At 38.1% G+C, this 143063-nt stretch overlaps 12 protein-coding genes across 24 annotated transcripts; 5 read left to right on the top strand and 7 right to left on the bottom strand.

Moving 5' to 3' along the window:
- Positions 1-214: 214 nt before the first annotated feature.
- On the bottom strand, positions 215-13700 carry LOC131768281 (proline-rich transmembrane protein 4-like). 2 transcript variants are annotated; one of them, XM_066164563.1, is made up of 5 exons: positions 13558-13700; positions 12867-12989; positions 3413-3454; positions 2560-2732; positions 215-2467 (listed from the first exon to the last, which is right to left on the bottom strand). In XM_066164563.1, exon 5 carries the CDS (start codon positions 1891-1893, stop codon positions 886-888), a length of 1008 nt encoding a protein of 335 aa, XP_066020660.1. In that variant the 5' UTR covers positions 1894-2467; positions 2560-2732; positions 3413-3454; positions 12867-12989; positions 13558-13700; the 3' UTR covers positions 215-885. The 2 variants fall into 2 exon arrangements, with proteins under 2 accessions (XP_066020660.1, XP_066020659.1); XM_066164562.1 differs by lacking the exon at positions 3413-3454.
- On the bottom strand, positions 6263-16794 carry LOC131768293 (uncharacterized). Its single transcript, XM_059084026.2, has 2 exons — positions 16524-16794; positions 6263-7884 (listed from the first exon to the last, which is right to left on the bottom strand). Exons 1-2 carry the CDS (start codon positions 16792-16794, stop codon positions 7604-7606), a joined length of 552 nt encoding a protein of 183 aa, XP_058940009.2. The 3' UTR covers positions 6263-7603.
- Positions 16795-19988: 3194 nt separating this feature from the next.
- Positions 19989-23627, bottom strand: LOC136279675 (uncharacterized). The gene is made up of 3 exons (XM_066163613.1): positions 22695-23627; positions 21363-22365; positions 19989-20908 (listed from the first exon to the last, which is right to left on the bottom strand). Exons 1-3 carry the CDS (start codon positions 23625-23627, stop codon positions 19989-19991), a joined length of 2856 nt encoding a protein of 951 aa, XP_066019710.1.
- Positions 23628-26504: 2877 nt separating this feature from the next.
- LOC131800314 (proline-rich transmembrane protein 4-like) lies at positions 26505-29195 on the bottom strand. Its single transcript, XM_059118004.2, has one exon. The coding sequence runs from the start codon at positions 28786-28788 to the stop codon at positions 27829-27831; it is 960 nt and encodes a 319-aa protein (XP_058973987.2). The 5' UTR covers positions 28789-29195; the 3' UTR covers positions 26505-27828.
- Positions 29196-29625: 430 nt separating this feature from the next.
- Positions 29626-54100, bottom strand: LOC131800294 (FACT complex subunit SPT16). Of its 2 annotated transcripts, XM_059117979.2 has the most exons (39): positions 53962-54100; positions 53739-53849; positions 52406-52570; positions 51364-51423; positions 51048-51140; positions 50675-50743; positions 49464-49541; positions 48752-48838; positions 48233-48300; positions 47887-47992; positions 47555-47621; positions 47363-47453; positions 46895-46968; positions 46506-46618; positions 45888-45953; positions 45547-45588; positions 45154-45216; positions 44670-44699; positions 43386-43460; positions 42549-42592; positions 42277-42359; positions 41571-41641; positions 40933-40997; positions 40446-40508; positions 39668-39803; positions 39037-39138; positions 38548-38572; positions 38393-38466; positions 37696-37740; positions 37293-37346; positions 36292-36363; positions 35978-36090; positions 35638-35713; positions 35389-35445; positions 34948-35060; positions 33798-33927; positions 33224-33350; positions 32004-32078; positions 29626-30941 (listed from the first exon to the last, which is right to left on the bottom strand). In XM_059117979.2, the coding sequence occupies exons 1-39, from the start codon at positions 54034-54036 to the stop codon at positions 30844-30846; spliced, it is 3156 nt and encodes a 1051-aa protein (XP_058973962.1). In that variant the 5' UTR covers positions 54037-54100; the 3' UTR covers positions 29626-30843. The 2 variants fall into 2 exon arrangements, with proteins under 2 accessions (XP_058973962.1, XP_066019893.1); XM_066163796.1 differs by lacking the exon at positions 44670-44699.
- A 955-nt stretch (positions 54101-55055) lies between these two features.
- LOC131800287 (uncharacterized) lies at positions 55056-56220 on the top strand. Its single transcript, XM_059117970.2, has 3 exons — positions 55056-55102; positions 55530-55688; positions 55944-56220. The coding sequence occupies exons 1-3, from the start codon at positions 55056-55058 to the stop codon at positions 56218-56220; spliced, it is 483 nt and encodes a 160-aa protein (XP_058973953.2).
- Positions 56221-63993: 7773 nt separating this feature from the next.
- Positions 63994-97270, bottom strand: LOC131800313 (probable G-protein coupled receptor No18). Of its 11 annotated transcripts, XM_059117995.2 has the most exons (5): positions 82536-82648; positions 80590-80646; positions 70193-70262; positions 68685-69942; positions 63994-66590 (listed from the first exon to the last, which is right to left on the bottom strand). In XM_059117995.2, exon 4 carries the CDS (start codon positions 69887-69889, stop codon positions 68708-68710), a length of 1182 nt encoding a protein of 393 aa, XP_058973978.2. In that variant the 5' UTR covers positions 69890-69942; positions 70193-70262; positions 80590-80646; positions 82536-82648; the 3' UTR covers positions 63994-66590; positions 68685-68707. The 11 variants fall into 11 exon arrangements, with proteins under 11 accessions (XP_058973978.2, XP_066020078.1, XP_058973983.2 ...); XM_066163981.1 differs by lacking the exons at positions 63994-66590; positions 82536-82648 and adding an exon at positions 97253-97270 and having other exon boundaries at positions 66873-69942; XM_059118000.2 differs by lacking the exons at positions 63994-66590; positions 82536-82648 and adding an exon at positions 91072-91122 and having other exon boundaries at positions 66873-69942.
- An 11938-nt stretch (positions 97271-109208) lies between these two features.
- On the top strand, positions 109209-112104 carry LOC131768280 (D(1C) dopamine receptor-like). The gene has a single exon (XM_059084014.2). The coding sequence runs from the start codon at positions 109783-109785 to the stop codon at positions 110905-110907; it is 1125 nt and encodes a 374-aa protein (XP_058939997.2). The 5' UTR covers positions 109209-109782; the 3' UTR covers positions 110908-112104.
- An 8078-nt stretch (positions 112105-120182) lies between these two features.
- LOC131768297 (uncharacterized) lies at positions 120183-125906 on the top strand. The gene has a single exon (XM_066164105.1). The coding sequence runs from the start codon at positions 120209-120211 to the stop codon at positions 125315-125317; it is 5109 nt and encodes a 1702-aa protein (XP_066020202.1). The 5' UTR covers positions 120183-120208; the 3' UTR covers positions 125318-125906.
- A 2024-nt stretch (positions 125907-127930) lies between these two features.
- Positions 127931-129295, top strand: LOC131800301 (lipopolysaccharide-induced tumor necrosis factor-alpha factor homolog). The gene has a single exon (XM_059117984.2). The coding sequence runs from the start codon at positions 128125-128127 to the stop codon at positions 128602-128604; it is 480 nt and encodes a 159-aa protein (XP_058973967.1). The 5' UTR covers positions 127931-128124; the 3' UTR covers positions 128605-129295.
- A 1924-nt stretch (positions 129296-131219) lies between these two features.
- LOC131800297 (TBC1 domain family member 20-like) lies at positions 131220-139616 on the top strand. The gene is made up of 9 exons (XM_059117981.2): positions 131220-131531; positions 133731-133928; positions 134335-134424; positions 135033-135127; positions 135318-135409; positions 135771-135872; positions 136479-136620; positions 137146-137336; positions 137845-139616. Exons 1-9 carry the CDS (start codon positions 131420-131422, stop codon positions 138083-138085), a joined length of 1263 nt encoding a protein of 420 aa, XP_058973964.1. The 5' UTR covers positions 131220-131419; the 3' UTR covers positions 138086-139616.
- Positions 139617-139665: 49 nt separating this feature from the next.
- LOC131800296 (uncharacterized) lies at positions 139666-141536 on the bottom strand. The gene has a single exon (XM_059117980.2). It carries the CDS (start codon positions 141450-141452, stop codon positions 139878-139880), a length of 1575 nt encoding a protein of 524 aa, XP_058973963.2. The 5' UTR covers positions 141453-141536; the 3' UTR covers positions 139666-139877.
- Positions 141537-143063: the final 1527 nt, after the last annotated feature.

The raw sequence follows: 143063 nt of genomic DNA on the forward strand, positions 1-143063 counted from the left end.
GCTAAACTCAGGTTTCCATTTCCAACCGGAAAACTTGAGGAAAGTAAACATGCGTGAAAGTGTAAATGAAACTCAATACAAGATATGAAAGGGCCGTCTAATGGATTTTTCTGAAAATCAATTATTTGACATGCCTTCTTAATGAACATTGATTCATTATCTTAACATTAAAAATAAAAATTTAACCCATCTACTTCACGCCGTTTGAGTTTAGCTCAAAAGATAAGAGAGATTGTACACTAAATTTGTGTCGCTCGTATTTCAAATTTAATGTCTTTTTACTTACATTTAATTCACGCAGCATAATGAGATATCTATTATTTTAATGTCCCTTAAGAGTTCCATTTTAAATTAACTATTTTGCAAATCCAAGAGTTTTCTCGATATCTGGAGGTCTCTCGCTATTGTGAGTTTGCGCTCTACTACCTCCACCCGTTCTTGACGGGTTCGCCCTCACATTTACCCGTTCGCCTCAAAGTCTTTTCTGACAATGTCATAATTTATTTGGAGGAAGTGCAAATTGATTACCAAACCCTAACCAATTTCGACCAATGTAGATATTCCTGGCTGTGTTATTATTCAGTTAGCTCAGATGTGATAGCTCGAATGATGCAAAGCTACCATGTCAAACCGGTCCTTATGTAACTGATTTGACAGCAAATTTGAAAGACTTGTTAATTTTCTCATTTGAAAAGCGCTGATCGACACACTTATCTGAAAACCATAGCCACTGCTGGGTTTTCCACAAGGATAACATATCGTCCGAAACGCTGTCACAGAAAGTTCAGTACAGACTGCGTGTGCAGATGGTGACTTCTTCCCAAGTTTCTTGTTCTCTTTGCGGCCTACTCGCCTGACGGGTAATAAGTTGCAGCGCGAGCAAACTTAACAGTTCCCAGGCTTGATTATATCTTTGCTGATGTCGTTGCTGTGATTGTTGGTTTTGCTTATTTCTCTTACTGAGGAGCGTTGCATAACACTGTAGGCTATGGTGCAAGCCATGAAGAATTCCACAAGTCTAAAACACGTTTGATATGTCCACCACGGCCAGGGAGCTGGGTTTACAACTTTGCTATATAAGCTGTACACGCCAAAGAGGGAATATAGCTGCAGTCCACAGCATGCAAATCCTAAAATACTTGTTGCCAGGGTGATCTTTGCAACTTTAATAGTTCCTGTTGCTTGTCTTGGTCGACCCACCCCATCAGCCGTTCCGATCTGGACCATTTGGAGTTCTCTCTGAACGGTAAGATCGTGTTGAATTACTTTTAATCCGCTGTAAATAAAGCTTGTCGAGAGGAGGAAGCCCCAAAGAATGAATAACGACTGGCATACAATAATCAATGGTGTAAGCTCGGCTTTCATAGCGGTTACTGTTTCTGCCGTTACGACGATCGCAAAGTGAATTGTGATAACCATGCTTAAGAAGGACACACTTTGAAGCTTTTTGGATCCTATTTGGACCTTAGAGACTTCAATAAATGCCAAGTGTATAAGGCAGAAGGAGGAAGTCAAACAGGGAAATGTGATACCGTACAATAAATTCGTCAGCCAAGGTGGGACCTTTAAACCATTTGTCCTTGACTCGTAAGGATCCAAAAACAAAAACAAGGCTCGTGTCACTCCTTGTGTCAGAACCAATACATTGACAGCGACGACCAAAGGCTTTCTACCAAATCCTTCCCTCTTTCTGACTTGCGCTAGGGCGATGAAGGAGCGCAGAGCTAACATGCTGAAAATGATACCGAATCCAGCCCAGTGCACCTGCCAAGCTACTCCCCAAATCTGTGTTGCTACTTCCCAGTCAGGGCCTGGCTCAGGATGAGGGTCAGCATGTGGTTCGGCAGTGGCCTGTGAGGATGTTGTGCTCTTGGTCGACGGAGGATTAGGCATAATTAAAGAAACTGTACTGAACTAGCACAGCTTACGATTGAGAGACTTAGAGATAAATGAAATAAGCTCAGTCTTAAAATCCACTTTACTCTCCTAAAAATGCTTATTACCCAAAGCTGTGTAAATGTTATACGAATTCGCAAAGACAGTATTTTACTACTTTGTTTGTTGCCTTGGAGATAAGCAAATATTAGTAACAAACGCTTGACACATCATGGACTTAACTCGATGTTGCAGATACCTTCTTGAACCACTTTAGTCTAATAAATTAGCGACTTATGTCTTAATGTGCCAGACTTCTTGAAGTCGATCGAGGAACCTTTGAGAGCTGTGGCCGTCAATATAAACCAGCTTTCTTAAGACGCAGAAACAAAATCGTCACAAAGGCACTAAACACGGATTGAATTTGGACACGCCAGTCTTCACGGAGGAAAACCGTATCCAGCCCTTTGTGCTGACCTCTTGTGCAGTCCTGAGCAGGCGCAGTCGCCCAGAATCTTTCAAAAAGCCACTTTGCATTCGCTCATCCTTTAGTTCAGAATACCGCAAAAGTGTTTTCCGGGGCCATGGCAGCCTTGAAGGCGATAAATAAATAAAATTAATACTTTGAATACAGCTTAAAATCAAATGCAAGGTGCAGTTTTAACCGAATCACCCACTTCTTACCGATATTGGCACTGAAAGATGCAGATTAAGGAGACTTGGAGTGGTCTGTTCGAAGATAATTCCAATTAATCTGGTTAGTCACCGCCAAGCCATACAATTAACGACAAAACTGCTTTGCTTTGAGTTGAAAATATGCTTTTTCCATGATGGACTTGCCCACGCAAAACCAAATGCTAAAAAGAAATGAGGAACAAAAACTGTCAAAAGCTAGTTTGCACAGTTTTGTTTCTAAGTAAATATCGCATATAATTTCCAACCGGTTTCAAAACCTTTTGTAAATAGGCAAACCTTGAGTAACGACTAACTGCAAGCTGCGAAATGACTTTGTCGTAATTGATATTTCCCACCTGCTTCTTAAATTAATACCCCTAATGGAAATAAGGTCATTATACAAAAAATTTAGGACGCGGTTTGAACAATTTCCAATGGCTTGAAGCCATTGAAAATTGTCGTCAAAGCACGATCGGCTAAGAATTATCCGTCGACTAATGAATTACAATGACACAGGTTAATTATAAGAAAGCTAAGACTCTTGAGGAGAAAATGAGAGTTAAAGCTATGATTGACCTTAAGCCAAAAAAAAATTGTGCCTGCCTGCGACACTTTAAACTTCCGTTTCAAATTGATGAATTAAAAAAAACTAATTTAAATAGATAAGTTGAAATTATTACTTATCTAAAATGAAAAATATCCTTAAAATTAGGAAATTGATGAAGGGTCGATCACAAATATTACTTTTGCTCGTAAATTGTTTCTGAAAATGTTTTAGAAGATTCAGGATAGCTTTTAGTCGTCAAATCTCGAGTTACATCTATGTCTAATAACATAAGCCTCATCCAAGAAATTTCATTACCAGTAATAATTGGTGAGTGAAAAGATAAGGAAAACTGAAGAACTGAAAAAGAAAAACAGGAATGATAAATAACAGTAATAAAAGGCCGAACACAACTAGAAATTATAAATTGGACTCCTTTGTGCCCTTTTAAATCAAGGAAGCTTCTTGCTGAGGCTAAATCAATTTATTCTTGACAGACTTAAGTGATAATGACTGACCAGGATATGACTCAATCAAATCAGAGAAAATGACATTATCTATGCTAATTGTGTATTGTTCAAAACCATACCAGGTTACTGATCCTGAATACACAAAAAAAGCCATTTTTAGAATAGTCTTTGGTGAAAAAAAGTGTGAAATAGAAAGGGTCACTCTAATTGAAATAATCATTTTTACTTTGATAGCTGTCACAGCCTTGCAAAAGAGACAGCTGAAAACACTGACTCACAATGCTGACGCCACCCATGAGTTTAGAATTGAAAAGCAACACAAGTTAATGATATCCTTGTAAATTGGTGCAGTGTCAATGGATTCTAATTTATCTACCCACACGTTATCGTTAAAAGTTAGGCATGCGAATCAGTAATCATTGAAAAGACTTTCCTCTATGCGTTCTGTGCAATGAGAAAGTTGCATGAACCCACTCACCCACATAAGTGGGGAAGGAGAAATGGGCTGGGGGGAGGGGAGGGAGAAGAATTGACGGTCTTAGAAAATTTAGCTCTGATTTGTTCAAATTCATCGTCTCTAAGCACTTGCAAGTTCTGATAGGACAATTGACGATTGTACATTTGTTTATTGGCTCTTCCTGGGCACTTCGGGTGAAATCTGGGCCATATCCCTCAGTTGCATTCAGCGTTGGAACGACGCATACCGATCGTGTCAATTCTTTCTGGATGCTGTTTGATCTCAAAGTTTGGGCGCCATCCTGGAATGGCTGACCACTCGCCTCGATTTCATGCGAAACCTTTGAATCTCGCTGGCAAAGTGTGATCCCGCGGGTTGGCCCGCGTCGGTCTGGACGTCATGGAAAGACACGTAGAAAAATTGCAATTTAACTTTTGATTTTGTTTACGCTCATTCAAATCTATTAATATCTAAGCTTGACCAAACGTACTCTACTAATCCATGATTATCAAAAGTCTATAACTTTCTCAATCCTCGAAAGTGTACGGAACGATTTTTTTTGGCGGAGATCTCGAATAATCCTAGCATTTTTAGGCTAATTCTGTTCTTTTTCGCCATGGCCAAACATTCTGTCAGACTGTCCCTCTCAAGAAAAGGTAAAAACAGGTGAAACATTCAGCCAAAATTTATTTAAGTTCGCCGACTGAAATCCATGTTAAGACTCTCGTACCTTGCCAAGGTAAATACCAAAGATGGCATCCTTATTATTTTTGGTTTCTTCTTTGATATTTACCTCATTGATCTAGCGATTTATTTTCAGCTTTTAAGAGCCATTTTCCGAGAAAATCGTAAATCGCAAGACACTCGTAAAAAAATTGAATTTTTTTTCTTTTGCCAAAACATCCCTTCTAGTGACCTAATTCAAGAGAAAATAGTTTTGTGTTCAAGCGATTCATTGTACGGGAGAAATAACAAATAGTTTGAAAAATCGTTTTATTGCTGTCTTTTCGCGCTTAAAAATAACAGAATCCGACCGCAACTTCGAGGAAACGGTGAACGCATAAGAAACAATCCCTAACATCGAAACTTCAGCCGAGTATTATTTCGTTCTTAATCTTTAAAATCCTAAAAGAAAATTTAAAGAAAGAAGTTTTTAACATTTACAATCGACAAGTTTAAAAAGGTCGTATTTGTGTCTCTTGAAATGTTAGAAAATGAAAGCGAACTTTAACCGTTGAAAAAGCCCTCTGGTATATGCCTCTTCCTAGTAAAACCCATATAGAATAAAGCCTTGGCTATTGAAGTAAATTACAGGAACGTTTTAGCTCTGGAAATTAAATACAGCCCTGACACTGGAGTAAGCAATTTGAGAATTTAAGTTAATAAACTTTATGCAAATTAGATGGCCCGCTGAATGAATTCATACTAAATGCAAAGTTTAGTGTAAAAGGACTACTTACTGTTGCTTGTAATATGTTTTTACGGTGAAAATGTTATTTCTAGCTTTCAGCTGTGTTGGTAAGAGCTGTAAATAACTTTTTATATGACGACTGAAAAACGTTTGTTTAGCTACTTTGCTACCAGCGAAATCATTGAGATCGCAACTTCGAACTGAAGCTGTCATCGCTTGACGAAACTCCGTTACCACAATTTTAAAATAGTTTTCTTCAGGGAGAAAAGCAGAATTAAAATGCATTCGAGACCGTTGACTTCGATTTTGAGTTCGTTTAGTTAAGATTTCAAGCCACCACAAGGTCTTATGACCTCTACTGACCCGGAAATCGGGCTAATAATAATCTTTGAGTTAACTATGAACAATTCACGCCGCGAGCGCGAGAAAAAGAGAACCACTCCGCAGGGCTGAATACGCGATGTGGAGTGTTATAAAATTCCACATTCTCGCGCGTAACGCTTTCTCTAGAGGCCTCTAGAAGTGTTGTTTAGCGAAGATAAACAAAGTTATCTTTGGTTAACTCAAAGAACTTGCAGAAATACCTCCAGCCTGCATAAAAGGCGCTTTATGAGCCAAGCGAGGCGAAAGTGGCATTTTGCACGAAGCGCGAGAAGCGACGAGGGGAGGAGAAAAATAAAGCTTTATTTTTCTCCATCCCTCATCTCGCTTTTCGCACTCGTTTCGTGCTTCGAGCAAATGCTGCGTTCGCCTCGCTTGGCTCATAAAGCGGCTGTTATGCAGGCTAAAATACCTCTTCACATTTATAAGATAAGGTGTCATTGATTTGTCAGAGCGGGAAGAGACATTTATAACGTGCAAATAGTCACGAGCTGAAAGGTAACTGACTGATTTGTAACAAGGACTAACCCTGACAAACAAGAAATGATCTCACTTTCCGAAAAGGAACGCTCTTTTAAACATAAACAAACTTCAAAAATAAGTAAAGGAAGAAAAACAATGAACAAAATAGATTTTTTCTTGACTTAGTTATTAGGGACCTTACGATCCGACAACGGCGACGGCGACGGCAACGTGAGAAGTCTGGGTCGAGCGGGGCCACGTCGTGTTGGCGTTCCCGCCAAAATTGAGATTACGAATTTTACGAGCGAGAACGTTGACGACGGTCATTGATGTTTATCGTGTTTAAGTCAACGAAAGTTTTTTAGAAAGCCATGCCAAAGTTCCGTGACACTATTCTCCTGGCTCATGCTTCCCGTTTGATTAACGCTGAAGAATTCGTGCTTCTCTACGATTTCAGGGTCGTAACGAGGTATATTTTTTCGTCGCTGATCCCGTATTTTTACGCAAAATTTTTAATCCCTGATCCCAAAAGTGATGAAAATTTTGATCCCTGATCCCACAAAATTTTGTTGATCCCAGTGTATTTTCTATCCATAACTTTGTCTGGTAATCATTTTTTACCAATTCGCCAATGCGACATTAGGATAAAAAGAAAAATGAGCTACTTCACATTTCTTTCACTATATTATGATGGTCCAAAGTATTAGAGTCCTACCTGAATTATCTCGGTTCCCACTTCTTTTGTTCGTTTTTATCGTTGTAGAATATTACCTTTGGCAATCATCGTTGAAGGATCCGTCACTTCGTTGACACGTGTTAACAATCTTGATTTTTCTCAAATTTAACTATCAGGTGAATTTCACTTAATTCAAAACACACTAACTAGTGCAATACTATACAAATTCTAAACGTTTTATACGGGAAACACGAGGAAACAAATTTTTCCTAAAAATCTGATAACTTTCGAATCTATCCGCTTGAAAAAGCAGACTGCTTGAAATTGTCGTTGATATTAGCCTCATAAACTTTAATAAACTTTCTGTAACCAAAATTAGAATAAAACGTATTTATCGCAGCGACCTTCCTCGACATTCGTTTGAAAAAGAAAAACCGTTTGGTGATGCTATAAACTTTAAAATTTCATGAGCATGCGACCTAGTCAGTTTATGATACAAGTTTTTGTTATCATCTATTTGCAGTATCTGTGCTATTTGTTAATCCGTTTTCTAGACATCTGAAAAAAATCTATTGAAAAATATCTATCGAGAAAATGTACAACGTGTGTGAAAATTTGATTCCGGAAAGGCCCTGGAATTGTTCTGAGCTTGTTAAAGCACAAATAGTGTCACCCTCCTGCCAGATCTACTGCGTCCAGCTTCGAAACGAGTCGGTTGGTCATCATCGTCTTCACTTTTGTCGCCATCACTGTCGTCCTCACTACTGCTATCATAATCAGCCTCGTCAGAGCCCTTAGCCAAGTTTTTTAGGCGTTGCTCCTCGTTTCGGCATAGAATGAATTTCTCACCATCCTGAACCACCGTTACAATATCTAAAATACACTGAGGTGGGTTGTTGTTGTCTTCATTGCCTACAGTGTATAATAGTGCATCTCCGTATCAAGAAATGGCCCATTGTTCCGGGTCAACTTTTCCAAACAAAAGTCCTGAGTAATTGGTAGTCCTGAGGGACTTTGGCCGAAGGGAGGCGGAAAAGCTTGTAACTGATCGAGAAAATTATCGGAGTGGCAATTTTGCTGCACTGGGGGAGTGGGTAGTGTAAATATGAACTAGTAAAATCAATCTCCATCGGTGTACCCAGGGGTAGACTTGACCCTCGTTTAGCGCATTGAGCCAAAGGTTCGCAAATTCAGAAATAATTAAATTTATCCGTATTGCAGTGACTCATTTAAACCACCTCTCTCTATATGTAAGTCAAGTCGCCTGGTTTTTACCAGTCAGTTTTTTCAACGTACAAATATATTTTTTGGTCTTACTACTGATGTTAAATGCAATCGAAAGTGACGGTTTTCTGTGGAGAGCCTCGTGGCGATTGAAGACCTTGTTTCTGGCGCACAGCTGTTTTCAAACGAGGCATTCATCGTTTTTAGAACCAGCATGTTTACCTAACACGAGGATCCTTCTTTGCAAAGGCGCCGAATTCGTGTAACTATGTTGATGATACAAGATATACTGATCAAAGCAATGATTTCTAGTTTTTGCGAGAGCATGTATTTGAGTTATTTTCGTTTTCAATCAAACGCGTGGCAAGATGAGGGTGTGATATTTTTTTCTCTCACAAGTCTCACAATGAAGAAGGTGCGAGTTTTTTTATTTATCATTTACAAAAAAAGCAGGTCCTGCTTAAAAGTAAGTCTCTCTCATTACATTACTACCAGTTTTACAGCGGATTTTAACAATATTTGTTAAAAGTAAGGAGCTGTCAACAGCTTCTCCAAATTTTTCGCAGAGAGCAGGCGCTGGCGCACAGCTGTTTTCTAATGAGGTGCTGACTTTCTGGAACCAACAAGTCTACCTAAGAAGAGGATTCCTTCATTTAGGTACTTTGAGACTGCTTGAAGTTGGAGTGACCGTTCTACTTTTAAAAAAGGAAAAGCAGATCTTGCTCGTACAAGAATTTTCTAAAAACTGTCAAAACTGAATTCTAGAAATGTTTTTAGAATGAAATACTGCTAAAAGCAAGTTTTTCGAGGTTTTGGCAGAGCGCGTTTGTTATCACTTTTTATTTGTTCCTTTTGTCTTTTACCTTGGGCGTGGCATCCAACGAAGGTGTGATTTTTTTCATCGCTTTAAGATGTGGCGAAGAAGAGCTAACACTCGAAACGTCAGCTTTTTTACTCTTTACGGTGGCCAATTTCCATTTTCAACTCAGTTGTTAATACTTAATTACCACCTGTTTTTAATTTTGTCTAGTATTTTCAAAGCGCCTCAACGTTAAATTATCACGATAGGATTTCAATTGAGTTTTTTCCTTTTTGCTTTAGGAAATGTTGCACTTGTTTGTGGTTTTGAAAGTTAGTTCTCTAATTTAAAAAGGACTTTCATCAACCTGTCACGTAATTTTAGTTTGAAAACTTGCTCTGGCCTCGACGAAGTCTTTGAGCAAATACTGACGATTCGTGTCGGAATTTACTATGAATATTTGTACAGCTCCACCTTGGTCGAAAGCCACGATGACCATAATTCACGGACGTCAAGAAAACGCAATACAAACGATCTGCTCAAACCTCAAGGGCTTCAGAGCTACAATACAAATTTAAGTTGACAATGAGGACAAACAGATTAAACAAAATGCGATGTAAATTTACGCTGATATGCCAAATACTAAAAATTTGTTGATAAATATTTTTAACATGACAGTTTTTAATGAGTCGTCGACATTGTAGTTCAAATAAATGTATGTAAATTTATGACTATTTTTTTTTTCGCCGTACACACTATCTTGAAATTTGCTTACGTCCTTTTCATATTACTCATAGTTTATTGAATTGTCGTCTGTCTTGTCTCACGCAACGTTAAATCAACACGTAATAATGGCTCGAAATTATTTGAAAAGTTGCTATTCTTGTAAAATCGTTCATTTTTCTTCCTACGGCTTTGTCACCACAAGATAGACAAAAAGCACAACGTTTTCCGTCCTCATGATAAAATCATCCCGACAATTTGTGCACGATGAAACATTTAGCCGGCTTCACGCACTCCGTAGGAGTTTTAAAACATATTTTAGGCGCACTTTTACCAGAATGAACAGTACAATTTCCCCCATTATTTAACATAGTAAATGTTTTGTTCAAGATGACAGACAAGACAGATACCAGAAGCTGTTTATGTCTTTCTATAAGACACCAAATGACTTCATCAATAAATCATCTCCTATATTTTTCCAGTTTGTCTAATTCTTCGGCGCAAGTTGCTCGAATTTTGAATTCAAGTTTCACTTGAAATTGTTTAAGTTCTCATTAGGTGTGATATGCCACTGAAAAACAGCTTAGTATAACGTCGGAAAAATTGTGTGATTCACATTTCTAGTCATTAAGTCTCTATTGCTTACATATGCAATTGTATTAGTCTTAATGCACGGATGGTTTAATTTGAAAACTGTCAAACAATCTTTAGAACTTATGCATGGACGAACTTTTTTCAACAGTCGCTACCTATTTGTTTTGTATCTGAGGCGAAGAACTGAACATAAATTCAAGAAAAAGTTCCAGTAAAGAAGAGTGAAATTGTTTCAAAAAAAGCTTCAAGAGATGGGGTTTTGCCTAAGTTAAAGAGGCTTGCATTTTTCAGGGAACTTATTCAGCGTCGCTCTTAAGGCCCTGTTTACCATTCGAGTTGTTATCAGATAGTTGTCTTTTAACTGTCGACTGGTCTCATTCGCGTTTTCAACGATGTAGAGAGTACTTTATTTAGGCAGGCGATAAATTAAATCGTGCTATTTTTTGCAATTACGTAGAGACCAAACTGTTCGAGTAAAGCTCCTGTGGACTTATTTTCTATCGATTACGACTCATCTTTCGTTAAATGTGTTTTATTGGCGCCTTGAAACGAAGTAAGTACGTGCATATGTATAATATGGAATTAACAATCAAGGAAATACAAGACTAGAAATACAGAATATTGTGGTGAAACTTGTCTTCATCCTGAACTTTTCATCTTACACTTAACGAAGGGTAAATTAGGATTTGCATGGTTTTTACTAAAGCATTCATGAAATAATCAGTTCGGGAAGTTAAACGCTGACAACCATAGCAATACTGCTTCCGATGAAGGAAAACAACTCAAGGCCTCTCAGAAAGTGGCATTACATCGTCGTTTTATAATCGATAACAGAATCCTTGGAATTTTTTAGCCATCACGGAAACATTACAGCATTTAGGTTTTTAAAATCATGTAGGAACATTAAGCAGCAGGCTCGTAGTACATCAAGGTGGTAAGACATCCAATAAATTTTATTCGTGCCTTGAGTTATGCATTGCCTCTGTTTCATTTTTTACGGTCTTTTTAAGGACAGGAGTCTATGAGGAAACGGTTGCTAGATCCTTTTTTCCTTATAACCTATACTTTTGGTGTGCTGTCTTGTAAAAAAAAAAAAAAGAAAAAAAAAAGAAAAATTATAATTTCCGCGTAACTTAACCAGCCCAGGGAAAATGGAGGAAAATTAATACTGCCTTCATTTGCAGATTTTTGCCTATCTGATAACAGGAATTTAGGATAATTTTATGTCTCAATTCCGCGCTCAGATATTTCCTCATGATTTCAGCTGAGATAAAGGAGGTTAACACATAAAATGCTTGGGACAAGACAAATTTGAGTAAAGTTTTTAATTGTTTTTATTGATGTTACCGCTGTTATATTTTAAATTCCTAACTTTTTGTATAAAAAGGTCCTACATAAATAGCTCCAGCCCTCTCCCTCCCAAAAACGGTAAAAAAAAAAAAAAAAGTTGAAACAAGAACAAAAATTGGTAGCATCGAGCATCATTTGTCTTTTGTAGAGAGCATTTTCGATATTATTTTAGGGAAGAGAACAAAAGCCATTAATAAAAGCTATACGCAAATTTTTCTCAAGTTCCTTTTCTATTTCATGATCGATAAGTCATAAAAAAAAACTTTATTCTTCTTTATAAACCTTTTTCTCTTTCTTCATTATACAAGTCCTTGGAAATTCAGATTTTCCTACTTGAGTTTACACGATCGCCTTTGGTTATTTAGACCGATTATCATAGAAAGAGGAAATTTATGCTAATTTCAATTGAGACAAGCCATCTTTTTTCTGGCATCACGCAACAGATTCATACATGGGGTGATGTATGAATAAATTCAGTATACATTGGACAATTCGACTTTTTCCCGGAAATAGTAAACTTAGATTAAAAAATGTCAAACTCTATATTTCCCAAACCAGAAATATCGAAATAATCGGCAATTTAACGGTCGACAGATGCCACCTGCTATCGAGGTGAGTACCTTTAAACTAATCATTGAACATGTTTGTGCTAATAACTTTCTCTTAGACTTGCACAATACGCGATTTTAACTTTTGATAGATAAGCTTTGTTTATGGACGAATATACAACAAAAAATTGCAACTATTCTTTGCCATATTTCAGTACTGTTCTCTTGTAAAAATAATTTTTCAGATATGATTGAGAGCGGTTAAAATGTGCTTCCGTACGATGCAGAAAGATCAAATTTTCGCCTAGTAAAACGCGGGAAAATTGAACATAACATAGTGTCATGCTTAAATGTTATTGAGAGAGGAGAGATGGGAATGTAACTATTTTAAATGAAGTAATTCGTATCTGCTGAAGTTTTCAGTCATTTTGCATCTAAAATCCAAATTTCTTATTAAGAAACGCTAAAAAAACTTTCGTTAAATACCCTTTAATTTTTCAAAAATGAGTTCCAATCATGGGTAGATGTTGAATGTCGGATTTTGACTTAGTCGTTGCTAGTTGTTGTAACTTTAATTCTTTTTGTATCAGTAAAATAGAATAGGAGAGATATATAAATGAAGTTGTACTCATAAGTGAATCGAAGGATAAAAAAATGATTCGCCGTCTGCGACTCACCTTTTCCAAAAGTGAAGTTAGTCAACAATGCAGTCCAGGTTTTCTGTTTATACCACGCGCGTATGACACAAGTTTTAAGTTGATCGCTAGCTCCAAGCAATGGATTAAGCTTCCCAAATCGACCTGTCGTTATGAACAAAACCTTTTTATGAAAATAAATTTTAAAAAAATGCTTGCAGCTGTCAGTTCCATGTGGAAATTAATGCAAATGGCGCAAATGGATGTTATCCGCTTCGCTCGATGGAGAGATGTGGGTCTCTTAGGAATATCTTCACATGTTAACATACGTATTAGACACCGAAATTAGTCCTTTGACCAACATTGTAAAAATTTCGATTAATTATTTTATGTCCAATTGACGGCGAAAAACCCTTGGAAAAGCAGATACTTAAACGTTAAGTTGTACGTTTTTAAACCAAAACCTTTTGGATTAAAAACTCCCTATTATTTAATAAAGTAAATGTTTTGTTCACGAAAATAAAATTTCAGGATAATGATCTTGTTTCTTTCAAGCAGCTGGAGATATTTTCTCGCCAAGTGTTTGTGATACCCACATTTGGAAACTCGGTAAATTTCATTTTCGTTTTATTTCAACTACACAGAAATAGGAGTTAAGGCTGAATATCAAATCTTATCATGGGGTGAAAGTCAAACTCAAGTTTATCATGCATTAAGTACAGTCATCTCCTACCTTTCAAGATCCAACGTTCTTTGGTGCCCAACACTAGACTTATTTAGCCAAACGCGTTTTCTTTTATTAGTCTGGTAGCTATGGTTACGATAGAAACTGTTGGTTTCAAGCCAAGATGAAAATTAATATTAGAAATGAACTTCCCACTTCCTGTTTTGGGCTCTTTAATTATAAATTATAGATCGTCTTTGGTAATTCATGTCAAACAAACGCAATGCAGGTGAATTTGAGAGAAGAAACGAGAGACTTTAATAAAATTAAAGGCAAGTCCAGCGAAGATGGTTTTGAGACTCACACAAACATAGATAAAGAGGAAAATTTTGCACTTCGTACTCCTTAGCTCGATGAATTTTATTAAATTGATTACAGTGTGTATATAGTTAATCTATGTTAATGAGACTGGAAAGAAATATGTTTTCTTTCTGTCATCCATAATTTTCTGAAACGTGTTGATTTTCCTTGTATGATTCTTTATCTTATTTTCTACAATCAGTTTATAAAATAATATAAAGATAAAATAATAAAGATTTGAACGGCTGCCCATGCACTAGAAGTGATTATCAACATTGTCTGTGTGCGTACAGCGTTTTAAGTCTGGTTAAACAGGTGTTCTTAGGCAATATTGCCTGATGCGTTATAGTTAAACAAACCCCTTAGAGACTGGGGCTCCACGCTGTGGTAGACCAAGCACACACCAGTGCAGGTGAGATCCAGATATAGAAACTTCTTTCCTTAGTGTAGAGGCAGTAAAATCATTGTGTTTTCGCTAAAAAATTTGGGCTGAAATGGCCGTGACCATAAGCTGCACTTGCTAGGCTTGAAATTTTGAGGACTATGTCACTCCAACCAATCTATTAATAAAGTTTTCATTGTGAGACATACGTTCTAGGGTTGTTTAGTGCGATTGTAAAGGGACTGTTTGCGTCCGTCTGCGATGACGGACGTTGGGTTATTTTTTCTTTCATCAAAATGCTCCATGCAAATCTCCTTTCTTCTTTTCTTCAAAAACCTTTTTTTCATTAAAAACCTTATTTCTGGCGCACAGTTGTTTTCAAACGAGGCGCTCATCATTTTTAGAACCAGCATGTTTACCTGACACGAGGATCCTTCTTTGCAAAGGCGCCGAATTCATGTAACTATGTTGATGATACAAGATATACTGATCAAAGCGATGATTTCTAGTTTTTGCGAGAGCATGTATTTGAGTTATTTTCGTTTTCAATCAAACGCGTGGCAAGATGAGGGTGTGATATTTTTTCTCTCACAAGTCTCACAATGAAGAAGGTGCGAGTTTTTTTTATTTATCTTTTGCAAAAAAAGCAGGTCCTGTTTAAAAGTAAGTCTCTCTCATAAAAACTATAAGATTTTTACAGCGGATTTTAACAATCTTTGTTAAAGGTAAGAAGCTGTCAACAGCTTCTCCAAATTTTCGTAGAGGGCAGGCGCTGACGCACAGCTGTTTTCTAGCGAAGCACTTACTTTCTGGAACCAACAAGTCGACCTAAGAAGAGGATTCCTGTTTTACAAAAGCACAGAATTCTTGCAACGATGTTGATGACACAAGTTATTCTCGTTTTCAGTCAAACGCGCGGCAAGACGAGAGTGTGATATTTTAATCACAAGTCTCACAATGGAGAAGTTACGAATTTTTTGTTTTTCGTTTGTTCTATATTCTCTTTCGGAGAAAAAAAAAAGCAGGTCTTGCTTGAGCTTACATAGTTTTACGACGGATTCAGAAAGTCTTTATGAAAATTATAAAGCTATCAACAGTTTTCCCAAATATTCCCTTTGTAGAAAGCGGACCTTAGGACTTTATGTTTGTTCTCAATCGACCGAGGTGGCATTTAACGAATCAAGGGGTGTGATTTTTTCGCGTGTTAAGTTTTTTCTGGGCTTATGCATTTACTCTACGGTAAGCAAATTATGGGAGGCGATTGCGCAGCGCTTTATGCAAACTAAGAAAATAGGATAACTTTCGTAGCGCGAAATTGGATTGCCCTAAAATTTGGTAGATTAATCTGACAGCATCAGTGATGTGATTGAATAGACGTAACCTGTTGAGCAAAAAAAAAAAAAAGGAAGAAACTAGCAGAACATGACTATGCGAAAAAAATCTCACCTCCTGCTATCACACAAAAGGATGAATAGGTATCAATTTGATGTCGGTTTGTGTAAACACAAAAAAATTGTGGAAGGAGATTATTCAGTTTTTCTTGCTTACGAAGCGCGAAATTTAAATATACTCGGATTGAACAGTCGAGTCGAATGGGAGAAATTGACGAGCGTGTGCGACTATCTCCACTCGCCATTTTTTTTTAACTCCTTTCGTTGAATTGAAATACGGAAAGAGAAAGATACCCGTAAAACTACATGAATTAACGACGCGCGAGGTTTCGGACGTTATTACCAGGTTTTAAATCATACGCTAGAGGAAGGAGAATATGAACCTTTTTGTGCACGTCAGGAACAAAATCTCATTCACGCAGCGCGAAATTTAAATACCCGCACATTAAACAATCGAGCAAATGACGAAAGTCTTCTACATAATTCAACGGCGTGGTAGGCTTCGGACGTTAATACCGGTTACACATGCTCTCAGCACTTTTGTATCGCACAGTGAGCCTCTAATTGAATATATCTTTCCCCAGTTTTAAGCAATGTAAAGGAAAAAACGGTGACATTTCTTTACTTCAGATACGAAAGCTACAGTCGCCCCACCATCCACCCCACCGTGACTATTTACATCCTAAAAAATCTACCATAATAACCCCCACGGGGAGGATTTGTCGTATCATCAGTTTTGCCGATGGTTTAAATCTGCCGCTCGTATGATAATCGGAAATTTGAAAAATCCCGCGTGTATTTTAAAGCTGTTTCCGCCATTGTTCCAAAGTAGCCATATACGGTCATTGTTAATCGTTAAACAAAGCCTGCTCAACTTTCAGCTGATTCGCTTTTCTTGATACGTTCCTCTGACGGCTCAAGCCAGTTAATACGCATGGTACGCTCAAGGATGCCACCATTACTGCAATGAAGGTCCTCCTGAAGAATAGCAAGGAAAAAGGGCTCTAAATACCGTTTCCAGTTGTGTTTTAGGGCGACTACATCTCCCTGTGAAAAACGAACTGGACGAGTTTCAATCTGTGCTGTTTCAGGTTGTCCTGCGTCTAAGGCTTGAAGCTCTTCAAGCATGTCAACAGCATTTTGAGTTTGGTTTGTTTGAACTCTTCGGATCATGCTTAGAGATAGAGGGAGAGTTCCAGCCTTTTCTTTCGTTTTGTCTCTTACTCTTTGCTGCCGTACGCCTTGCCCAAATTCTTTAGCAAACAGCCTAAGTTCCCTTGATTCTTCACGCAAAACATCCTTCTCCTTAACACTATCTTCTTGCCAAAAATGTTCTTCGCTAAGCTTTGCACGATCATAAAGCCACTCAGGCTCCCTCTTGTTTATTGTTCGTTCGGTGTAGTGGCTTTGGGGTCCCGTATACACTGAAAAGGAAGAGTGATACACCTTCTGTACGGATTCAACAATACAGCTTGGTCTGCGGCTGCCGTAATCATGCATGTCTGGCGTTGTACGACTTGGGGTTCTCATTCCCGCAAAGAAATGTTCGACATGTAGTGTCGTGAAACTTGGAAAGCATATATCCTTTGCAATATGCTGCAAATCGTTTTCAGAGAAGAACGGATTCGTTTTCTCAAATGAAGAATGAAGCATTTTAAAAGCGTCCCTCGTAGGTTTTGATAATGCTAGATCAGGATCGACCTGTTCGAAAATACGCCTGCCTTTCTACGTCTTTCATGAAATCCGCCGCTTCTTTGAGAATAATCAACCCGTCTTCCAAACTTGGTTGGAAACTTGGCTTCCTTGATAGTTCTTCTTCAAGTTGGAAGAGTTCAATAAATAGCCCCAATTTCTCTCCGAGATGTTTATAGCTTTTTAAGCTTGAAATTAGTCTGACAGCTTGATTGCTGGTGTCACAGACAAACATAGATTCTCCATATGACACAAGCGCTGATGGCGAGTGAAACCTAACTGTAAAGCCGTCTTGCATCCCCGGCTGGCTTCCTCCCAGTGAGTGAATTACCTTGCCATCAATACAAAAGTTAACTGAATGGTCATGAGAATCAGAGAAGACGAGCTTTTGTGCTGTTTTAGTAATGCCAAGGATAACTGACGGGTCCTTTTTAACAACACTGGTTAGTTCGACAGAGGCCTCTTCACGAGAAAGACATTCAATTCCTTGGTTGTGCATCGAGATCAGGAGCCCTTCCGGAGCGTCATAAATGCAAAGCGGTTGACCCTGGTTTACCACAAAATAAATCTCCAGTTGGGCTTTGTAACGCTTCTGCTGAATGTCAAAGTCAAACTGCGATATTTTGAAAATGGTCTTCTTGTCAAAGGTGTGGTGTTGCTGATTGTTTATATCGGGAGAAAACGTGACTAACCTTTTAAAATATCTATTGTTTTACAAACCCGGCGCACGTTTTTAGAGGGATGTCGGCCCGCAAATTGACTTGCAGATAAAGACCAGAAATTTATAGATCTTTTTATAAATTTCTCATCCTCAATCCCGTTTCCCGCCGGAAATAATAACATTTACCAGTAAACCTAAAACTGATGACATGACTTTTATAAAAAAAATCCTTCAAATTAATCCATCTATTATTTTCCTTGATCAAAAGAAAACTTTTCTTTCATATAAATTGTCTTTAGAATAAATACTACTCGGGTCCACGCTAAATCCCACAACACGACGAAATCTCATAGTCCATTTGTGCTATCAGTTTTCAATGTGTTATCAGTTGTTACATCATGGTTTTTGTGTCTGGTCTTTTCGCCGTTTTAGAAGCAATTCTATGTATACTCTAGTCCTTATAATTGGTAACAACACACAAACACCCATTATTCTAAGTTACCTGCTTGTTGAACGTCGCCTTGAGCTTCGCTCATGCCGTTGATCGCCTTTTCTGCTGAGCGACCAGGAACGTGACCTAGAATGTCGAGTTTATGAAATTAAATTTTGCCAAAAGATTGCAGATTTGAACCAGAAAGAAAACCGTAAATCAACGTTTACTCCAATTTACCTTCTACGTGTGTGATTATCTTTTCTCTTCTTTCGCTTCCCCATGGAAAAAAACTTTCTGTAATGTTGACTTTTTTAAAAAACGATCCAGTAATCTCCAAGTATACTCAGTGCCCGTGCTCAGTCGAAAGCAATCCAACGTGCTCAAATGACCTATTCCTGGCATATTGTATGACATGATTGAACGTCATGCAGCGCGAGTAAGACAATAAAATCCTGGCAAGTTATTAACAGATTAACGACCCAATGCCTAACCAGTCAAGTTTGAGTCAACCAGTACTCTTTGATTCTGGTCTCCGGTGAACTATCAATCAATAAGTCCAAATACCAAGGAATACTGTATAAAATGGGTCATAAAATTTCAAAAAGCTTTAAAAATCCATGTTTAGGCGCGCATCGTAAATTATTGTTGTTATCTAGACGCCTGATCCTTGAGCCCATGGAAAACACGCTGATCCCGATCCCGAGGGCTTTGATCCCGGATCCGAGGCTGTGATCCCTAATCCCACCCTTTTTTAGGCCTTTGATCCCTGATCCCAAAAAAAAAATCCGGATTTACCGTACACTAACTACGAGTGTTTCGATCTCGACAAGATGACCGATGATGAATGTAACTAGTACCGCTGCCGACAAAATCTCTCTACTAGTTCCTAGTAAACCCAAAATAAAATTAAGCTTAATTGTTCTATTTTTTTGATCGAGAAAAAAGTTGGAAAGTAAGTGATAAGAAAGCTCAGTGATAGCGAGTGAAGTACAATCACAAACAAATACAAAGCAAAATAAGTCAAATCTCTCTCCATTCAGTTTGTGGTCGTATACAAAAGACTCCACGCTCTGTTCGTTTCGGATATTTCAAACAAACTAGTATTCTTTAAATTTAGTAGCAGAGTCTCGTTTTTACCTTGATTCATTTGCCATAGTTGGGTTTTAATTTCCACGTTTTCGCACAACGTCAAACAAGGCTTCTAGACGTCCGCGCGTGAAGGGACACCGCCGTCTCAGAAATCTACTCATGCGCAGTACGTAACCGGAAGTAAAAAAGTCCCACGTCGCCGTCGCCGTTGTCGGATCGTAAGGTCCCTATTCCGGCGAGAACAAATGGTGAATGATTCACTCCTGGAAGCAAGCCTCTGAGGAGAAGTGAGAACACCGTTTAGGCAAAACTCTACAATTTGTGTACTTTACTAGCCTGTTCACAGACTCTCTTCATTTTTAGATATCGTCGAGTGCACGTATAAAAAAAAAAGCGCGTTCCGTCCTCTCTTACGAGCAATCGCTTATCTTGTGCGCGCACCAAATTCTCAAAACAGAAAAACGTCTGTGAGCAGGGTAGTACTTTCTGTTTCTACATATTTTTCCCACGGAGCTGGCAAGTGCAATTAATGACGGCTTTTTTCAGCAGGTCAACGTAGAGCGCTTTGCGGTGAACAGGCTTAGGAGGTACTTCTAATTCTAGTTGCTGACAAATGTTTTGAAGCATTCCAAGTTTAAGTCGCTCCAGAGATCCTCCCTTGGCCATGGCACAGATATCGTACTGATCGTAAGTGATGGGGTGCTGTAGCGTGATGGATAGGATTGTTTCTCTTGCCATGGTAAAGTTTTCCTCTTCTACTACAGCTTGGACTTCAGCATCATCGGATGTTTGCCGTCGGACCTTCGCTGCAAGACGTGAGAAATATGAAGTGCACTGCTGCGGGGTAAGAAACTCGGATACTTTGAACAAACGAACACCATCAGGTCCTTGTGCACGTCTCATTTCACGTGATACGATATCACCGTCCAGTTTTCTGCCGCTGGTTTGACCAATTGTAAACTTCGCATTTAGATAATCCCTCTGGTTTTGGTTAAAGCGATATGCTTTTTTGCTCGGCTTTAGCGCCCATCCTTCTTTTACCTCTAATTCGCCGGATGTAGCCTCTCTTGTATCCCTAAAAGACGCAAACGAAATAACTTGACTGGTCGTGCCCTCCTCCAACCTGGACTTGTAGTCTAGTTTGGCAAGGTCTAACAAAGACCGTTTCTCTAAAGACTTGGTGCATTTCTCTAAAGATAGGTGTTTTTCGAGAGAAGACAGCCTTTGAAAGACCTTAACACACCCATCCTGAGGGCAGGTAAACACGGATGACGATTCATTTGTATTGTCAGTGGGATCATGAACCTGCTCCACTTCCGTCTCTTGTTTCTTCCTTGACTGAGTCGGTTTTGGGCTAAGGGGTTTAAAGTCTCCAGAAGAAAACTCAGATGAAAGCCAACCAATGCCATGCTCTGAAGTAGATAACACATAAAGAAACAAGATTTACATAAAAAGCACTGTTCACCTACTTCAATACTTCACTCTGCACAGCCTGTGAAGAGTGCCCCTTTGGTCCACTTTGCTGCGCGAACAGATGAAACGTTTGCTTTTTACAACTTATGACCGGACATGTTCTTCAGAACCGCCATATTCTGCAATGTTCGTTTTAAAAATTTTGTAAAACAAATCAAGGACTATAAATTTATAAAGGGTCTAAGGGGCTTAAGTATTTTACAAAGCAAAACCCCACGGGGTGGCAGACACCCGCTCCTCCTGCGTACCAGGATGGGAAATGGATGCCTTTCATGCGTCTGAAGGCTATAACAAACGATAAACGTACACCTTTTTACTCAAACTATAAAATATATATTTGCGCGATGAAATAATTCTAAAAAAGGAAGAATTGTGAATTTTCATTAGCCTTACCTTCTGATGTTGTTTCCAATGGGATCTCTTTTCCCTTTCCCATACCATAAGCGCACCAAGCTACGAGAATTTCGTCTTTAAACTCGAAATTGTTTAATTTGTTGATACCAATAATCTTTCTGTTGTCATCTACTACTGTTTCCTCTTCAACACTTTGCATGACAGCAACTCGAACTCCTTCTATCCCCCCATGCGAAAGAAGAGCACTCTTCAGTTGTTCGGCATTGGTCACGTCATTTCCTTCGTTTATGAAAGTCCTGACGTGATTCTTGCAGGTTGCAGCGAGCCTGTCTGCGGCACCTTTTCCACCCTGTGGGTCAGAAAAGTCAATGCGCTTGATTTCGATGCCGGTGGAGGAGGATATCACTGGGCATGAGAGTACGGTGGACGACGAATGATAACATCCTGCGTTATCTTGGCGAAAGAACGCCTTGTTAATCTCACTGTGCTCCAGCTTGATGGTATTCAGGACATCCTGCATGATTTTAACCACTGCAGCACTGCCTTGATTGCACGACTGGACTATGTGCAGAAAGCCCTGCCACTGGAGTACCCCGCTCACACGACGGTAGACGACAGAAACGTGCCAGGAGATACCTCGCTTACCAAACCAGTCGGTTTGGGACTCTCTGTATTTTTGTGGCAGGAACTTCATGGCCCAGTCGTTAATTATCAAGACAGTGTTGTCGTCAAGTTTCTCCAGTGCATCTATTCTCGCTTGGTCTTGGTTAGCTGATCTAAGGATGTGGCATTTCCAGGACATTATGGCCAGCTGGGCTGTCTGGAATATAAATAGCGCTTCGTCTTTCGCGTCCTGAGTCGGAAAGGTCGTCTCGCCAAGGACCCGTTCAATCTTTGCCAGAGTTTCCTGAAGACTTTGACAACAGTCACAAAGATCAGTGTGTTGGTGACTGCATTGTTGCTGGTAATCTGCATCACTACTGTCGCTAAGAGTAAACAACACACAATGGTCTGCTACGTTAGAGGGGCTTGTGACATGAACCTGTTGATAAAACAAAACTGAGATTACTGTTTGTCTGTGCTTATACTTCAATATAATAGTTAATCAAAGGATTTTTTAATCTAACATATATTATTAACGTAAGGGGGCGAATAACTTTTAACCTTAACCTTAGGGAAAAAAAACTATCCTCGTGCGCGCATTGTTAATCTCGAGAATTTATGTAAGCTAGTTACACGTGCACCATTTAGAGAAGAAAAAGAGTACAAAATATATATTTGTTTTACGGAATGATTTTGTTGACGAGGTAAAATAATTACTTACTTTTAGTTTTATTCCAGCTGTCTTTCTGGAGTCAGAATTCACATTACCTTATAGTCCCCCTTCAAATACTGCTTGCTTGTCATAAGAGCTTGCACAACTGTAGTCTCCCACTCCTTGCCGGAACCTAATCCCCCTATTTGGCGTACGAGGGCCACGAGATCATCAAATGCGCGAGCACCTTCAGCTGCAAAATAATCTAAGCCCTGCAGTGATTTTCTTACAGAGGCACTGCACTCAAAGAGTACCCGTCTCATAGTAGTTTCGCTGAATGGTTTGAAGTTGATCTCCAAACAGTACTGAGTGTACTGTTGTATCACTCGCTCGGGTATCATCATACGGATTACGTTAGGTACTTGAATAACCTCACCAGACGAAAGCTTGAGATGTTTTTGCCCAAATGGAAGGTCCTGAACAAGATGCGGGCTCGTGATGAAACCAAGAAAGTGGTCAAGCTGCCTCAAGTCTACTCGTATTCGTGTGGTAGGCTGTTGTGGAACTTGAGCGCCTCGGCCAAACTGTGATCGATGAAGATTAGCCATGGAGTATCGGTATCTTGTTAACCCCAGGATATAACGGGAAATGTCGTTGAAAGTTCCAACCCCTGCCATAATCGAAAGCACTTGTCTACGGGTATCCCAGCTGGTTGCATTCTGGTACGCTTCTGCTAGGGCCTCTAAATACAAATGCACTGAATGTGATAACTCGCTTACACCTAGGGCCTTGTTCATAGCCGTAGAAGAGGCTAGACGTCGCCAGAGTTCACCAGCATTATCAGGGGTGACGCACTTTAGCACAGTTGCTACTATTTCTGTGGCTCTCCTTGTTTGACGTTGTCTTGTTCGCTCAGAGGAATCACTACAAGAAAGCCATGGCTTTCCAAGCGGTTCAAGTTTGCATGCTGCCAGGAACTCACTCAGCTTTTCGCGCGGCTCATGTAAGATCACAGGTGTGGGCTCGTCACTCTGAGTGGAAGGTGTCATCAGCGATTGCTAGACGTCCAAGGCTTTTTGCGAACTCTTCAACAGATTGACCGGTATCACTTTGTCCTGGAGATGAGTTTGAGCTGTTCTGTAACATACAAAAAAGACGTTTAGGCATCAATGTTACTTCAATATTTCTGTTTATTTTGTCACTAGGCATTAGTTTTTTTATTATAGTTCGAAACTTAAGTTATACATCATTTTAAAAAAATAAAATACGAATTTACATGCATACCGCTATCATTATCAATACTCCCGCTCCAGCCAGACCGAAAGGAATTTAAAGAAACGAACAGTGAGCTATTCGTCTTAAAATCATTTTCAGAGTCATTTTCAAAGTTTACAGTTATTCACAGTTACCGAGCCCTTTCGGAATTTTGGCATTTGTTATGTTGGAATAACCGTCTGTATCCAAGGTTACCGTTTACTTACTTACATTTGCTTCTGAAGTCTCTAGTTCTACGCATGGAGTAACTTCAATCATTGGTGCGGGTGTCACTTTCTGTTGTTGGTTTGTCTCCGCGAAATGTTGCTTGCACATTCTGCAAAGAGCTGTAGCAAAAATAAATGTTAACCTTGTTAAAAGGCCATCGCCGATTTCTTTACTATTCTTCAAAGCCATTTCCTTCTTTGGGGGGAGGGGAACAGGAGAATAAAGGGTATTGTAACGCTTGCGCATATGTTGCTTTACGCCCTCGCTCGTTTAAAATTAAAGCGTATACTTTAGCTACAAATGTGTTACGATAAACTTACGCGATCCAACTTGAATAAGTTCATGCCGATCGCCTTTGACCGAGGCTGTTTTGTGAGCAGCTATTTCTAGTGGAATGCTACACTTCACTTTTGAGGATCTCCAGCGCACCCATGTACCCCAAATTCCGCTCTGTAGCGAGGGCATATTGTCAATGACAAGTGGGACTCTTCCACTGCAAATACCCCTAAAGAAAGGTAAAGGGAAAATTATCCATTGCATACATCACGAGCGAGTTGAGAGGCTCGTGTGCTAGGAGATCTCGAGGTCCCCTTTTTCATAAAAAAGTCCTTAAAGTCTGTGTATCAGTGACAGGTGTGTGTGCGTGGGTGGCGGAGCGGGGGGGGGGGGTGGGGGTGGTGAATAAAGTTTTTTTTTGCTATCGTAGGCGTTAATATTAGGTTTGCAAAATATTAACGCCGCGGATAAAAGCCTGCGATTTTTAAAGAGATGAACTCGTTTGCTTATCGTTCTTGCAAGCAGGATACAAAAGAGCGGTACGCAAGTACTGGGGACAATAATTTTGTCAAATGGAAGGGGACATTTCGGTTCGACCGACCGAAATAGCCTGTTTCGGTATTCGTTATACTAGACGGGAATAATTTAATTAAAAATAATATCGTGGAGGCACGTGCAATAGTAAGTGGCGAAACAGTTCGTGACAATATATAAATTTTATTCCAGGAGCATTTGACCTGGAAATGTTTTATTAATATTGTTCCTAGAGTCGAATATTTCTACACTGATGATCTATAAACAGACGTACGGTTGTACATTTTTTCATTGGGACAGCTGTAATTGCTTCTTTGTCTGTTTACATTGTGTACGAAGTATAGCACGTACCGTCATATGCGACAAGCTAGCGTGACCAATCTCTGCACGTTTGCTAAATTACACGTCATATGATCTTGTTATCCCGTCTAGTATCTGATTTGTTCGCTCAATAAGAATAATACTCACCTTGTTAACTGTGTGGTTTGAGCAGTGGTTAATTTCCATCATTGTATGTTATTTTCGGACCAAAACATAATCGGGTTTCATTATTATTAAAGCGTCTGATAATGCGTAATAAGCGCTGCGTGGGAGTGTTTAGATAGCTCAAGCGCTGAAGTTGCTGGACACATTTTGGTCAAAATCAGGTATGGATGAGTTGCCACTTCACAGGACAAACAGATTGAGAGATGGATTTAACTTCTATCGCAACAAGCAATGGTAAGTTGTTCGTTCAACAAAACTTTGCGTTAAAAATATGAATTCATTCAGCGGGCCGTCTAATTTGCATAAATTTTATTTACTCAGATACTCAAATTGCTTACTTTAGTGTGAGGACTATATTGGATTTCCAGAGCTAAAACTTTCCAGTAATTTAGTTCAATAGCCAAGGTTTTATTCTATATGGGTTTTACTAGGAAACGGCATATACCAGTGGCCTTTTACAACAGTTAAAGTTCGCCTTCATTTATTAACATTTCCAGGGATACAAATTTGACCTTTTTAAACTTGTCGATTGTAAAAAATGTTTAAAACTTCTTTCTTCAAATTTCTTTCAGGAAATTAAAGAGAAAGTACGAAATAATACTAGGCTGAAGTTTCGATGTTAGGGATTGTTTCTTATGCGTTCACCGTTTTCTCGAAGTTGCGGTCGAATTTTGTTCTTTTGAGTACGAAAAACCAGCAAAAAATCGATTTTTCAAACTTTTTGTAATTTCTCCCGTACAATGAATCGCTTGAACCCAAAATTACTTTTTCTTCAATAAGGTTACTAAAAGGGATGTTTTGGCGAGAGGAAAAAAAATTCGTTTTTTTCACGAGTGTCATGCGATTTTCGATTTTCTCGGAAAATGGCTCTTAAGCTTCACAATGCAATGACGTAGCGTGAGACTGAAAAGGTGAAACTAAGAGACCGAAACGAACGCGAGTCACCTAAAAACACGCATTTTCATTGCTTAGCAAATGGGGAAATAAAGAAAAAGACCATATTACTATAGCCAACAGAGCTTCGTCGCAACTAATTCTTCTCTCAAATTGCATTGTATGCCGGCTTCCCAGACTTAGAGAATAACCATATTTATAGCAAATGTCACACTTAGATGAAACAGCTCGGAGGCTTTCAAACTTCAGTCGTTTTAATAAACACCATCATAACATTACCTTTAGATTTATGTGCCTCTTTTGAAGTCTTTAGCTAATTCGACTTCTTATTTTACGATCTTATGACTATAATTTTCATAACATCATTAAAGGATGGTAACGTCACAGTTTTAATCATTTACATCCCATTCCTAGCCATGTTTTTTCCTTCTTGCTACACTATTGCCTCCCAATGATTTTCTAACAGAACTAATATTTTTTCGTTCCCGATCGAGTTGACAGAAAGTTTGCCAAATCAGGAGAAGCATCTCTCCGTAACCCTTTCACCCCTGGAGAAGCTTTAGATTTTTTAACAAATTCTTCAGTGCCTTAGGCAATGTATTGGGAACAGTATGGAGAATATGCATACTGATATTAGGGTGTAAAAGGGTTCAGTTTATAATCGCACGCGTGTCTTCACGTGTAATTTTGGTTATGCAAGCGAGACACGTCTTCTATTTTCCCTCCCATCGAAAAAAACCCTAAGTATCAAACCAATGAAAAGTAATATTCGTTGCTACAGCTGTGTTAGCATATTGACTCTATAAATTCAATAGCTCTCTCGGAAACAAAAGATTTCCTTCGCCGTCTACTCTAATTCTGTTTGTCTTTACAAGTATAACAAAAGAGCGGGCGGGGAAGATACCTGGAGCATTTCCGGAAAAATACAGTTATTAAATATATTCGTTTCGCGGCATCCTGGCACCCTGCACGTGACACCGCAACAAGAGTTACGTAACATGAAAAACACTGGCCTATAATTAAAAAAAAAGATAAAAATAATAAAAAAAGGAAAAAAATGAAGCAAAATTAAAGACAAAATAGAGTAAAAGAGAACAGATCCTGCCATTTGTAGAAAACTAGGTCTCTGCCTTCTCCACCTAATTTTTTTGAATTAGCGACCCGCCGCCATTTTGTAAGTAGGGAATAAATTTGCTACATTCAGCTTCCATAGTCTATAGTTGTTTGTGCTATCATAGAGTACACAGATGTTGTGTTTTTGATTTAGTTCGGGTAAAGGACAAACTGAGGTAATTGGAGAGTTTGAAAAGGTACCGCTTTGGCCGATGTCAGCTTTGCCGGGCGAATGAGGTAAATATATTTCCGCTCTCTCTTTTAACGGTTAGGTAGATCCGTGGGAATAATTTATCTTTGGAAAAGCACTAGCGCACTTCAGTTTCCTTCGGTACGACTTTTAATTCACTTTGAGCTTTCCTTGGAAAACGTAAATCTTTCCAAATAAATCCCACATCTTGTGGATTACATGTAAGCTTGCTTCTCAAAGAGTTCTGGCGTCCTTACCATTCCTTTTCTATCTCGTCACACTGTTTCTGTCACTGTAAGTTTTCTTCTGACACTGGCGGAGCGTTTATTTTCGGAAGGTCTCCTTACACTGTATGTGAGTGTGCAGGCCATGGCAATTTCAACAAGGCGAGCACAGGTTTGAAAAGTCCACCACATCCACGCATCAGGCTCCTGAATCTTAGCATAGAATTTGTAAACACTGACCAGCGAATATAATTGTAAAATGCTGCTCGCGATTCCTAAGATGCTTGTACCAATTGTGACTTTTGCAACTTTGGATGTATTCGCTCTGTTCTGTAGTTGTAGGCGTTTCTCGACATTTCTCACTTGATGTATAACTTTGAACCCACTGTAGATAAAGCTGGCGGAAAGAAGAAATCCCCAAACAATAATAAAAACTTGGCAAATGAGTAATAAAATGATAATATCGGCGTCCACTGCCGAGGCAATATCTCCAGCAAGGACTAAGGCAAAGTGAAACGTTATGATTGAACCGAGTAAGTAAATATTCTGTAACTTGTTCGGCACCAACTGCAATTTTGAAACTTCAAGAAAAGCCAAAAAGATCAAACTGAAAGACGAGGTCAGGCAAGGGAAAGCGATGTTAAAAAGGAATTGTAAAAACCATAATGGAACCTCGATACCATTCTGCTGTGATCCATAGGGATCTATCAAAAGGTAAGAAGCCCGCGTGACACCGAAAAACAACAACAAAGAGTTCACAGCGATCACGAAGGGCTTTCGTCCAAATCCTCTTTTCTTTCTGGCTTGGATCAAGGAAAAGAGAGAAAAAACTGCTAAGATACTGAATGCAAGACCAAATCCAATCCAGTGTAACTCCCATGCTATTCCCCAATGTTTCCTTCCTTTACGCCAATCAGGCGTAGGCTCAGACTGTAACATGTCGTCAACTGCACGCGTTGGCTCAGCCATCTTTGAATAGTTTTCGATTTTCCTTTGGTGATGGTGAGGCATTTTCTCATTTAATTCAGTACCAGAGGCGTTCACTTTCTTCGTCAAATGCTACGGACAGTTTTCCTTTTGCGTGTTAAAGTTTCCGGCTGTTGCTATTATCGGCGCATTACTCGTCTCAAAATGACAAGTCATTGTGGCTTTGTTGCTATATTGGTGATTACAGATAATTTATGATATCGTACGAGTTTTTTATGCGTTCTATCGCTATGGCTACAAAGAAATACAATCAACTTTGACAGGAACACTGAAAAACCATATCAAGCAACCCAACCAAACACAAAAACCACAAAAATGGGAGAAAACAGATAATCGCGAATGACGAGCCATCCTTCTAGTTCCGGTTCATCGGTTCCGTTTTCAACTCCAACCCTTAAACAGACGTAATAAATCTAACTTAGTGACGTGTTAGGATATATGGGACCGTTGGATGTTTTTGATAAAAACTCTTTAAATATCTTTACATGCAAGCGCAAACAAAAACCTCTTTAAACAATTGAAGTGGCCCTTACAGACATGATTTTAATGCCTTAGGGAAAATTTAAGTGAGCCTTCCATTTCGACTCAAAAAAGTTTCATCGATGGATCACTAAAGAGATAAAAAATCCCATCAAGGCGCTGTTATGACACATATTATCGTGACGATGCAACGAATTATGTTTAAGAAAAAAAAATTATTGCCGAGTTTAAAATAGACACGATTCCAAATTAAAATGACATATGATTTAATTTTCACTTAACTCGAGCTAAAATGACACGACAAATTTACCAAAGGTAAAATTTACTATAAAATGATACCTGTCGGATGAAGTTCTGCAGAAGTCGATATAAAATACAATCTTCAACACATAATTGAACTTTATTTCAGACAGCTTGAAATCAAACTGTTTTTCTCTTCACAACCTGCCTACGTTTGTGGGAAATTTACACATGTGCATATACAGTCCTTGGATCAATATCAGTATCTGGGCAACTGCCCACCCACCCCTCCCCTAATTCAACAACAGTCAATTGCCAAGTTGAGGATAATGTTGGGTTAGGGGAGGGGTAGGTGGACAGTTGCCCAGATACTGATATTGATCCCAGTCCTTCAACTCCTTGTTTTTACAACTATACCATAATTTTTCTTTATTTTTGCGATATCAGGTGGTATTTTCGTTTATAGAAACTAATCAAAGTATCTAGGATTTCAGGTTTATCAATAATAGAATAACTTTGCAAACCCTCACCCGGAATTGCCATCTTGAACTCAGTCAATGTCAATCAAAGTAATGCATCTCAACTGTGATTGGACAAATATAGAGTAATGTGTTGGTAACTAGGAAAAGAAGCTTTCGTATCAAAGCCAAACGTATGATTTCTGTCGAAGTTCGGACAGGAATAACAATTAACTGCTCGGCCTCAGATATAAGGCTGTAAAGTGTGCGGTCACCGAAGGCACCTATTAACCTATTGCTTCTATCAGACCTTGGACAGATACATGTACATGTAACGGAGAAATTCTCGAGCAACATTCAAAGTACAGACGTCAAACCGTTAGGCGGAACACATTTTTTTCAACTTTACAAGTATTCACAGAAACCTAAAAGATGTAGAATATAGGCGACTAACGAAAAACGAAAGACTGGGCACGTTCCTAGCGCCAGTCTTATTTGAAGCATTACGTTACCGCTGGAAACTAAAGGGCTCACCATTACTTACAACTAGTGTGCCAAACCAGTCAATATAAAAATGAACAGGCTTCTTATGGAAACGTGAAATTTCACTCGAAAGTAAAAATCCCTCCAAACATGAACTTGTCTAACAGGAGAGTTGTAACTGATTCTAGCCAGTCAGTTGAACTACTAAAAACGGCCTAAGTGCTATCCATAATAATACCAGAATGCATAATGTCGCGCATTCACCAGCCACTGTAAACAATAATGTTCGCACGAGTTCGCTCTCCTTTCCTACCGCAGCTTTCGGCAGACGACATCTTCAGTTATAACGTTGGAAAGACAGCAAATGATGTCCCGTTTCTAACAAACTCTTGTTTAAATTTACTCAACATTAGAATGTTTAACTCTTCCGTTTTTTCTTGCGTGGAGATTCGTGTTTGCTACTAGGTTTTTTCCTCTTCTTTGATGGAGTTTCTTCTTGGCCCCTATCACGGTCGGCTGAGGAACATAAATGAAAACGAATCAGAACGGCGGACTTTGGCGCTGGTTCATTTTACCACTGTTTCATGTTACTGCGTCACTCGGGAGAACAGAAACATGTCGCAGCTTCCTGAGCATGGCTGCGTCAAAAGCCAGTTGTCAAAATTCCAAGGCTATTACCGGACTGACAACAAAACATTTTTAAGAAAAGACAAGTACAAGATAACATGCAGGAGCACCCTTACATACCATCCCGTCTTACTTGCCACCGCTCGTATCTTTTCAACAAATCAAACAAGATTGAAATTTGTACCACGGCCCTCACCAAACTAACGACCGCACACAAAAAAGGTCTAACTATGACTTCAACATTTTACTTTTCCGTGACTTCTCCGACGCCAAATTTTTAATTTCCCTCACTCAAATTAAAATTCTCGACTTTTCTCTGACCTTGAGTTAATTTTTTTTCTAATTATTTCCATATTTGTGGCCACCACACACAGAGAAAATTCTAGTCTAAGAGGCAAAAATAGCGTGAATCAGCTGTTATCAGTTTTTCATAAAGAACCGAAGCAAAGGGCTCCGCATTATTTTGCCCACACATATTTTTCTTTATTTTGTTCTAAAACAGTTATCCACTCTTAAAAAAGCAGTCAAATCTCCTTTTCTCGCTGAGTTTCGTGCGCGAGGCCTAATTCTCATTCACGCATCAAGGTGATAAAAAAAACGTTTTCCGGTCACTCTTAAAAGCGAAAAAAAAAAATTAGGGCACTCTCTGGCACAATTTTCATATAGAAAAATCCACCATTGTGCAGTTTTTTTTACATGTCAAAAGAAGTCTTGCCTCCGCAGGAGAAAGTCACATGATATATTTGCCTGAGGTTACCAGAAACTTTATTCCCACGCCTAACCTTTGATACACTAAACGTTTATTTTTTAAACGACTGCGAAACGTATTGACAATTACAAGCAACTTGAAAGCTGAAGCGGCATGGTGACAATGCAGCACAAGGAAAGTACAATATTGCAAATATCAAAGGAAACGGCTCAAGCACCATTAAAGAAAGATCTAGAGCTCACCTTTGGCCGCTTCTTCTTCAAGTTCAGACCAGTCTTTTCCGCTTTCCTCTTCGCTGCCCATCTCTTCTTCGAATTCTTAGAAAAAAAAAGGAAACATTACTCAGCATATACAGTTATTAATACAATTTACAGTAATATTGCAAGCTGATTGTGGATTTGTTAATTCGCCATTGCGATTAGCGTACCCTCACCTGTAACCGTAGTTCAACAAGATAATAGAAAAACATAAAAGAGAAGACTAACAGACTAAAAAGCTTTCCCCTTTATAACAGGACACAAGAGGATGGGGAGGTTTCTTTAATGCTGTCCAGTTATTGTAAGAAAATAAGAAAACGTCAAAATCGCTTTCCACAAGTCACGGTAAAGACCTAATCGCCCGGGGGGGTTTTGATGAGGGGTTTTAGCGATAACGAGAATGGTAAAAACTTTTACATATTTTGCAGGCCCTATCCAGCCAATTTTCACGACAGTGAGCGCCCTGAGACAAAAACAAACAAACAAAAACGAACAAAACAACGCAAACAAAAAAAAGACAACAAAAGTATCAATTGCAACAAAACCCCTTAAAAACATTTTTTCTGGTAATTTTACTCATGCTGAAGGAGCAACTGTCTTTTGCAGTTCATATGAACAATATATTTAATTAGTTCTCTGAAAACTGCCCCTTTGTCGTTAAAAAGGATGTGTTAAATACAAACAAAAGAGCACAAGCAGCATAGTTTACCAAAAACTGGATACAAAAACAAGCAGGGCGCCGTTTGGATAGCCCTTGGTCATCTGGTGGATGCTATTGCGGCAAAACTAGCCAATCAAAAATTTTTTTTCTTTCTTTGGCGTTATTTAGAAATGTGGACGCAAACAAAAAAATTGCGAGTTACACGAGATTCCTGCGCGAAAGAGCGCTCATTTACAAACGAACAAGAACTGAACAAAAACAGAACGAAGTGACGCCTCCACGTTTCCCACAAATGATCACCACGAAACGTCACACACTCCAAAATGAACACAATCAAAATACTCCAAGTGCAACATAACTGAAAATTACTTCTTAATCTTTTCGTTCCTCATACTTAATTTCCATTTTCGTGACCAAATTTAAATTTACAGAATACTTCCAACTTGTTAACAGGTAGTTGTACCCGCAGTAGAGGTTTCACGAACATCATGGATCCCCTTCACTCCTTCCCCCCTCCCCCGCCCCCCGTGAGCAGTGTCCTCACCTGAGCCGTCTTCGCTCGTCTCTGTTTCAGAAGAATACTCTTCTTGTGACGATGACTCCTCTTCCTCTGATTCTGTCGGAGCGTACTCACTTTCCGCTTCCTCCTCGCTGCCTTCTCCTTCCTCACCCTGAGGTTGAAATGCACTTACTTAAGAACAAATCAAGCCGAGGGTCCTCGCTAAGTATTTCCATAGGAGTTTGGACAATAAATAGCCGGCAACTTTGCCACTTGTCCTCCACGCCAGGGGAGTGAAACAGTGCGGGGTGGTTACTTTTGCTCGCGAGAGATATAGAAAGGATATCTAGCGGAAGTAGTGCTCGAGACTTGTGATTTTAAGGGATAAATATGTCTACACAAGCTGGATTTCTCTAACACATGATGTGTTTCCAAAGCGATGACATCTGATAGATATATTTACAACAATGTTTGGCAGAAGGAAACAAATTTAAACTTAATGCGATGAGTTATTACATTTCAATAAGACAACAATTGTTGGAAAAATCTTTCAGTAAATATTTCTGTGAAAAAGTACGCTATCTTACAAGAACCCAAGTGACTGGGGTAGACCACTTACACTGCTTTCAGGATCCAAGAAACTCCAGCCACCATTGTCGATAAACGCTTCAGGATCATCGTTGATGGTTTTCATAATCTTTGCCCAGTTTAAACTCTGGATTCCTTCAGTGTACTTAATGTCACATGAACTGCAAAGAAAACGAAGCGCACAAGAGGAAGCATTATCTTCACAGCATTTAGCTGCCACGTTTCTTCAAGGATCGGCAATCAAGCCAATCTCGCTCCCTTACTATCTTCTTCCTGAGCCCCTGGAGTGAGAAAAAGACTCTCCTTCTCTCTCGCTCCAAAGAGGCTGGGAAGGAGGTTGTCATCAAACGGTGTGTTTTCCGCGATAAAAGAATTAATAAAAAGTCGATACACAAAAACACTATACTTGATAAAACGTCTGATTACGACTGAATGGTGAATTACGTAGAATCACGCAGGACCAAAGATGAAGGAAACCCAAAGTTTAATCAACGCTCCTCTGAAATCCATTTTATAAGGGCGACTCACACTCTGGGAGTTTTCTTAGAAATAAATAACACATGCATGTGGAAATAAACTATACATGCATGTGGACGAAGTGGATACATACCGCAAGATACAGGTTATAAGCCTGTGACTCACTGGGAAACTCAGAAAACCGTGAAGACCGGGAATATTTGTGGAATGTTGTTGTGTCGAAGAAAACAATCAAATCCTAAGTGAGTAACGCGAAGTCTTCGCAGTATCTTGAATAAGCTTGTTTTTTGGTGGTTTACTTGCATACTATTATCGTTCTGTCCTTAGTGGTTACAATACGATAACGGTTTTCTGAGTTTGACCGTAAACATACCGTGCAAAGTTCTGTGTCGAAATATTGGCTAAGGAAAGCAGTATGGGAGGGGAGGGGGGTCTATAACCGGAATTTTACGTTTCAATGTTAACCCTTTGAGCCCTAAGAGAGACTAATATCTAATTTATCCTTACAATATCACCCCTGAATCACACACTAAGGTCACGAGAATAAAGAGAATGGTCACAAAGTAAAGAAGCTCTTGATTGTTGAACAAATTTTCCTTGTAAGGTGCTTAAGAAATGTATACAGAACAATACAGAACAATACAGAGAATATGCATACTGATTTTGCCGTAAAGGGTTAATTAAAGAAAACTACGGTGACGTACTTCAGCCAGTCTTTGACAGAATCCAGTGACGTCATTGGTATAGCATTTACGTGTTCCACTTTACGTTTGTAGTCTTTGAACACAAATACCATGTCAAAATTCTTCAGATGAAACTATAGCAAGGAAAAAAATAATGATCAACAAGCGGAAAAGTAAACTGAAAAATTTAAATCTCCCGTCATTGTCAACTTCACTTTCGACAAGCAGACTGGAAAGCAGAAGTATAATTTTTGAATAAAAGCACTCTTTTTGCATACCCGCCTAAAACCTCCCATTATTTTGCGTACATTTCGTGTGCGAGCGAAGAAAACTGATCGGGGCTTTCAAATGAGTGGGCCAATTCGGTGAGAACCAAGTCTCTGAATGCTACGAAGACAGCAAAGGGCAGTTCTGACAGACGTTGGCGACCCCTAATCAATATATCTGGTTAAATAGATTTACCTGCACTCGCTCGAAGTGAACAAGTTCTACTTCATCCAAAGTGATAATGAACGTTGGCTAAAGAAGAAGATATGATACGACGAGTCTTTAAGTCAGCAAAAAACACACAACAGGATTAAGAATTACATTGTGACTATTCTAAGGACTTAGAAAAGCAAAAGACAGAGCGGTCGACCGAAAACAGTCCAAATCACTGCTCTTATCAACAGCTGACGGAAGGCAGAGGACTTAAAGTTTGCTTGAAAGTACCTGCTCGGTAATGTTAACTAAACAATGTGTTGTGGGTTGGAGTAATACTGTGCTCCGAGATGGTACACCCATAAACCTGAAAGACAAAACAAACAAACGTCACCGAAGTAGTTTAAACAAATTTTAGTGTAAAAGTCTGGGTCATACCCACGGAAAAAAATTGGAGAATAAAATAATGGTTACCCTAAAAAAAGGAAAAATACGACAAAAACAAAAACAAGAACAGATAACGCGATACAACGAGACAAAAAAGCTGATACGAATGTCTCTTTATGTCTGGTAAAGTGTCAAAAGTGACTCTTGGCGTTGAATTCAATTGTGCTTTGTCCATTCCACTTACCCGAGGTCTCTGAATGGAACATCAAACTCCACTTGCCCGTGAGTTATTCCTTCTACTTTGTCAATAAAATTCTTGAACACTGATTTTAACCTTTGCCTTAACTCTCTTTCGGCCTGTGAATGCAGAACAGATTTAACACAAAAGACTTAACCACCCAATGTACTTCGAAAATTTCTAGCTTTTTAAGAAAGTCCATAAAAACCCCTAAATATAAACCTTATTGAGAGACAAGCTCATGAAAGGAAAAGTTCGCTAAGCTCGTTGAGGTTGAATTTGTTTCATTCTATTTAAGACAACAGTTACGACAACATTACCTGCTCTGCTTGAAGATCGTCCCTGTCATGCATGTGTTGGTGTTTTCCTAAGTCTGTTGTGATTTCACCGACCTGTGAAAATTAGGCAGCAGTTTAAATCATGTGCTATATGATTAGACAAATAAAAAACCAGAAAACAGATTACTGAGGACCTTGACGCCAGCCACAGCATTGTAGAGCGCTTTTCAACATGACTTTAGATCAAAACCAAAGTAATCACTGTGGCCAATCAGAGTAACGAAGAATATCACAAAAGGCCAAAGAGAACTCAGAGAACAAAAACAAAGGAAAAAAAACTGATTGAAGTGCGGAAAAAGGGACACCAAGTCGTCAATGGTTTAACCCTATAAATCTGATTGGTTCAGAAGGCAGCTCGAGTTTTCTAGACCAGTCACAGAGCAAAGTTAAGCAAACCCAAGGCAATCCTGGATACTTTCGTCACTCAATTGAAAATTGCTTCATCGAGAAGTTATCGGTTTCCGCAGCGTGAAGTAATAAATAGAATAACTACTCCTCCTCCTGGGTGGGGCAGCACTCCAACTCATGTTTCCCCTTCCGGCCCTCCCCATTTCAGAATTCCCCTGATAGTTTGTTGAAACCCATTTATAGTCCCAGACGGGCAAAGGTACTGTGAATGGCTTCTATTGAAGCTCCTTAATCAAAAATTTCCCACCCCCCATCCCCCCATCCCCCCATCCCCCCTTCCTTGAGTACTTTCTGGTTTCCGTGACATTTTACCAAAACCCAATCACAGACTTGGGTGAAGAAAGGCACAGTAGGAGCTGACCCTTTTACTTACAAGATCTTATTAGCAATTCTCCCTACTGTCTGCCATACAATTCTTCTGACATCAGTTGGGAGAATTTGGTATTGGGTATTGGGATATAATCCCCTAATTCATATTTTTCTTTGTTGTCATTATTTATCTCTTTGACATGGTATTGATATTGTTAAGAGAAATTCTGTCCTACTATCGTGTAAGAAATTTTACTTGCACTTACTTCAGTGTAGAACTGTATGTCTCTGTATTTCTTTTTGCCAATGATTATAGGATGCTGAAGAAGAAAAGAGTCATATTTTATAAGCCATCGTCAAAATTTCCATGTCCGAAGACAGGGTAAGTATGAATTTTAACATTGGCTGTATCGACACCGAACAGTAGTTATCTGTTCAGTGTTAAAACGGGAACATTTCATAATAAATCAGTAAGAGAATGGGCCAGACACGATTCCTCAGCCAAACAAACTCAAAAGAAACCAACAAACAAACAAACTAACAAATAAATAAATAAATAAACTAATAAAACAGACGTAACATATAGGTTGCCTTTCAATAGACAAAGAAAAGTTTGGGCTCAGCAACTTCTTATACCCGTAAGTCTTGTTAAACAACAAAGCGACAAACCTTTAAGTGAAAATGAAGTAGAATGATCATTTCTCCATCGCAGGGCTGCAAAGCAAGTTAAAAAATTTAGATGTAATAGTAATGATTACCTAGTTAAAACAACCTGGGTCAATTGTGCCTGTTCTAGCCAGTAGAGTAGGCGTAATTTTGGCGAGCGAGTAGTCAACATTTTCTTGGTGAAACTCCATCTTTGATTTCTACAGCAGCGGAAGGCTGGGAAGAGAAAAAAATTTGTACCCAGGGGTGGACGACGGTCACTCTAGCTCTAACTCCAACTCCAACATGGCAGGTCGAATTAACTATCGTGTAACGTTAACTCGCCCTAAATAAGACGCCTACACAGCAGGCTATGACTATTCCTAATGTTATAGTTTCATAACCTCTAAACCTTTTTCAGACTGTACCTCGGAGGTTGACGATAGTATAATGCAACGTTCACACGGATTCTGAATTGACCGCACCAATAAAGCAATCCCTAAAGCTCGAAAAAAATTATTTTCAGCTATGCACCCATTAATCATTGTTCTCCACGCAAACTTGTATCAGATTAAATTCTACGTACTGCAGTCCGTCGATTGTTCAGATTCCAATTACACGCTATACGATTTGGCTACAAATAGTTTCATGAGAAGAACTTAACGCCTCCGAATGACAATCAAAACTTTATTTGGGCAAGAAAATGAAGCGATAATTTTACCTGGAAAAACGCATGTTTTACATTTCCATACAAAATGTCGACGTGTTCTCCGCGATACATTCCAAACCTAAAACCTTTAAATTAAGATTCGAACATCGGGTTAAGATCACCAGACACAACAAGTACAGATAGAAATGAACAGTCTGCGTACTCACCGTTCGTATGCGCTTCTAAAGTGCCCTGAGAACATAAAAACGACAAAACAGAAGTGTGAACAAAAGAGCTGATAGACGACAAAAACGAAAATAAAAATTATCTCCATCTGCATGACCACAAATTGTTACGGTATTATAAATGTATTCATTGCATTACTTTACAACAAAAAATGATATGGGATAGATAAAAAATACAACATTCAAGTAATATTAACCTTAAATGATAATATATTACTTCGTAAATGTAAGCATGATAAAATCAACCTGGGTTTATTTGATGTCACCAAAATAACGGAATTTATAAATTCTGTGGTAGCGTTTCCTGTAAACAGTAGTTTGATATTTGATGGTAAAAACCAAGTAATAATGGCGCAAGGTTTAAGCAAAAGTTCCGAGAACATGACACATCAACTTTTTAAAGGAAAACGAAAGCGATAAAAATATCAAAAGTTAGCCAAGAGCCAAAAGTTGCAACCATTATGGACGTACCGGTGATCTTCTTTGAGTTATACTTGGTCTTATGTACAAATCTTTCAATTTTGGATTGCCTTTGTTAGGGTTTAGTATAAGGTTTCCCTGCTGGACCACGCCCTGTTGAGAAAATAATGACAACAAACGCTCATGTAACCCATTGACAAATATATCATCAGCAACAATGCTGCCTCACAACGAGGTAAGGCAAAGTCAGCAAGGGAGACGGACTCGCACAGCCGCCGAAGCATCTCCTAGTTTCTATTACATGGAGCTTCTTAGAGTCTTTCAACTTCTCCTAGATATTAGGATAGATATTGGGAGATATTAGTCTTTCAATGGCTACGCGTTCCACCGTGCTGGCATCCATTTATACTCACTGTTAGAAAGAGGCTCGGATAGGGAAGATTCTAACCCAAAAACAGACAACAAAGACCTTGGTCAGAGCTCGCACCAGGACCTCTCGATCCAGAATACCGCTCGCTGACCACTGGTCCACGTCCTCTAACAACCAACGAAGGAAACAAAGGCAAACTACAGAAAATAACCTCCTGGGGAACTTTCTCTAAAGTAAATTTAACATCTCACATCTAACAACAGGAGCGATACCTAGTAATAATTGTAAGGTTACAAAGAGCAGCGCACACACCTGTCTCTCTTTCTCTTCAGCCTCCCGTGTTTTGAATTTTTTCTGCACTTCTTTTATCAGACGAAACGCTGTGTTCAGATTGGACGCCGGTGGCTGAGATGCGCCATGAGGTCTGCTGTTCGAGCTTCGGTAATTTCTGTGTAAAGAAGAAAAAAAAAACCTCATAAAAACCATTGACTACACCATGGTTAGAATCTTCAAAAGATTTGTGCACAGTGTCCCCAATTTTAGACGTGAATCAACTGTGTAGTGGACCATGCACTTCGCAGGGTCAAATTTTTGCTACGAGCGCACTTCGGGATGTGACGAAGGATGTAAGAAACGTCTGTCCTGTGTGTTGGATACACCTGATTGATAAATCGAAAATCACTAAGTCTAGATTTCGCGGTCAAATGCACCTCTAAGTGAGGTGCAAAGAATTCGTTGATGAGCTATGTGTAAGCCATAATTCGAATTTTCATCCGAAAAGTGTCCGACAAAATGCCATGAAAAGTAAAGTCGAAAGTATGCAAAAAGGAGATAAAGAAAAGGTAAAAAAGGTGTCACCAGCGTGGAAATAGTGTAATTTACGCACATAAAAAGCTACCACGCACTGGGGAGGTATTCCTGTCATCTGTAGCCACCATCACAAAACACAAACAAATACTACTCTGGTTTAATAATTAGTCACCAATATGTAAATAACTTCAACAACTACTTTTCACGAAAGTTAAGACACTCAGATGTGCACCATTATAAACGATTAATTTTCACTACTATTTTAAAGCCCAAAACTTACACTTCTTTAACAAATGTAGCCTCGGGTTGAGCGAACAGACTTCCTTCAGAACGACCGACAGCACTGGAAAAAAAAAGAATACAATCTCGTTGTAGTTGGACTCATGGAAAGAGCTTTAATCCAGCCAGAAAAGAGGATAAAATTAGAGGAGTTTTCAATCGAGTCTCGAAAGTAATGCTGGATTGCTTTGATTTTGCTTAACTTTGTTTTGCGCTCAATCTGTTGATGAGACCAAATAACGACTGCGAGGCAGGCTGCACCGTGATTGGTTCAGCAAACAACCCGCGTCACCCTCTAAACCAATCAGACGCAAAGATTGAAACCAACTGCCTCGGCTTTTATCACACTTGCGTCAATCAACAGGTATCACCTTCGCGGTGTCATTGGCTCATTGTCATACTATCCACGACTCTGATTGGCCATTGTATTCACTTTGATTTTCGTTGATAGACACCCAGTAAAATTTGCTAAAACCTTGGCTCATTACCTTCCAGGACAAAACAGATTAATTCGAAGGTAGGTATAACCGCCCTCATCGCTGGAACTGATGTTCTAAAAATACAAAAATAATATGAACAAAAATTACAGTCTGACCAAAGTTTACCTGGGACGCCATTCCGTAACTTATAAAAGTTCCCGACAAGTGTCTTCTTGCATCATGAATTCCAAAAGACAGAAAATTATCTGATTTGCCTGGAAAATGATTTGGTACAGAGCTCTCACGATCCCTACATGCCTATCAGTTGAAACGCTTCAGAGGTTCAAAATAATGTTTTAAAAGCTACAAATCCTTTACTGTTCATTGTTAAGATGTCATTTCTTATGAGTCGTAAAATGTCATTGATTACAAGAATGGACGCAATTTGAGGTCGACTGAACAAAATCTCACCACAACATAAGTGCAGTATCAGAAGCATTGCACAAAACTGTGCCACGGTTGTAACAAAATAGCCAAAAGATTAGGAAGTTAGGATACCAAGCCTAGAGAAGTGAAGGAAGCATTTGAAATAGCAAAAAGAAACGAAAACCTATCATCTCTCCATCTTCCCCTTGCTTCTCAACTAAAAAGGTTTGACTCTGGCGGCCACACGCGAACGCGCAGTGGGTAAGCAAATTTATACCTACCTTGATGGTAGATATGTGAAACGGTGTAGCTACCCCAAATAGCGGTAAAACAACTGCCTCGTATTTTTTGTCTAAAGAGAGAAAAAAACAGAGCCGAATTTAAAAAGAGAAAGAACTAAGCGTACACAAGCAGCGCTTTTTTTAAATTTGGGAGTCTTGATTCATCAATATAAATTGTTACTTCTTCCACAGTGAGGGAAGTGGGGTAAGCTGACCCTCTGACCCACTCTCCCTCCCTCCCCCCTCGATAAATGCACTAGCCGATTCATGCCCTAAAATGGAACGAATTAGAATTACGGTTTTCTTCCGAACGGAAATGAACTAAAAACTACTTCAAAACCTTGGAAATTCAAAAAAACAATAAATTATTTGACAAAATCAAGAGCAATCAATGTTCATTGTTGTGTAAAGGTTATGCAAACAAATTACGATGTTTTTCCCCACATTTCCGACGAAATATCGCCTGAAAAGAAATTTCTGCGAAACTTCCGCGAATTTTCGGCGCGACTATACTGTTTAGGTCCTTCCGAACTTTCGCGGATTAATTTACTGGGGACGTTAGTGAGTCTCGTAATTTCGAGAGAAAATTTGGCCCTTCCGAAAATTCGCGGTGAACTTTTCAGAGAAACTGTAGCAACAATGGTTTCTTGATAAGGTTTTCCCAAAAGAAAGAGCCACATGTACATATATACAAGAACTTGCTAACCAACAAAAATCTTGTGTTCTCTGACATCATTATCTCTCGGAACAATTGTAGGATGTTTGTAGGCTACATTGGATGGTTTCAACCTGAAAATAATTCAACGTTAAGACAAAAAACAGAAGTAAACCCTCATCTGTACTGCCCCATGATAAAAGACAACAAGGTTAGAAACACAACAAGTTGTCATTGACAAAGATAACACAATAATGACACAAGCTTGTAACACAAGAATCACTGGCTTTTACCAAAATGTTCTAGAATTCAAAAGCACTTACTTAGTAGTCGCATCTGTATCCCCTTTAGACTCGAGAAGACGTCTCTGCGAGATTTATAAAACAATCAGCCTTGTAATTTTATCGTCAAGTTGCCATGTTCTGCTGGTAGCACATATTCTACTCGTTTTAAAAGAAAAGATGTGTTCCCTCTCCTAACCAGCAAACTCATTTATTTCAGGAAACAAAAGAAAACATTTCATCTTCATCATTAAAGATGGGCGAGGTTCCATCAGGTTCAAGACGGCTAAGACGGCAAGTTCTGAGCTAGCTACTGGAATCAAGAAGGTTGATACTCGTCTATTCCCAAGCGTGAGCAAAACAATGCCTATCTTTAAAAACTGTTATCATTACAATAGAGAAATTTCAACCCTTTAAAGAGTACCTAGTATCAAACTTCCCCATACAATAACGCCCCCGAATCATACAATAACGTCACGAGAATAAGGAAATAATCATCAACGAAAGAAGCTTTTGATTGCTAAACGAATTCTCCTTACCAGCACCTTAAGAAATTTATCAAGAGCAGTATGGAGACTATATAGACTGATTTTAGGGTGTAAAGAGTTAATTGAGTGTCGAAAAAGTAACCCGGGAAAATTTGTTTAACTTTGTTCTGTGATTGGTCAAGAAAACCCACAATATCCTCTTGACCAACCACATGCAGAACTAAAGCATTTGTGACTTGGTCATTCGCGTTTTCCCGCGCCTCAAGTAGTCTGCTTGTTTTCTCTTTGAGTTCTCATTGGCTAATGATCATGTAAACCTTTGTTGTGATTGTTCATGGTTGGTTTTGCTGTAACAGTAATTATCAATAAGTATCATTAACAGCCCTTTCACCTTTGCTTCTTCGTGCAACTGCTCCTTTAGTTCAAGTTGATGTTTTTTTCGTCTTTCCTCTGCCGTCATTTCAGTCTAAATCAAGCAGTACAAATGATCACTAATATGTAACACTTAAAGAAACTCACATCACTTTCAAAACTAACAAAACTTTGTGATGACTAAAGATTCCAGTGAGTGAAAGGCAGAAGCTCAAGAGAGTAAAGCCTCTATTTTCTTACTTCTCATTTATTTTTAGCCATTTATTTTGAAACCAGGAAACGACTATAATTTAGCAAACAAGAGTTTGCTTTATTAATACACATACTAGCAGTCGAATAGATTTAACAGATCAAGTAGAGTAAAGCTGCACAATGAATGTCTAATTGTACAGTATGGACATAGAACAAGTGACTTTAAATGCCTTCATGAGAATTTAAACCAAAAAAGTTATTGACGAAATCAAAAGTTAAAGAAATGTCAATGCAGAAGATCTGAATGATTATTTTGATACACATATTATTTCACTTGTGTTCTTAAATTAAGTTATGATAAGTTTTTGTAGAGTTAATTTACAAAAGTATGAAATTTTAAAAAAACTTTTGACCTAACATGTATCCTGATTAAAGTATTCAACATTTATTGCTTTAAGTTAGACAATGAAATTCTATTCAGACTCATTTATAATATTAGGATTGTTAAGTGGGTGCATACATGAATTGCTTTTGTGTATGTAAGCTTTGAATGATCAGAACACTTGTCAGCATGCAAGCAGAACTTGCTTTTACTTGGTGAATGTCACTCTGTAATTCTTCTAATTAATTTTTTGGTAACCTTGCAAAAAAAAAATTAATCACCTCAAAAATAAATTACATAAAGCAATTCATAAGGTATGAAAAGGGCAGTAATTGAACCATTTCAATTATTGAATGAAAGAAGGTCTTAAGGGATGAGCAATCAACATCACCCTAGAACTATGAAGTTCCAAAAATTTGCCTGATTCTTTGAAAATCACATATTATGTTCAAGTTTGTCAGATACTCTTATACTGAAAACACCTCATTACAAGTTAAAGATAAAGAAAAGGTGTCTAAGTGAGTGTTATAACAATTTACGATTTTAACAAGCATTTAACTTAACAAGCATTCACGCTCTGATAGGTGTCCTTCCCAGAATAAGCACCCATCCCCCCAGCCACTATGGTTTTAATTGTACACTTTTAAAAATTAATTCCCATTTTTGACTATTTTTTAGTTATAATATTATAATAATTTTATTATCTTAAGTACACTGTAAAAAGCTTACAGTGGTCCCTGAAGTTCTCAGCTCAGAATACTGCAGAAAAAACATGACATTAGAACATTCATCACACAATTTCTTAATTGACGTGGAAATAATAAAAATTTTAAATTAATTTACAGCTGTATGTTTAAAATATTTAGTGATACAAAGTGGATTTAGTGTGGAGAATTTTCAAATTGGTCAAAATTATACTAAACAACCAATGAAACCGTTTCAAACAACCAAACAGTTGGAACGGCCTTAAAGAGAAAAATAAGTTTACATTTACATTCCAGGCCATAAAAAGGATGGCACTCTTTCAACACATGAAGTATCTTTGATGGTTGTTGTTGTTGTTGTTGTTGTTGTTGTATTTGGTTGAAACAGTACAGTATACAGTACAGTCAACTAAATCAATCATGTGCAAAAATAAATGACTGAAATACAGTTAAAGCTTAATAAGAACCTTCATTTTTCCTTTAGGGATAAAATACAATCATCAACTCACTCTTGTTCTGCTTTCAAGTAATGCCCCTTTCCCCTCTCGACCCAAAAGAAGATCTTCTTCAGCCTGCAAATAAGTAGAAAGAACGTACAGTCAAGTTATTGAAGGCTTTGCAATTTAATTTCATACTGCAATTGACAACTACAAGGCAAAAGAAAATAACTGGAGAGAAAGCTGCCACTTGCAACTGAGGATATGACATTCTGAATCTATGAAACCTCGCAGTTGTTTCTAAAGAGTTCCGCAATATGATTAACCACAGCATATGGAGAACCATATCCAACTTCATAGTTCCCATGTTGAGAGGCAGAATAATGCCAAAAATCCTATCTATTCCAGAGGAAATGATAGTATGATACATCAATGCATGAGCTACAAAAATTGCAGTACATGTACCTCTCCATTTTCTTGCTGATCTTGTCCTTCATCTTCCTCATCCTGTGGGAGAAGAGAAAATTAAGGCAAGCTATACATAATCCCACCACAAATACCTGTCTAACACCTTACAATCCCAGGAGTGACCAAGAAGTAAATTCTCCATACTGTATAAATACACTGACAAACAGACAGGTAGCAAGAGTAAGAAAAATATCAATGAGGAAATATCATTTGATTAAAAACCAATGTAAACCTAAGAAATGTTAGGCTGACAGTAAGGAAAATCACTTTTAAAATCTTGGGAATAAGAGGGTTACATCGTAAGTTTTCAATAAGAAAGAAAGTAAAGATCAACCAACCTTGAGAAAGATGCCAATATTAGAGATCTTTTTCTTGGCTGATGTTAATATAGAGGCTGGAGAGTCCTGAAGCAAACAAACAAACTTATCACCAAAAGATAAATAATAAAAGACAAATGCAATATTAGTCCCAGACACAAGAAAAAAAGAGATACCCAATGTAAAATGTTGACAGACACAAAAAAGTACAGGAAATGAGGGGAATATAACAAACAGGTTATAAACAAACTGCATGCCTTTGAAAAAGTCAAATAGCTTATGGACACTGTAACACCTCACAGGTATAAACACACCATAATTATACACTTACTAATGATGATAATACTACTACTAATGATAATAATAAATAATAGAAAACATGTGGTATGGCACATGACTGCCAAGTAAAAGGATATGCCATCAAAATGAGGGCTTCCATATCAATTTAAGTTGCCAAATTGTGTCCACTTGCCATGGCTTAGAGCACTTTTATTACTGAGGAGGATGCACAAACCTTGCATATGAGATTAGGAGGATACAAATGACTCACAACCACTGCTTGTTTTATTGGTTTTTCTGTTTTACATATACATGTATCTAACCACTCCTGGCCAAAAATTGAGTTCTGTACACACATACCTCATTAACTAACACAGTATCTCCAATAAAAAGGGCATAGTTTTTACCCTCACTGTCCTCTGCATTATCATTAACCAGGCCTGAGAAACCAGCATTTATATTGAAAACCATCCCTAAAGCAAGACAATTATACAAATCAATTTGTAAATTCCAGGTTGATCATATATATACAATTTTGTGTACACCATGTTATCCTTACTTTGTGTCTTACAACAAATATAGAGGGAGCCAGTTACCTTGGTAGCACTTTATGTACAGTTGTACATGTACACTCAGTAACACTGATGATATCTATTTTTGTAGGTTTCTATATCTCAACCAATGCAGTTTCATTGTTACTTTCCTTTTGCTTGGATTATGATACTAAATAAAAGGAAAAATAAATTTACCTTTCTTTGCCACATGATTGTTTTTAGAAGTTATGAGTAAAGAACCTTCCCTAAATTCAATTCCCATCCCAAACCTGAAAACAGTCAGAGAAAACTACAGATTACAAGCTTTGACCAAATATTTGTTACTTATAAACAGATGATAAATTAAATCTGGTTAAAAAACAAAAAAAAACAAAAAGCATAATCGAACAACAATTAAGTTCTTTGAAACTTTCAACCCTTTAACTCTCAAGATCTGAAAGTTAATTCTCTTCTCTAGCTGCTATATATTTCCTTGTAAACTTGTTACAAGAATTTGGTAAATTGGATCTAGATGACAACTTCTACCTGATAAGTTTGAGTATTCTCATTACCTGTTTGCTGGTAAAAGGACGAAAACTAATAAAAGTCCTAATGTAAGGTAATGTATACTGAAAATAAACTACATGTAAATGTAAAATGCCATTTATTTACTCAATCACTTACCCAACATTTTTCACAAAATTAGCCTGAAAATCAGGTTTCTTTTCTGTAACATGTTCAAGGGCGGCATTGTAAACATCACAAAGTTTCACTCCTAAGAGTAAACATTACATTGTCCATAAAAATTTGCATTTTGAAATTTGGCTATGATCAGCAATTTTTTATTAATAATTAACACTAAATAATTCGACAAACCATGTCTCAACTTGTCCATAATAACATCCACAGTTGTCAGAAGCAGATCATAGTTTTCTTGTTGCTCCTAGACAACAACACAGTATTTAATGAGTACAAAGGCCTCAATGTAAAAACACTAGGCATTTATGCACTGAGATGGAATAAACTTTTTCCAGTTTCTGTAAAGTGACTCAACTTGGAGCAATTGCCACTTCATTTATAATGGTGTAGCTAGTCCATTGCAGATACCTGCAGCCTTTCTTCAAGTTCCCACAAAAATTTACAAGAAAATCCCAGATTGAAGATTGAAATACAGCTCTAACTTAACTGTAGGGGAAAAAAAATCTCACCTGCGATGGCTCATATAACATTGTGCGAACAATGTTGGAACAGTAGAACTTGTATCGAACACCAAGGGAGCAGATTATTGTACCATAGTGAAGCTTTTCATCATTACTACAAAATGTTTAAACAAGATTGTCAAATTGAGTCATTAGTCATTATTTAATGATGCCACTGCAGCTGTAATTTAGGTCAGGTGTAAGCTAAGTTAATGCATTGGGTACATCAATGTGATGAAATGTTTGAAGGGAAAGGGCCTTGTTATTTCACCCAATTCGCTCTGCTTCATTTGTACATATAGATAAGGCTGGTAATCACAGTCTGAGTTATCAACTTCCTTCAAGATATTCTTACCTTACTGTACTGAACTTAAGTGTGAATTTTCCCCCACTCTGAATAATGGGAGAGTAACACATCTCAACCTTTAAAGAGGAATGAACAGAAATTAATAGATGTACACGAAACGTTTTCCAGTTTCCAGAAGGGACCAAGAGCATTGCTTCTTCCCCTGGATGGGATGCTATTCTGTCATATCTTGTCTCTTTTGCACTTTGTCCAGTTTCCTGACAGTTTTCTTTCGCTCTTTTATACTCCTGGGTGGAGATTAACAGCATGAGAGTAGAAAATCATGCCAAAGAACACAGAACAATGATCCTGGCTAGAATATGAACCTTGGAATTTGATCCAGACTTCCACAGCTCAACCAATACCACTGTGACTTTCAGGAAAAAGCATATATTTTCACTAACGCTTCTGCTTGATGGAACAATAAATTTTGTTGATTACATTTAATCAAGAACTCTGGAGGAACAACTCTGCAGCTGATATCATTTAACTGGATCAATCACAATGAAAATAGAAAGTGATCCTCACTTGTTCAGAATCCATTCCAGGTTGCAAAAATTTCTTTGATTCCAAAGCTCCTTCTATTCCATCTGCAATTTTTGAATGTTTCACCCTCTGCAGAATAGATAATAACATGAAAAATTAATATTTTTTTTTTGAAAATCATAACACGGAACTCCAAGATATCACACCTGATAGGCAATTTGAAACTTGCCTCGTGCAGGTGGGGAATTTGAACCAGAGATGCCAGGCCTTTCCAGCCATTCCAGTGAGATACAAGTGTTTTATCTTTCAATAAAGAGGTGCTTAAACATACATAATTCACTTTTGCATTCAAATGACTAGAAAATAAGGTGTACAAGGTTTAGGTTTTAATGCTTAAGTAACAGTCGCAGATTTGGCCTTTGCAAAAGAAAAATTGGGTAGGAATTTGAACACAATTTCTGCCCCAAAGGCAGGAAATTTTAATATTGATCAAGGCATAAAGTTGTGATATTGAAACAAAAATGGATGACTCTGGGAAAGTTTTCAAACAGCTAACCCAATATATGCATGTCATTTTAATGTCTGATCACATGAACCAACTTTGCATGTGATAATCTCATAAATAATTGACCACATTCTAAAAAGTCATTAGTTTCTGCCACTCAACAATACTTTCCTGATTTGGAGTTGTTAAAAAAAATTACAACCCAACTACTGTAGATTTAAAAAAAATTGACTTTGCTCATAGTTCCACCTTTTCATCATCTACAATTTCCATGACTTGTTTCTTGAAGTATTTGACAAAAATATCTGAGGAAACTTGTGCAGCTTTCTACAGAAGGAAAAAAAAATGTCTTAGATGGCACTACTGCCTCCACTGTAAAACACAAATGACTGAACAGGAAACTGGTTTTTAACCATTTCCACACGTATGAACATTCTCTATACTGGGCTCTTAACATTTCCTATAATAAGGAAAATTTGTTTTACAATCAAAAGATTCTCAAGATGAAGATCATTTCCTATATTCTCTTTACCTTGACCCCTTAACTGCCAGAAGTGATTAACATGTAACTTCTTCTTATAATATCCATGCATTATCCAGCAAACAGGTAATGAGAATACTCAAACTTATCATGTGGAAGTTATTATTTTAATCTAACAGCATATTCTCATAACTACTGTAATTTCAAGGAAATGTGTAGCAGCTAGATGGTAGAATTAACAGTCAGATCTTGGGTGTTAAGGGTTAAAGGTTGATTCAGAGATGATATTGAGAGGAGAAATGACAATTTTCTTTTGGTTTACTTTGCAGGCTTTTGTTAGCCACCACAGCTAAAAACAAAAGAGGCAGTTGAGAAGACAGTAATAAAGAAAGTTTGAAGAATGTGAAATGCAGCACTGCCTCAATTTCAGTTACAACTATAACTTGCAAATCTACCCTTTTACATCTGAGATCTTAAAATAAATCTTCCACGATATTGTGCCTAATAACACCAAGAATTGGTATCAAATCAAACAATATCTCATTGCAGATGTTTTTGGTTCTTCTCGCCACCATTAAAATTCATTGAAACAGAATTCTTCTTTGATCACCTCTGGTTAGAGAAAGCCCTAGTTCAGTGACATTAGGGTTACAAGATAAATCCCTGCTTATACCTTGAGAAGACAGTAATAAAGAAAGTTTGAAGAATGTGAAATGCAGCACTGCCTCAATTTCAGTTACAACTATAACTTGCAAATCTACCCTTTTACATCTGAGATCTTAAAATAAATCTTCCACGATATTGTGCCTAATAACACCAAGAATTGGTATCAAATCAAACAATATCTCATTGCAGATGTTTTTGGTTCTTCTCGCCACCATTAAAATTCATTGAAACAGAATTCTTCTTTGATCACCTCTGGTTAGAGAAAGCCCTAGTTCAGTGACATTAGGGTTACAAGATAAATCCCTGCTTATACCTTGACATGAGTGAGCTCTTGGTCCTCTCTGACTGACATCACATACGCCACTGCACTGCTAATGTCAACCTGCAAAACATCACATCAGCACTCAGCCACGACTACTCACATGATTAACACACAAATATGTACAAACTGTTGTATTTAACAACAAAGAAAGATAACAAAAACTAGAATGGTGATCAGCTTGTAAAATGGTCACAAAAAATATGAAAAGGAAAAACAATCCATGCATTACTGTCACTAGCATATAACAAACTGTCAACTTTTAGCTAAAGTTTAAAGCATATTAATAAATTGTGTTGGTACAAATGTTACCAATGATAAAAACTCTCAGTAGTTAATAAATTTGAAGGTTGTAAATTCTTCAGACCTTTTCAAAGGACTCCTTTTCAAATGCATTTTTCCACTCATCAACAAATTGTCCCTGAAAATTATCTTTCTGAAAAACACCCACAGTCTTTCCCTGCAGAGGAGAGCATAAAGTCAAGTAAAGATTACAAATACATTTTGTCTTACCAGCTTGCTTCATCAAGAATTGAAAATCAGAGACATGCACTCTCAAAGGGGATAGTAACACAAATGTATTTCTCTACTAACAAATGCACTATAAATCATTTCAACATTATACTAGTCTCATTGTGGTTAAATTAAGTAAATAACCTTAAGCTCACAAGTCTCATACTTACAGATTTACTTTCTCTCATAGAGTTAATCAGTTTTTGGAAATTCTCCTTGTCTTGGTCAGTCTGTAAAAAGCAGGGATACATTAACAACTGTAACCCTTAAACCCCTGAGTGACCAGCACTTAATTTCTCTTTACGATATAACCCCTGAATTGACCAATTAAGGTTATGAGAATAAAGGAAACAATCACCAACAAAAGAAGATCTTGATTGGACAATGAATTCTCCTTTTCAGTACCAAAGGAAATATAAAGAGAACAGAAGGGAGAACATGGAAAATGATTTTAGGGTGAAAAGGGTTATCTTCAATAAGCTGCATTCCAAGCTCAACTTTTTCAGAGTTACCGTTTGGTAACCTCAAATCAAAAAGGGTTGGTAGAAAAAAAGATTGGGCAGTATCACAACTTACTAAACCACTGACTATACCACTTGACTTAAGAGTATGCATTGGAGCTGATATGCATTTTTGGAGACTTTACACCATAAAACTAGGTTAAATGTTCTGACTTGCTACATGACTGCTGGAGTCCCTGATGCAAATAAAAAAAAAAACACCCAAAGAGAACCTGGCAGTAAGATGTTCAGGATGTGATGAAGAATTGGGGCCACACCTACATCACACTCAAAATACTGGCCCAGAAGTGGACAAGGTAGGAGAGGGAAATCTTTGCTGGCCCATGCTTATTAATACGGGAGGTAAGGACATACATGTACCTACTAAATACATGGCAAATGCCACCAAACTTGGCAACTTGTGTTGTTAATTCAGTTGCCAAAGTTTATTCTCTTCTAGGTGCTATGGTTACCAAAACAGTGTCAGGTTGGGGCACTGATAATACTACCTATTAAATAACATGATATATAAAAAGAATAAAGTATATTTTTTATTTGTGGTTTACATTTATCTCCAGTTTAAATGCTACTTTCCTTTACTTCAAACTTTTTCCAAAACATTATCCAATCACTATTTAATGTTAATAAAAGTCAAGCTAAGGTTGGAATAAAACTAAATATAGGAAATGGCATTTGCAAAAATCCTTCCTACCTTGTTTCTCAAGTGAAGTTGTATTGATGGTGAAGTGTTGGATTTCACTTGCATATCTTGTAATGGTTTCAGAAAATCATATTTCTTTTTACTGGCAAGAAAGTGAACTGATCCCTCACACAGCACTGTTACAGTATCAGCCAGTTCATAACCAAACAACCATTGCTGAAGAAACAAAAACCACCAAAAACTTAACAAGCATGATTCAATTCAATCTCAGTCCTCTTCACAGGTACAACACAATAAAAAATTTCAGTGGCAGATGGCACAAAAATTCCTCAGTGAACAGCTAATGGAAGTTTTAATTGTTATTCTAACACTGTTAATTTCAGAGAAAGTAACCAGTGGATGGGAATTTTGCCAGTACCTAGTTTTATGTACTTATAAACAGTGTGGAAGGGGCAAATGGGAAAATATTAAATCTGTAGCTCCCAAGATCTGATTGTCAAGTCTCCCCTTTAGCAGCTACACGTTTCCATGTGCATTAGTATCAAGAATTTGATATAAGATTACGACTTCTATCTGAAAAGTTTAAGTAATCTCATTACCTGTTTATTGGATAATGTATGGATATTATAGGGAGAAGTTACATTTTCAGCACTTCAGGAGTTAAAGGGTTATCTGAAGGTTGTGACACAGAGACCAACCACAGAAATGTTTTCCTGTTCTGTTCATTTGCAGAAAGAGGAAGAGAAGCATTCATTCTTAATTTGATTGACCACAAATTTTCAAAAAGCCAATATACAGTGCCCTAGTTTCCATTCCATTGTAATAATAAAAAAAGAGTACAATTCAAATCTCACAAGGCATTCTTTAATCAATAAAGGGAAGCAATTAGTGTTTTATCACGGTTCTCAGTTCCATTGTGGACTATAAAGGACATCAATTTTTTCAAGGCAGCAGAGAATTTCAGTTTCATGTCAACTTCCACATCTGAGTTATTTACTGGGAAAGATTTGTTGAGATACCAAAAGTAAGGGTACATGCTGATATTGGAAGAGTGATTGAACCCATAACAGCTTAAATTACAAATTACTCATGTAGCTACGTGATTCCGAAAATTATTTAATCAATGATTAATATTTATTGGTATTAATAATATTTAGTAAATGTTTTTAGTAGAATTAGCACAAGTTACATGTAAACAATGATCACAACGACTTGATATAGGTGTCGTAGGAATGGAATGCATTTTGACAGTGTTATAAATCGATCAAATCCGTTTCATTTCGCTCCAGATAATGCACTCATGTACATCAGAAATTTAAATAATCGACAGCACAATTGAGGCCATGTGACCGCCGATAACCGACACTGTAAAAACATTTTGTACCTGTATTGCTGTCGATTTACTGTAAATGACGTCTTCGTCCTGCCCGACTGCAATCACCACTGTGTCGACACTTGGAAAAGCAGCCCCATTATCTTCCGTGCTGTCTTCCTTCTGAAATTAACATCATATGCTTATTAAATATTTGTCATACGTGAAAAATCTAAGTCCCATCGCTAAGTCAAACTTGTCCTTCAATGACCCCAAAACACGTCAAAATTTTTACCTTCCAGGCGTCGTAAATCCTTTTGATTCGCCGAAAAAAGGCGTCTTTGTCGAGAGAAATTTTTGATGCTGCCATGCTTTCCTAATGGAGGAAAGTAGCACAAATGTTCGAACACACGAAGACTCAAAATGGCGGGAATCAAATCCTACGCCATGACGTCACATTACCGCAACCAATCAAAGCCACGCTTATACTTTATTTCTTGAGGTAAACCGCTGATGTGATGTGCGCTGATTCCGGCTGGATAAGTTGAGCTGTTAACACCAGGGTCGAGAGTTGTATAAAGTCCAACGGATAAATCACTATCCAGCGGATAACTGTTAACAAAACGTACTGCGCTATCCACCGGATAGAGATTTATCCATTCGATAGCTTTCTCCATGCTTCGAACAACCGGGGCCAGTAGTATACTTGTAATGGAAGTTTATGGGATTAATGAACTAAATACACTGACATTAATGATTGCCAAGGATTCTTTTAAGCTGTCTCTTTCCTGCAGCAATTCTTTGATGTATTTTGGTGCTAACTTGTTTAGCGCTATATAAACAGAGATCAGTACAGTCATCTTGTTTTCTCCTGCTTGCTAGACTCCTTCCAACCTTCAACAGCTTGTCGAACGCGGAGGATTTGTCATCAAATAAAAATTTTAGCGCTCTTTCATTTCTATTTTCGAGCTTGTCTTGGATTCTTTTCCCATTGCGAAGCCATTCTCCCGAGCAGTATAGGAAGCGCAATGAAATGAAGGCTCGATACCTGTGAATAGATTTGAGCGCGCGCAGTTATCGAGCGCGCTCATGTTGTGTTTATGATATCACAATACTTGCTCCAGTTGCAAAAACCAGTTCAGTTGAGGACACTGTGTTAATTTTGCGTTGAATTTTCTATCGAAATTTTACTCAAGCATTTACGACAATGGGTATTTTTGGAAGCTTGAAACGTTTTAACTGCTTTGGATCCGCTAAAGGACAGAAATCCAGGCAAGAACCGTAACAAAGGACTATCCGCTTATTGTCTTTCAACCTTCGTTCTTGTCTCATGATAATGGAAATTTTTTTCCTCTTCACAGACGAAACATTACAAAAGAACTCAGCAATATGCAAGAAACAGTCAGCATACTCCAAGCACAAATTCAAACCAAAAGGTATGAATCATGATTCAACTGGTGTTATAATAAGGCTTAATTATTTTGAAGTGTTTTATCGGTTATCGCAATCTACACAGGGGCGTAGCCAGCCTACTGCCCCGTAGACCCGGGCGTGAAGGTTTTTTCCGCCCGCTTAACTTTTACGATATGACTCTTGCAAAGTTGGAACAAAAATTTGACTTTCCTTACAGCATATTTTCGAGCAACAAGAAAAATTCTCGTAACATGAAAGCACTAGGTTAGCACGCTTCTAAATCTCTGAAAATAGTGCCTACAACACGTTGAAAAGGTGGATACGCCTCTGCTAGTAATGTCCACTTCGAAAGGAAATTACAACCCACTATAACACATTTTTATTTTTTATTGGAACTTAAAAGCTTAAGATTTACTAAGAACAAAAGTTTCTGTTATTCGCTTTACACAGAAGAGTCCTTGAGTTGTGCAAGGAACGTCAAAGAGTTGAAGAAGAGAAACAGGAGATAATGAAAAACACCCGAAGCCACCTGTTGGCTCAAGCAGAACAGATTGAGAGCAGACTTAAGCGAGCTTTATTAAAAAGTCAGCAATCGATGTCTGATATGATGTGAGTATGGAGAGCTTTTTTATTAAGTGTCATTAATTTGGGTTATGCAGTTTTACTGCGTCTATTAGTAGAAACGATTGTTTTCGAGTAGACAACTCTGTACTCTTAGTTTCCAGAAAACTTCGATACATATCTTCGTGTAAAATAAAGACAAAAGTATCGATCCCAGGTACAAAAAATTTTTTATTAGTAAAATCCTAGGTTTACTGCATATATATATACGTGTCCTCAATAACGACGATTTTTTTTTAATAGTAAAACACTTGATATGGAAAGGAAAGCCATCGTTTTCTGGAACAATTTGAATAACTCAGCCAAAGACTTGGGAAAAGTCGCCGACACGTGGAAACCTGGGAAATTGCGGCGTGTGCGCGCATTAAACGACCTGAGTACCAGCCGAGAAGAGATTTTTGATGATGAGTTTGCAACATGTGAGTTCCCTGGTGACTTGTCCGATGATGATGCATTAACAGAAATACTGAGAAATGAGAAGTTTGAGGGAAGTCTCAGTATAATGGAACCTTTCTTTTAAAGACGTTCTATGCTTTTCATGTACGAAAAATTTTCAATGTGTTTTGCGATCAGTTTTCAGAGTTGTTTAATAAAGGCAAAACTGACTCTGTATCAGCACAAAGAATAATATGTATTAAAAGGGTGTTTCACTGCTTTCATTTCAGTCTTTAATTATTTTTTGGTCCTGTGTCAATCTCACCATTACTATTAAGCAAAAACACTGTACTAAGAGCTCATCTTTACAAGGCCAGCCTCTATCCACGTACACACAAATCCGACAAAATGTTGACGTGTTGTCTGCAGCTCAGTCAATGGTTCAATTATCTCTTTGCTTTAGTAATTTCAAGGGAAGTTTTTTCAAAGGAACTACAGGAGCTTGTGAAAGTCATTTTTCTTTCATGTACGGGTAGGAAACAATAAAGGGCCAGGATTCAGAGGACCGGGTGGCACACCTCTAATAAGAATTCCGAGAGGCTAACGGCCGTGACTTTCTTAGTAATTTGCCATGAAACTGCCATTTCATTCATTCATCCATCCAATTGTTTTCACTTTCATTTTTTCTTTTCGTGACAGCGGAAACCAATTTTATGACATTAACGATGACAAGTGTTTTTGCTGGCCCTATTTAATTACGTCAAAGCCATTTGTAACCTCTCTTATTAGGCAGACCTTAACCGACTTCTTTCAAGGGCATGAAGGACATTTATTCTCTCTCGACGCTGTCAATTTATACTTTACAATTAAATATCGTTGAAAAGAATCGACAACAATAACCCTAGCTTTCTTCTCTTAAATTCTGTTATACTCCTAGAATGAGCGTTTCAAAGACCTCGAAGTCGGTATTCCAACGGGCGTACTGGGTTTGAAGCCCTGCGGCATATTATATGCAATATACCTGCTCTTAATCCTGGCATCCTCATGGTATATATTATAGGATTTATCAGAGAATTGCCCATGAAAAATGTACCTTTTATCATATCAATATCAAATGATGATTGGCGATAAAAGCTACGATACATGCCCATGTTGAAACTGGCTACACCGTGAGATACCAACATCGGCAGTACTGTAAATAACGATACCAAGGAGACGAGACACAATGTCGTTGTTAGTTTTCTGTCCCTCTGACCGGTTGCACCATGATGTTGAGGATGGAGAGCACAACGAACCTTGATATATATGGCAATATAGCTAACGCATATTACGAAAACAAGGAAAAAATAATAAGAAAACTGGACCGGATTACGATTAAAGCGGGGGAAACGGCGCTGAAGTGCTATTCCTACCCCGTGCATGGCTAAGGGCACCAACCAAGTGGCTGTTATTAGCACTCCATAAACCCATTTCCTAATGTAACGATGCTTTAAAGGACGGAATGTTGCGTGGGCACGTTCTAATGAAATAACAGCGAGATTAAAAAAAGAGAGGAGGGGAAGTAGGACCCCCAAATGAATTGTTAGTATGTTTATCCAATCAACATCAGGCCAATTGTATTTCCATAAATCACATCTGCTGCTCCCTGTCCTTACAATGAATAAAGGCCCCACAGACCCAACCAGCATGTCGACTATGGTCAGATTGATAATCAAGTATGTACTCCTCCGTTGTAGCTGGCGCTGCTTCACAAACACAAGCATGATGATGATATTGAGGCTGACTATGACCAGGTATTCAGCCATGCGGAAAACGAGCCATGGGAGGCAACGCGATGCGGGAACCGGCATCCACTGATCCTCACTGCTCGTTCTGTTGGTGGTGTTCATAGCCATTACGTTTCTGCTGAAATTCGAAGTACACCCTTGAAATCACATTTAAATGAATGGAAACGTACTTGGCAATGACATACCCTTTTCGGTTTGATCAATTATCAAACGTTTTTTCTTTTCCTTCAGCTTTTTGTAGAGTTCATTTAAAAAATTCATGGCTGAGTACCCAAATTAAACTTGGAGACACCTGCTAAACGTTTCCCTTTAACAACCTAATTACTCAGCATAATTGCTAAGTGGTGCGTGACTCAGCCCGCGTCTCTTTCGATAAGCTGATATTGCATATAAATACCATGCTACAAAAAGCTTATATCAAAGTACACGCAATGAAACTCTAAAGGCCGTAAAGCTTCCATTTGCTAAAATTATGCTTGTGTGTTTCGTTAATAATCCACCATCGTGAAGTTTTATTCGACTGCACTACTGATTTTTTTTACTTCCGATTTTGATCATGAAGTATTTTTTGTTTATCAAGCACAAATCCTTTCCTGTTTTTGAAACCCATAGCTTTTTTCCCTTTTTCATTTTTCCTCAATATTTTCAAAAAGCTCCGCAAGCTATGATTAGAGACGCGTGCAAGGAACTTAAGTTTTGGTTAAGAAAATGTTACTTAAAGAAGCAACTATCGAAAAATATTATTATCATTTCCACAGTCTTACTGAGTATTAAAATCGCTGTTTATTTGTTTCTTCGCCGCGTGTACTCAAAGATGGTGTTACTCTTGCATGATAATTTACGTGGAACGAAAACTTTACACCTATACATCATTCCCTTGATAGAACAGACTACTTGACAAGGAGATAAACACTGAGTCGAAGGTCACCGCCGCACAAATTAGTTCTACAAGGGTATAAGAACCTTTTTTTATGACTGTTGTTTTGAATGGCCAGTTATTCAATTTCCGTGGAAAAATTCCTGACTCAAAAGAGCTGGGGGTAAACTTTGAATAACCTACCTCGATCGAAGACTAAGAGAGTACTTGCAATCACAACAAGCTAACTTGAGATTCTGTTGTTTGTGTTTATGCAAGATAAGTTTCCAGCCAGGAGAGCTTGGCAGTCCTTGGTTAAGCGATGGTAAAAGAAAATGAATTAACTAGTCGAAAAACTTCATTATATATAATGTTCCTTATGATTCTCACATTAAAACCAAAGATTAGTTTATTGGCCTATGGCAGCTGAACTGGGAAAATAAATAACTAACTTGCGGAAGCGGACTTTGGATAAGTATTTGTGGGTTAAGCCATCAGAGTTTTAAAATATTTTTCTGAAAAGTACCGGACTAGCTATCCATATCAGACATTCTTAAATAAACATCCCATTAAATTACACCGAGCTCAATTTCGACACTTTTGCACGCAGAGTGGCTATTTATTACCCGTGTTCGAGAACCGGAAACATGAACCTGACAAATGTAGGTAGAGAATATTAAAAACTTGAAACCGGAAAATAAAACACGTCCTACTTTAAGGCATGTAACGTGTTTTTTTTTAATAAAAACATTTTATTTTGCAGTCAGCTTTTTCAAACTTGAAGAGAATTCTTGCCTTTCCTTGACACATAGTCAAAAAAAAAGATTAATTAAAAAAAGATTAATTAAAGATTTTGCTTTCATTCCAATCAATTCTTCCTCGTGTCTGTGACATATTTTATTTTTAATTTGGGCTCAAAAAACTGGTCATTATATCAAAGGATCCCAAAAGAATATCCGCTGTTTTATATAATTCTAATCCAACAAATATTTTTCTGGAGCGCGATTGGTAAAAACGCATCGCGTGACCAAATATCCCCCAACTAAAACGGGGGGATATCCGAGAATATACCCCGGTGATATTCCCTAATTTTCAAACCTTATGTCCAACAAGTAAAACTTTGCGTTTAAAATTTGATTTAAGATTAGGAAGTGTTGTCCGTGGTGTGTTTTTTTGTATTGATAAAATCGTATCAGAGAACACCGAAAAGTGAACAACGAAAAGTGAACACCCCGCGCCATAAACGGTAGGCTGTTCGTAAACATTTTCCCCAAGCTTTTTTTTTTTTTAATTGGTAAAATCGTATCAGAGAACACCAAAAAGTGAGCATCCCAAGCCGCAAAAGGTAGGCTGTTCGTAAACATTATTCCCACGCGTTTGAAAATATTTGAAGAGTAATTAACACAGTAGCCTCAATTTGACGCGAAAATATGCTATTTTATTTGTCCTTAGACATTATCTGCTGTTCCTCGAAGTTCACAGTTTTCCTCGAGCTTTGCAAGCCCTCGGAAAAAGCTGTTCGCATTCGGACAGATAATGTCTACGGATAAATATCCGGGCATATTTTCGTGTCAAACTGAGGCTATTGGTTATGTAACCTACCTTTTTGGCGATATGTTGATATTGTAAGGATTAATTACCTGTCGCGTGAAAGTGAAAGGGCCAATAACTAAAAGCACTATGGTAGGAAAGAAAAGTCGAAAGGGTAGAAATAGCTGGAATTCTATAAAATTTTCATGTTCGTAATCCTATAGTATGATGAACGCAGAATTTACAACCGAGTTAATCTATACAAATGACAATTATCTATTAAGGCTCGGGAAAGCTTCCGAAAGCATTACTCCCTGCGTTAGCCAAATATTTATTTATATCGCACGCTTTCAGGCAAAAATAGATATGATTTGATTTCCCATAACAATTTAATCATTCCTTTGTTTAAAAATATGACAAGATTGTACGAGTAGTAATCAATAAACATCAGGAAACATTTCCACAAGTGCATTTTGGCTGGATTTCTTTCAATATCATTCATAACTTGCATTAGTATAATTGGTCCGGTGATTATAAAGATGCATGCGTCAGTGATTGGTCGAGGATGCGTCATATCTCGCGATGGTCACCTCGCGAGGGTTGATTTTAGCAGGAGCGCTAAATTTCAAAATGGCCGCCTCGCGTTTCGTCAGTGTTAGACCGAGGAAGTGATGGAGAAATTTCAAATCCGAAGAGCATTAAAGATGCTCATAAGTTTGAAGTAACACTTTTTGAAAGAGAGATATTAAGTTTTTGCTGATTGAATTGAGTAAACCTATCAAATTCTCGCGGACACTGGCACTTGTACAACAAGCAACGAGTTTTTATATCGATTTAAAATTATATCGGTGCTTATGGCGCTAGTCAGATCCATCATACAAGCTTATTGTGTCATGTACATAAATGTATTTTGAACGCGTGTAGATAAAAAAAAGTGCCTTTTCTCGTTGCTTAAACATTTTATTGCATTATCATCTTAAAAACACTTTTAATGGACTGCGACTTGCTCCCACGCAAACAGATGCGATAAGTACTCGACTTATACGCTTTTTAGGAAAAAAACTCCAAGCACGGAATTTACTTGGAGTGTACATCTCATCAATATGCTAAAAATACCGAAGCCGACCACGACGGAAGCCTCCCCAATTCTGGTCGGTGCACCTACTGTGGAACTGTATATTGAGTGACGCCTCCGATTACTTCGAAAGGAGAAGTGATTTTTTAATTTTTCTCTCGCCGATCGATGTTTTAATAATGCTGTTTTAATTAATTAATTAATTAATCTGATTCAATTTATTAATTTAATTAATTAGAATAACGCTTTTAATTTCCCGATTATCAATGCTTGTTGTATGGTTCGAAGCTAACTTAAGTTGCCGTGCATTTTCAATGTCGCAAATCGATAGCCTCGACATAAGTTGCATGCAACACCTAGTAATCACATTATTTTAACGTATGCCCCTTTTCCTTTTTGAACACACGCTATCCATTTTGCTCTATGTTTAACTTTTACCACATTACTAATTTTGAAAACTTCTCTACGTATTATTGCAAACACCAGAATTATTCGAAAATACTCCTGCCTATCCCTATCTTGATTAGTTGATCATTACCTTTAACAATTCCCTTGAGCATGCGTTCACTTTTTCATCCCAAAGCTTACCTTTTATTTCTTTGATCCGCCTCTAATAAGGACTCTCAGAGGAATGCTGAAAAGCCACTAAATTTCAATAGATTTTGTTTGTGGTTTTGAATGATTCAACCCGTGTATATTGAAGCATATATTTAACAAATAGATTCCAAGTTGCCGTGCGTCTGTTCAGCAATAGATCACAGAGGACGTAAAAATGTGGTAAGAACATCAGTGACACACTCGGCTGCGCCTCGTGTGCCACTTTTTTGTTCTAACTACATTTTGACGTCCTCTGTGATCTATTACTGAACAGACGCACGGAAACTTGGAATCTATTTGTTTTATATAATAAAGAATTAAAAAAAACTTGAATTATGACGTCATCTATACGTCTGTCCTCCAATAAATCATAAGTGAGAACCAATCAGAATGCGTGCATAACTGAGCTTATTATATAAATATATGTAGCAGATACCTCTCATTTCATATCGCTCGCCGAGGATGTTTCAACCAGTGGTCTGCTTTGTTTCGGCGAATAAAATGAGTTGGGATTCCAATACAAGGATCATTATTTGGGTAGTTTTGTAAATAACTTCGAGAAAAAGTGGAGAGTTTTAACAGCGTCTTCCAGGAATTTCGTCGCGTGGTCTACTGCTTGGCATAATTGCTAAATTGATCCGCACACTGCCACGTTACATTCGTTCAGCGGAAAACTCAGGAAATGGCCTGCGCGCGATTTGCAACCCGCGTTTTTTGGCGGCAAAGTTAGAACAGGATTACACCGTAATACATAATTCCAAGAGTAGCTATGACCACGTTGGCAAAAAATGATGTTGTAAGTTCGAGAAGGTAGGATTTCAGTGGACAGAAATGGGAAAGTTAGCGAGAGAGAAGGAAAGAATGAAACGGCGAAGAGCGAGAGAAGTTGATGAAGGACACAAGAGCACATAAGAGGCTGACTAAGATATAGATAAAAGACATGGCACGGAAGAACACCACGACCAAGAACACCCTGCATTAAAAAGAAGAAAGATTTAATGAAGAGTAACGCGACGGAGAACAATTAAGGGAACGAGTGATAAGCAGAATCATCGTCAAAATATTGACAACGATTAACTAAAGAAGTAAGACTTTCAGAGCATGGAAGCGCTCGAAGTTTAAAAGTAAGCTTAAGAAGAAATGCAAGAATGGATGAGCGGGATGTATGCATTAAATGAGAAGGTAAATCACATTTTACGACGTTTTTTACCATTTTACCAACGACCTATGGCTTTTTCAGTTAGGCATCATAGTTTTGCTCCTAAGTATTTGCGCAGTCGTTGCTGGGAAAGGAGCTTAACTTTGAACCAATCGAATTGTCTAAGTTTGGGTCGGAATTTGAAGGAATTTCTGATTTCCGCTATTCTGTAGGTGCCCTCCACTTCAATGGTGTTAAACAAAATCACTTTCAGGGCTTGAAAATCTGGTTGTGCGAGTAAATCTCAATCATTTTAATATTTATCAGACTTGATTACAAACCCCCAGTCATGACTGTTTTTATTTATATTAATTGTATGCACAATATGTTGAAGATTGCAAACATTATTTCAATATTAATGACATACTTTGATTTAGATGGGAAAATATACATGATTTCTCCGGTTGCATGAAATTATTAAGTCATTACATTCTCTGAAAAATGTTTAATAATATGATCTGCTGATGAATTAAGCTTAAGGGTGCTCTTCACTCCTTGGCCGTGCTGCTCTAAAATGTGACTCCTCGTTCACAGCAGAAATTCAAAAAAGTAGACCAGAAAAGGTTTTCTTTAAATGGAGGGCTGGTATTGAATTAGTTTTCATCAATTTAGATGAAAACACATTTTCCTAATAGCTTGGAAATCTCTTCAGGATAATTTTATGTCATTGCCCACTCAGTTTTTTAGCCTTTTTTATAGGAAATCTGTTGATAAGCTGATGAAAAGAAATTTGTTTTTTTTAGGGGGGAGAGGAGGGAATTTATGCACTGGGTGATTCTGTACCCTGGCTGATTGTTTTTTTTTCAGAATTGTGTATATATTTTCTTCAATCACCAATGTGGAGCATGGAATGTTGTTGCGTTCGACGTTAGGAGAACGCTTCGTAATCTTTGGGGATCCTGTGGTCGATGGGATACCTGTGCATGCCAGGCGTGAAGATTCGAGATTTTTGGTTACTTGGACGGGCGATGTTCAAAATCTGCGCCATTTTGAATAATTATTAAGCGCGCGCACGAATTTTAAGCCCAATAGCCGGCCAAAGAAATTGCGGGCTCACCTGGTCATAATTAATTTCCTTTATTATGATAACTATTTCTAAATAGAAAAACACATTTTATCATCCCCGTACAACACAGAAAATGTGGTGTTAGATCTATAAATGCATGTTGTGAAAGCTTTACAGTTTCTCTTTCATTTTATACTAAATTTTAGAAGTAGTTCACATTTTCAAAATTGTTTAATAACATAGATTTAAATAAAATTAATGCTTACATTTAAGCACGTTTTCATCTATTCTCTTACTACTTACTAACACTTAACTACCACACCAACTACAGTAAAACTTGTATATGTACACGCCCGATGGACTGCGACGACTGCCTCTTCAAAAACCATACGATATAACTAGCCTTTAAAACCTTTTCGTACACAGAGTAAATACAGGTTTCACAATACGCCATAACCCTTTATTTGACAACATACCATAGGCATATTCATCTATCCTAATAACCAAAAAACAATATTTCCCCTTTGAAATGCCGAACGCACTTCCCTAATCTCCGATTACTACTAGTTTAGTTTGTATTTAGGTACTCAGGCTCCTCAACTGACCTACAATTATATTCCTTTCACTTCATAAATGTTTTGTCTTTGGCATGATCCTTTCACAAAGAGAACTTTAATATGAGAAATAGCCCTTCCCATAAATCATCTGAGAACCTATATTTTTTTTATCCTCATAGTTGTAAGAATTACACCACTCAGCTTGGGTACTAGGTCTCCTATTTATCTTTTTCTTCTTGACCTACTAGAAACTCCAAGCAGTGATTGTTGTGCAAATTCTTGTTACCTTATTCCATACTCTTTCATGCTAACAGGTTGAGAGTAAGAAGAAAATTATCAAATAGCTGATATTTGATAGCATCAACATGAGCTTTTGTTATGTGGTTAGGGCAGATTTTTAGGACTTGGGGTGCAAAAAATGGTTCAAAATCTGTACTTTGCACATGAATGGGTCACAGGATTCTTTGTCTTTTCAATTGGGTAATCAAACAAATGCAACAAAGCACTCCCCAGTCCCAAAACAGGATTGAAATAACCTTTTTGATTATGGTTAGGGCAGATTTTGATGACAGGAATCAGGATTCTAGGGGCAAAATGGTTCAAAATCTGTACTCTGCACATGAATTGGTCACAGGGTTTTTTGCCTTTTTAAGTGGGTAATCAAGAAAATGCAACAAACCCTTCCCTAGCCGTAAAATGGTGAGTGCCCTCCCATTGTAATTGATTTTTCAATTTTTACCCTGCCTCTTCTTGCATTCCTAGGGTTTATATAGGGAAATTTCAATGTATTTGGGTGTATGATATATGCATATGATACACAGAGCAAGACAAGTATGCCTTAGCCTTATTGGTCACAAAATTAAAATTGTGGATATTATAGTCTAGTGTGCCATTCTTTACCCTTTTCTATGTGTTTTCTCAATTGCTGTCTCAAACAAAATCTAGTAAACTTTACCTCCAACTGTCTATTGAACCTGAAACGGAGGACTTTTTTCGCCCGACTTATTTCTTGCACTCGCTATTTTTGTCCAAGAGCATGGTTCATACAGGTGTAAAACGGCCAAAAAAATAGTCGTGAGGGATGAAAATTGGCTAATGTTAGCCGTTAATCATAAAACAAGTTAACCATGAAAATGTTTCTGTTAATCACGAAATAAAGAAGTTAACCGTTAGCCGTAAAATAGCAAAACTGAATTTTAACCGATAGCGATAAAATAGCTAAAGATTTTAACAGTTAGCCGTAAAATCCATCACCCTCACTTGACGTTTGAGGGCTTGGTGCGTTTTGAATAACGCATTAAGAGACGTATTACATTTAAGTGACTATCACGTTAAATAGGCCAGAAAGCGCTACTTTTCGGTTTTCTCTCTAGTACTCCTCATTTTCAGGCTCCACTTTAACTCTGGAAACCATTCCTCAATTAAAAAAGTCCATCGTCTAGTGTCATAGTATTCAGGCATAGTTGGAAAGCACATTAGTTTGATATTTTTTTGTGTGTGAAGACAAATACCGTCAAACGTGACTTAGGGAAGGTATAATTTCGTGAGATGCAGCAGTTGTGACGTAACTCTGGCATTTACATAAATGCTAAGTGCAAATCATTTGCACTTGGCATTTGTGTAAATACGAGAGTTACAGAGTTATAAATGCAGTTAATAAATGTAAACTAACCGCAAGTACACTCCAAGTAAGAAACCTCTGCCATCGGTTGCTCGAAGGTTGGATAACACTATCACTGTATAGACCTCTATTCGGTGGATAGTGCAGTGGGGTTATGTTAACTCTTCTCCGCTGGATAGCGATTTATCCGTTAGATTGCGTCATTCAGCCTTCGAACAACCAGGGCCAGGTCTACAGCACTAAATAGCTTCATTCGGAGGTAACGTCACTGAGATGTCCAATGTCAGTCTAGAAGATGAAAACGAATGTTAACCGTTAATTTCCAGCTTTCATAATCAGTCTCCGGCCTGCACTAACTATGATCTGGGTAAGTGTAGTTTGGACGACTGAGTAGTGATGACCTAAAGAACCTGAACAAAGCGTTTGTCATACTTTGACTTACTTGACTCGCACGATGACTTCTGCTTTTGTTCAGGTTGTCCAGATGTCAGTCGCTGTCACAAACTACATGTCTTTTAGGAGAATATACTTTTAAAAGTGAATATTCTAAAAGCCATTGATTCTTCCAGCCTGGCTGATAACTGCTCCATTTATTAACAATACGGCAAAGGCAAGGCAGATTAACCTGAATTTTAATTAAACTGCCCCATTTGAAAGTTACATGTTCTAAGGAAGAACCTATTTATAAAAGCATCAGAGAAAGGTATAAAATTAAAACTAGTTGAAAACAGCCAAAAGCTTTAAAATAATTGTTAACAATTAATGAAATGTCCTGGGTCGCTTCTTAATCACAAATAACAATCATAGTACTTCTTGGTGGGTGTAACCTTCGTTTTATTTTCAAGCGCCCCTTGACACATAACATAATTCATTAGGCTAATTACCTTTTAAAAAAGAGACCACGGTCGCCTGACTACCATTAAAACATTGTAAGAGCGCTTCGTGTGACCTCAACTAATCATTTCTACCGTTTAGTTGTTAGCACCCCTCTCCCATTATCTTGCATTTGCGCGCAGAAAAAAAAATCACAAAATGCACGATAAAATTCCAGTTACTTAGTCAGATATTATGCCTATTCCTTTTCTTCTTTCTGAACGCTCTTCTATTTGTTTGATGATAAACAAATTCAAACGAAAGAATCTGTCGAAACTAAGATCTAAAGTTCGTTTATTTGAGCGAGTGGCAATGATTTCTGTTAAAGAACGAAAAATTGAGCGAATGAAACTGATGAGCGACCGTTCACAATCGGTCTAAGTTTAGAATCTTACGATTTCGTGCAGAAAGGTAGACTTCGAGTGGTCCTTTCCGCAAATTTTGGAGATCCCACTGTTTATTTTAATTCATTTCCTTCTGATTTATATCTCGTTTTATCAAGCTCACCATGAAGCCTTCATTTATGTAGCCTAAAAAATTCATTACAAGCCATTGATGTTACATGTACCCGCCTTCGATCTCTTTTCATATTAACTGTGCTTGATTATCCCGCTTGAGTGGTTTTAGTTGTTGACCAGATTTCTGTTTTTCAATTTCTTTCGTGTGACCTGCCAGTAAGATATGATATATTCAAAGAACCATGACTGAGGTCCCAAATCGAAACTTTTAATGTCCAGTCCAAAGGCACGGTGTTTTAATTATAAACCGATGTTTTGACAACGTTTGAGCATGCCATTATTGACGAAGCAGTCACAACCATCATTACCTTGTTAATAGAACAAAGGCAATTTCTATGTCCCTGAAATAATTGCAACGCGACTTTCAAGTAAACTCTCATGAATCTATGTAATTCAGTTGTTCAGAATGTAAGCGAGTTTGCATCGTCTTATGATTTGATTGACATTATTTAACAGACTTGACTTGAAACAGAGCGACAAAACTGGAAATAAATTTGCGCGTAAAAATAAAACAATTGAAATCTCTAGAGATCTTTTGCACTTGCAAAGGGCTTATAATTTGGTTTGTGTCGTAATAACCATTCAAAACGTCGAAGCAAAACACTGTTCTTGCTTCAGATAATGGCTCATTAACACTCATCTTTTTTGGTATGATCTTTTTTCTATACGAATACTTTTGAAAGGTTTCGGGTATTTTCACTTAAGCTCGGTTTCCATGCCACGATTGTGCCAGATAATACTCAAGTGATCAGGACCAGAAGAAGACCAAACGATCTGACATGACCCGCACAATTAAAACGACCACAATGTTCTCGCTCTAACCTAGTTTGCGCCGAGCAAGGGTTAACTTGATCGCTCAGTCTGTCACAATCGTCAGGAAATTAATAGAGATCGGGACAATTCAGGAAATCTTACAGCGGCTAGGTCTTTGGACCCAAATACATAAAAACTATGCTAAATAAAAAGTTAACTTGTTTAAAATTAAAGGTACCTGCATCCATATCTCTTCAAAAATTACGTGCAAGAAGTGTATGTATCGGTATGGCCGTTTGACTTTGACATTAGTTCACCGCCTGATTTCCGTAAAAACTTGTAGATAACACGTAAGAAGGCAGTACGGAACTCCTTGTTAAAGCACGTGTAAATAATAGGGTTTGCTGCAGAATTGCTCACTGGTAAAACGTACACAAACACTATGACTAAAACTGTGACGCTTTCTGGCGGCAGACTTTCGAAGCACTCGAGGCAATATTGCCAAGTGATGAAAATCACAAAAAATGGAAACCACGAGAGAATAAAGACTCCCACCACAATTGCCAACGTTTTGGTGGCCTTGAGTTGCTTCATGATCTGTAGTCCTGACGAGCGTCGCGGTTTCGAATCAGTGAGCGGTTCACTACTCCGCTTCCCTATTGTTATTCCTCTATTGCTGGATGCGGGTGAGCTGGTGATTCCACTGGTATCTTCGTTGGCGTCCTGTTCAGCCAAAAAGTTCACGGCTATAGCATCCCTATCTTTCTGCACCTGTCTCGCGTGCTGAATGGCGATCTTCAAAACCAGGACGTAGTTGAAAATAAGAACGGTTAACGGGAAGAAGAACGCGGCAACGGCTAATATGGTAATATAGATTTTAGCCTGTATGGAGCATTGGGGTTTTATGATGATTGTTTCGTGTCCGCCCCACTTCACGAACGACAAACAGGCAACAACCAATGCGAAGACCCAGACTATTACAATAATCAAAGTAGCTCGCTTGGTGGTCATGTTCTCGTGGTACGTAAGCGGCCATTTTACAGCAAGGAGTCGATCGAAGCTGATTCCTGTTAGATTCAGTATAGAGGCACCACAGCATACCATGTCGATCCAAATCCAGTACTGGCAGCCAGCGGGACCCAGACTTTTTGGCCAGCTCTCCTGGTTTATCGTCTGTGCGATTCTGAAGGGCAGCGACAAAGATCCCACCAGCAGGTCACTTACCGCGAGAGACACAATTAAGAAATTGGTGGGCCTGCGAAGGCGAGGGAAGTAATAAACACTGAGGCAAACAAGAGAGTTTCCAACTATGGTTAGTACCATGACAATCGTGTTAAATGTCGCTGAGGCAATGATGCTGGCTTGGGAATGTGATCGGGGTGATGCAGTAGAACTTGCAGGAGTAGTGAAGTTTTCCGTAAAATTCATGCTGGTTAAAGACATCTGTCAGCGCGAGTTTTCCACCTCGTCCAACCACCTGGTAGTCGTTGTTTTCACTGTGGAAAGAAAACGCGGTTCATGTTAATTTTGATGAAAATAAGTCACTTTGAAATACGAAACAAAGACCTTTGCGTTTGTATGTCGCGATTATCATGGGAACAAAAGGATCAACTGATTTCACTTTGCAAATGAAGTGTGGACGATCGTTATCCTAAGCATACCGTGACCATTTTTCGACTATAATACTTTTTTGCCAAAAAAATAATGGTTTTCCGCGGAATACTTGTATTCTAAAGCAAGACTTACCTATTGCCAGTTGGGTAAACTGTGTTATCGTCTATCCGCTCAAATTAACTTTAAGTTGTCACCGAAACCTCTGTTTGTGGTACAAAAATGAAAATTGTTATTATACCAGCATGCATGATCATTAGGTATGCTTTCAGTGTTCTTATCTTTAGAATCCAGAAGGTGGTCTTCAATTTTAGCAAACGGTGAAGCTTTTGAAATATCACCACTTTGCCACGGGGAAAAAAGAAAGTACCGATTCAAGAGAATGGATTATATTTGCTATCTCGTGGGGATTGGCTCAACTTCGTATTAGTCGCACGTTCTCTATGATTTCTTTCTTTGTTTTAGTTGAAAGGCGAGATTAGATTCGCATGAATGAAATTAATTTTTTTTTTCGATAATCGAATGAAAACAAATCGGTCTTTTTAGACGTAGGCGTTGCGAAATTGACGTCGAGATATTGTGCCCAGGTCGAAACGGAGCGGATTATGAGAGAAACTCTTATTAGTTTACCGGCAAAACAACAAAATCCATCTGCAATTCAAGATAGCGAATTGCGATCAGCGACTTATTAATTTTTCTTTTTTTTATTCTTTGTTATTTAGTCGACCGCTATGCTAGCCTAAGCGCTGTTTACTTAAGTTGATGTCATGTAGGCGGAACAAGACTTTTTGTCGCCGATTTTTTGAATCAACATTTTGAATTTGGAGCTAATTTAATGTTTTATTTTTCAATTCCAAGTCGATTTCTGAAGATCTACAAGTAGAAAGGCTCTTTTCTCCCGGCAGGGAAGTTTTGATAATATTAGCAAACTGAATCTTTGTTTTGAAATGAAGGAAATAAGGCGTGGCGGACTCTGTACACCAGAGGCGTTTTTAAGTTTAGTTTTTCTTTTCCAAAGGCATAGTTTTCAACAGTAAATTTTAAGTCAGAGGTAAGTTGACACGAAACTTCTGTTTTTTTTTCCTTTTTCGAGGTTTAGATAATTTCAAGTTCTTTACATTCCCAATCCGATTGTTGTCTAAGAAATAAAAAAAGCGCAGGTTTTTTCCTGCAAAATGATACGATTCTCTCCCGAGAATTAGTCCTTTCTGCGTAACCTGATTGTATTTTTATTTCATTGTTATCATCATAAGAATTATCATTTTCTTTTCTTTTTTTCTGACAGTAGTTTGTCGGTCCTCTCTCTCTAAGACTACAACACACGGGTAAAAGTGATGCGTTTTGCGAAAATGATGTACAGACGAAAACAAAATATTGCCATTTGGTTGTTTGATTATTCTCGAACATGAGATGTCGTTTGCCCTGAGGGGATGGATTCAATTTCTTACGAACGTAATTGGAAATTTTTTTGACAAGAGAAGAAAAACACTCTAACCAAAAACAATTTAATGGTTTATATGTTACTAGATGGACTAATATTACACTCTTCTTATATCTGGAATGAAATCTTTACTCTTTAACAACTTGAAAGGGGTTATTTTTCTAGAAAGCGATATTTTTATTCATTTTATCGCGAGTAAAAATTAAATGAAAGAGTTGAAATCTTAGTATCATGCCGTTTTATGAGATCTACCTTACGTAAAAATGTAAATTATGTGTTGTTGTTAACCTTTGCTTCATGTAAACCTGGGCGGTACACGGTACTTAAAGTTAATAAACAAAACTCTGACTGAACAGTTTAAGGGGTGCTTTTTTCGCGCGTTTTAGGCATGTACTAGGCGATTTTCGGAGTTAGGCTATTTATCTTTGTACCCAGTTAAGGTTTTCCAGGAGAATGGCTCTTTTTTAGCTCATTTCATAGACTATAGCTGAAAAAGCAGGTGCGCCTTCGACCTCTCAAACTTTCTCAGATTTCAGTCAACAAGGCCCGTTTCGTGCTCACAGTTTTGAATGTATTGCGTAAACTGTACATATTTTTCTGCCCTCTAACCGCGAATTCGAGAGGTTTTCATTCTTATTTGATGAAATCTAAATTAGCAAAGATGTTAGAACCGATAAGTGGCGTTAGACGAAATCCAATCTTTGCTCCGACAGACATTTCGCAACGCCGACCAAGGTTTTTGCTGGATGGGTAGGTTACTTTAGAAACAACATCATAATGTAAATCCTGTGCGACAAATGGTAATTTGTTTACCTTTGGCCACAATTTCGCTTAAAATGGTTCTTAACCGAAACATAACATTTCAGATATTAACAGCCCTTAGAAACTCTGAAATAGAAGCCAGCCAGGGAATGAAGATTTTGGGAGCAACGGCTAAATCTCTACACATAAATTGGTTGCCTTGATTGCCAGTTTCAATTAAGTTGTCAACCACTTAGTTCAGGTTGTAGTATTTTGCTTCTTTTGTGGCCCAAACTTGGCCAGCTGAATTCTATGTAGTCATTCGAATAATATTTTGGTCGCCAAAAGGTAGGTTGATCAAGTTTCCTGGGAGAAAAATCGCTTATTCCTTTCATCAAACTAAAAGACGATGTGACACGACTATGCTATTGAGTTCGTGTTGCTCTCTGTGACGAAGTCACGAAAACATTTACAATGACAGTTTCACTCTAGAAGCTCAAACTGTCTTTCAACACAGCCAGGGCAGTGTGGTTTCTCTGGTAGTAAACACATACAGAGTAGTTAAACGGTAAATTACAAGTGATTGCGCAAACCGATATTTGACTGGCTGTTCAGGACATGTGTTAAACAGTCGAATTGAAGTTCAATCGTAATAACATCGACGTGCGAGAAATTCTCGTACCTTTTACGGGCAAAGATGTGCTCCAGGAGTTTTTCTTCGAGGAAAAGATGTACGATGTAGTTGTTCACGTGCCAGGCTATGGTTGAGAATATTTTGGGTACGAGATAGCTCTCGTGGATCTTGACTTGGCTGCTTTTGAAAACTAATAACCGAATCATAAGGAGCATATGGGATTGTTCTCATAATTCACACTGGCAAAATGAACACACTCATCAACCACACGTCAAAGGAAAAGTAAACCGATCATATCAATCTTAAGCTATTTTTAGGGTGTTGTCAAGCATGACATTAGTTTCACTTCCTCGGTTGCACGACAGGTTTTTTACTTCCATTAATGCAGCCGAAATGAATGACAAATTGTTTTTTTCGCAAATATCTACTATCGGGTGAGAAAGTTCCCCGCCTACCTCGGTTTTGCGGAACGACTTTAATCCCACTTCGATTATGACATTTCGAATCGCCGGAATCAGTTACCAGGAAAGATGTAATCCTGCTGATCTCATAAACTGAATGTTTGGTGACTCGTTGTGCTACATGCTAAATTACTCACGCCGTTGTTTTGAGGATTTTTCTTTGGATACAGCCAAAGTACACCTGCTTCAAAGTTTGTATTTTGGTGTGTGTGGAAGTAAAACAAGCCATTGGGTAATGATTTCGCCCTTTTAGCTTTCGAAGTGCATCCTGTCTTTGTATGCAACGGAGACACAACCTATAACGTCAATTAACCTCCCTGATTGGCAACTCTTTGTAAGTCGAGCCGCTAGTTATGCTATCTATATGTTAATTAGTCGCAAGTGGCGGATATAGATTTTAATACAAATGAAATGTTCGTTCATTTGTGCTCTAATGCTTTAAATAGAAATCTATAACTTGACGCATTTGTCGAGGAATCGGCAAATAAATATAATACACTAGAATCTGACTTAGTTGAAGTGATTTTTATACTTATAGTGGTTTACATATATTTCCCCTTTTTTTTCTGCTCTTTTTCCGTACATCTTTTACTTCACGAAATTCCGTTTTGAAATTTGCATTCTTTCGTTTTATCTTTCTTGTAACTTATTGGCATTTAAACTATTTTAATCTATGACCCTTTGATAGCTTTTGAAGATTTTTAATTAGATTGCCGAATCTTTTTAAAATTCTTAGATTGCTCCTTATGCGCGAAAACACAAAATATCTCAGTAGCTCGGTGGTCGCCGTTTTATCTTATTTTCAGTCGGTTCTTAATAGGTCTTGCCTTTATCATTTGATACCCTTTGGCAAATTTTGTTTCACTGCCCCCGCAGTTTGCACCTTTGAAAATTACCTATTAGCCGCAAATCGAAAACTGATGATAGAATGAGAGTTTTTCGTTCAGTGAGTTGTCCTTTAAATCTTTCTTTTTTTCGTTTTTCCTTTTTTTAAAAGATGCAGAGAATATTTAATGTTCATTTGAATAACTTGTAACTTCCTAGATGATTTTATCAACTTCTTCTCCTGTACAATGCAGTGATTTGTATTAAGTTCAATCCGCGGCTCACCACTTATCGCATCGGGTCGGTGAAGTTAAAGTTGAAGGCGCATTGTTTATCAAACATACAGAGGCCTTCATTGCATCCCTTCGCCAACGCGGAAATTTTGATTATCGAAGGAACATGTTTTCTCAGTGTGAAATTCTCCAGCGTCCCCGATTTTCTTGCGATAATTTCCTTTCCAATTGCGTTTTACCTTTCAGGCTTTTTGATAGTTTATCTTCTTCTATCACGAGATTAACGTCCATAAATTTTGATTTTTACCTCGAAGGTATGATTTAACAATTCTATATTAAAATAACTGCTCTTTCCGGATTTGATTTTTCGTGCAAACATTGAACATTAAACTGTATTGTCTCTGAAATTTTGTCCTCCTTCTGTTTTTAGAAGTAAAATTTGACTTTATGTGTTAGTTTTGACTGCATCGAAATACTTTTTTATGGAGAGAAATACTTTCGTATTTGAATTTTTTAAACTATTTCTCTTTCACTAATGTAGCGATGAATTAACAACCGATTATAAGTGCAGAACGAATTAGATTAATAACCAAAGTATTTCCTCAAATTTACGGAATATCAAATTTAGAGAAAAATATAATTCGTCATGTCACTACCCCAGTACAAAGAACAAATCTGAGTTCTCCACGAGGACTCAAACCCTAGACCTTCGGATTCTGCGATGCAGTACTCAGTCATTGGCATAATAACTATATGGTAAACTAAGCCATTACCAACTTTATATGCGAACTTTATCTCAGTTTTTTTTTGTCAGAACTTTGTCCCTCGCTCGTGAAAAGACGAGTAACTCTTTATTCTGTTCCACTACCGAGCTTGAAATTTACCACCTTTCTTATTGCATCAGTAGATTTGTCCAATCATCAACACAAAAAGAAATATATCGAAAGTTATTTGTTTACGTTTTGGTATTACGGAAGTCTTTGATTTCAACAGTCTATTATGGTGGTTATGTTAAGAGAGTTACATTCAAAGTACCTTAATAGAGTAATCCATTTATATATATCAGTGAGTTGAAGGGTACAAGAAATCGGTTTGGCAAAGCCAGTTGCTAGCAAAGCACCTTATTGTTAAATCTGATTTATTCAGATAGGTATTGACCTATGCTGAAGATGTTAATTCAATTCTATTAGGGTCTATCTGATAAACATGAAATCTAACTTGGGTATCCACAGTAGCTCTACAACTATTTCCTAAGACCCTCGTGAAGCTCGGGCAAATTTGTTAAATCCATTTAAAATCTCGAAGCATTTTATTTCCTTTAAGCACTCTGACCAGTGTTCAGTCGTTGTATGCAATTTGTGTTATCAGAGATTAGGAAGGTATTTTACGGCTAAGTAGGGCATTTATATATTAGGAAACCCTTGGGATTTCCCGAGGTTTTGCTTTAGTATCATCTTAATGTACTTGCCGCTTGAAAGCTAAATGGCCGCCGAAGTGCACCAAGCAAGATATATAATAATTTTGTAACGTATACGATGTGTTTACATTGAGGTCTTTTCAGCTATAACAAGCGAGAACTCTCCAACGAAGGTTCTCCTTCATACCGTAAAGGATCAGAAACAATAAATCTAAGATTATTCTTAAAAGGGATAATTTATTGTATGCGAAGTGAATGCCTAATGTATTTTGAGTTTGACTCAAAATTTCAAGAAACTCCTGTCCATTGTCTTATATTTAAAAGTGTGGATTGCTATTCTTCAATCAACTCTTTTGACAGTCGTCTTACCTCCCGCTTTCCCTGCCACTGGCTCTTTCAGTTCAGTCTATTTGCATAAATGTGTTGAAAATACGTTTGTCGATCTGTTACATCACCAAATGTCTAGTTTTCCGATGAGTACAAATGCAGGCCACAGTTTTTGAAATGACGATTTTCAAGCGCTTTTCCGCGGTGTTGATATGCGTTGCGGCCTGTCTTCGTCGATGTCTGAGCTCCTTTAAAACTGTTGATTTATATAAAAGATTCTTTTTTTCTTGATTTGATTATTCACGTACATCGTGACTTGGCCAATCGGAAACTTTGTAATGCTGTTCATTCTGAGTCTGTCAGCTGTGCCAACTACCCCTATTTACAAGTATGTCAATACTTGTTAACTTTGATAGACAACTTGTTTCTTCGTTTTCAAATGAGGTTTTCAATTATATTTCGGAGACATTCGAGGCTTCATATCTTTGAACTTTTTATTTAAAATTATTCAGCTGACCGATTGCTTGGCGTTTTGTCTTTGATCCAGTGTTACAATTAGCCGCACGCTATATTTTTGGGGTATTTAGCTCGTCTTTACCACGTTGTCAATTTGATAAATAACTTAATGAATTTTGACAGTTCTACTTAAAATCTATTTCTGGTTGCCATCCCTCTGCATGAGAACCCTTGTTTGAAATAGGAATTCGTCATTTGCATGTGTGAAAGACTCCCTCAATTTCTATCTTTTATTTGTTTCAGTCGGCGAAACTGAAGTTTTCGACGTTTAAGGTAATTCTAATGTTTAAACTACCAAAACTTGCCGTCTCACTTGTTAAGGGTGCATCCGTGCATCGTTCAATGTTAAATTTCACCGATTTTATCTATTAGTATAAGCTCTTGGATGTTGGTAATAAACGGTCGTATTTCAGTTTAATCAGGGCAAAAGACAAACTTGTGTTTGTGGCGCCAGACTGACCGATCAGCTGTTCGATGTCAAGTGTCCATTAGGAACCTCGCGTGTAGTGATCGTTGTTAGAGCCAAATTATAATTGTTTGGGAGACTAAGATAACCTTAGCAATTCGATCTCTTTTGAATAATTAAGGTTGGAAACTCGTGCACTCTTGCATGAAGTTTTTGCCCAGGACTTCAAAATTTCCTATTCGCTATTGTTATTATTGCTTCAAAGGTTGCAATTATTTCACCAGAAAGTTAATTTGAAAATTCATTTTTGTGGTCATGTGCATATTTTTCCTGTTGCTAAGTGGTGCTAATTATTTGAATTGTATGTGGTTCTCTGATCCTTGTCGTTCTTGAGTGGATTTGAGTCGATGAAGTGAACCGCAATGTACTTTTGTATTCTTTTTTGTGGCTCAACAATGAAGATACAACTGATTGCTTTTCACGTATTGCTTCAATGAAATATTGAGACTGTTTTCGTGCTAACGAAGCATGGAAAAAATGTATGTCTGTTATGTATCGTGGATCGCAAGACGTGATTAAGAAAGAAATTTTCTCGCTTCACATTTCCATCTATGTGCGGGTGCTAAGCTCTGTTGACCTGTCTTTTGGCGTTGTCGAGACAAACTTTAACACATTCTTGAAATTAGTAATTTAACTTAAGAGCTAATGCATCTCAGCTGGAGTGTTTAGGATCCTTTTGTAGTTTGTTTGATATCTCGCTAAAAGGTTATCTGTTAAGGAGTGTCTTAATTCAACAGCAGTGATCTTTTATAAATGCCGTGAGGCTTGTTACGCTTTCATTTACGTTTCTCGCAATGGCCTTCTTAAGCATGTTGCGTGCGATTTGCCCCTTGAAGGCATGGGATTAAATCCAACATGACGTGTAGACATCATTAGGGGCATTTCACACTATAAGACACGAAGGCACCTTCAAATGAAATACACTGTACATTTAAAAGGAAGTTTTCTAGAATCCATCACGTTTCCACCTCATATCTCACTTATACGAAAATCTAAATACCGTTACAATGAAACCTCTCAAGCAGATCCTTACCAGTTCAAATATGGTGTTCTGCATCTGCCCTCAACTTAAGCTTTTTGTTTTACTGATTCAAATCCGCTCCAGCGTAAGTTATCCAGAGCTTTCTTTATATGTTGTGGAACTTTTATCTGTACGTCATAAGGTTTCAAGGAAATTCCTTAGATTCCATCTGATAATTTGCATATCAAGTGTTGTTGCTCTAGTGGGTGAAGTGAATCACCCAAACATCCTTTCCATTGGTGCCAAACTGAATTAAAGTAGAACCAAAACGTTTTGTAATCGCCGTAATCTGTGCGAACACCGCCTAGAATTTCATTGAAACAACCACCGATCACCTTTGGCGTGGAGATCGCTAACTTTCATTGAAGATCAAAAAAAATTACCGAATTTATTTCAATACTTAAGTTAATCTAGAGTAATTTGCAATATCAAGTAAGGTTGAAAAGAATCTGTCCAACGAATGTAGTTGTGAGTATTTGATCTTTTTAATATCAATAAGTTTCCATGTATATTGGCCCTTTAGAAAATTGCAGGTTTGTGATGTTAAGAAATAAAACTAGCATGGTTGAAATTGGGCTGCAAATTGCACAGCCTTTTTCTCTATTTTTCAGTTATCTTCGCCCCAATTTGCAATTATTCAAATGATGAGAAAATTGCTTTTTCCTTAGCAGAAACGAAAAACTTACTGGGTGGTCAGATTGTTGATGAGTGTTCTAAGAAAGGGAAGATGAAGATGAAGAAACTTATGCCCAGGATTATAGCCCCTTAGTTTTTTCTTTTACTTTCACTCTCCCTTATCGAAAACTAAGTATCCATTCAGGTGTTACTCCCGATAAACGACATGACCTGGCATTCCCGAGCATTTTTCGCAAGAAAAATACGAAAAGAACAATCGTAAAAACCTGCTTAACTCTGATCCTTATAGGGAATTTCTCAAGGTGAGGAGTAAAATGCGTAACAATTCAATGAGTTTTTGTGATGTTTATTTCAGATCCCCTACTTCGATTAATAATTAAAATGGTTTCATAAATCCTTCTTATCATTAGATTGTAGAAACTAGGTGTGAAATAAGATCGATCAGTCAGTTTAGTTAAAATTGAACTTTGGAAATTAGTTGAGTCAGATGAAAGAACCGCAGAAATTTACGTAGAAAGAGTGGTGACCAAAAATGTGAGTACATTGAATACAGTAAAGTTAACTTGCTCACAATGTACCTCACTACGGGCTAGTGTACTTCTTGCGTACAGTACACGAATGTGGTCTTGATAATCAAAGACATACATACATATCAGTGGACAGTGGGTTGAAATAAAATGAAATATAAAAGAAAAGAGGCCGTATTTAGACAATGCTTTTGTATAGTTCCAAATGAAAATGTTATGTCTTCTTGGCAAGCACAATCAAAATCTAGATTAAAAAGTTGGCAAGTTATCTAACATTTAAATCTTTGTTATCCTGCCTTGATTCAACTTACGTTTGCAAAGGTTAAATATAGATTTTAATCTTCCTTCATTTCAAGCAATTTTTTTGGAAAACAACATTTTTTCTTGTTTGATTTAGTCAAGACAGGCCTCTTTCGTCAAGCTTTGTAGCAACAGGAGGCTTCGACAGTTTTTAAAGACAGCGATACGAACAAGTTATTATGTTTAGTTCAAGCGAGGAAACATAATTTGTTGAATGAAGTTGAGAGAATGTAATGCTCAAACTGACGTTTAGTATTGACGTATCATTGCAGTCCGTCAATCAGATTTGCCGAAATGGAAATTTGACGCATTATTGAACACTGCTTCAGAATTCTCTGTATTCACAAAACATTTTCAAAACTCAGAGTGTCGTTTCGTCAGCTTTTTTACAGTTTAATTTACTCATGTACTATATTTCGTTTAAAATTGTAATCGAAATAAATTTTGTTATCATTTAAAGACAAGGACAAATTTTATCTTAATTAAAACGAGAACATAAGGCACACAATATTTTTAAAATTTATTATTTCTTTTTGCGTTTTAAACGTTCACAGGACGAAAATATGAATACCTTCCATTTTAATCCTTTTATTTTCGAGGTGAGGCGTGCGATCAAATCTTGGTCTAATATCATATGCAAATTTCAGCTATCTTTCATTGTTTAATGAAATTTTCTCAGAGTTTCAAACTTCATAATCACTTAATTTGACACTGCCCTGAAACGTCAAGTATCTCTCGATGAAATCCAAAATCTGGCATTCAAGGTTTTTAGGTTATAGCAGGAGCTCATGGTTATAAGTATTCCCTACAATTGTCAATTAATCATTGAAAGCCGTTTGAAATAATCATAGACCAAGAAATTAACTTTACTTTAATCTCAAAGTTAGAAAGAAAAATAACTGCGTCCTTAAATATTGTATTTGTATTCGATGCCTTCAACATATAATTTTTAGTTAATTTTGGAGTTTTTTTGGGAGATGCACTCACCTTTTTCAAATATGATTTCCTTTCCCTGTGGTTCGGTCGCGGTTACTTGCGAATTACCTAGTAAAAACACAAGCCATGACATGAATAATGAATCATGACAGGGCGTTTTATATCTCATTCCCTCGTAGGAGAACCTCATAGGTGAGTTTGAAAGACTCCCTACCGACTTTTTCATATCTAAAAAATATGTCTTTGTTGCTACTGCAAGAGAAATTACAATTATGTTTTTTCGACTTGCAATAGCGTTTTGCTGCCAAGTGACATTCGTGGATTAATTAGTACATGCTATGATACATTATTTTCCTATACATCGTTTTGAATACAAACTTTATTTGAAGGAAAACAACATATTGCATATTTTGAGACCCTAACTTAAAAAGTTCTAGTCCAGAATGGGTGTGAAACAATATACTCATCGTAACAATTTCTTAATAAATTTTACGTAGTTTCAGTAGAACAATGAAAATATCTTACATGAGATTACAAAATAAGTAATATCTTGATTGTTTATTCTGACATGATATGAATTTTTAAGTGTTCCGTCTTACAGTTTCTGTTTTACTTTGTGGACATAACATCTATCTGATAATATTTTTGATCAGTTCTTGGGGGGGGGGGGGAGAAGAGTGGGTCGGAATTCTTGGAGGATGGGAAAAATTGAAAAAGTTCAAACTCTTCAAATTTTGTTATTACAATTTCCACGTAATAGGTTGCAGTGCGCTTTTACCTGGCACATTTTGGGACTCTTATCATTTATATCGATAGAGCTCTTTTTGAAATGTGATGATTTTGAGATCTCAGATCTCAAGCCAAACTAAATCGAGTTAAAACAACACCTATCGAAAACATGTGTCATAGTACACGTATATATTGCACTTCGATCCTTTAAGCTCTCTTAATTTCCTCACGGTTCAAACACAATTTGCAGCAAATTCTCTTAACTGATTTGCAGGGAGAGACTGCATAGCTGCGATATTAGTAAGGAAGAATTATTTTTGAGATCTGAGGGGCTTGGAATAACATGGAATACCCAAACAGTGTTTGGCCATGCCACCACTTACTCTCGCTGAACTACTACAGTGACCCGAGCCATTCTGTACAAATCTCTGCCAGCGCTGTAAATATTTTTCGGTTAGTGATTTTCTAGGTCGTTGAAAGACCACTTCACGAATCTCGTCATGTAAAACATAGCCTAAATCTTTTTTTCTCGATCGTAAAATGCTGGTCTCAGGAAAACCGAAAAAATAACATCGAAAACTTCGCTATATATTAGGATTGTGGCATTTTCCTTAACCCAGTGGAAGAACAAGGCTTTTAATTCGTTACAAAATAAGCTCTCTAAAAAAATACAATATATTTGTGAACGCCAAGCAAAAAACGAGACGCCAAAAAAAGCCATTTTCTTCGAGGCGATTTCAGTGTTGTTAAGTTGATACGATCTTCTAAAACATTGTGATCAGTAATCCTTCAGTACCGGTTGTAAGCAATTGTGAAACCAACGTACATCGATCGTTCCGACTTTAATCGTAATACACTCGAAGAACGATCGACGTCGAGCTATTTATCGATTGATTTGAAAGTGGAACAATCAGACTTGGAATTATCTCTCCATAGAACGAAGTGACCGGATTCCAATATAACTAACACAGGTAATGGACCCGTAAAGACTTTCCCGTTTCGGTAACGACTAACATAGAATGCGTACTACAACTCTATCAAAAGTTCGTTGAATACCCCTAGAGTAATTCCTTGCTTATGCCATTAGGCCATGTGGATTGGAAGGAACTCCGTGTGCTAATAAATCATATTTTGCGACAACTGCGTAATCTATTTTTGAACGATTGATAACTGGCAAGGAAGATCTAAGTTTCTTGTTCTACTTAGCTTTGCAGATATCTATGTAAATGTTGTTCCTACAATGAACAGTTACCGATTTACAAACTTACCATTTCTGATAGATACTCAACTTGAATTACTTTCCATCCCTTGCATATTCTATACAGGGGTAAGGGTGTTGGTATTTAAACTAAGCGAACACGAAATTCGTGACCATTTTGTTTAGTTAACTTTAAGAGAAGTAACCGCAGGGAGATAACGTTTAGTTCATTTTGCGACAATGTCACGGTAAAGTTTTGAGTCAATCACTCAACAATAAACATTTTAAGTATGAGGAAAGAATATTCATCTTTACTTTCCATATTTTTAACCGTTCTGTTAATTTCTTTTAAGTCTCTGAAGCTTCAATGGGGTGTGTACTGTCTGTTTTCGCACGAAAAGTAACTTCTGCGCGTTTTTTCCCAAATCTTGTTTGTTGTCTCGTAGTCTCACTCGACTTTGTTGCCTCAATTGAGCTATTTATACTTTTAGTTAAATAAATATTTATGGAGCCAGTGTAAAGGGAACCCTGCGGATTTAACACAACTAAGACAAAAGGAAAAATTGAACATGTTAGTAAACTGTACTCATGGTGGTTTCAGCCGAGTTATACAAAATATGGAGCCCTTTTGGCTTAGAGGGACAAGGCTCTAGAAGTATTTAATTATTTCCTCAGTTTCTTTGCAATTTGGAACGGTTTTTAATCTTAATGAAGAATTAACAGATTCTCGGTCCAGTTAAAAACTTGGCGAACGTAACTGAGTATCCCAAAATCTGACGTGTGATTAATTTGAGTGTACGAAGGACTTGCTTGGTAAATAATGATAAGTATTCTCCCATGAGAACATTCAATCGCCGTTGATATACTTCTTTGCATCAAAGAGGCACTACGTTACGGTATATGGGCAAACGGATGAGCCGATCAGACCAAAGCAAGTCGATGTTAACAATGCATGTTTACTTTTTTGGTTTTCAGGAGATTTAAGTGATTTGTGGTCTGAAGCATTGTTCTGTCCTGTTCACCGAGTTCGAAAGCTTTTTTTGCTTGTGTAAATCATTAGCCTTGCACTTCAAAACCAGCTTCTCTGTTTGGAAAATATTATGTCTTCCGAGATTCTTACTAGGATACCCAATAATTTAAGTTTTTAAAAAGCACTTTTTCACGTTCAGAGTTCATAAGATACTTTGTTTATTTCTTACAGTAGTCTCGTTAGATGTGTTTCAGAGATAGGCCGTGTGATTTTGTGAAGTTCAAGGGCGTTGAGCACCAAAAAAAAATTCCAAACCTTATGGTCATAGAAAATTAACGTAATTAATATAACCGGTATCGGAGCAATTGTACGTGATATATACTGCAGTTTTCTTTTAACTGGTACTTCCCTGCGGGAGAAATTTCTAGAGGGTGCATTACTTTTCAACAGTTAATGTCAGGTTCGACTTCGCCGCTGTTCCTGTGCTATTAATTCTTATCTAGATATCATTATTCTTTCTAGATTTGACGTAGTGACGTTGTCGAAATTCTGCTGGTGATTCCCTGCAGTAGCGTTTTATTTGTTTTCAAATTTACCTCCCATGTAGCGCTTTGAAAACGTTTGACGTAAATGTAATCTTGCTATCATATTAACCTTGGTATCTATTTAACCTTGCCATTCTAATCTTTGACAAAGAAGTAAATAATTAATTTCATCGCTTTTCTGTTGGAAAAATTCATTTTCTGCTTATCTCTTCCATGACCTAAATTAGTAAATAAGGGCAACACTGCAAAGTGTCTACGTTCTTGTGGAAAGGTCCTCTAGTCAGTAAACTCTTTTTGTTTTTAAATACGGAAGGAGTAGGCCAGAAACCATGAGATTTTCTCTCCACTACTCAAAATGTTATGAACAACATTCAGCATAGGAAGGCCTTTCTACCCTTGATCGGGTTTATTTTAGACATCGTTGGCATTGGCATGGGTTTTTTTTTTAAATTTATTTACTTATTTTTTTTTTCGGGTGGGGCTGCTTTTATGGATCTTGACAAGTACGTTGAAAGAAATTTCTTATCAGTTTTCAGTCGCCTTCATTCAGCTTACGTTTATCTACCTCTACAGTTCGAATCTAGACATAAGAATGACAGGTACCCTAAATTGCCGACAGGTCTATCTCATAAAAGTATCAAGTTTTTTAAAGCTTAGTAGATAGCTAACGTGGTACTGAAGCAATAATAATTATCCAAAATCTGGTATTCTGGTGCACAGGCACTTCAGTGAGTTAGAGCAGCAGACATAAAAAGAATTTCCATACCAATCACCTTTTTCGGTTCCAAAGAGAACTCTTTTTTAGCCTTTGAACTGTGGTAGGATTGGGAGTCACGAGGAAATCAGATCTCTCTCTTTCATGTACCTGCCAATAGGTGTGCTCTCTCAAGTTCCATAAGCTATAGAAGATCGGATTACACATGTTTTGCAGTAATCTTGTCCACCAATGTAACATGCATAGAAGGTACATAAGAATGACAGGTACCCTAAATTGCCGACAGGTCTATCTCGTAAAGGTATCAAGTTTTGTAAAGCTAAATAGATAGCTAACGTGGTACTGAAGCAGTAATATTTATCCAACATCGACAGCTAATGACACAGATTTGAGTTATGTCATGAATGTAAACTAAGAGGAATCGTTCATCTGGATTTCTGACACTGATTTCGACTCCTGGAAACCTCTGCTCAGTGCTTTTCTTCCAATCGTGAATGTTGATCTTTCTCATTTCATCAAAATTTCTTTAGTCCCAGAGCAGTTGGTTTTGTAGAGAATGCTCGGCCACAGCAATTACATACTAGATTAAAACTACAATAAAAAGTAACCAAGACGCGTAAACGCGATATACGAATGTTTGTCTATTGTCAATTCTAGATTAAAGCGTATTCCGCGTTTTCGCGTCTTTTTCGTTGACACAGTTATAGGCATAGTTTTTGAGCTGATAGACAAAGGCAGATGGATTTGGAAATCGAAGGGGCAGCATTTTATTGCCGAAGAGCCTATAGCTTTATTTCTCCCCGGTTTATGGATCGAAAATACAAGGCTGAAAAATCCTATAATATATTTATCTGTAAGAAGTAGAAAGCTTTTAAAGAAAATCACAATTAAAACGTGTTTACTTTGGTAGCTCATATGATTTTAGCGACTTTGCCTGAAAACCTGCTATGAGAGCGGAAGCGGAACTTGACTTTAATTATGCTTTGTTCTAGTGCTTGGAAATAGAAATAAGCTTTGACGAATCGAGAAGGTATTATGAGAGTCCCGCTGTGTGTACGATCTGACGTAAACTTCGAAAAGCGTTTTCGGCATCATTCGAAAACGAAAATTGCGAGCAATGAAGATGCTCTTTTCGTGTCGTGTACCTAAACAGTTGAGGCTATAGTTGATAGTATTCATGTTTTGAGCAAATAGTGCTGAAGATTAGGAAGTCCACAGATGATTAAAATTTAACGTCTTAAGACTCTGACTTCAGCTGTTAACACAAGATGACAAATGGTAATTTGCACAAGCAGAGACAAAGGAATAGAAATAAAGCTCTATTAAAATTTACCTCAAATCATATGAAGTTAATTTTCTTTTTTGTCTGTAGTTGAATTTTTTATACGAATATAACCTTACATTGAACGTAACCATCTTTTATTTTTTTTTTAATTGCATTTTAGCGCATACCTTCTCCCATCGTTTTTTTTTTAAACAAAATTGATATTGGTTTTCATCAGTGCAAATTAAAACCATTTTTTCCAGTTTCTACTTTCACCTCAATTACGAGAACATTTCTTTGTTGTTAACAAACCTCTCAGTCGATAGATCTACGACTTGGTTTCTTTGTGATCTCTGAGACCTTAGTTCATCTGCACGTAAAAGTAGTGGGGCCCCGTTTGTATAAAAGGTTGATATGTCTCCGATTCTTGAGCCAACGCAATTTGAAATTGTCTTCTTATTTCCGCTTTGCGTGCTCTGCAAACGTTGGTACGTTAAACTGCGCGTGCGTCAGCTTTTAGCAAGCCTCAGTGACAATTCAAGTTGCATCAGTGTTTCAGAAACTCGTTGTTTCATCATGCAACAAAGCAGTAACCCTCATTTCCAATCGGAGTCTCAGTTTTCAAAAGCGGTTGGCTTTTTTAAATGTTTTCTTTAGGAATTATAAGCCGACACTACCCACTAATTGCGGGGTTACTGTGAAACTTCTTTCGAATGGTGTAAGGGGCTTAATTAATGTCTCGTAAATTTCAGGGTAATTGCACCGAGGAAGCCTCATTTCCAGCAACCTATACTAACTTTTCACCCCAGCGTTATCGAGTGTCAGTGTAGTAATGCAAATTTGTCGGCTTTCGTCAACTTCTACGTAAAATACATCTTTCGTACCACAAAAGTAATTTTTTTTTCATGTTCCTTTGTTCAGTTACGCGCTGAAAAGATAATAGTTGTCAGGTAAATAAAGTAGCCATGGTGTCGACGGTACTTTAGTTCGAATCCTCGAATGCATATTTTCCTACAAGATGACTCCGGGAAGCTTTAGTTTATTTGCATTACATCTTCAGTATAAATTGAGTAACTTTGACTTATCCCACATTGAGTGCCTATGGGGTTAATGGAGCCAATGCTTTCAAATTTCACGTTGGTACAACCATGGGCTTAATATTCTTGAAACCAACTTATCAATAATTCTTAGCTGCGACAATTGAAACGAATATCTCATTTAGTCATTCTTGACGTGTTTGAAAAGGAAGCGTTTCTCTTTAACGATATTCAAATACAGCTATTCGGTTTTTCAGAGAGGTTTGAAGTGGTTAGCTACGTGCGTTGTTGAAGTTGGAGACACATCAGTGATATATATCCCAATGTACATGGTTAGCGGTCAGCACTACCAACGGTTGTCAATGTTTGCTGATTTTCGACTTCTTTTGACAATCTTAGCTATAGGCCGCCATGAGGGTCCACGGAAAGAAATCCTTTTGTAAGCCGACTGGGTGATCTATATTAGTGGAACTTCAGAAATCGAGATCAGCTTGTTGGCTACCGGTAACAAATGCCGTCTTGTTCGGGAGTATAACATTCAAAATTTTGATTGAAAAATATATGTCATTTTTTATTCTAAATTTTCAATTTTGTGTATCATACGAACATTTTTAATTTTGAAAAATAAATTTTTTTCTTTTAGTTGGAACTGAAAACTTGATGAACTGATTTTTTATCACAAACTTACCTATCGAAGGTGCTCTCCGCCTCTAAAAATAAACAATTTGATGTCTTTTCCTCTTCAGTTTAAGAGCTCTTTTACGTTAAGCTTTTAATGAATCTTTTCTTTCAATAAATACGCCCATTAAAAGTGTGTTAATTACGCCGTTGCCCCTCTAATGGGTTCTTTCATACGATTGTGTAACTCTTTGTACTTGATTTTCAAGGAGTGCATGCAAGCCGATTTCTTGGGTTTTAACAGCTATTGAAGGGTTTTTTTTATTATTTCTTACCGGTGATATCTTATCCAGACTTCCTCATACAATCTCAACGTCTAGAAGCACAAAAGTACAAAATTATAATGAACTTTTCATGATTGTATCCTTCAACTGAGTTTATGCTTATGGTGAGATACTTTTGCTCTTACCCTTTCCTTCCCTAACCTAATCAGTGGTAAGTTTCTCCCCACAATATCAAGACATAAAGACTGAAGTAAATGGATCTACAGAAATGAGGAATTTTGCAAAAGGAGGATGTCGGATCGATCTAAAAACCCCAATCACCATACAAGTAACTGCATGGCATGCACTATGAAGAATGGATATGAGTGGGAACCTCTCACCTGAAGATGCATATCCATATATTCTAAAGAAGACTAAATTGATTTCAGCATTTTATTCAAGACTAAAACACTAGATAAGAATCTTGGGCCCAACTGCTTACATTTACGAAGACTTTTTAATTACATTAAGCGAAAGCTGTCAAAATTGAATTTCCATACCCTGCTTTCCTTTCAAGTTGCAATTATCCATTACTTTCTGTTTGAAAATGTCAAGCGCAGCTCGTGATAGTGTGAAAAAGGATTTTAAAATATCAATCAAACAACTTAAATGACTCAACGATTTCAGATTTTGCCCTTTTAAAAGCGTAATATCTGATATCAATCATACTCGAAGGCAAGGACAGGAAATTTTACTCTCGAATTATATCTCACTGCCTTTTGAGATCACTTTACCGTGACAGAGCAATCCAAGCGAATAAAAATTTACCTGCAATTTTACAGAGTCGAGAAGAAAACCTAACTGAACTAGTAGATACATACAGTGCAATGCTTTCGTCTATAGATAGATTACTATAGATTACGTGGCAAAGGTTGAAATATTCTCTCAGGAGAACCTCGTAGTGGTGAATAGAATTCTAGCACAGCGCGCTTATTCCTGATCTGTATTCGAAATCGTAAGCCAAGTTGTTGTTTGGGTTGAGTAGTTGAGTTATTATTGATAATAAACGAGACATATTAAAAAGATTTATTGGTACATGGAAATTCTTTAAAACTCGATTCAAGCGAGGGCAGAGCAATTTATTCTGTTTGTATGCTCCCCTAGTTCATTATCTTTAAGAGCTATTTTGTTTCTCAAATTGTGCTCGCGAATAATCTTTCCAGATCGATAAATACTTCGGTTTACCGGGGCGATTAAATGATAAGATTTTTTAACGTTTGAAGTCCTTAAATGGGATGTTAATGTCATTTTTGTCATTAAAAAAACTACTCGTTCAGTATGGTAAGTGGGAGAAAATAAACTCTGGCTATATGATCTGAACTTTATAGGCACATGATTAATTTCGGACGGTTCACGAAAATGCATGGAAAATGTGATGGTCGTCTGCAATCTCTGCTCCATGTTCGTTTTGTTTCAATTTGCGTTTTAGCGAAAATCCTGAATTTATTTAGTACAGCATGACACTTAAAATTTACTTTCCTAGGTTAATTGTCCAACGACAAGAGCCTTCTAGCCAGTGGAAGAAAAGATAACGAAAATTTTTATTGTAAACTTTGACAATAGAGCAAGGGACATGTCTTTCAGATGATTGTGATGGAAATTTTGAAGGTTATGAAATGACTAATGGTGGCGTACACTGGGAGAACTTGAAAGACAGAAAATTAATGACCTGTTTATTTACACATGTTTTTCCGATCTTTTACCAAGTCAAATATCAAGGCCTTTTAATTAAGAGGTAATACTTCTGATGTGCACCGAAAAAAAAAAACAAAACTACCTCATTTTGATTTAAAGATTTCGTGACGATTTTCAATCCTTCCAACATGAAACCTTTTCGTATCGAGGTTGATCAGAACGGCCAAAATAGTTGATTCCCTATTTTGTAAATTTCCAAACAAAATGTGAATTTCTACTGCACACAAGTTGTCTGCAGTAGTGCTTGCTGCCGCCAGGAGTAATTACCTAGAAATTTTACTTCCATGAACACTGACTGAAAGTCAGAACCTAGTCATTTACATAGAAATGTTGAAATTTTGCGTCAGTTTTGCTTTATATTCGTTTTTAATTGTGGATAGATAAATTATTAATACTTTACCGTATTTTCGAGGAAGATTGTCTTCACCGTGAATGTCCCGAATGTTACAGCTCTAACAATGTCTGCTACAAATCAATTTCTGCGAAATTTCCTTTTGTACAACATTTATCTCTTGTTTAAACAATGAGGTTCAATTCAGCTGCTGACTCGTCTGCCATTTTTTAAATATTCATGCAAGGATTGGTCACCCTTTATTGATTAGCTACAATGGAGATCCTTAACGACATAAACATGGTTTTTGCTCGAAACGAATGAATCATTTCGCATCATGTCTCTAAGAGGGATTTGCCTCTTTTAAGCCTTTTAGCGTAAGGCGAGCAAATTTTTGCAAGTCATTCTCAATTTGAGGGCCAAAAACGCAATGGAAAGGCGAAAGGGAATGTATGCTGTTTAGGTTTTTCACCGCATATTTAATGAAAGGTGCCGACAACAAAATAATTTCGGAAGAGGGGAAATTTCCATCGTGTTATCCTTAATCATCGAACATTGTCATGCAGAAAAATACCAACAACAACCTCTGATTTATCGTTAACGAGGTACCCTGGAATTCTTCAATTTTAAAATATTACGAAAAACATGTCTACAAATAACATTTACTGAATGTTCTGATCACGTCGTCTTTTCGCATAGCTTTGCGAATACGAAACGTGATTCACGTTGCTTAGGCGGTTTTTAAATTCATTAACTCAGATTGTATTATTTGTGGCCTTCAAAGTCATGATATTTTACAAAATTCTATTTATTTCCTTTGGTTTGTACTATTAAGAAGAACTTAATTCGTTTTAGTCTTGAGAAGCTATGATGGTGCTCCATCATTGAATATAGGAAGAAATAAGAATTTTTAGTGGAATATTATTTTTTTGACCTAAGTGTCTGTTTTCAGTACTTTGCAGAGGCGGTAAAAGGTGTAACAAGCGGTTATAAAATTATATGAATGGAAAGATTGTTTTAACCTTTTTTGGTTTCCATGCAAATAAAAAAAACCACATTTTTTTATGTTTTGCCGCACAAGAAGTATTTCGAACGATTTCTTACATACCTTGATAAATAGTAGACTTGGTTTGACAACTCGGAAAGCATTCAACAGAACTACGTGTTTTCCCTGATTCAGTGCCAAGAAGTAAAATGTTAACGACAAATGCAAAGGTGCCTTCTTTTCTTATAAGGAAATTTCTTTTCCATATTGACATAGGAGACTGCAATTCTTGGCTTTGAAAAGAAGAATAACTTTGTACTGGCAACCCGGCACCGCATTCATATTGAAATTAGGATATATATAAATATATGGCTATTCTGGAACAAATTTGAACGAATTTAAGTTAATTAACAGCCTTGCGTTCTCGCTTGTCTCATGTTTTCTTATAATTAAAACCGGCGACGTTTTTTAATTGAATCGTCCTCATCGAAGAGGATAAAATGAGAGAACATCCTGGATAGGTTACCTTTAATTTGCCTTTCTCCCACCCAGCGCGCAAAAAGATATCGAAACTCTATGATTTCATCTGTATTACTTTATATTTTTTTCTGGTGTCAATTCCTTGAAGATGACTGGAAACACATCAGATAGTCTTCATGATGACGTGGGACTCTCGTCGAAGCTCGAGTTGAGTCCCCAAGTCTCCAGAACCGGTGAAGAGAGTAGCAAGTAAGCTACCTTGTTTTTGGTCGATGTTATTTGTTTAAAAATAAGCCAATTTAAAAACACTCGCATCAAAATACCTCTGACTTTTTGTGTTTTACCATTAGCCATTTAACCTACTCTCACATAGATATCCCTTTCCTTTTTGTTTTTTATGTTTTACTGGTTCTAAATTTACTTTCGCACGCATATAAATTAAGTACACTTTTCACTCGGTATCAACGCTTTATTTTTTTTCATTTCCGTACTCTTTTGGAAGAGGAAGTACTTATTCTTGAGAGCCACTTAAGTTGATTTGATCACTCGAATAACTGTGAAGAACTCTCTTTTGAATACTAGCGATATAATTGGCTTCAGCAATTTTTGTATCGATGAAATGGTAACTTTTAGGTCGGAAGGTTTAACTCTCGTTGTGAATGGGTTAAATTATTTTTCCTTTTTTGGCCGAGTTTATCAATTTCTGCGATATCGTTTATCAGCAAAAGAAAAAAAAAAAGTTGACCTTTAACTCTTATCACCAGGTTAAGGTTCTACCAAATTCATTTTCCTTCACATCACAAATATCTTTCGTGGCAGATGTTTGGCGAGAAACAGCGAGTAACAAGCACACGAGAGGGTAGACACGCGTGGCCTTCCGCTCACGCGTGCTGGTCTAAATTACGCGCGCCTGGCTAGCCATTTGCCAAACAGTTGCATCAATACTCAGATCCTTCAAGTGACAACATAATGCAGAAGAAAGTCACATGAGCCAAGTCTAATAATCACCGTCGCCCACCCGAGTCTAACATAGCTCGACGATGTGGCATGCAAAGTACTTATCGAAAGCTTGAAGGTCCGACTCCTGTTGAATGAAATTTAACTTTTTTTTCTGAGTATGCTTGTGCCGTTTACCGTAAAACGGAGTCTTTGACTGCAGTCCGCACTGGGCTTAAGAACACTATCTTGACCCCACAAGTTACTTGTTATATTCATCTTCGCATCCATCACATGTTAAGAATTCTATGCCTTTTTCGCAGTTACTCAGACTTCGTCGTTTATGAAGTGACGACTCTGATTTTTCCAAAAAATCAGAGGCAATGTGCCAGTTTTTCGTTAAACGTCGTTATCCTGTTTCTGTCGTTCAAGTCGGCCACCACCGCGCCCAACAAATTGATCGACAGTCAGCACTACAAACGATACAGAAGGAAAATACCGATCGCACTCCATTCACTCTCGCATTTCACCCTCACAACCACGCAGTTAAATCTATCCTTATTGAAAACTTTAAATTACTTCAAAACGATTCAGAGACAGGTACTATCTTTTCGTGATCTCCACCAATTTCATTCAAAAGCGACAAAAACATTGGCAATATTTTGGTCAGAAGTTCATTACAAACTAATGACCAACCTGAAGTTTTCAAATGCACTCGCACACGATGCAAAACCTGTCCTGCCAGCTCCACCCTCTCCACTGTCCCGTCCCAGGTCCCCCGAATGGCGTTGCATTGCGTGCTCGGAAACAAGTTTTCAGTCAATTAGACTAATTCATTTTCTCAGACTGCCAGTTTAGACGAACATTGGGCGAAAAAATGACTCTAAAGCGATTATATTTTTTAACCTAGAGACCTCTTTATCAGTGCTGTGAAAGAGTCTTCAACCCATGGCTGTTAGTGACGAACGGCTAAAGCATTGATATACAAGACACCCTAAAAGCGTTTCACGGTTAATATTGCGAGGCCTTTTTGCGACGTTTGGTAGTGACGTTTATATGTTACATCGTTGACAGCTCAAACCTATAATCCTACTGAGAACCACTTTAAAAGAGAAACCGCTAAGTGGATCTCGAACTTACGAAGTTCAGGTTACAAGTTCACTGCTATACAAGGAACTTGCATACAATACAATACAATACAATTAGATAGTATTTATCTACTCAACCCTTTTATTATCGGTAGTTACCTGTGGGTATTGAGCCTAGTATGTCCAGTAAGACGAAAATATCTCCCACTATAATGTGATGTGGCACGCCACAGTTTGAGTATTCGTAAGGCCATTAAGTGGTTTTTGGAATTAAAACACCGTTCATATAAACTGACCCCAAACAATGGTTTTGGGAGCACCCTTGTGCTTGAAAATGCCTGCCCCTTAACGCATAGAGATGAACCACCAAGGAAAAATTATTTTCCTTGCCTTGTAGTTGTGCGACACAACATAAATCAGTAAACATTCAACGTTTACTTTCTTAGGTCGCTCGCTTTTGGTTAAGTTAGAATTAAAACTATCGCGTGTATGATTTACCTTTTGTTTAGCGACACAGCTGCGTCACAGACCTACGACACAGACCGTCTTCAGTTGAAACATTTCTCTGGTGTTGCCTCAAGTATTTGGAACATGTGGTATACTTTACAATATCGGACTGTTGAAGTCAGTTTTACCCGCTAACGTTGAAAGCCAGGAAGTCCTCCTTTCCTACTTCCCACTGTTATTTAAGGTCAGCCAAATAGGATCTTCTTCGTCTCAACGTGACGTCAGTGTCTTATGCGGTTTTCATTCGCATTGATTATATCTTGTTAGCTTAGCAGTATCCAGCTGTTCAGAACAATTCTTTTTTTTATTTTCGCTTCCTGTGACGTTCGATACCAAATTAGCACGTCCTATGTCTGCAGTGAACCGCGATTGTCTATGATATGTGTAGTTTGCACTGATGATTACAAGAGTAAAGACGGACGTCTTATTTGACTTGTCAAAAATAACGTTCATTAACTGGCTGTTTTTAAGTGCACTGGAAGGTTCCAGAAAACTCCAATCGTTTTTTTTATCTGTAGAGGACAATCCGTCAAAAGAAAAAAAATTTGCTTGAAAGAAACTTGTACATGTGGCCAACATTTCATCAGTCTTCTCGTTTTCTTACAGTTTCCCGCAGGTTTGTTTTTTTATCGAAAAGTAATATACACTTTGCATAAATTCATTTTATCTTGGTTGCTACGGAAAATGTGTAACATGCTCTGTTTTCATCTGAAACAAAAGATTCATTTAGAAGTAATAACGCTAATATGACGACATAAGATGGGGTTTATAAAGAGATTTAGCGGTCAGTTACTGTAGAAAGAGACAACTTCAAGCTAATTATTTATGTTTGCGATTGTATTTCATACAAAACAAGCTTATATTTTCAATTATGTAGGAATTATGGCCCGCCGTTGGTGGTGTTTAGAGATACATCTTTGTTATCTACGATGACCACATCAGCTTTTCGTTCAACTTCAAACATAATTTGCATTATAGTAAGACTAAATTCAAGACTGAATGGTAGATATGTGAAATAAAACCAATAAAAGTGTAGCAGGTGTCAAACGGTGAAAGCAAATTACATATATGTTACCACCAAAGATAGGATTAGATTTAGATTCTTAGAAAATAAACCTTTTTCATGAATTTGATATGCTTGAATACATAAATCTACCTCTTATGAAGTGAAGGTTGGAGAAAAGAAATGATATCCTTTTAATATCCATATTAACGCAGAGACAAAATTCTAACTTTCGTAAAAAATGAAAAATAAAAGCCGGAACGCTTCTTATCCCCGCTAAGTAGCTAATTCTATGGTATGACCTGCATCGGCTCAGCTACACCAAGATAAGAAAGGTTTTCTCGTGCGCTTGTTAATGCTTTTGACGTTGTCATTGTTTATTATTGTCATCGCAAACGCGTCGACGGTTTTAGCGTGACTTAGATAATAAGCCATTTTTAATTTTTTCACTTTTTATTTCGCTGAACAGAGTTGTACGCTTTCGTAGGACTTTGATTGTAACACTTCTATGGTGCACTTTTCTCCTAGTTTTATTGGTGTAAATGGATCACCTCATACGAATGAATAGTAAACTTATCGGATTCGAGTAACCGTATTAGGGAAATGATCGTGTCAGATACCTAGGTGCGCACGACTCGTTTCAAAAGCGCACAACTCTGTCCTTGGAGTGTAAAACAAAAACGCAAAAGACGCTTTTGTCAGTATAAGCTAGCGGTTGTTTTAGCTGAGAAAGGTGATTTTGAACCTCAGTAAGGGGAAAAAAAGAGACATTCGTATGGCTAAAGCATAGTTCATGTTAGGAGAAAATAAATGTCGATCACTTCAAGGAGATGAAGATCGCTAAGGTATGGGGAACCATCAGACCATGAACCATCGTATTACTTATATCATAGGTAGAAATACATGGTCAGAAATTGAGGTCTCTTATCTTATAGTTTGGTTAATCAAAATTACATCATTCGAGGGATTATCTGCAGGTACATTGGTCAATTTAACACTTAAATAATCATTAGGCTGCGAAAAAATTTTCATTAACAATTTACAAATATCTAATATGGCTCGGGAAATCTTCCGAAATAAGTTTTTGTGAAACAATTCTCACTGCATCAGCCAAAGTTATATTTTTATCGCACGCTTTCAGGCAGAATGGATAAGAATTGATTTTCCATAAAGATTTGGATCAATATCAGTATGAAAATATTACTACGCTTATACGCGTCTGAGAAACGTACATAAACATCAAGAGACGTTTCCATAAGCTAGTAATGGCTAGATTTCTCTCATTATCACTCCTAACGTACATTATTCGAGGGATTATCTATACGGCTACTTTAACGCGTTTAATAATCATTTTAACGCGTTTAATAATCATTTAGTTGCAGATTTCTCACAAAGCTATAGGTTCTGGGTTAACACGATGTGAGTTGCTAGTTGACTATTGTGGAAAGGTTTGTTTTCTTTGTAAAGCAAGCAACGAGTTTTCATATCGATTTAAAATAGTATCGATGTTAATAGCGCATAGTATATTTCATACAAGCTTACGTGTCAAGTACACAAATGTATTTTCAACGTGAGTAGATGAAAAAAATGCCTTTTCTCAGTGCTTACGCATTTTAGTGCATTATCATATTAAAAAGCACTTTTATTTGACTGCGGCTTGCTTCCACGCAAACAGATGCGATAAGTGACTTCTACGCTTTTTCTAGTTAATGAATAGGGAATCTGTTTAGAGTGGATATCTCATCAATATGCTAAAAATACTGAAGCCGAGAACGACTAAAGCCGCTTCAATGCTGGTCGGTGCGTGCACTGTGGAACTATATATTTAGTGAGGCCTTCGATCGTTTCGAAAGGAGAACTGATTTTCTTTCGCCTCGTGGTAGTCGTTTTACAAGCGAAAAAAAGAATAATTAATACCCCAACTAAAATGTTTTTGATTTCTCGACTATCAATGCCTGCATATAAAATCGAAGCTAACAAAGTTGTCGTGCATTTTCGATGTCGCAAATCGACAGGCCCGAAATTGAAGTTGCATGCAACACGTAGTGGTGACATAATTTAAACGTGTGGCCCTTTCAGTCCTTTTTAGACAGACATAATCTAAAAAAAACTATTCATTTTGCTCTATGTTTAAGTTTTACTACATTATTTATTTTAAATATTTTTGTCCGTATTGTTACAAACACCAGCATTGTTTGAAAAATACTCCTGTCTATCCCTTTCTAAAGTAATTGATCATTACCTTTAACAATTCCCTAAAAAATGCGTTCAGTTTTTTCCCATCGCTTACCTTTACTCTCTTTGATCCGCTTCTAACAAGGACTCTCAGTTGAATTCTGAAAAGTTACTACATTTTAACAGATTTTGTTTGTGGTTAAATTATTCAACACGTGTACATTAAAGCAGATAGAAATCGAAGATACCTTTCATTTCAAGTCGCTCGCTGAGGATGTTTTAACTGGCGGTCAGCTTTGTTTTGACGAATAAAATGAGTTGGGAATTTTTTTCGCCGTAAAGTGCATTGGAAAACAATTTAGTGAGTGCGTGTTGTAACTTTCGACAGCTGTAAAACCCAGTCGGCTCTATCCATTAAAGTTTGGATAGTTTTAAACATAACCGAGTCTAATCTCAATAAACATGGTATCATGAGGATTTTTTTTTCAAAAGAAATCAAAGATGCAAATCGAACGGCCTGCTATCACCCGCGTAGGGTGGGAATCGGGGTAAGATTTTCATGTGGGGGGTCAGACTTATGGGTGCTACTGACATTTTTGGGGCGCGTAAACGTAATGAATTGCAGCAATTTTTGTCCTTTTTATCTTAGAGCTAACTCTTCCGACTGGAATTTTTATTTTAGAGTTTCATCAACGCATTATCCTTGAAAGTAATGTAAACTGAGAACAGATTAGACTAGCCTGATGTCGAAGACTCTCGAGATAGTTTCTTAACTACATGTACAGGTTAAATGAATTCATTAAAAACCTTATACTGAAGAATACCTTTCTTGCAGTTTCGTTCAACGAAGCTTACCTGAGAGAGATGATAGAACTTGTCTATGCCTTCTATCGCATTAACCAACGTCTTCCTAGCCTAAAATAGGTGTTATTTTTCTAAACCTCTTCTAAAGTTCAGGACTGGAAAGTCAGCCTCCTCACTCAGTGGCTACAAAACATATTTATTAATTAGACTGAGAGGTATATTGATGTAAAAGCCAAAACAGTCGTTCTATTAAATAAGATATGAACTCTACAGTTATCTCTGCCAACTTGAACTAAAGCTAGTTGTTAAATTCTTGCATGTCATGTTCCCAAATGCACTGCACCATGATTTATTGATGAGTACATTACCGAGGCAGGACAAAGAAATACTGATGCAGGTTGAAAGCCCAGGATTTGCTTTTAAGTCAGAGGCAAAAGTAGAAAAATTTATTCAGAGCTCAGAATAAACAACTTTAGGAATCTCGAGAGGTGAAAATCAATCATTGCTGTACGTAATGGGTAGAAAACCTATTTTACATGTACCTGTATCTGCTTGTACCTGTATCAGCGGTGCGACCACATTTTAAGGCTTGGTTAAGGGAGCTTTGATAATGATTGCTTCATTCATCTCCTTATCAGCGTACCAACGGAGAGAAAGCTTTTATTGTAAATAAACAAATAAGGTTGCTGACGTTGATCACGAAAAAACATTCCCGTCAATTCAAGATAAACCCTACCTTGCATGACATGCTACATGCCTAATTCTTGACATTATTTCCAAATACATTTGAAACCTAGAACACCAGAGTACTCTTAATAACACAGTCATCATCTGCTTGTAAAAACCAGCCTCTAATAATGTGGCAGACGAATCCTAAAGTTTGTGGTATAATGACGCAAATCTGTCACAGTTGCACATCTTGTGGTTCATAAAAGCTTCTCAAATGCTTGCATAATACTAAACAACGATGAGATATAGATCAGGTAGCAAAAGACGCTCGTTAGTTTTTTTCGGTGAATCTATTGAATCTTCAACAATTGTGTAGGACATGTAATTGACAAATGATATTCTCAGAGCCACTTCCAAAGCCTCTTCTACGGATGTACAGCACGTTACCCTCTTTTCTTTCTTGGTACTGTGCACTGATCATGGGAGGGGGGTTAAAGTAATGGCGTTTGTGATATAGTTTGGTATACCTTTACATATTGTGATCCTGTAATGAAAATGTGTAGATTACTTTCTTTCTTATTAAGGCAAAAATTGTTTGCAACACAATTTACTCGAATGTAATGGTGAGTCTAGATTTTAGTTGATTGCCTAACCATGCTATTTTAACAGGTTTAGGAGGGTGTCGGTCCTCAACGTGACGCATGGGTCAGCAGTAGTTGCCGTCATTCTTTCCTTTTCGTGCAGACGGTATATAATCAGGCTCGTCCAAGGCGAATGATCACTGTTATGTGATCCACTTTAATTTGGCAAAGTATGTACTAAAACAAACACGATCCACAGGGTTCGTTTAACTAAGCTCATCGACCTCTCTTGTTCCTTCTTTCCCCAAAAAGCTGGTCTCACTACATCACAGTCACCTTTGTCTCAAACTCTGTCCGTCGAGAAAGGAATTGTGTAAAACCAGCTGAATCAGGGGCTAAATATCGGAGTGCATGAATGAACCCTTTTTTATGTCTGTTTTCTGAACAAATCTATAGCTAAAACCAGTAAAACCTGCGTTAACCTGTCAAGATACATTACAACATTTTTCATGACTTAATAATTGCTCTTTACACATCATGAATGTTTTGGCTCTCTTTGCTCCACACTGTCAAGATGCTCTGCTTATGCTAAACTGGGTTTGCTCTGCCACGCTTCCTTAATAAGGTCTGTTTACAATTTTTCTTTACTGAGAATGGTTTTAGACAATGTAATGTATGATCCTTAGCATCCGTTCTCTGCTCATGTGGGTAAACCGATTCTTTTTATGAGACAATTAGTGTTGTCGGCAAAGCTAAGGGATTCGTGGTACTCTTCCTTAAACCTGGTCATACTTTCACAGTTTATTTATTCTCTCATATTTACATAACATATAAAACATTCCTTTGACCCGCAGATAGCAGAAGATAATCGAGGCGGGTCAATATTCTACTTAACAAAATTAAATTTAAATTGATTAAATTGCACTGGAAATAGTGCAGAAATGGAGACATAACACAAAAAAAAGACATTGAAAAATACACGTGCAAGAAAAGAAAAAGGAAAACGAAAGACGTTCATTGTAAAAGAGAAAAGTCCTTTGATCTCCATGTGTGCTTAAAATATTGTAGAACTTGTTCAATCAGTTTGTTTCAGTTTTTTGTTTGAATGTTAGCATTATCTCATCAGGCTCAATATAAAAATCTTTAGTCTTTAGAATATAAGAGCTCACTTTGTTTCTTTATTGAAGGATTTCTTTGACAAAATTTTTCATTCATCTTCTCGTCCCAGATTTTGACACCAACAGGTGAAAAGGCCTTTCTTTGCATTTTAAGCCAAGAGTACTTAACACGAAGGGTTGTGACGTTGATGAGTGAGTAGTATAGATATGGATGTTGACGTTCTCGTAAAATGTTTCATGATGTTCGAAGGTGCACTGTCGTTTAGAACATCAAGCATTCATTTACCAACAGCTTCATAATATAAGAAGGTAATAGGTAGAGTTTTTGCATTTAACAAATAAGGGGATAGTATGTTCTTTTCTATCAGTCAAGTTGATTAAACGTAATACTCGTCTTTGGAATAACATATTTGTTTAGATAATGTTTGAGTTAAGTAAGGTAAAATTTAGGATTTAAAGATATTCATGAGGACAGATGATGCAACAAAGTGTCTCGGCTTAGCAATCATTCCTTTGGTCTTACTTATATAAGTGATAACATAGCCAACGTGGTTTTTACTAGAAGGATTTTCATCGATTAAAACACTTAAATATTTGATGCAGCTCTTATGTTCTAAACTGACTGTTCCAATTGTTTCACTATCAAATATACTTATATGTGTAAGATAATGGATTTTTTTTGGTTGAGAGCAAAAAATTACGAGATTTTATTTTTTTAGATTCAAAGTCAATCTATTGGTCGTTAGCCAGTCATGTGAATTGTTCAGTTCAATATTTATTAGCATAAAGGATATTAGTGTCATCCGCAGATAAGAAGTTGAATAGCTCATTGGAACAGAGGGAAATGTCTTTCTGTAAAGTAAAGAGAAAAGTGGTCTTAAAACCTAAGGGACACCACAGGGAGCAGTTAGTTAAGTTGATACATGCAAGGTGACTCTATTTCAGTTGTTTGCGTTGGATTTGTTAAGTACGACTGGAACAAATCGTTGAAAATTTAGTGATAGATGTTTTCCGTCTTTCTACGAGCGTGAAACAAAGAAAAACGTCTGAGTCTCCATGTGTTATCAAACCTCAGACCTTCGCATTCCGTGCTCCGATGCTCTACTACTAAGTCAAAGAGACTCTATGGTGAGCAAGGTCATCACGAAGTTCAGATATGACACGCGTCCTGCATACTGCTAGGATCAGCCATGTCGATAGCGTCATGTTGGCTAGTGGAATAAATAGAATAAGAAAGATGATAAATTTTGAGCTCGGCATAGAAATAGAGAAAGATGTTCTTTGTCCCACGCTCGTGACGAGAGGAAAAACATCTTTTTCCACGTCTTTACCGAGTTCAAAAGTTAACTTTTTTAGAATAATTATAGTCATAACAGTTTAGTTGATCATGTACTATTTTGTGATTGATAGTGTCAGAAGCCTTTTTTAAAATAATGGAAACATCACACGAAAAATAATGCTCATCCATATTATTCGACATAGTTTCGACAGTATTAAGGATCGTATGATCTGAGGAGTGCGCCTAACAGTGAGAGAAATGTAATATATCTTATTTTTGTCAGTGGAGTCCTTCACTCCGTTATAAACCAGCTTTTTAAACATTCTATTGAGGCATCAGTCTCGTCTTCACTTTTAAAGGTAGGTGTAATATTGGAGATCTTAAATTTCAACTATGTTGAGACGAATACATGTCTTGTACGTCGTTGCCAATCTGAGACTGGGTACTACTTTACTAATTCGGACTTAAGTTAGTGAAACTTTTAAACACTAGCTCAACAAAACTGAAACCCAAAGGAGTACAATAAAATTCTTTCCTTTTCATACGTATATTATTTGTGGCTACTTTACTTGCCTGTCACAGTCATGAATGAGTACTCCAAGAATCTTGTGGCTTGACAACTGTTCTGACAACTGATGGAACATAAAATTGAATAAAACTGATATCTATTTTTTTGTGATGATAACTCACCGGGCACTGTGGATTGCACCCAATCAGTGTGTTTTTAGATATATTTTTTCCAAATGGGTTTTCCAGCCACGTGGACTGTCATCAATTTTTACCCTGATGTTGTCAGTCAGTCGGGTGTGAAACCTTCTTGTTTCCATCCTCATGGAGAAAGATACCATATAGATGAGAATAGGTAAGATCAAACCCCTTCAGAAATAATCGGCGTTGCAGATAGCGTCCGATTTCGAGTAGCTGGAAGTAAAGCCTTCTACAACCTGAAACTATCGGTTAAAGGTCTCTTTTGATGTTGTCAGGTGGACACACCCAAGCAATAGCTTTTATTGTGAGGGAACTGAGGAGCGATGGAATATACCCCCCCTTCAATAGATGGATTCAGGACTCTTAAACGATAGAGGCAAGCTCGGTGCTTAAGGTGTGAGTAGGACTGAAGAATGCGTGTATCCGAGTGCCAATTCATTTTTCTGAGAATTTGAAAGATGAAAAATGAAACTTTTAGTTACTTTTTATTCTTCATTTTTGCTGAAAATTGAAAACCACTTTAGCAACCCATCTTTCAAAATTCATTTTAGAAATTACATTTATTAGTTAACTCTCAGTTTCATCGACAATTTGTTCTGATAGTAATTACCAGTAATGGTAGGTTAGTTCCTGTCATCACCTCGCTTTGAATTACCGCTCCCTACTGTTCATTTTGTTTCCTCTTTTTTCTCTACGAAGCACCGGCGGTCCAAGCTCCAGCTGTGAGATGATCTTATTTCGTAAGATGATCATCTCACAGCTGGAGCTTGGGCCGCCTGTATATGAACACGACGGAGGAAAGCAAACTGGTAATTGAAATCGAGAAGGGGGTTCATGCACACGGTCTTGGCCCATTCCGACAGTCCCCACTCCTCATTGAGTGAAACTCGGGTCTACATGGATTCCAGTTTTTTTAGCCGTGAGTGATCTGCTGGTTTTTTCTGCGAGGTGAAAAAATTCCCGTTTTCCATACTACAAAAATCAAGCAGCGTGTCTATTGTTGTCGCGAATTCAAGAAAAATTATCACAAAGACAATACTTGATGAAATCTGGTGAAGGAATTCGAAGAAACTAAAATAATTGCCCTCGTGATGAAAAATTACATGTTTCATAAATTTCCTTTGTGCACTTCAATAGGCTTTAATTGTGAGACTTCTTCTAATATATGTTTTTGGTTTTTTGGTCACGTTCAGGGGACATTTTTGTAGCGTGGATATGCCAAATTGGCTTCATTCGTAGTACCTTGGACTATGATATATGCTTGATATCCTTAAACCTTTTACGCAATGTCCCTTATTCGCTTCCAGTGAGCCTATAGTGACGCTTATGTATGTGTTGATATCGGCAGCTATTGATATAATATAAAGCAACGTCTAAATAAATTTGGTATTTTTTCTCCACCCTTCTTGACGTTGGTTTACTTCAGTTACGTGACAGTGTCCGAATTCAAGTGTCTGTACCTTGATAAAGTATCCCAATTGTCCCCGCTAATTATGGTTTTCGTTATAAAAGCACGTTTTCCATACGACCACAAACATAGGACGTGAAGTAATTTCCCACAACTTAAGTCGTTAAAAGTGCATCCATTCTTTGTTGATCCGCGAGATGACGTGTTTCAAAACAATCCTGCAATATAAGGGAATTACTCAAATAATTAAGTTTAACGCTGCACGAAGTTGATATTGCGGACAGATGACAGCTGATGAAGGATTAGAAGATGCGGTCAAATATTGTGAAGGGATTATCTGAGTGTCTGTAAACACCCACCACCTGACGTAAGAAATTCTTTTCTCCTCTCTCATTTTTCCAAGTCTGGCCAACATATGGTGTAATGTGTCTTGTTACGTGCACATTTGTCATCACCTCGCGTAATAATGTGACAATATTATTGTTTTTTTTTTTGTTAGTTTGAATTAATTCATTTTAAAGCGTCGCTTCTTAACCGCATATGACGCACCATGCGATATTAGTTACGAAATACTTAGTTATTAATTTCTTCAGTTTACCCTTACCTTTTACAAAAAACGCATGTTATTTAAACACTTCCGGGAAACTTTGACTAATTTAACAGTCATCGGTTTCTACCAGATTTGTCATCACCTTTAACCATCCACCAAACGAGCAACTAAACTATAGACCTAAGACTCGACGCACATAGAGATTTTTCGTCGTTCAATTTCGTCTACTGCCGAGCGAAACGTAAAGAGCCGCTAAATGTATGCTCCTTCAAAAGTGACCCTGTAATGAGTAGTTATCCTTAGCGGGCAAATGATATGATAACTAGACAGAATATTGATGGATCATAGGAAAGGTAACGCAAGATTTGTTTCACTAATTATCGAATGCCTTTAAAAGTGATCACAGAGATGTGAATACTGTTGGGACCAAAAGTGTACATAACACTGTATTGTTCTCTGTTTATCTTGCTCTTGGCGTATGGCTACCGGGGTCGCCTTAACAAAGAAATTTAATTAACTTTCGAACTGAGGAGTCCGTTTTTAATAAGAAAACTGACAATCAAATCACGTTCCCCTTGTCGGAAGTCCTTTATACAATATATTGGACAAAATTACTTGTTTTCATTTAGCCGCTGTTATATTTGAATAAAGCACAACTTTTTTGTCAGCAAATAAAAGACAATTACTTTGGACCCTATGAAAGGGATTAAAAGTAAATTTGCTTAATCTGTATTTGTGTCCTTAACGATTCATTTGAGACGCTTTGTTAATCTTGAAAATTCCAGACTCATAGCGACCTTTATTGAAGTAATTCTGAAAACAAATTTAATTTAGCTTTATCAAAAGGAATGCAGAATTTTCCAAATTTAACGAGAATATAATTACGTGTGGTTTCGAATACTGTAAATTAAATTACGAGGAACCGAACTCACTTAATAAGATTGCTTAATAACCTAAGGTGTAAATTTCGCAACTCCTTGAAAATATTAAAGGTGGAAAGGAACAAAGATTTTACGGGAGATCAGGAAAATCACACTACTTCAATATATATTGCTGATGTTGTTGCTCTTTATTTGATATCGCCCTAAAAGTGAGTCCATGATGGAAAATACTTTGCTTGTAAACATCTGCTGTTTCCTATTGAAAAATTACTAATTTTTCTTGTAATCATTCAAGAACTTATGCAGCAATACTAAAAACATGAACTGTGAACAGTTTTCCCGTTTTCTTCCTTGTGGGAGGGGGCTAGATAGGTTTACGTATTGGCGAGTTTTGCTTCAAAAGTTCACGCCTTGCAGCCTGGTCTTTTGCAAGAGATAGTGATTTTCTGATTTTTGTGTCTTCAGAACTTAGGATTGCGGATCGCATCGTTAGTCTTCAGTCTGTTGTAATATGTCTAAAAGTTTTTCAACGTTTGACATTTTTAGAAAGTCTTCAATTAAAAATTTTTTTGTGACCCTCAGTGGCCTAGCTATTTTTTTCTTATGGGGATAGCGCCTACGTGTGGCCGTACCTTCCCTTTCCCCCCAAGGTGAAACGGAAGGGAGGGAACGGCTATCGATGAGGAGTGTTATGACGCCCTTATGCTTATTTCTCGAACACTAACATAGACAGAAAAGATCAGGTAACATCTAATTAAATCCGCCACTGGAGACAGAATCTGTGCAGCAAATTGACTGATCTTGAGAATTGTGAAAGTAACTTGGTCGAAACTAAAGCCTAATCGACGTAACAGGCCAAAACATGCATACTTGTAGCCCGTTTCGGAAGACGTCTTTGCCTTCGTCACTCCCCATCTGTCACGGCATATTATTATCATTTTCAGCTTTCCTTTTCCTGTGCGCTACAATCGTTCAGTCATTAAGCCACCAATTCCTGTTATTTAGCAAGACGGAAAGATCTGTCTCATCACTTCATAAATTTCTCGGCTCATTGACTCAAGACAGTGGTCCGAGTTTTAAGTGTAAGAAAGAAAAGAGAAGGACTACCCAAGGTGAAATTACTGTTGCTTAAGCCATCATAAAGCTTGCCTACTATAATGATGTTTGTCTGTCTCTTAGGTATATGCAAACCTTCGGCCTCGTCTTATTTGTTATTTAAAATTACGCTTTGTTCTGTGATTAATCAAATTTGTGTTTTGACTATGAACCCTTGCTGATGATCTCACGTTCCAGAAATTAAACATTGTACATCACAGCTCCATGATAAAAATGGGGTGCTGTCGTTGTGCCTTCTCGACGACTATCTTTTCATGAATCAATTTGGTTCCCCCAGGCCGTACCCTGCTGAAGAAAAAAACGCCAAAAACTGTTACAAAAAGTGCTTTTAAAAAACTGGCAAAGTGGAGAAGGTAAAAAAAACACAAATGCACATATTGTTCTGCTTGAACGGGCTTAATGCATTTTTAACAGTGAGGTGCGGCCGGCGCCGCCAGTAAGTGGATCCTGAACAAGAAAAAAAAAACCAAGATGTCCCTTGCCGTCTGAGATGATAGATAGTCGTCAACTGAATTTTCAAAGTTAATATTGTGGGTTTCTTGCATGTCTTACAGCACTTAAGTGCTTGAAAGCATTTTAATTGTTTTCTTATGATTCCATTTCGCTCTCACACCAAACCCGCGGGTGCCTTTTACCTCTAGGTCAGATCCATTTAGCTCTTCCCTACGCGAGCAAAAAAAAACTTTTATGTCTGTAAAAAGGACACACTTACCTGTTTGTATAATTTTGGTGTGGAAGAGACAGTCGCGGAGGTCTTAAAAGTCAGTGCCTTTGTTCCTTTTAATAAAACCCTCTTGGAAATCTGCCTCTTTGAATATTTCACTTCCAGTTTGTCTGTCAAGTGGAATTAGCAACAAATATGCTGATGGTTTATTTTGACTCTTCAGGTCACATTGAAGAACTTCGTGTCGTGGCACAAAATAAACGATCTTATCTGCCATTGATGACATGGAAAGGAAATAAAATTACGCCATAAAACATTATGCAAAAACTTAGCAAAAAATCCAGATAATTAAGTCGGTCACAAAATAAATACTTGCTATCTTTTTTTTTTTGTTCGGTTAATATACTTTATTGCAACGGACTTCTTTTCTTAGTAACTGTTATCAAAGACTAAGAAAAGAATCTTGCTCAAACGCCATTGCTGCTGATATTTTTCCTCTTTACTTTGTTCGACTTTCAAAGTTGAATAATCAAATTTAAAATTAGCCTAATTGAAAAAGCAGGTATATTTTTACGGTCTCTGATTGGTCATTTTTAAGTGCGATATGACAAGCAATCGCACCTATTTGTTTTACGTTTTTATTGCTCTCAGTGTTAGAATGATAAGGAAATAAAACTCATGCTGCCCATTATTCTGTATTAGCGCAACGATCTCTGTTTTTTGGGGGGGTCAAATACTTTCAACAGCGGCGGACTGTCAACAATATTTTACTGTAAAATGCTCAACAATCTTTTAACAGAACCTCACTTAAGATAAGCGAACTTTTTCATCGTCGCGGTTTCGGAAATTTCTGAACCGATGACTCTTCGTATATTGAATTTAATAGCAAAGAATGTTTGGAAATGAAAATTTACGAAGACGTAAGTAGACTGCACACACGAACGTTTCTGTAGAAACTTCCATGAAATTCAGTCTAGAAAAGACTGGAAGGGATTCATCTTCATTCAAAATATTTAGGAGTATCCTAAATCATTAATCGAAGATTTGAACTGAAGATGTAGATAAAAGTAGATACGTGTGGCTCTTTAATCTATTCAAAGAAAACTTCCAATCAATATCCTTGTGCCACTCAAATCGTCTGAAATTTGCTTAACAAGTGAATTAGAAACCAACACGAGGAAATAAAGTTACACTCAGCTTATGTAAATGTGTCAATTATTTAGTATTTTGTGTCAGATGGCAAAGGCAGTTGCAAAATTTTTTTTTCAATGCTGCATTTAATTAGATTTTCAATGAATTGTGAACAAGCAGTCGTCTTTTAACCAATTTTAAAGGCGAGGCGGTAGCTTTTTTCATAGACTCAGTGGAAAATAGAAGTCATTTCTAGCCTTGAGTTACTAGCAAGCATGCTTGCTGTTAATCATTTGTCGATCTCCCTCCCCACCGCGGACGTCAAAAAGAAATTTGTCTCGAACGTCATTAGCATTCGTGGCACGTTTGGATAAAGTTTCTCTAAACTCGTCTCGTCTTTGATGCACGAAATCATCGTGCAGAAACGGAATTTGCGGGAAACCACCGGGAAAATATACTACTCCATGCCACAGATCACCTTTCGGCGCAAGATGGAACTGAATGGGCAATTTAATATCGCTCTCTTACTCTTTTTTTTTCGTCCTAGCTGAGGTGGCTAATTAATTCGCGTTCGAGTATCTATTTAATCTGTTGAAATAATATTTATATGGCATTTGTACGAGCTTAAACTAAACAGCCCATTCGGGGTAGAACGATATCAGAAACATGCCTTGTCTTGCTATCAACTCTTTATCAAAACACACTGCTTTTACAGGCCATATTAGGACATTCCTTTTGAAGTAATTTTATCCTAAGTTCATTGCGAAAAAATCCAAAGTAGGTAAAAATTGAACGTATTAAGTGCTAAAAACACTATTCTTCTTTGCCCAGTCAGGTTGATTGAAGATGCGTCTAACAGGAAGTAATTATCCCCGCAACTGAGAAGGATTAAATTGCTTGTCCTCTCGAAAGCTCATGTTTCGCCTGTTTAATGTCCGTGGAATATTCATAATATCCGTTCCTGCAGCTAGCGGTCGAAAAAGCCGCAAATTGCGATCGGAGCGCGTTCAATATCTCTAATCGATTCTACCTACCCTGATGCTAATTTAGGCTGCCTTCGAAAGTATTTTCCTACGCTAATTTAAAACCAAGAAATATTAAAATTTCATATGAAAAATTGTGCAGTTACGCCTTTCATCCGCTGGCAATCTTTATCTCTAGCGACTGGCGGTGAATTGCTTTCGCCTGCGGGCGTTTTATTTTCACAAGCCCCCGCTAGTGAGCCACTTACAAACCGTCAAAAGCTTCCGTTCGAAAAATCAAAACAACAATTCTTCATGTTACGCGCTCGATTGAGACATATCTTGCCTTGTTGGGACATCCAATTTGGGACAAAAATAGAGCATTTGAAAATGATTTCTGTCAAAGCGGACAATCTAAGGTTAATCTTGTGACTGCATTGGACAGCAACTTGAATGACAAACTTCTTTATGTAATCAACACAAGATCAGGAATGTTCACCGGTTGCTATGGTTAGACAAGTATCTAAACTCTTATGATCATTCATCTTTCAGCGTCGCGACCCCAGGAACGGAGCGGTTGATTAACCCAAATTAATAATATACCATTATCCATATCATTCATACTAATTGCCAGCTTATTTGAGCCAATAATTACAGGGCAAGCGAGCATAAAAACTCGCCAACCACAACTGGTGTTGTCATTTGAAGGACTTGTAGACGGTTGACGTTCCTAGCAGCATACTGCGAAACATTCCTCGAGGAGAAAAAACGGCCATGCATGCGAATAACTCGACGCTGAGTGGAGATTTAGGCGTTTGCGAGAAGTCGACACAACCTTTGTTCATCCTTTACACTGTATTTCTCGTGTTAATAATGCTGGCCACAATATTTGGGAACCTTCTCGTAATAAGCGCGGTTTATCTCTACCATCGCTTGCGACGAATGACTAATTTCTTCATCATCTCGCTCGCAGTATCTGACTTGTTCGTCGCTCTTGGTCATCTTCCGCTTCGTATCGACACCAGCGTGCACAACAACCATTGGTGCTTCGATAAGGGAGAGGGAGACTTTACGACTTGCGCATATTGGATAGTTATGGACACTGTTTTTAGTAGTGCCTCTATGTGTAATTTAGTCATCATCTCCATCGATCGCTTCCTAGCTATCACCAAACCTTTCGAGTACCAGAGCCGTATGACCAAGCGAGTGGGGTTCTCTTTAATCGCCTTTGTATGGGTTTACGCTATGCTCTGGGGAGTTTTGAGCCTAGTCAATTGGGAAGGAGGCTCCAAAAGTAACATTAAAATCAACACAATGGATGGACGATCCTGTGCGAAATCTGACAAGATTTATTACACCACAGCAATGGCTGTTGCATTTTTTTTGCCGCTGCTAATAGTCATCGTAACGTACTCGTGCGTGTTTCGGGTTGCGTTCACTCAGGCAAAAGCGGTCGCTTCTCTTGACCCAAACAAAGGGAAAAGGCGAATTTTGCGTGAATTGAAAGCAACAAAAACTATTGCTATCGTCATTGGAGTGTTTATTGTATGTTGGTTGCCGCCTTTCATACTCATTGTCACGAGTTTGTGGTGTACAGCCTGCCTCGAACCCCTTAAGAAGAACCCAGCACTTGCCCAAGTAGTAAGTATCCCATTTATCTCCGTTTTGCCGGTAATGAACAGTTCGTTAAACCCGCTTATATATACGGTTTTCAACAAGGAATTTCGCGAAGCATTTAGCCGAATGCTTTGCAGACGTAGAGAAGTCTCTCGGAACAATGCTCTGGATGAAGTTTCCGTAACAGAAGCCACCAACTATAGAACGAGCGCAGCAAGCCGAAGTAGTAGCGGCTGCAAATCTTGGATACGAATGAACGGCAAGGCAAAGCAACAAAGTTAAGAGATATTTTTGGAGTGTGCATGTAAGTAAAAATGGGATGGACATGTTGTAATCGGCCGCAATCTTGCCTAACATGTCATCGAGACAGAGGGATTCCTCATCGCACAAAGCAAAGTAATCCCAAACATTTTGACAGCAGGACAAAACATTTCTGTCTTGCCGCTGCCGACAATTTCGTTTTCCTGAGGAGTTTAAGATGGATTAATGCAAAAACAAAAGTTTACATATCCTTGTGGTTTTATTGAAAAGTATGAATTTTAATCCGTGCTAAATAAAATCATGTAAGCTCCGCGGTTTTCCTCTGTAAGTTAATTTTTGTCGTAAAGTTTTCTTTCGGAGACTTCAAAGCTGTACTAATTCAAATATACGACGACTCTATCGATGGAAACAATAAAAGGACAAAAATTCCCGAGGAAAAAAACATAAAGTACAGTAATTTCTTCGTTTATTTCACCTTTTGTTTTTCGAGAACATATTGTCAGAAGACAGCGCGAACAAAATTGCGGACTGAATGCATCTCTCATCCGAAATTTGAATACAAAACAAGTTTTATTGTTCCATCGAACAAGTGTACACACAAAAACGCTGTATATGATTGGAAAGACTTTATTACATTACTTCTTTTAGACCTGTAACAAATGATAGCAGTGTGTCACGATCACACGAGAATTCGAATAGGGGTAGAACAGGCGTTTGATTCACTATGCATGCATATGTGAACTAAAGTAAAAAAAACAAGTTGTAGCCGGCTGCGTTAATTATGATTTTAGCTTGTACCTTTTTAGATAAAAACATAGCGATCGAAAATTGTGATAAAATATGATAATTATTGTTGCATTTTGCTTTATCTTGAGTCGATTACTAATGATAGTTACAGCCAAAAAAGGTCACGTAGCTATGTACATCAATCCTCTTGTAGACGGAAGGTCTATTTTTTCCTGGATGCAAAAGTTCTGTTAATACATTGATATTATAAGATTTAATAGCATTATCCGCTCGCGGGGATTTAGACCAAACAGAAAACAACACTGAAATTGCTTCATAAATTCATTTTGTACAGAATAAGCAATGACGCTGTTTGATAGGATTATCGGGTCGGAACTTTCTGAATTTGGTGTCGATCTCGATATTTGTCTGATCGTGTTAATCCTCAGCTGCCTGTGTAAAACTTAAAGAATAAAGTTCCTATATGCGTCATCCTGTTGTTCCTGCTTAATAAATGTTTAAGAGGTCTTTATTCAAATCTTGTTACAGCAGAATGCCGCCCGGCGAGTGAAAGAAAAATTGCATTTAGACATACCACACTGAGAGATATTTAATTCCTTTCTTTTAGACTTTCTTTTAAAATACGATTTCGTGGCGACTTCGTGTGAATAGTGACTCACTGTGAATAATTTCAACATGGCAGAAAAGCTGTTACGACTTGCTGACTCTCCGAACATTGATAAACGAATACGTACGGCTCTGACGCTGATCACTAAGATACATTTTCCTACAGAAGATTATTATTGTGTTAGAAACTATGTTCGATCAAATGAAAACTATACCCTGCTATTATTCAATTATCTTTAGCGACAGAAGGTTCACTTTCTCCCTTCTTTTGCCTGCGTCGCGCGCTAAAAAACCCCTCCATGTACTGAATTATGATTTCAATAACTAAGAAATAATTTGCTGCGAATTTTCAAAAAGGCAATTGTCCCAGTATTATAAGGAGTTGTATAAACAAATTGGTCTCAACAGCTTGAAAATCAAGACCCCCCGTTTACTTGAATTCATTTCGTTCGACATTGATCTCAAAGCTGAGCCAATTGATGCTGAGTACATCTTAAAATCCTTGGGGAACATATTATTTTGGACCATTCTCACAAATATGTCATTTCTGTGATGAAAAATACTTTAGAATTCTCGAGTCCGTCAACAGTGAAAAACGATTATATATCCTTTGTGAATTGCTCCCAAAAAGCATTTTCCAAACTAATTTCCGTTCTAATGAAGGCAATAAAGCAGAAGTCAACCCACAAGAATGAACACAATGTGTTGTTTGTTTGGCGTCGATTTGATATTTCGCGAGCAGGCTTCAAGGGTTTTATTAGAATAACATTTCGTTGTCATGGCATCTTAGTAAATCGGCTCAAATGGGTCCCTTTGTGTTATCGAATATTGAGTGCACCAAAATTTAATTAGAAAACACAAAACAGCATCCTTTGGCCTATTGACTTAAGTTTCTTCCTTGTAAGGATCGAGTTAAGAGTGTGTCATGGGAATAAAAGATTTTGGTTTTGTTCTAGATGATCCACCCACTTTTGGACTTTTGTTACTGAATCCAGCAAATTGACAGAGTGATTACCGTACATGGATTCCTTATGATCACGCTTGAGCGAAAGGTCTTAAGAGATGTCAGTTTTAATTTACGTGTCCCATTATTAACGCTTTGCTCTTGCGAAATGTGTTTATTTTTGTAGTGGCGTGTTTATTTCAAGGTTCGAATTCCATTTGGGACCTCACCAGAGAAGCAAGCGTGAAGATTGACTTGAGAGATAACTGCGAACATCAGAAAATAGATCTTACCGTCCACCCAATCTTGAAAATAGGAGCTGAACTTATTTCCACTTCGCAAAAGATTTTCTGGATGCTTAAAATGTGCTCCAATTAGATGTAAGAATTAATTACACACTAGCTTTGTTTGCCCTCTTTCGCTTCTGAAATGTAATCACTTTGTTTCACAATTTTGTCATAGAACTAAAATAGATCTTTAAACAGACTGCTTCCAAGATTGAGACAGTTTTTTGTTTTAAGTTTGCCATTATCCACTCAGTCAGTACTGTTGATGCCTTTGAAATCGTTTGTGTCTTTGTGACTATCAAAAGCACTGATTTTAACCGAAAGAAAAATAATTTATTATTAGAACAAACGTTTCGCAGATTTTGGCGATTGATGCTGCGAGTGTTTGCATAGTAAAACTATAACAGATCCGCCCAATTTTGGTGATGTATAAATTTTCATAAAACTGTCAGGTTTATGTCTCAGATAAGAGTATATGTCATTTGGAAATGTTTAGCCAGAGTCTTACTCGAAATCCCTCGATAGTATATCCATCTTTTTAGTATTTATTTCTCCAGTTTTCAAGTCTTAATCTACTTGGACCTTTCAACAAGGGTGATGTTGTATCTGTACTTTAGAGTAATTTGGTGTATTTTTCCTCCATCTGTCAACTGTATACTGATACCTAGTGAAGATTGCTGTTGTCTTTTCCTTGACAATTAACAGATTGTATTTCTGTCAATTAAGTGTGGTGAAAAGCTATGTATCTGAAATCTCATCGTCTTTTGTTCAAACGACGGTGAACGTGCCTTGGTTAGACCCTTGTTCCACCACTTTTCTGATAATTCTGGTTTTGGTATTTAAAAAATACCAGGCCTTTTAAAAGGCATATGCCACAACTGTGAATGAAATAAAAACTTATTGTCATTACCGAAAAGATAAGAGAGGTCAATCGCAGCTCATCCATGACCCTTTTAAGCTAATGGCTTATTCGGTAATTTATTTTGTTTTAGGTTCTTTTTTTGTCCTTTGGATGGGAGTGACATTGTAATATCAGTTCTATTAAGTCATGTTTATGACATGAAAAACTTCTCTCAATTTAAAAGATCCCACTTGATATTGGTTCCGCAAGGCGAAGGAAGACAAAACAGACAACTACAAACTAAGAGGGAACGAGAAAAGGCTAAGAATGGAGAAGACTGAAACGGACTGTGGAAATGCCGAGCTTCAATTTTAAGGTGCAAACTCTCCATAATCACCTGAAAAAATCCTCCGCCCGGTGAGAGAGATTAATTTGGCTGTAGCGAAGAAGCTTATTACCGCAGAATGTGCTTAGGGGGTTATAATTTATTAGAAATTCTAGTTATGCTAACCAGCTACGCCCTTTTCACAAACTCTTCCATCATCATTTAAGTAAAAAGTTTGCGTTGTCTTACGAAGCACCTAAACTTTAAACTTGCACAACGTATGCTCGTAATTCCTCGTGCGATAGGACAAAATTTTAGATAAATAAACTCTCATGTCAATTCCATTTCAAAAACTGAATGCACTGTCTTTCGTTACGTTCGCAAACGGTTATGAAACGCTCCAAGTTTTATAAATCTCTTAAAAATTGCATGACGTTTGGCTGTTGCCCCAAGAAGTCTTTGAGTAGAAGGACTCAGAGTAAGATAGACAGCTCGGACGAGATGGAACTCTGAAACAGGGAAGGGGTCAGCGGCTTCCACCGAATGCACAACCAACTTGCTCCCTGCATCTGCCTTCACGTCTGTAACTAATATCTGTGAAGCATAGAATCCCGAGTCCTGAATTTTTGCAGGCTTCTTTTCTGCAGTTTTTCTAATTGGAGCTTACCTATGTGGATCACTTCGTTACTCGTATTTCATCTGCAGGTCAACCGTATACGCTTTATTTTATTTTATTGAGATCAGACGTGACAACCCTAGACTGTAATAGATCGATATCCAGGTGATTTTCTGACGCATATAGCTTATTACCTTAAGGACTGAGGTATCTTTGAATGGGAAAGAGGAAATCTCTAAAATAGAGCTTACCAACGTAGACAAACAACGAAGAAGTCGGAATAAGAGTGAACCGAAATTGAACGAGGATGGGAAAGGGTGGAGAAGATTTTAAACACGGATTGTTACTTAGCCAATTTTAATAAACTGTATGACATAACAGCCATTAAATGACCTGAAACGCGGTACACAAGATATGAGAAGGATTTCGGCAAATCATAGCCTGGGAGCCGACAGATAGACAGATAGAAAAATGTTTTCCATATTGGTTTCCGAACTAAAACATAAAGATTTATTTACATTGAAGTGACTTGAAAAAATCTACCACATCTACACCAACTTGATTGAATAGAATTCGGCAGGTCGTTTCACGAAGTAACGAATGAAATGCAAATTTAATGTGCACTTTAAATGTTGGCTCTTGACGTCGACTTGGCGTGGCTTCTAAAGCCCACAATTAAAATTAACAGTTGGGCTCGTGATATGACAGGTCTGCAGCGCGATGTACGCTCCTCTCTCTTCACATATTCATAATCTACTTCATTAAAAACAGAAGGGAGAGTTGAATCCAAGGATCTGTATTTTTGGACCCTCACGGTCAGCTGATGGTAGTCCAGTCGCTGCCAACTTCTGATGGAATTGACTTTTTTACGTTTTGATTTAGTTTCTTTGATAAATGGATTGGGATCTTATCTTTCGTTTCATTATTTGACATGACATGGGATGCTATGCAACAATTGTGGAAAGAGAAAAGGAACTGACGTGTTACGGTACTACGGTAGTTAAAGGTGTGCGCAGGTGGAAAAGCAAGCTATTGGCAAGGCAAAATTATTTCCAAATACCACCTTCTCATGGTATGGGACATGGGAGATTGTGTGCCCTTTTTCCCTCTAACTATTGATATCGTCAATTACGCTTTCATGCCGCTCTTTACTGGTATAATCTCTTTCTATGATCAAGGGATACCCGTGGTTTGCCCTATGGCCCTGTACATTAGAGCCCAGCTGGTATATCGCGAGCATTTGGGTTCCCTCGTGTATTCTTAAATACGATCTCGTAAATGTGTGTTAGGCCCTCAGTTGTGGAATCTGGTGAGAGAACTGACCATTGAACGAACAGTATTTAGTATGCAAACAAGCATTCTTTTATATGATTATCTTCCAAGGTTTCATTTAGACACTAGTTTTTTTTTTTCGGCCACGGAAATATAATTTTCAATAAATATCCCCACTTTTCTTGATGATATAAGTTGCATTTACTTGAAATTTTCAGTTATGTGAATACTGTGATATCCGTTTATGCATGTGTATCATTATTTCTTGTCATAACCATGTCCAGTTGAAAAAAAACTGGAAAACAAGTTCATTAAAAAAGCGGGGAGACTGGAAAGTAGCAACATTTTACGCTGGTGTATGCGATATCCCATTTCCGTCTTCGTTCGAAGATGGAATGAAGCAATGGCGTCTGATTGAGGTGAGGTGAACAATCTCTCTACTTTCTTCTACTATACGGTATCAGAGGTATGATTATTATCAAGTGAATATTAGGTCATAGAGAACATGTATTTTCCGGCTTTCTTTAAGGGGACCTTTTGAATTTCCCTGATATATTCGACGACTACCGTAAACTAGCATACCACTCTTATTCGTTCTACTTGTTGATTTTAAAATTGCTGTGAGGTCGCTCTAAGAGCCTCGGAATGTTTTTTTCAGTAGCTGATTAATGAAGAAACCGAACTTTTCAGGTATTGAAATAAACTTGTAATTAAGTTAACCCAAACAAGATGCCCTTCAAGGGATAGGAGCAACGAAATTTCATAATCCGCGACGAGCGATCAAACTACGTCGCTATAATTCAGGACAGCGATAAGTATTGCTCTTAACGAGGAAAGTGACACTAAACTTTTCCCCAATGTAAACATTGCAGTCTCTCCCCTGAGAGACTGTTGCATGTTGTCACCAGAATCAGTCCGTCTACTTGCTTGTATCAATTAATTTAACGAAATCAAAGGAGGAGGTTACCGATTCTTTAAGAGCACACTGAAGAAATGGTGATCCTGTTATTGTCATCCAGCTGAAGTCAATTTTTGTGGAGTTTTATCTTTCACCAGTTAAGATTCCTCTTCATGTGCTTTGAGACGTCACTTGAGCAAAACTGGCGCAACATTTGTCGTGACGGCGACATTCGTACACACTAATCTCGACCGCCATGATTAATTTTGCATCGCTGCATGAATGTTGCGACATAGTGCAACTTGATAACCATTCTTTTGATTCAGTCGAGGAAAATTCAATATTGATTCATCAAGATACCGACGATAAAGTCGCTGGTATTGTATGAAGCAGTAACCGCTAAATGAAAGCCGTTCTTAAAGTCGAAACTCCCGTTTTATTTGTTTACTAAATCTAGGTTGGACTGCACTGTTCCCTTAATTAAAGTTTTACACTATGCAAATTTGAATTCCTTCGATCATTCTGTTTTGTCCGATTGATAATGAACACTGTAGCTATCTAGAGGATTGTGGCCGTTTTGTTCAAGTTGAATCCAATTATTGCATCAAAATTATATTTCCATTATTTGGCATTCACTGTCATTGATGCTCGATATTTGGTCGGGAAGGGATTACTAGACTTTCTGAATTTGAATTCATCGGCTGCGATTTGCTGAGTAACTTTGGATGGAGGCTGGGGATACAGAGTATCAACTGCGGACCACCTTTTTTTCCTGATCCGTCTTTACCCGCACGAAGGCACCTGCCTCATAAGGTAGAAGTCATCTTTGTAAACCCTCTTTTTTTTAACAAGCCTTTAATTTTGGGGCTGAGGCTGAACCTTCTTATTTTTTTATTGCGACTTGAGCCTGAAAACGTTTTTAAAAGCTAATGTCAGCATGCATCAGACAACAGCGGCAAGTCACCCAAAATTTGCTTTCACCCCTATTTTGACATTTTGTAGCCCAATATGTCCTTATAATTGTGGTGTGGTTTTTTTGTGAAAATATATTTTAGATTTCGAGAAATGAATTTTTTCGTTCGACCGCTCAAATATGCAAATTTTTACCGTGAATATTATCCGAGTTGTGTGACCTCATGTAACAACTTAATCCTTTGTTTTATCATCTAAACTTAATCCACTGTCATCATTGAACCTGGCAAAGTAATATTTATTTTTTGGTAAATATTTTTGTCCGACATGCTTTTCCTATGTCGAATAGTAGCATCAAAACAAAGACAGTTTTAACAATGACCGATATGACAGAATCTTCTGAGCTTCCAGCTTTTAAAAGACAAAAGGATAGTTAAAAAGTTACTGTAAAAATTTCCTTGTGTATTTGTGTTGTTCTCTCTTGAGACGAACTCAAAGTTCGGCAAAATTTACCTGCTAGCGACTATGAAATATACATAGTGTGCCTACTTGTCGCCACCGTTTACTAGCATAAATCACTACAGTTTGTAAAAAAATCTAGCATGACACTCTTACCTTGTTTATTTATGATTTTATGAGCTGTTTTTATGATCACGTTATGCTCTACCAAGCCAGATTTGAGTTATTGGTTTGAGTTATTGGTTTCATATCCCTAAGTATTTAAGTTAATTGTCCTGTTAAAGCACAGTTTCATATTTCTTTTCCTTTATTTGCATACTTCTCTTAAAAAAAATGGGCAAAATAGTCGTTCTTAACTTACTCTCAGCCTAACTAGGTTCTTAGTATGTTCTTTAATTTTGGTTAATCTCTGTCCGAACTTCCTTCTGAAAAAGGTTCTCATTAAAAAAGAAGACTGTAAAGTCGAATAATACAGGTACCTAATAGCGGACCCTGATACAGCGCTTGTTGAACTTTCCTACGGAACAAATCGCTTCAGGCTTGCCAAAACCTTTATTTAGTCCCAGGGCAGGAGCCTGGGACTAAAGTAAGTAATGGGCTCCTGCCCAGGGTTACTTTAAACTGATATTGCAACCACTATCTAGCTGTTTACACCTGGATTTAAATAATGATTCGAAGAACCTAATCATATTCAAGTTCCTCGTAACAATGCCTTTTAAGCTACGGCTGGAGATCGGTAGATTATGAAAGGTTATATATTCTTTTATTGTAGGTTCGATGAAATTACGTGTACATCAACCACATCAACCCGGAAATTCCTTATCTTGTCATCTTGTCACACCTAAAACAGGTGCTGCAAGATCAGGATGGGCTTGCTTGGTTTATTATTTTTCTCCATTTAACGTATCAGCGGTTTTTTTTGTTATTATTTTCTTGTGCATGGGGCTATTTGACCCCCTCCCATCACTTCTGTGACTTTTAAGCATTTTAGATCCCCATATCAAATACTTCTAACTCCCAGGTATCTCATTTCCCTCTGTATCTCGAACCCTCTGGTAAATTGAATTTTATACTCGATGGAGTCCTTTGGTACCTCCAGCCCGTGGGATCTTTAGCCCCACAGTATTATTCGACAACTCTATCTCGAATCCCCCAGTATGAAACCCCCTGGGGTTCCTCAACTATTCGATCCTCGAACTAACCCCCTGACTCTCTCTAAGCATTTAGGTTCCCCATTTAGGTACCTCAGCATTTTAAATCCCCGAATATCTCAAAGTTCTCATCCCTATCTCAACTCCCCGGCCTATCAGGCTCCTAAGGATGTCAAACCTTACGATATCGTCAATCCTAGTTGCAGGATATCAACGATCATTTATTATTTCCTAGAATTTCAGTCGTGTCAAAGGAGGTGACAAGATGACTACTGTTAGCTGGACGGTAGATCTTGATAAAAAAGAGCACAAAAACTGGATAATGGTTGGATGTGCCTTAAACATAACCAAAAATGGAATAGCACAGTTAATCCAAGGGAAAATGGTGGCTTGGTACCAGTTTATCAAATCTAACCCTCCTCTACAAGCATTTCCCCCATGTATCTGTACGCGTCACTCTTCCAAATGTGCTACTTGCAGCATGTGGAAGAAGGAGCTGAAGCGCCTCCACAAGTCCCCACGACCAAAGATTTGTTGGGACAACAGTGATAGACAACAGTGGGGCTCTGCGACGGGGGCATGGGAGATAGCTAAAGTTTTTATGCCAACCCTTGGAACTCGTAAAGGGGATATCACTGATGCCAACACGACAGACATCGGGGGACTTCTAAACCTGTTAGAGTGGTGCCCTTTTATCAATCCTCCAGTCAATCGTGCAGTTTTGCGCTCAGTGCGAGACGAGGGTAGAAATCGCTGGGCCCATTCTCCAAAGCAAGAACTTAACGATGCAGATGTCAAAACCATATTTGGACATCTCAATGGCCTTCTTAATGACCAAGTGTTTCGTGCCGACACAGCAGCCCAAGAGTCTTCCAAAAACCTGCAAGATTTGTTCCGTCATGGACTACTAACCGTTAGGGAGTCCGAAGTTGAGGCCCTTCATTTGCTTCGTCAGTCGCTAGTTGCAGACATAATAAATTTCAAGGATGACCTATCTGAGGTGCAGGAACAAGTTGATTTAAAAGGAGAAGAAATTGCTGAGGTAAGGGAGCAGCAAGTGGAGCTGAGAACAGAGCTACATGAAGATCAAGATAGAGTTACTGAGCTAGATGCCAAGATAAGAAGAACAGAAGAATTATCAGGGAAAGAGACATACAAACTAAAAGAACAAGCTCGATTGCATGGAGAAGAAATTTCCAAAATTCAAGAGCAGCGGAATAACGTAGTGGAAGAAGTTTCAGTCCTTAAAGCAAAAATGTCCACGATACAGACAGCTGTCGAAAGTTTCAATATGTCACTTAAAGAGCGTGATGATTTGCAGGATGCCTTAAAAGTTATTAGCGAGGACCTGGACGATGTAAAAAGTTGTATGCGTAACGTCGTATTGGAACTTAACACCACAGACAGTAAAGTTGCCAACTTGGAATATGAAGTAAAGGAAGTGACAAGTGAAGTAGAAACATTAAAGGCGAAATTTCAACCAGGACAGAGTGGAGACGGTATGAACGCAATTTGTGCTGCGCCACTGAAACTACGAGAGTTCACTGGTCGTCAGAACGCTCTTGTCTGGTTAGAAAAAAATTTAGTCCAAGATCAGAATTCTGAAAGTCCACCAAAAACATCATGCTGTACCAAAACTATTTGTGGCCTCGGAGGATGTGGCAAGACCTCACTGGCTGTAGAATTTTCTTGGAGATGGATGAATCATTTCACAGGTGGAGTGTTCTGGGTTAATGGGGAAAGTGATGAAAATGTAAGTAAATCAGTTGCCGAGAACCTTGCGCTCTTAAATGTGGCTGCGTGCACAAGAGAAAATGTTGATGACTCCCTAAACAGATTTCTGACTCTACTGTCCAATGAAAATCGCCCATGGCTTCTCGTAGTGGATAACGCAGATGACGTAAGAAGTCCAACATGTCCTACAGGTGTAGAGAAAATATGCAAAGGGCCTTGGCAAAGAAATGCAAGAGCGCCCAAGAATGGACACGTACTGCTTACGACAAGAAAAAATGCAAAAGACACCGCAACATTCTTAAGGCTGTCCCCCACTAATTGCCTGGAGCTGCAGTGCTTCAGTGAAGAAGAAGGTGCCTTGTTCCTAGTTCGAAGAACAGGACTTGAAGGGGAATCGCTCTATCAAGGAGCAATTGATTTGGCAAAAGAATTAGGGGGTCTTCCATTAGCCCTCGAGCAAGCAGCAGCTTACATATCTGCTCTTCCTATTTCTATTACCTTCAAAGATTACCTTGACAAGTATCGGCATGTAAAGCTTCGTCTTCTACAGCAGAAGCCAGTCACTGCCCTTAGTGTAGAAGCACAGCACCGTCTCTCCGTACACACCACGTGGGAGATGAATTTTTCATTCGTGATCAAAAACTCGCCCGCTGCCGCCACCATGATGCGCATTGCATCCTTTCTAACGTCCGAAAGTATTCCTTTAGACGTCATAAATCCTGGGCTTCCTACAGTAAATCAAGCAGAACTGAGAGAAGCTGCGCGTTCTAAGATTGAAACTGCTCACATCCTACAGGTACTGACCTGTTACTCTCTTTTCTCGGTGGATCAGCATAACAGGGTATTTGGTGTCCACAAACTTGTTCAAGAGGTGGTTAGAGACAGCCTTACCCCATCACTAAAGGAAGAGACTTTGGTTGCAGCCATGCGCGTTATTCACTGTGCTTTAACCAAGAGAAGTGAAAATTGTGCAAATGTAACACTAAATAACGACACGAGATACTTGTTGGAGATGAAAGAAGAGGATAAAAATATCCTCATTACCCTTTTATTGAATTTCAGACAGGTGAAGGATCACATAAAGACACAGATCGAGTCTTCAAAAGGAAACTTTGTCCGTGTCCTATTCAGAGATGAGACCTTCTTTCGATTGTGCTCGTTTGTGGAACGGCTTGTGGGGGCGAACATATCCTTTTATAGACTGAAAGCTGAATTCGCAGATTTCTTATTACAAGTACGAAAAATGCATTCTGAAGGTGAACCAAATATTTTGGATATTATGTTGCACGCAAGTGTCAGTAAGAGAAATTGCTCGGACTTACGAAGTTACGAAGAGTCAAAGACTCTGGCTGACGAAACCGTGCAGAAACTCCGCGAGCTGGAGGAATCTGGTGCCATCATAGATGACGATATCAAATATCGCGTCCTTCAGCACAAAGCTTCCTTTTATGCCATGGAAGGACAATGGGAGAAAAATTACAAAGCACTACTAGAACTTGAGAAATTGAGACTGAGTGATGGTTGTTTTGTAGAGCTTCAGATTTTGACAGGAAGAGCAGAAAACTTCGCGTCTTCTTGTAATTTCAAACAAGTTATGGAACGTTATCAGAATGCCTTGGAGCTTGCCAGGCGAATAAATCCTCCAGATAAGCCCCTGCTGTTACGTGTTCTTCAATACATCACTCGTCATCTCGAAAGCGAGGGAAAGCTTGGCGAGGCTAAGCCCTATGCTGACGAAATGGTGGAGATGAGCAGTTCAATGCCACATGAGTCTGATTGGTACATAAGAGGAATGACCACCGCTCTTGGTATACTCAGCTCTTTTGAGACGCAGAAGTCGGAAGACATGCTGCTGAATATCCTAAAAGAGAGATGGCCTCAGATACACAAGAGCGTGATTAACGGTTGCCTGGAAACAAATGCAACCACCATCGAGGATGGCAGCAATGACCACGCATGTCAAGTTTTAGATCATCTGTTTGATTGCATGAAAATTTCAATGAGAACAAAACAAGGAAGCCGTGGTGCTTTTTCTATAAAAAGAGGAAAAATTTCCTTGACGGTAGCACAAATCTCATTGGAAATTCGGAAGAAATGTTGTGGTGAGGTTCATCCACAGCTAGTTGGAAATTATGCTGCTTTGAAAGACGCATACGAGTTCTTAGGAAATAGTGTGAAAGCAAAAGAATGCATTGAGTTGCTGAAGCAGTGCCAGACAACCAAGCCAACAACACAAGCCAACCAAGGCTTGCCGCCAATTGATACTAACATATTCCTTGCCCGGAGAATAAAAGATAATGGCAATATTTTGTTCAAGGCAGGAGAGTTTTTTGGTGCACTCAAATTTTACACTGAAGGTTTAATTCTATCACCAAACGATGCCAAGTTGCTGAGTAATAGGGCTGCAACAAATATAAAACTATCGGAGAGGCAATGCTCATTGGAAGATAAGCAGAAATACCTTCGAGAAGCCTTACATGATTCACAGAATGCAATGGCAGCAGATCCCTCTTGGGAGAAAGGGTATTATTGGAAGGCTGTCTGCCTTGCTCATCTTGGCGAACGAGGTCCTTCACTTGCTGCAGCTGCTGTTGCTCAGAGTCTGTTTCCGTCGGAATGCTCAAGTATTCCAGCTGTGGTTAGTCGCTTTGGATCTTGTTACGTACAGATCGTGAACTCAGCGCAGGACCTTCACACCGCAACCGAGAAAACAAACGTCCAGAATTTAGCGATTGTAATGAAAGAAGGGAGGTACCAGCTTCCAGAGCCCTTGGCTATTCCCAAAAATTCTGTTGTTGTTGGTCTTGGCGACGTCCAAGTTATGTGCTCTAAAGGTGTTCCATTAAAGATTGATCCAACCATTTACATGGAGAACATTGTACTTTCGCCGACAGGGGAGTCCATTCAAAGACTTAGAGAAAAGACAAAATTATGTCTCGATGGTGGCCATATTGATGCAGCTTTAGGACTGTATAAAGATGCTCTGGTTTCATGTCCAAACCATCCAAATATTCTCACCAGCAGGGCTTTAGCCTACTTAAAATCTGCTCAACAACAACAATCTATTTCGTCCAAGAAGAGGTCTTTATTACAACTTGCACTAAACGATGCAGATGCTGCCATCAAGGCCGACCCTTCCTGGCTGCTTGGTTACCACACCAAAGCAGTAGCCTTATCAGAACTCGACAGAAAGCCGGAAGCACTGGCCGCTGCCGCAGTGTTTAAACACCTAAGCCGAGGTCGGGATGTGTCGGAAGTTATTCAACACTATGGAGAGCTTCAAGTCCACGTTGTTGAAAGGTCGGACCAGCTGCAGTGTGTTTTTGAAAATGCCAAGAAACTGAGGGGGAAGGATCAGATCATCTTGATAAAAGAAGGGAAATATGTTTTAGAGAGAAGTATGGACATAACACAACAGTCTGTGATCATTGGTCACGGGAAAGTATCAATAGAATGCAGGACTGGACCACCTTTTCGCTTTCTGGTAGCATGTTATGTAGAAAATGTAGAAATGCCTGGGGACTGTGTCAGTAATCAGGAATTACATGGCTGCAGATCGAATGAGACTGCTTCAGAAGTGATTCGTCTCGCCACACCCTCGGACAAGGACCACATAAGTGATGAATGTAAAGTGAACTAACCATCCTTCGATGCTTATTTTGTGTATTGTCATGCTGAGGACAAAAGACAATACTGCAATCAACAAGCTATTTCTGTCGCTGTAGTTTTAGAACACTTCAGTTAAGGAGAAAAGGTCGAAAACTTATATTCATGACGATAGTGTTTTCTTGTCCCGAAAAAAGAACCAAAGACTTAATGAAACCAGAATTTTCTACTGAACGAAAGCAAGCACGAGTAAGGAGAGTGAGTGTTTGAAATGTCCATAACACTTAGACAAAAGGACCAATGATGAACAAGGGTGCACGTGAATACGCGTACACATAGGCACAAATAAACTACTCAACGTTCTAAACGTGCAATTCTTTAGGTTATCTTTTCCGAGTTCGCTTTCGTTAAGGTTAAATTCGTTGTCATTAGGGCCAGTTAGTTCGTTCCTTTTTTCTCTTTCTCATCAAGTTACAATTATAAAGTTTAGTCTTTGTGAACAACACTTGCGTAGGAGAGCAACAGCAGAGGAAACGTTCCGTATCGAAATCTAATAAGCGATCGAATTAAGCCTAAGTTAAACAATGTTAGATTATGAATGTAACGATTAAACCTATCAAAAAGCGTTTAACATTTTAGGAGTTCAATTCGACTTAACAGTGAGATCGGTCACTGTAAGTTATCGCCTGGGTGTCGGAGGATTTTGATTGCGTCAAGATAAGATCTACCTGACCCCCCTCAAGGCGCTGAAATATTCTTATGACCCCTCCTCATTTGCAGTTAATTGGCGGTCAATACCCCCTCTGTTCCCTCTGAAAACCATGTGTTCCCCCCTCCTCATTTACAGTTAATTGGCGGTCAATACCCCCGCTGTTCCCCCTGAAAACCATGTGTTCCCCCCTCCTCATTTGCAGTTAATTGGCGGTCAATACCCCCTCTGTTCCCCCTGAAAACCATGTGTTCCCCCCCTCATTTGCAGTTAATTGGCGGTCAATACCCCCTCTGTTCCCTCTGAAAACCATGTGATCCCCCCTCGTCATTTACAGTTAATTGGTGTTCAATACCCCCGCTGTTCCCTCTGAAAACCATATGATCCCCCCTCGTCATTTGCAGTTAATTGGCGATCAATACCCCCTCTGTTCCCTCTGGAAACCATATGATCCCCCCTCCTCATTTGCAGTTAATTGGCGGTCAATACCCCCTCTGTTCCCTCTGAAAACCATATGATCCCCCCTCGTCATTTGCAGTTAATTGGCGGTCAATACCCCCTCTGTTCCCTCTGAAAACCATGCGTTCCCCCCTCCTCATTTGCAGTTAATTGGCGGTCAATACCCCCTCTGTTCCCTCTGAAAACCATATGATCCCCCCTCGTCATTTGCAGTTAATTGGCGATCAATACCCCCTCTGTTCCCTCTGGAAACCATGTGATCCCCCCTCCTCATTTGCAGTTAATTGGCGGTCAATACCCCCTCTGTTCCCTCTGAAAACCATCTGATCCCCCCTCGTCATCTGCAGTTAATTGGCGGTCAATACCCCCTCTGTTCCCTCTGAAAACCTGTGTTCCCCCCCTCCTCATTTGCAGTTAATTGGCGGTCAATACCCTCTCTGTTCCCCCTGGAAACCATGTGTTCCCTCCCCTCCTCATTTGCAGTTAATTGGCGGTCAATACCCCCTCTGTTCCCCCTGAAAACCATGTGATCCCCCCTCCTCATTTGCAGTTAATTGGCGGTCAATACCCCCTCTGTTCCCTCCGAAAACCATGTGATCCCCCCAAGAAAAAATTATCCATTCCCTCCCCCACCCCCACATGTGTAAGATAATGACTGGTTCATAAGTTCGTTCCCAAACATGTATTTTCAAAAATATATATATATTAACATAATAAAATAAAATGAAACAATAAAAAGTTTCATAAATGAAATGAAAGGTGACGAACGTTTTGTGAAGCGCATAATTTTTGGGAGGGAAAAATAGTTTGGCTGCAGCATATCATTGAAAGAGTGCTTTTCTTTTAGTGACAAAGGTGAACAAGAAGCCAAACTCTAAAGTCAAACTTTAAAGAATAGAGAAGTAGGTTCTGGCACCGTAACCAATCCATTTTGTTTCTTTAGCTTATATATTTTTTGTATGATTCTCAAAACTTTCGAAACCCCTGTTTTGAATTAAAACAGAACAGTTTTTCGAGCCCGTCAAGTTACCAGGACTTTCGAGAAACGGGTCCCTGGACCGCCTGTGTCGCTTAATTACGCTGTTGATAGTATCGGAAATTATTTTGAATAAATGTTTTTATTGACCCTATAACTCCCAAGATCTCCTTAGTAATTGTCCTCACTGTCTGCCATATAGTTCTTGAGATGTTAGTTTGGAGAATTTGGTATTAGATCAACTGCTAATCCTCTTATTAATATATTTCCTTATTCTCATCACCTATCTGCTTGAAATTGTATAGATATTGTAAAGAGAAATTCTGTCTTAGTCACTCATGGGAGTTTTAGGGTTAAACATCCTTCCTATACGACAACTTTCAATGCCACAACTCTATTCGACCTTCACGCCAACGCAACTTCACTCCTACTCAGCTGGTTGTGTTGGAAACAAAGAAGAGATTGACGTCATGTTGCGGTAAAACAACATCACGTGACGAAATAAAAAAGATTCTTCCAAAGCTTTCTACGTCGAACCCTCGAGGTGACTTAAACGTCTTCCTCCTTTGTAGACTTGAAATTGAAGGACTGAATATAACTTTGAGTTGGTGTGAGCGTTCGAGTCATCGAAAGGCGCTAGAAGGTTGCTGAAAAGAATAGTCATAACTGCTTCCGTGCTCGATCGAAGACATCCATAATGGCGGACCCTAGACCTCCTCCTTATCAACCACCTCAGGCCGGTTATCCGCCTTCAGGGCCGCCAGCCTATCCACAACAGCCAGGTTACCCTCCACCACAAAGTTACCCACCACCTGGGCCAGGGTATGGGCCACCACCACAAGGGTATGGACCGCCACCTCAAGGCTACGGGCCGCCTCCGTCTGCTCAGACCACTCAAACTACTACAATCATACAGCAGCCGCAAACTGTGGTTGTGGGGAATGCGATGTATGGCGAAGCTCCTGTGTCGATGGTGTGCCCGTACTGCACTGCAACCATTGTTACTTCTGTGCAGTACACTCCTGGTACACTGGCTTGGCTCGCTTGTGGAGGACTGATCCTTGTCGGCTGTTGGGCTGGTTGTTGTTTGATTCCGTTCTGTATCGACAGCATGCAGGACGCCGTTCATTCCTGCCCCAATTGCCGTAGGCAGCTTGGAGTTTTCCGCCGAATGTAAACCGAAGATGGAGAGAGAAAGGGAAAGAGGAAGCAGGAAAGGGAAGGAAAGGTTGTACAACAATCATTTAACTGTAATTTTTTATAATTGAGTTTATCTCGTAATGATGATCACATCAAAAAAAAAAAATACAAAATACTAGTAGAGAAGCTTTATGTCTTTATTCCTGTGTAACAGTCCACGGTCCATTTCCTGTTATTTTGATCGTAGTTAGCACAGCCGTCTCCATGTCTGTCAAAGATTAATTGTCATATCCTTAACTCTGTTACGGTTTCCTATCATCAAAACAGAGAATGGTACTTACTACATGTAGCGATTTCTAACAGTTGCGAATGCTTTTCGCTGGGTTTCACAATTCGTGTTCCGGCTGATAGTAGAGAACAAACTTAAAGACTTTCATAATACCAATGAAAAGAAAATGTAGCCGCTATGGCATTGTGCCTTGCTCGGCCGGTGTATATCCAAAATATTTTGAATCGTTCAAAAATATTGACTGGAAGGTGAAGTTAAGAATAATAAAAGTTGTTATCAATGCTGCCGATGCACGATGCCATCGTAGGAAACATGTCAATGGATTTCTGGTATTTTCCATCAGCTTTGATACATGAGAGAAAATTGACTGAAAGTGAAAAGCATCCACGTCTTACAGTGCAATTGTAGGAAATTTAATCAATAAAATGTGTACAAATTTTGTTGAGTCGTTCTTGATTTTAAATGCCAATTATCTAAGATAAGATTTGTAAATGGTTTGCATGTACATGCATGCCAAGATGTTTGACATTCTCAGTAGCTCTAACTCTCACAACCTTTTAGATGCATGTGTTGCACACCAGATCTGTTGAACACATCAGAAAACTTGCACACAGACCTACTAGAATCCAAATTTGGTCATTATCTAAGTTGAAAATTAATCAGTGTCCATGCATTTGATAATCACAAATGCTTATCAGAATAAGAAAAATATCACAAGGTGAGCAAAGAGCAAATGTGTTTGTAGTATCAGTGTGGGAGAAATTTGGGTAACCAAAGGTGCAATTGGTGTGAATTTTGCATCTATTTGGTTGAGATGAAGAGCCAATGCTTGAAAAATCAGCTTTGAAACTCTAATGATGGCTAATTTATATTATAAACTCAGATGGTAATACTTTATTACCCTGTCTATTATACTCTCCCTCCAATACAGCACCACAGTTTCTTGGAAACTTACCCCTTTTATTTATTTGGATGAGAAGGTTGTGCAGAATTTATATCAGCAAGTGAGAGATTGGTTATGAAGTATACTGTAGGTCCAATTCAATCCCTGATTGTTAGAAAATTTACCTTGAAGTGCCATACAAACAAGGTAATCTCAAAAAAGCTGTCATGAAACATCCTAAAGCAAATGCTTTAATTAGCTGCACATATTCTCATTTTTGCAAGTTATGTTATCTTCTTTAACACGAGGTGAAAATTATGCTCTGAGGAGATGTTTACACTGGCAGTTTTATACACTGAAAAGCGTATGTGCTTTATTTTTATTCTTTTTTAATCCTAAGAGCACCAGTGTATACCACTTGCACTGTAGCTGGTCAATATCTCTTGGTGTTGAGAAGGAAATCAAGATATTCGCAAGAAAGAAATCATTTGTAAACTGAAATTCGAAATAACCTGGCTGTAGTTCAGAAAAGAAAGTAGAATTGAAGTTCTCAAAAGGAGATCTCTGGTTCAACTTAATTGCTGGGAAAGATCTTTGTAAGGAAGCAAAATTATAGATAACTATCTTGGCCAAATTGAATTTCAGAAATTTTTACTCTGGGATAAGTCCCACAACCCTCAAGCCTATTGTTAACTTGATTTTGGAGAATTTTATTGATTTGGGAAAATTCTAGAAGAGAAATCTTAATTTTGAATAGAGAAATACATGCAAATCCTAATAATTACTGGTCAGCATTAAAATTTTATGACTGAATAACTGTTTGGTGGGGAATTTGCTGAAGTGCTTCTCTCTAAATACTAATTGAAAGTCCTGACAGCTTTAAAGATTCTGGTTGGGCCAAATTGGTCTGAAAATGGGCTCGTGTTTCTAACATGATGATTTTCTAGGGAACCACAAGAGTGTGTAAAGTTATCTGTCTTTTGCACTTGAAGTAAATCATAAATAATAAATGAAATACTCTTAGGGACAAGGTTGATAGAAATAACCAAATATATCAGGCTTTGAGCAGAAAACTAAGAGGAAATTTTACCAATTCTTCACTTTGACTCTTTTGCAAAGCCTACTTGCAATATAAAAAAGCCCGGATTTTTAGAGCTAGGCAGGATACCTCTCTAAGGAATTCCAAGAGGTATTCCGTTGAGGGAAGATCTATCCTCTGTCTCTGTCTATGTCAGTCTCCTTCATTCTTGTAGAAAGAACAAGGTCCCATCTATTTTGTTTTGTTTTGGTATGTCAGGAAAATTACTACAAATTTCCTAACCCTTCTCCCGTCAACTTAGAGCTTAAGGGATCTTGAGGGGTCCCTGACCGTGAGGGACATGGACAACATTGATAGCTGTTTTTTGGAAGCTGTTTTGGTTATTGAGTGTCTTGTGAAGCCGCAGACCGTAACAATGAAGTCAGCAGTTTTCTTAACAGGAAACAAAATGGAGGTGATATCGGCGTTAAACGCCGAAGATTCGGCGAGAAATATAACCAATTTCACTCCCAAAATGCGATAGAAATTTAAAGATGGAGAAATAAAACTTCGCGATAGACTATGTAGGTGTGGTTTGAGTCATCGTCTGAAATTTTTGAAGGTCGTAATTAAGTAAAGTGAGCAGGTTTGACAACATCAACATGGCCGCTCTGGCACGAAGAGAACCTCCACATTACACGTACAAGAGGAAAGTTTACGTCGGAAAAACGAAAAATCCGAACGCGGGCATCGTAGGACAGATGATGTACTACTGTAAGTATATTCTAATATGTGTTTCCTTCGATTACATGGGTTTGCTGGGTTAGGCCAAAAATTATAAAGTGCGGGGGGAAAATAAAGCAAAGCGCTAGCTACAGCTAGCCGGACTACTTAATCGAGACGAGCTGTGTTGGTTGGCGGTGTCACGGCATATATAATGATGACAAGATCTAACATGCATACTGCTGAAACTTCACCGACTCTCGGCCAACAGCTGGTCTATGCTTAAGTTAAAGAAAACTGTCAGCCAACTATTGGTTCAAATTGTGCAAGTAAATTCAATTGTGATCAGAAAACAACTGACAATCTATGTTTGGGAGCAGTTCTTTACATTAGCCTGTGTTATCCTCTCATGGTATGGCCACGAACTGGCTTAAAAAAATTGTCAGCAATCTTTCAGAAAATGGCCATTTTTGTGCTGACAGTTAACCAGCAGTTGGTAGACACAAATGACAGAGGGAAGACAACGTCAAGTCGCCCAAAAGTCATGTCGCCCAGGAGTCATTTCACTCGAAGTCATGTCACCCAAAGAAACAAATACTAAAAAGGTCAGAATTTCAGACTTAAAATAGGCAGTAATGTTGAGAAATTTTTATCACTAAAGCGCTCTTTGTTTCAACCAACAATGCTTCCCTCTGTTGTTAGAAACAAACAATACTTTTAGAGTCATTACTCAAACATATTTCAATTCTGACCATACAATTGATTTCTGTGTAGTCAAAGTCTTCATGACATTTTGAGAAACAAGAAAGAGTTTCCCAAGCTTACGAAATGTCCGCGAGTAAGAAACAAGTACATACCAAACGAACAAGGCTTCATTTTTTTTGTCATAAATGTAGAACACTTCCCTTCGTTGTTAGAAACGAACAACGCTTTTAGAATCTTCATGGTGTTGTTGGAAACAAAGAGTGCTATAGTGATAAAAAATTTCTCAGTGTAATTGCCTATTTACAGTCTGAAATTCTGATCTTTTTCGTATTTGTTTCTTCAAGTGACTTGACTTTTTTTTTTGGGCGACATTACTAAAATTTCAGGTAACATGACTTTGGGGGAGATGACTCTCAGGCAACTTGACCAGTTAGCAAGACAACCACCCAACAAGTTGGCTGATTGACAACTGACAGTCAGTCAGTCAGCCAGTTAGAACAGCTTTTTTTCTTTACCATAGTCCTTGCCTATCATTGTACATTAAAACAGAGAATATATGAACAATAACCACCATTTGACAGAAAGGTTTGCACAGATGTTTTTTGACAATATCTGTTTTGGGATGTGAATAATTTTATAGAAAGCAAAGCTCAGGTAAAACTGTGAGCTTCAAGGGCAAACAGTCAAATGACAGTGACAGTTATAGTGAGTAAAGAGTGCAATTTGTTTGTCTTTCATAAATGAATCATGAGTTGTGACCCTTGTCACACATTATTACATTATTTTGTACCACCTGGATCTTTCCTTCCATCTTTTCACGGTGATTTTATGTTGTATTTTAAGACGAAATTCAGGTTGAAATCATTTTGACTAGTTTGCTGTGTTTTTTCCTTTGCACAAAGCATAAAAGAAGTATTCCAAAACAAAGATAAACAGGAATCAACAAACATTGAATTTACAACTTAAATTCATAAGCTGAAAATATCACCCATATGCACAGGTTGACATGATTGGTTTTATTTTAACTTGAGGGAAATATTTTTAGTTTTTGCATTTCCTTGAATAAGCCTCAACACTCTAATAAGCACCCTCCCCAAATATGCACCCACCACCCCCATAATGTCAAACAAACACTCCCTCTCCTCAGTAACTTTCTTAAACAGTAGGTATACACTTAATTTAAAACTTTGTATGCTTCATCTATGGTGGAATTGATACAGGAGAATAATAAGAACCCCCCTTGAGCACCCCCTTAACCCTTCAACTCGCAGGATCTGATTGTTAATTCTCCCCTCTAGCTGCTACAAATTTCCTTGTAAATTAGTTGCAAGAATTTGGTGTTAGATCAAGATAAAAACTTCTACCTGATACACTTGAGTACTCTCATTACCTGTTTGCTGGATAGTGGATGGATATTTTAGGAAGAAGTTACATGTGAATCACTTCTAGGAGTTAAAGGGTTATTGCCAAAATTTTAAATAAGTGCCTGGGAGCTTATCAGAGGAAATACGCTATCTTATGTAGCTGTTACAATTTCCTTTGCAGTGTCAGAGGCCCGTCTGCGAGGTAAGATTCGCAGGATAACAGATGCTTTAGATTCAGACCCAGTGGATGTACCATCACTGAAAGACCTGAGCATCACAGCTGATGGCTACATTGCTGTAGACTTGAGGTGTAAAGTGTGGTCTAAACTACTCAATGTCAATACACTGGAGATTTCAAGAAACAAAGACAAGAAGATAGGTAGAAATATGCAAACCAAGTATATGTACAAATTTACCAAAACATTTTCTTGTAGCTCAGCTGATATTGCATCTAACTGTGAAATCAGATCTGTCTGATGTGTGAAATCTGGTAAGGGACTTAGCTTTTTATGTGTTTTGCCACTGAGACACTTCTGGGATTTTATTCTTTAAGTAAGATACAGCTACAGGAAGACAGGAGGTTCAACAAGATTCAGTATCTGAAAAATTTGCCATCTGTGCCAGGCTAAATAACCCCCTACTTTCTCTGAAATTGACAACATAAGAGTGAATATCAAACTGCCCAAGGCTGTGAACTTGGCAGTTGTTTCCATCTTCTTCAAAACATATTAAATCCCCTGAGAATGTGACAAAGATTGTACTGTAACGATTTATTTTTCCCAAAGACAATTCTGAGTTGGAACAGTTTCAAGTACACAAGTATTGGAGACAAGTAAACTTAGATGTTGATCGATCACACAGGAGGTTTCCCTCTGGTAAGTTACTCGACTGCTACATGTAATTGTACAGTGGTATCAGGGCTGAAGCTTATTTTTGGGTTATATATGGACACTTGCAGTGTCTGAAGGTTTAGATTTCTTATGGTTGTCTGTCTCATCTCAAATACACTAAAATTCAGGGCAATTAGGTCTATTCTGGTGATCAAATGGAAACTGGGCATAAGCATACCCTCCCAATCACTTGGGTTTCTTTGGGACAATCTTGGTCATGTCCTCAATCATGTAGCCTGTATTCTGCTGTTTCCTCTCTTCTTCTGTCAAATATTTCTAATAGGTGAATCAATAATTATGTACTCTCTTTATACAATATCTCAACGTGATTTTTTTTTTGTCAGATTTAATGGTTCCTTTATAGTAACTTTCAACTGATGTTTTGATTGATAGCAATGTAAGATACCCATAGTTTGGTTATTACTAGTGCTCCCATTCTCTTTGAATCTATTGTGAGTAGTTTTGGACTGTTTTATAATGTGGCTTAGAGTTTGTTAAGACTCTTTTGGTCATCCCATCTTCCTCAACCACCCAATTTACAGTAAAAAATTCAGACCTCTGGTTACAGTTTTCTTACTTTCATTTGGAATCAGAGATGAGAGCATCAAGGCGGCGTGCCCTTCAAGAGCAGCTGGTAAGGATCATCATGAGAGTATTGTGTAGAAATCAGGATCTGCATTATTATCAGGTATGCTGTTATTTATGAATAGTAAATAGTAATAAAAATTGTTTGTTATTTAATAAGGCAATTATGTATGTTATAGTCATATACACAAGGAGGAACCTATGAGTTCTGAGTGGCATAGATGCCCCTTTTTTTGGGTAGATTACAACATTTATAATAGGTAATCAAATACTTTTGATTATCATTTTGAAAGGGTTACCATGATGTGGCTGTTACTCTGTTGCTTGTAGCTGGAGAGGAGTTAGCTACAGCTCTTCTGGAGCAATTGTCTCTTCATCAACTGAGGTAAACTGACAAAATAAGGAATTTTTTTATCATGGGTTGGAATATTTATTGAGTGATAAACCAAGACCTTTCCATCTAGACTTTAGTCCATTGAACACTGAGCCATTGCTTCTTTCCTTGAGAGTTCACTGAAATGTAGCAGTCAGCTTGCCAGGACGTGGCTCAACAGCAAAAGCCACTGGTATAGTTTGAAAAGTTGCATTTTTCTTGAAGTTCAACTGTAGCTCTTTTTGTGTGTAATACCTCTTTGACATTTTTACTGTTCAGTGATTTTCCTTTTACAATCTTCTCCAATAGTACATGTAAAACCAAACTGTTTCAGGTGGTTATTTCTGTTGGCATCTGTGCTTTTTTGTTTCAGGGACTTCATGGAAGGTTCAATGGAGAAGACAACTAAAATGCTGGCATTTTTGCATCCCATTATTGAAGAAGCTGATCCAGAATTGAGGGAATTTCTTGTCAGGTATGTTATTTTAGTTTATTTCAGCAGCCAAGCCTGGAAATCATGAACTTCACCCCAGTGAATTATTTGCCTTAGTTTCTGCCCCTTATTTCTATATTATGCTGTCAGTTATACATATGTATGAGACCCCCCCGACTTTTGGTTACATGTCTTTTGTAAGACAAGATCACTTTTCTGGCTCCAAAAGGTATACAGAGTAGGTTAAGTATGGGGCACAAGCCAAGTGATCCTCACTTCTTGACTTTACCCTGGTTTTTACACCATGAAGCTGCCAAGTAGTAATTCTCCTCCTGGATGGGATGGTAGCCCATCACTGGTACCCCCATCTCTACCCTTGGATGAAGAGATATTGTTCGAGAAAAATGCGTAACCTAAGGATACAACGCAATGACCCTGGTTAGGTTAACCCTTGGGTTAGGGCTGGAACCCAGTCCTTTTAATCCAAAGTCAATTGCTCTAACCTTAAAGCTACCATGTCTACCACACTCCATTGCACGACTGTGAATATATCAGTATCATAATACCCTCCATTGCAGTACCTAGCATAATATTGCGAAAAAATGATGATCTCAAATTTAGTAATAATTCATTCCTTACACTGACAAGGTCTGAAGTGGGACAGGTGTTTGCCCTCAGCTGGCTAATCACGTGGTATGGTCACGTGTTGAAGGATTTTTCCACCATAGTGCGCCTGTATGACTTCTTTCTGGCCACCCATCCTCTTATGCCTGTGTACTTCGGTGCCGCTGTGAGTTGCTGTGTCCTTCTTCTTTATCTTACCAGTAGATTTTAGTGAAATTTTGTACCCAGTTTGTATGATTGTGTCTGTGTGATTGGTCCAGAAAACTCGACATCCTCTCATTCAATCAGCATCAAAACTCAAACTAATCGTGAGTCGGCCCTTCGCATTTTCCCATGCTTTAAACGGTTTCGTAGCTTTAATAGGAGTAAAGAAGATACAATAAGGAAACGTCGGAGTATTTGTAACATGACTTGATATACTCATTACTCGACGGCCTTCTGAAAATATCTCGGTTTTTTTCCCTTATGTAGGTTCTCCTAACGAGATGGAAAAAAAGAAACACAAAAATTAGTTCCACCAGTTCAGTCACCTTGAACTTCGCAAATTTGAAGAAATATGTCAATCCACAAGCTAAAACTGCCGCAGAATTTTCGTGCGAGCGATAACTACACGTAGGTTTTTCAGCCAAGGAAAGTGTGAAAAGAAACGAAAAATTCATTTTAATCTATGTTTAAACTTTTTTGTCACTAGCTTGTGATCCGGCGTCGTTCTGAAGTGCTGGCCGGCGAATGTGAAATGAGCTATGTACACCATCTGCTTTCGCGAATTCCCGATGATCTTCCTGACTATGTTGAAGAACTTATCACCACTGCGCATTCGCTGTTCCGTAAATTTCCCCCAGAAAAGCTATCTGGAGCAGTTGACCGCTATCTTAAAGAAAGGTAATTGGTGTTTTTTGCTTTGCAATGTTAAAAACGACTGCCATGGTCATCGACAACAGTCCTTTTCAGAACCTGTAGCTACATTTTTAGTTGTAAATTGAAACGTTACGTGTTCATAAGTCGAGAAGAATTTACGCTCTTCTGTGCATCATCTAAATTTTTGTTGATTTTTATTTTGTCAGTTTTCTTCATCGATTCTTCTGCTTAATACAAGAATCTGCATTTTAAGGGTTGATTTGTTAGGAAATTTCTCCAGTATTTCGTTGTAGTCTCTAAACGCTAGACATGTCAATTTGTCCAGCGATCCTTTTTTTTTTAAGTAAATAAAATCACAAGTGACGACAAAATCCGCAACCTCAAATATCCAGAGTTTTATCTCTCTATATAGATTTTCTTTTTTCCTTAGAAATCGTGTGGTACTCGCAAGTTCCTTTCGAAGAATTCTCCAATGTTTACCTTGCATCATTTTTTTCTCTTTAATGTACGAGTGATTTTTTTTTCAATTTAGCATAACCGTAGCCAAGCACAAGCAGTTTATACGAGAGTTAGGAGACCAAAGACCTGATTCTGTTCTGAGACAAAGGAAAAAACAGCTTGCCCTTTACACAAACAATGAACTCGAAGTTTCACAAAATTTCCAATCGGCGACACAAACAAATCCTTACATGAAGCTCGCTGTGTGGACATTAACAGCTTCTGTGGGTACAATGGCTATTTATGTTCTGAGTACAGCGAAACGGTGGATATAAATAAAAGGGAGTGTCGCCATTTTTCCATGTGAATGAGACGAGAAAGAGTTTGGTAGCAGACCTTTCGTTACTGTCGCTCTTGTGTCACGAAACCTTGACTTGTGATCAGAATGTGAGAGTGATAAAAAACAGAGGAACTGCATTGAATTCAAATGGACTGGACTCCAGGTTCGAATCAAATGATCGCCATATTTTAAAGCGGGAGTTCAAATTTATTCTGATTTGTGAAGCTTACTCGTAGGAACCAAGCCAAAATACTTTTGGCAGTCGAAAGACTTCTTCAGAGCGATTTCCTCGTATGAAACACGCCTTCAGTTGTTTGATTTGACAGTAGGAAGATGGAACTGTCTTCGTCATCCTCACTTCTCCTCTGCGAAGCGTTTTTTCGAACTACCCTCTATAAAGTCAGCATGAAAGTAGTTTACTGCATGCAGTGCTCAATGGACCACACTGCAATCGTGTTCTCTAAGTATCAGTAGAAGAAGATGATTTTACAACGAAGAACTCAGCCTTACTAATTCTTACAGGGGGCATGTAGAAAATCTGGTTTTGTGCATTTTGAGAAATGTGTTGGGACAACACTGTCGTCGAACAATTTTTTTGCAGGCAGAAGAACGGCCACGGCTGGAACATTTCTTGTTTAGAGAAATTATCTAAGGAATGTATAGAAAAAGCTGTACAAATGCAGCATTGAAATATGTAGTCTATTAATGAGGGCTGGTTTCTCTCTTGGTTTGGTCACCAAAATTTACTCATCCCAAATTATCTGTATTCGGAATTGACCATTATCAAATTATTCTGATGATTTTGTCAGAAACTGGGAATATGAGATAAAAATGTCCTTGCTTTTCTCTGCGAAGGGATACCCGCTGCGTACAAATGAGAAGCTAGTTACCTCAAAAAAAAAAAGTTTAAAAAAAAGTAATAAAAACAAGTCAGTACAGTTACTTAGCAGAACTTTTTCCCGGGGTCTGCTTCAGGGGTCGTTCCTTCACTCGCCGTGCAACACTCGGGCCAGTCCTAAAGATTCCGCATGCAGCGCGAAAAGGCGGGAAAAGTGGTTGAACTGAAGCCAATGCACACAATTCGAAAGAAGCAGTGAAGACCTAAAGTACATACAATTATAAGGAAGCGAGCAAGTTGCGCAGGGTATGAGTTTTGCGTCATTCTGAATGACTAAGAGTTGAGTGTAATATTTCTTAACCAACTACAGAGCGCAGTGAAATAAACCAATTTAGTCCGGGGTTATCCCGTATTACTTTTGACACGATGTCAGGGGCGTTAAGAGTGCACACATTTATGTGGCTAGTTTTCCGGCTGGCCAAGCGTGGGTTTGATATGACAGCAAAAACCTTTTGAAGGATGATAGAAACGGAACCGCTTTATGTATAATGTTTGAAGGAAATAACCTTGACCGCTTTGACAAACATTGTTGAGACACGCGATGCGAAAAGAGACAACAATTTCAAAATTTGTGTTTTAATATATTATTTATTTCAAATATCTTCGCCAAAATCGAACCTACTGAAATGTACATACCATATCTTGATGTGTTCTTCTTATGACTAAGATTAAATTTACACAAAATATATTTCTTTTGTTGATATTAAGCTATTATACGTGAACACCCAGCAAGTTTTGCAAAGACGACGTCGATGAAACAACAAATTAAATAACTGCTTTACGCTGAAATGTAAATACCTCTTTACAATTTCAGCCCTTAACGGTAGAAGAAACTTTTGACTACACAATTTTAGCTTGCGCAAAATTTATTTGTAATATTAAACTGCTATCAAACAGAAGCCCCCTTTAAAATTTCCAAGGTTAAATCAGTAAAATCTTCTGCTTGTGTTTTAGTGGTGACATGTGGAAAATACTCTACAGCCCAGTAAAGCTTGCCGTCAACTGTCATGATATTGTTGCCAAATATGTGACTGGTTTTCGCGCCTTGCACACCAAAATACGACCCTGCAATCTTAAAAAGACTCTCTTCACTCAGATTAGTGCTCTGAGCCCCGTAATTATTTATATTACATATGTGGCTTCTACGGCCTTCGTTGTGCTTATAATCGGACATTTTACAGTACGATCTAATGTCAATGCATTGATAAAACTTCAGAGCGTTCCTATGTTTTCCGGAATCCACCTGCGTGTGTACCTCGCGAGTACACGCGCGCGCAAACTGCCAAAATCCTTGCTTATCTGTGAGGTCAACACTGGGTACTGGAATGGATAACACACTTGCGGAGATGAAAGCTCCAAAATCATCGCTGCTCACCTGTGGCTGGCAGTCCTTCCGTAAACTAACGGAGTAAGACGATTCGACAGTGACCGGAGCGTTTAAGTCTTGTTTCTTTTTCTGTAGAAGTCGCGTAATTGCCAGATGTGTGGAAGCGGTTATAACGCCGTGCACAGTGCACTTGTTGGACTTACAGTTCTTTATTAACAGCTTGGTATCCTCCTCAGACAGACTGCGACCAAGTAGACAAGTTTTCTTCATCACCGACGGATCGGAATCGGCGACAGGAGGGTAGAACGACAGATACAAGTTCTTTGGCTTAACAAAGATGTTCTTCACTCGCTGGAGGGCAAATACACTCTTAAACAACAGTCTTTCCCAAATATTTGGTTTAACGAGACTTGATGTCAACGATTCAAGAGGAGGTCTGAGGGGGAGACTCTCGACTTTAAAGTCTTCTCCATCGTACATTGAAGAAAGGAAACTCAGCAGCTGTTGTTGAAGCTTAAAAATGGACAGGGCGTCGCAGATGGCGTGATGAAATGTGAACACTAGAGCGTTCCGGTATTTTCCTTCGTGAAGTGTCTCTCTAAGCAGCCTGAGTCGCCACAGAGGACCTGTGTCAGTGTTAAAAGAAGAGCCATTTATTTCTTCCTCGAAGCCCTTCTCCCATTCATTAGCCGCGATCTCGTCAAGGACTTTAAAATCCACTGTTTCTGGGTTTTCCATTTCCTCAAAGCACTCATGACTGCCGCTCTGGTTGATTCGCATCCTCAGGAGAGGAAATCGTTTGGGAAGCAGGCCGAGGGCTTTTATTAAGTGATCTTGTTTAAGTTTTTCCGCAGAATCCAGGAGTAATACCGAAGACACAGTTCCCCAATGATTCACTCTTTCTCTCTCCAGCAACACACGTTCCAACGAGCCCAAAGGCCTGGAGAGTTTTCCGTTTCTCCGCCGTGAGTGCCTTACGGTTGGCTCGTGAGCATCTCTCATTTTAAGGAAGAAGAGAACAGCAACGAGAGCTTCCAAGATCAAAACGCAAATGATAACTGATGCTATGTAGGACTCGAAAATGTCCCAAATCTCAAAGATTTCTGGGGCACTCGTCTTTTGATTTTGAATTTCCATTCTCAGCTTGTCTCACGATTCAAACTGACACGAAACAAGTGCGCTCTCACTTTTATAGGCTTTGTGGTCCTGTTGTTGACAATTTAGCGCGGTAGTCAAAATGCATTTGACACTTCTCATTGTCTCTTTGCGTCATCTAATAAAACCTCGTCATAACACGTCTGCCGAATCATGTCTATACATGGGCATAACCTCAAATATCTATTCAGTAATGAAAGACAAAGAAAAGCAAGTCAGACGTATCAAAACTATTGCGCAAATTGTACATGCAGATAAGTTTGAATAAGTCTCTGTTTGCGAAAAAATCTGTGACTATTCCAGTTTGTCCGTTAAAGGTATGTCCAATTTTAGCCTTACAGCCTTCCTGCAAGATTACCTGATCCTAAATCACAAACAATTAAAAACGCTTCAGACTGTTTAAGCTTCAATCAGGAAGAATAACAATTGAAAGTGATGATGTTAAACAGCACTTCACAATGTCATGCGTACAATTTATTTAACCAGCATGTAACATAATATTCCAAAATAGACTAACCAATGCTTTTTGACAGAAGTGCAGGGTGAAGCATAGCAGTCTCCTGTATGCTCCACCGCTAGCCTCAGTGGAATAAAAACTAATGGAAATTTAATTGCTATGACTTGCGATAGTGAAAAGAACAAAGACGTACAACTAGATGGTAAAGAAATGTGTATGTTGTCATGACAACTCCGAAACAAGTTGAAAGCAGTAATGTTATGCCCATCAACATAATAATTAGGCGGAATTCCAAGCGTAAATTGATGCTATTTAAAAATCTAACCTTTAGTGTCATGTTAATTAATAGTTCGTCACAGTGTGAATATTATTTAATAAACAATAGCTTTCGCTTATAACAGTATGACGTGCAATGTGATTGTTTATCGTGTGATATAACCTTCTCGAAAACACTTTCTCCATAAATAAACACACACTTTGGCTTGTCTGACGCGCTCCGAGGAACACTACAGGAAACACGAGAAGTGCGTGGGACAGAGCTCGCGTATGACGTGACACTTCAGGACTGAGGATCTATGTTATGACAAGGAAAGTTATTCCTGTTCGTATATTTTGTGATGGTAATGTAGTTACGTTTCTCTGTCGCTTAAAAATCAAAATTATCACAATTTTCCTTTAGCCTCCCTGTTGTACACTCAAGAGCATGGATAATAAGGACTTGGGACTGATCAAGTGACACCTGAAACAACGGGGAGTCATCCGTGACAACTAAAATAATGACTTAAAGAGATCTTCCTTCTAATCTCTGTTTCTTTTTGGGGTTTGGCTCAATATGTTTTCCTTTCACCAGTCTGTTTATCTACTACACTTTGTATGTCTTGTTATGATATGTGTTCCGTTAAGAAAATAACTTGTGATATAGAATTTTGAATAGAAAAGTCCGAGCGTGTAGCGGGGGTGTGAAAGGCCGCTATCAGTGGTGTGTTGTAAGCTGCCATTTTTAGCTTCGTGTACAGGATGCCTTTCTGCTTTTTTTTGCGTATTTCATGGTCGGAAGTAGCTTTTTACACACCCGTTGTAAATAAGCGAATACGAGAGTGGAATGAAACAGTTTGATTGAGTCTAGTTCGTTAGAA

The sequence above is a fragment of the Pocillopora verrucosa genome, chromosome 3 (genome assembly GCF_036669915.1).
Source record: "Pocillopora verrucosa isolate sample1 chromosome 3, ASM3666991v2, whole genome shotgun sequence".
NCBI lineage: Eukaryota > Metazoa > Cnidaria > Anthozoa > Scleractinia > Pocilloporidae > Pocillopora > Pocillopora verrucosa.

Bases quoted from the DNA above. Each gene is read 5' to 3' on its own strand.
- LOC136279675 (XM_066163613.1), bottom strand. From the start codon at position 23,627: ATGACACCTTCCACTCAGAGTGACGAGCCCACACCTGTGATCTTACAT. The intron at 22,366-22,694 runs GTAATGTGAATT...TTTTATCAACAG, and splicing joins ATTTGAAGGGGGACTATAAG to GTTCATGTCACAAGCCCCTC. The intron at 20,909-21,362 runs GTAAGGCTAATG...TATCTACTTCAG, and splicing joins ATTGGAAACAACATCAGAAG to AGCATGGCATTGGTTGGCTT.
- LOC131800296 (XM_059117980.2), bottom strand. From the start codon at position 141,452: ATGGAAATTCAAAATCAAAAGACGAGTGCCCCAGAAATCTTTGAGATT.
- LOC131800297 (XM_059117981.2), top strand. From the start codon at position 131,420: ATGGCCGCTCTGGCACGAAGAGAACCTCCACATTACACGTACAAGAGG. The intron at 135,410-135,770 runs GTAAACTGACAA...TTTTTGTTTCAG, and splicing joins TTGTCTCTTCATCAACTGAG to GGACTTCATGGAAGGTTCAA. The intron at 135,873-136,478 runs GTATGTTATTTT...TACACTGACAAG, and splicing joins TTGAGGGAATTTCTTGTCAG to GTCTGAAGTGGGACAGGTGT.
- LOC131768293 (XM_059084026.2), bottom strand. From the start codon at position 16,794: ATGATCCGAAGAGTTCAAACAAACCAAACTCAAAATGCTGTTGACATG. The intron at 7,885-16,523 runs GTATCAAGAAAA...CTTGATACGGAG, and splicing joins GCTTGAGCCGTCAGAGGAAC to ATGCACTATTATACACTGTA.
- LOC131768280 (XM_059084014.2), top strand. From the start codon at position 109,783: ATGCATGCGAATAACTCGACGCTGAGTGGAGATTTAGGCGTTTGCGAG.
- LOC131800313 (XM_059117995.2), bottom strand. From the start codon at position 69,889: ATGTCTTTAACCAGCATGAATTTTACGGAAAACTTCACTACTCCTGCA.
- LOC131800294 (XM_059117979.2), bottom strand. From the start codon at position 54,036: ATGGCAGCATCAAAAATTTCTCTCGACAAAGACGCCTTTTTTCGGCGA. The intron at 46,619-46,894 runs GTAAATTTATTT...GTCTTGCTTTAG, and splicing joins CAATCATGTGGCAAAGAAAG to GGATGGTTTTCAATATAAAT. The intron at 39,804-40,445 runs GTAAGTTTTGGG...TTCTTTACACAG, and splicing joins GCTACATTTGTTAAAGAAGT to AAATTACCGAAGCTCGAACA.
- LOC131800314 (XM_059118004.2), bottom strand. From the start codon at position 28,788: ATGCCTCACCATCACCAAAGGAAAATCGAAAACTATTCAAAGATGGCT.
- LOC131800301 (XM_059117984.2), top strand. From the start codon at position 128,125: ATGGCGGACCCTAGACCTCCTCCTTATCAACCACCTCAGGCCGGTTAT.
- LOC131768297 (XM_066164105.1), top strand. From the start codon at position 120,209: ATGACTACTGTTAGCTGGACGGTAGATCTTGATAAAAAAGAGCACAAA.
- LOC131800287 (XM_059117970.2), top strand. From the start codon at position 55,056: ATGCAAGAAACAGTCAGCATACTCCAAGCACAAATTCAAACCAAAAG. The intron at 55,103-55,529 runs GTATGAATCATG...CGCTTTACACAG, and splicing joins GCACAAATTCAAACCAAAAG to AAGAGTCCTTGAGTTGTGCA. The intron at 55,689-55,943 runs GTGAGTATGGAG...TTTTTTTAATAG, and splicing joins CAATCGATGTCTGATATGAT to TAAAACACTTGATATGGAAA.
- LOC131768281 (XM_066164562.1), bottom strand. From the start codon at position 1,893: ATGCCTAATCCTCCGTCGACCAAGAGCACAACATCCTCACAGGCCACT.